Source organism: Erpetoichthys calabaricus, chromosome 12 (assembly GCF_900747795.2).
Source record: "Erpetoichthys calabaricus chromosome 12, fErpCal1.3, whole genome shotgun sequence".
Taxonomy (NCBI): Eukaryota; Metazoa; Chordata; class Cladistia; order Polypteriformes; family Polypteridae; genus Erpetoichthys; species Erpetoichthys calabaricus.
The window spans coordinates 3,899,027-4,028,884 of record NC_041405.2 but is presented as its reverse complement, the minus strand read 5'-3'; the positions used below and the strand labels follow the sequence as shown (position 1 = coordinate 4,028,884).

The 129,858-nt window shown below is 44.7% G+C and overlaps 5 protein-coding genes across 5 annotated transcripts in view; 1 reads left to right on the top strand and 4 right to left on the bottom strand.

Annotated features, from left to right (window-relative positions):
* The window catches only part of LOC114661731 (transmembrane protease serine 9-like), an 80,690-nt gene extending 71,582 nt beyond the window's left edge, over positions 1-9,108 (bottom strand). Inside the window, exons 1-5 of the mRNA XM_028814906.2 lie at positions 8,979-9,108; positions 6,529-6,564; positions 5,470-5,632; positions 5,017-5,288; positions 1,077-1,228 (exon numbers count right to left, since the gene is read on the bottom strand). Of these exons, the coding sequence (XP_028670739.2) occupies positions 1,077-1,228; positions 5,017-5,288; positions 5,470-5,632; positions 6,529-6,564; positions 8,979-9,015 (660 nt within the window). The 5' untranslated portion in view covers positions 9,016-9,108. The remainder of the gene's footprint in view (positions 1-1,076; positions 1,229-5,016; positions 5,289-5,469; positions 5,633-6,528; positions 6,565-8,978) is intronic.
* Positions 9,109-14,819: 5,711 nt separating this feature from the next.
* LOC127529779 (serine protease 27-like) lies at positions 14,820-51,345 on the bottom strand. The gene is made up of 6 exons (XM_051934546.1): positions 51,200-51,345; positions 47,210-47,245; positions 35,903-36,068; positions 31,339-31,610; positions 28,066-28,235; positions 14,820-15,524 (listed from the first exon to the last, which is right to left on the bottom strand). Exons 1-6 carry the CDS (start codon positions 51,231-51,233, stop codon positions 15,246-15,248), a joined length of 957 nt encoding a protein of 318 aa, XP_051790506.1. The 5' UTR covers positions 51,234-51,345; the 3' UTR covers positions 14,820-15,245.
* Positions 51,346-69,794: 18,449 nt separating this feature from the next.
* On the top strand, positions 69,795-82,580 carry LOC114661730 (serine protease 27-like). Its single transcript, XM_028814905.2, has 6 exons — positions 69,795-70,327; positions 74,970-75,041; positions 75,123-75,300; positions 78,180-78,451; positions 81,386-81,543; positions 81,620-82,580. The coding sequence occupies exons 1-6, from the start codon at positions 70,285-70,287 to the stop codon at positions 81,935-81,937; spliced, it is 1,041 nt and encodes a 346-aa protein (XP_028670738.2). The 5' UTR covers positions 69,795-70,284; the 3' UTR covers positions 81,938-82,580.
* Positions 82,581-90,240: 7,660 nt separating this feature from the next.
* On the bottom strand, positions 90,241-110,161 carry LOC114662246 (serine protease 27-like). Its single transcript, XM_028815639.2, has 6 exons — positions 110,094-110,161; positions 100,715-100,750; positions 95,158-95,320; positions 92,255-92,526; positions 91,219-91,367; positions 90,241-91,079 (listed from the first exon to the last, which is right to left on the bottom strand). Exons 1-6 carry the CDS (start codon positions 110,125-110,127, stop codon positions 90,822-90,824), a joined length of 912 nt encoding a protein of 303 aa, XP_028671472.2. The 5' UTR covers positions 110,128-110,161; the 3' UTR covers positions 90,241-90,821.
* Positions 110,162-113,505: 3,344 nt separating this feature from the next.
* On the bottom strand, positions 113,506-129,435 carry LOC114662244 (serine protease 27-like). The gene is made up of 6 exons (XM_028815638.2): positions 129,274-129,435; positions 124,753-124,872; positions 124,503-124,674; positions 121,830-122,101; positions 117,924-118,075; positions 113,506-114,045 (listed from the first exon to the last, which is right to left on the bottom strand). Exons 1-6 carry the CDS (start codon positions 129,404-129,406, stop codon positions 113,782-113,784), a joined length of 1,113 nt encoding a protein of 370 aa, XP_028671471.2. The 5' UTR covers positions 129,407-129,435; the 3' UTR covers positions 113,506-113,781.
* Positions 129,436-129,858: the final 423 nt, after the last annotated feature.

The window sequence follows — 129,858 nt, the reverse complement described above, 5'->3', positions numbered from 1 at the left end:
GTCACTTTGATGTAATAAACCAACAAATGCAGGTCAGTTTACTGAGGTCGTCACAACTTGAAATTTTCTGAATTTCCAGAATGTATCAGACCATAAGCTTTTGATCATATCCAAGATCAAGGTTCCAGCCCCAACAGTTACATGAGGACCAACGGTCGCATGCATTTCTCCATTTTTCTTGTTCTTACATTCTGGATTCTGCACTTGATGTTCATCAGATGGTTCTGCTCTTCGTCATCTTCTTCTTTCTATTATGGTGTCCTCTGTCATGTTATTGGCTCTCACAGGCAATTTGCTTAACACTCAGCAGATGTCACTGGTCTTTTTTTTCCTTTCTGGCATGTGGGTTCATTTGCCTATCATCACTTTGCTGTAGGAAACCCACCATCGCAGGTCAGTTTGAGGAGGTTGCTGCTACCGCAAAATTTTGCATCATCAGAGCATATCAGGTCATATGCTGTCAATCAAGGCCAAGGTCAAGGTTCTTGCCCCAGTAGTTACACGTGGACCAATGATTGCATGCATTTCTCCATCTTTCTTGGTCTCACATACTGTATCCTGCACTTGGCACTGCTTGTTTTGTTCATCCTATTATGGTGTTCTTTGTCACGTCATCATTCTCCGTGATTTGCTTGATGCTCAGCAGATGTTGCTGCTCTTCAATTTCTTTCCACTATGCCTCTTCATTTGCCTATCACTTTGCTGCAGGAAACCCACAAGTGCAGGGCTGTTTGGCAAGGGTTGCTGCTACCTGAAATTGGTTATGTAACCAGAACATATCTGGTCATGTGCTGTCAATCAAGACCAAGATCAAGGTTCTCGCATCAGTGGTTGGCACATAACCTTTGCATTTCATATGTATATAGGTAACACAACATAAAATTGAATTCCTCAGACCCATTTCATGATAGAGTCCATTCTGGCATCATTGGGAACAAGCCAGTATCAAGCCCTGGACTGGGGGCCAATCCCAGCAAAGGTAAAAGAAATAATAAATATTTCTGTCATGACATGAAGTTCTTGCCCAAAGCAGGCGGCCATTGGTTCAAATGGACTACCATCTCCCATCTCCCTACCTGGCAGGAGTCCTTCCCACCCTTCAAGTCGCCGGCACATGTCATGTCGCTGAGTATGGTGATCTTGTAACTGCTGTATAAGCCGGCACAGATGGCAGTGCTGATGATCGGGACTTGGACTTGTTGCAGAGTGCCAGGGCTTGGTAGTGCAACTGGGAAAAGCACAAAGAAGGATTAAGTAGAGACAACCACTGTGATTGCACTTTTGAACTGCCTTATCTGCGATAAAAAGATTCAGTACACATTACTCCTCACTTTTTTTGTTGTAAATGATCTTAGATATTAGGAAAGACACATAAATCAAAATAAGAAATGCAACAGATCACCTTAATGAAAGGAAAAGTGTCTGTGTATCTGTGTGTCCATCCAGTTGCTGTGTCTCTGTTATTCTAACTGGTGGCACATCAGAAACATTAACGCTGCTTTTACGAATCCCATACCAAATGGCATGTAATGGAGACACCTGCATTGCATTTTTCATTCCAACAGATGGCGCATCACAAACATTTGTAGCAATGCATTTTATTACTACACATGCCTGTGATGTGCCATCTGTTGGAATGACAAAAGTCATGCATTTTATTAATATAATGCATTACAAAATACTTTTTAATTAATGACTTACTACTGTGAGGCAGCAGCGCTATCACTGCGCCACCGTGCTGGCCCAATCAAGAATATTTAGACTTAAATCATTTACACTGAAGCACACGTTTGAAAATTTCAAATATCTCAGGTAACTGTTGTTGTGTATTATGTACCTCATGCATTAACTCCTTACATTTCTGAAGAATGCCCCGAATTGTGATGGCTTACGTGGATTCTGACTGCTCTTCTACAATTTGACCAGTGTAGGCCCTGAAGCCTGCTGCTTGTGTTTGGGACCAGGCTGATGATTCCTGCCGGTGAGTCCTGCCCTACGTGTGACAGTGCGGGTCTGACATGTGACTTGAAGCCTACCACACTTTTCAGGTTTGGAGACCCTGATAAATCCCAATGTCTGTGTACTTTGACCTTGATTTTTGTCTCACGTTTGAGCTAGAGATTGACCCTGGTGTTTAATTAATTAATTTATTTATTTGTTTGTTTCTGCATATTTTGCTGTTGCCTGACTCCCTCTTTTGTGTTTCTGTTTACTTGTCCTTTTAAGGATGAGGGACATTTTGCCGCCTTTAGACAGGGACATGCAGTCAGTGGAGGCTGTCATTATGAAAAGTAAAAAAGCTAATAATTATAACATAAAATAAATGTGTTTACTCGTCTGTACTATAAATTTGTTTTCTGTATGATTCCAATAATTTTGATCATTTTTATTACCCCGCTTCTTTAAACTTCACCAGTTTGTTGTCTGGTACAAATCTTGTAATTGATATTTATCCGACTTCCTATTGTCCAAATGACTTGACATTGTGCACACTCTGATGACAATACACAAATCAATAATCAGTTTCACTAACTGATCAATTAATCCATGTTAATTAAGAAATTACATTTTCATATGAACTGCGGTGGGCTGGTGCCCTGCCCGGGGTTTGTTTCCTGCCTTGCGCCCTGCGTGGGCTGGGATTGGCTCCAGCAGACCCCCGTGACCCTGTAGTTAGGATATAGCAGGTTGGATAATGGACGGGGGCGGCACGGTGGCACAGTGGGTAGTGCTGCCGCCTCGCAGTTAGGAGACCTGGATTTGCTTCCCGGGTCCTCCGTGTGGAGTTTGCATGTTCTCTCCGTGTCTGCGTGGGTTTCCTCCGGGCGCTCCGGTTTCCTCCCACAGTCCAAAGACATGCAGGTTAGGTGGATTGGCGATTCTAAATTGGCCCTAGTGTGTGCTTGGTGTGTGGGTGTTTTTGTGTGTGTCCTGCGGTGGGTTGGCACCCTGCCCGGGATTGGTTCCCTGCCTTGTGCCCTGTGTTGGTTGGGATTGGCTCCAGCAGACCCCCGTGACCCTGTGTTCGGATTCAGCGGGTTGGAAAATGGATGGATGGATGGATGTATTTTCATATGAAGAATAGTTCAAGATTTCGCCAATAGATGGCGCTAGTAACGGATAGAAATATTAAAGGAAGTGTTTAAATATTGATTACAAAGTTATAATAAAACAAACCCAAGACTAAAAAGTTGAAAATAATATATATATTAAAAAATACTTTTTAAAAAACACGCTTATATTAAGTTAAAAAGTGTACTAAAAAGTAAAAAATAGGTCTCATACATCACTCGTAACATAAAAGCGTGGGCGCTTTTGCTAAGATTTTATTGATTGATGAAAAGCGCCCACGCTTTAATTTTACGAGTGATGTATGAGAGACTTTTTACTTTTTAGTACACTTTTTAACTAAAACTTTAACTTTAATATAGCTTGGTTTTTAAAAAATAATAATAATACATTTTATTTATACAGTATAGTGCCTTTCCCATGCTCAAGGCACTTACAGAATATAATAAAGAACGGCAGGGTATACAGTATATAGCATTGTACAAACCAGATAAATAAATAAAGAAGATTAAGACAGTGAATTCTTTTAAAAAAATAGGGTTATTTGTTATATACATATTTTATAGTCAACATCGCTGAATTTGCGCATTTCCTGTTCAAATACAGGAGAGAAACGCGAAGGGCAGCAGCGACGACTCTCACCTCCCCTCGGACTGCACTCTCTTCACACACTGCGAATGGCGCGTGCCTGTCGCTGTCTCTCTATATGTCGCCAATATAAGGTGTGCAGACACGTTTATTATACGCCCTGACTTTCCACAGTCTGGCTAATATCTTTAATGAACGTGTCTGACATATTTAGTCTTGCTGATCGGACAGAAAACCGCAGTGAAAAGGCACAACGTGAGGCGGACAGTACTGTGGCGCCCTGAAGGGGGCGCATGTGAGCCCAACAGCCGCTCGTCTCGCTGCTGTTCTTCACGCAGAGGCGCCAAAAAGTTAGCGATATCAGAAAGTCACGTGCGCTGCAGCGCTCCGTTTATTTTTATTTTTTGTTCCGACTGACTACCAAAATGGAAGATTACATATCTAAGCTTAAAAATTTCTCAAAACTGGACTTTCAGTCCAAAACAGGAAGTGAAAAACAACGGAAGACCAACGCCGGAGCTACAAGGTTTGCTTCATACTAAGGGACAAAAGACTGATGGAGTGCTCAGAACTGGACAGATCCACGACGACTTTCCTCCTTGGCGATCATCTCTACTGAGACGGAGAGACTTTAAAAAGTAAAGGAAAAGAAGGAGGACTTTTACAAGTAAAGTGACGGAGATTTTCGTGCAGAAGGTTAAGCGCATGGACTTCATTTACAAATCAAGGTAAAGACCATAAACGGTTTTCAATTTTATATAAAAAGGGATCAGACTAAGAAAATAAAAATCCAATATTAAAAAACTAAATGTTGACCTTAAATAAAATATTCTTTTGTTTTTCTTGTTATCCTTTTGTTGATCAGTCTGTATTAAAATTAATTAAAGCATCAGAATTAAAAGCTTTTAAAAACAACTAAATATTTCAATTAAACTGAAAATTGAAGTCGGTTTCTTTTATTTGTGCACCACTCTATACTTCCTTTGTATTAAATGAGTGGAATTGAGGACACACGGAGGGTGAGGAGCACATGCGCTCTCTTTGCTCTCCGCTCTCTCGCCGTTCTTTCTTATCCAGATATGCGCCTTCCCGACGTGTTTTTAAAGACAGCTAATGAGATATGAACCATCACCAGTAGTCCATGTGTATGCTGCCTGCCAATTGAATAGTCAATAAGCGATTCTTTGGGGTTCATATTTGTAACTCTGGCTCTGAAGGAGTCACCAGACATGAACCTCACCACACGTCACTGCCTTCAGATGACCACCAAGAAGGCCACTTGTATTACGAGTTCAAACGAATGACAGGGAAGCGTCCTGCTCTAACAATATGGTGGGCCCAGAAGGGCGACGCTCTCACCTCCTTCGTTGACGTAGCCCCAGCCTGTCACCCAGCAGCTGTTTTGGGACGTGAAGACGTCACTGGCGTTGGGCAGACATATGGGGAGGATGAAGGCACTGTAGGTGACTCGCCGGTCCAGCTGCAGAAGGGAGGCATCCTTTCCCGAGGTGGGCGACGAGTATCCGGGGTACATGATGATGTTCCTCACGTTGCCCACCACAGTGTGAGAGCTCGGCTGGTCCACGGTGTAGAGACCCAAGTAGACGGTAAATCTGGAGCTGCTGTAGCCCCTGTGGGAAGGAGACATGTTTCAAATGAGCGATCAGGACACAGAGCACCGTGAGGTCACTGGTGCTATGACTGATGTCCCTTTGTGGGGACAGGGACCTGCCAGTGCACACCAATAGACCCACAATGTCGGTCGAGACCCCTAATGACTGAAGGACGGCCCTGAGAAGTCGGTATACTCACACGACACAGTGCGCGGCGCACAGCACCCACTGCTCGTTGATGAGCGATCCCCCACAGATGTGCTTACCATCTCGATGGAGGCTCACCTGCCACGGCCAGGCCCCATCCGCAGCAGCTGTGCCCCCCACAATCCGACTGCTGGCTGTGGGGGTGCCACAGGCATCTGAGGAGAAAGAACAGACGTCGGACTTCTCATTTACCAGAATTCCCCCTTTTGCTGCACTCAGGCAGTTTGGAGTCATCAGGAAGAAAAGACACAAAGAGCTGCCACCTCCAGGAGCGACGTCACAGCAGGATGAGGACAAACAAACCAAAAATGCGACCGAGCGAGAAATCCGATCTCGTAATCAAGAGAGGCGTGTGAGGAACAGGCCAGAATCAAAGCATTAGAGGACTTAGCGCACGTGGAATAATTTGTCATTCATCTAAGAGCTTAATGAAAAAGTGTCAAGTGACCCCTGAAAAGTTTCGAAATAAAAAGCCATTGTCCCCTGTGTCCCTGCATGCCTTTGAGACGTCATTAGGTAAAGCAAAGCAAGTGTGACAAGAGATCAATTGTCGTTTATTCTATACAAAGATCTTCTAAAATGGCCCAGAACCCATAGGAAAGACCCCCAAATCTTTGGATTCAAGGGATTCTTCACACTGGCCATCTTCTTGAATTCCTATCATGTCCCCGATTGTGCAATCAGTTATTTAAATTGAGACAAGTCGTCACCCTGCTGTTTGGTGTCATCGTGTGTCCCACACTGAATGCGGACCTGAGAAAGCAAAGGACAGCAGTGGGTGGTCCGTGACAGAGGAGTGGCACTCAACTGTGATGTGATGGGCTGGCGACATTTTAATATTTACTGGGTCAAAAAATGAAATGACGGGGGATCTTTAATGTGTGTGGACACAAACTGGCCGGGTGTCCCCTGATTTGAAAAGCACTTGAAGAAGAAAGCATTCGCTGCCTCGATTGTCCTTTTATTCTTTACTTTGTTTATTTAGAAACACAATTTAACAGTAAAAATAAAAAAAAAATAAATCACAAAGATGAGAATTCAAAGAAGGTACCTGCGCTCAGAACTTGGAAACAGCAGACCAGCACACCTGAAGACGAAAAAGACGAATGAAAAAGTGAGAATCAGTAATGGGGAGAAAGAGAAAAGGACACCACAGGAATGACAACAACACAAGTAAAACAATCAAACTGAACTTCATGGAGGACAAAACCTGAGGAAACGTGAAGGAGATCACACGACGACTTACAAGGAAATAAACCTGCAAAGTCAACAGAGACCAAGATGAGGAGATGAAGTGACGGGAGGAGAAAGACAGGATGGCAAAGGATCAGTCAGGGAGGAGAGAAGAGAGGGGGTCACATCACAGAACAAAGTATATAGACAATGAGAATGGAAGAGCGAAAGAAAAGGAGGAATTAAAAATGTGGCCGTAGGGAGGGAGCCACCAAACTCATGAGTGTCACGAGAAACAAGCCGGTCACGTCAGCAGGGGGCGCTAAACTCACTGAACTGGTGGATACCCTGGGGTGGGCAAAATTATGACAGGTCTGCCAGGGCCCAGTTTCAGTAGATAGATAGATAGATAGATAGATAGATAGATAGATAGATAGATAGATAGATAGATAGTGTAGTTGGTAGGATTAGATAATAATTATTATTATGATAGATAGATAGATAGATAGATAGATAGATAGATAGATAGATAGATAGATAGATAGATAGATAGATAGATAGATAGATAGTGTAGTTGGCAGGATTAGATAATTATTATTATGATAGATAGATAGATAGATAGATAGATAGATAGATAGATAGATAGATAGATAGATAGCGTAGTTGGCAGGATTAGATAATAATTATTATTATGATAGATAGCGTAGTTGGCAGGATTAGATAATAATTATTATGATAGAGATAGATAGATAAATAGATAGATAGATAGATAGATAGATCAACGTCAATTCAGCGATTTCTGCAATACTGAGAGATAAGGCAGGTTAATAAGGCAATCCCAATCATTTGCCTCAGAAAAGTGGTCTTCACTGATGCTACGACGGTTTTCTAACAGATTTTCGGTTTTCTAACAGGACATATATACATCCATCCATTATCCAACTATATCCTAACTACAGGGTCACGGGGGTCTGCTGGAGCCAATCCCAGCCAACACAGGGCGCAAGGCAGGAAACATACCCCGGCAGGGCGCCAGTCCACCGCAGGGCGCGCACTCTCTCTCTCTCTCACACACACACACACACAGTAGGGACAATTTAGGATCACCAATCCACCTAACCTGCATGTCTTTGGACTGTGGGAGGAAACCCACGCAGACACGGGGAGAACATGCAAACTCCACGCAGGGAGGACCCGGGAAGTGAACCCAGATGTGTCTCCTAACTACGAGGCAGCAGCGCTACTTCTATATATATTGTCTATATACATATAATGTGCATACAGTACACAACACAGATCGGGAAAATGAATGCGCGTGCGCCGTCTTCATTCTGCCACACTCAGGGTGCAGTGAGGCGATGCGTGAACTTTGATTTATCATGACATTTGTGTCATACTATTTTTCTCAGTTTCCATGGCACTATACTAATGCTGCCCAGGTTGTGGCTGTAATACATTCGGTTTATACTTAACCGTCTTATTTTGTATTATTTTGTCATAATTATCAAAAAGGACAGTGTCATGAAAGCGCCACCCTTTCCAATGAGCCGCCTGTGACGATTGTCTCGCCACCTCGCCCTACGCGTGTCTCCGCTCTGTCACTCTATTTACTGTACGTTGTATCATTTGCATATGTGGCAGGTTACACGGTAATACGGTAAATACGGTGCAGTATTTTCCTTCCCTGAAATGGACAAATGACATAAATAACATGCAGAGAAAACAAGTCATGCTGTTTATGGTACTGCTGTGTGATTTCGTTCGTTGACAGATTGTTCTGCACACCAAGAAAGACAAATCAGAACAATAAACACAGAAGTGTAATTTGCGCTGGTATGACGCTGTTTGCCGCTTTACACGCCACTTGGGGGGGGGGGGGGCATGGGGGCAAGGGGTATGGGGGGGGGGGGGACACCAATTCATTGTAGACCACCGCGTCACCTGGCGGTCCCTTCTCCGTACGTCAGCGATCACATCTCAGTTTGCTGAAGTTCTGCCCTTTCAATTTTTCGATCCCGTTTTACAAAAGCGCTTTTCTAAATGCACAGGTTTCCTCCCGTCGGACCCGCTGAGGAGCTCAGTCCTAAATTGTAATAATAAAAAACTTTTTCTGAAACAATTTGGAGTGCCTGAAAGCAGCGACACCTGTGAAGAATTTCGCGTTTTTACTGAAGCAAAAGACCGTCTTATCTTTAGCGAAAACGCGAGCTCCGCATTCCTGCCCCGACGTGACCCCCTTCAGTGCCACCAGCACTACACCCTAACACCCCCATCAATAATAAGAACAGACCTCCAGTCACGTGCCACCCATAACCCCCTTTCACTTACCAAGCAGCAGATGTGAGACCCCCAGCCGAGCCCTCATGCTGCCAGCCCAGACTCGTGCAGCTGCTTGGTCGCCGGCTCTTACGCAGGTGTGGCCCCTTGTCGCGCAGAGCGCCACCTCCGAGTACGCACTTTGACGGTCACAAACCCGTCTGGCAACTTCCTGAAATGCTATTTTGGTTTATCAGAGGTGGGACAAACTAAGAGCGAAGTGCCCGGAGAGCCAAATGGTGTGATAGGAGAAAAGCCGAGCCGCGATTGAAGGAATTTTGATTATTTGGGGTTTGACCATTAATGACGTGGACCAACACACAAGTGGCCAAAGACATACAAAGAGGAAGGAGAAGATTTAGACGATTAAAGTCCACGGGTTATCCTTATCAAAAATGAAATGGGAAACACTCTGAAGGGCCGGCCAAGGTGGACTGAAGGTGGACAGGCTGCTTTAGGTGCTTTTCCAGCTCTTCCCCACTCTTTCCACTTCTTCACGTTTGATGTCGTTGGTTATTCAATGACTTGGATGTTTTCCTGTCTCCATTGTCAGAGCTGATCTTTTCAAGGAGGTGCTTGTTGTGCTCTTCTGTCTTCATTGTGTTGGTCAGGCCACCATACTGACCACAAGCTGGACCTTCAGATACAACCAGAGGAGACCCCAGACAGGTGGCCTCCATTGAACTATTAATGGGACTTCTGAAACCAGTTGGCAGCTCCAGTGACGATTTAGGGGTTTCATGTTAATGGTTTGAGGGTGGTTGAATAGTTATGCAGCCAATTATTTTAGAATTTATATTTATACTTAATTTAAGGATGTGCTTCCACTTTTGACATTAAAGGGTCTCTTTGGCTTGATTGGTGTCAAAATGTCAAATTAAATCCATTGGGATTCAATGCTGTAGAATGAAAAAATGTGAAAACTTCCTTTAGGCACCTTGAGGTATTTCATCCTTTTTAAATTGAATTATTTTTGAGGGAGGGGGCTAATTTTTTTTTTGCAGCAGAGCCCCTTAAACTCTAATTATCTCACTGACTGGACTGTTTGAGTCCTGGCTTGTGCCCAATGCCGCCTGAATAGGCCCTGGCACCCTGCCACCCAGAAGCAGATTGAGCAGATTTGAGGAGGGCAGGTCACGTGACGTTCCTGCTAAGCTCCGCCTTTCTGCTCAGCACACGTCTAGCTCCGAGCAGAGGTGTCTCATTACTTCAGTTTCTGCCTTTCCTCATTCAGGGCTTTTCTCATAGTTGCGGTTTTCTCCCACATTTAAAGCAGGAAAGTTCATCCGAGATTCCGAGTCCTGTAAGCGTGCCCTGCGGTGGAATGGCACGCCCCTCCAGACTGTGCACATACTCTTGGAACTGTCACTGACCCCATCAGCCCAACCTTGCAAACTTATAACTGGCATAGAGGTAAAGGGATTAATTGTTCAACAGATGCATGAAACAATGGACAGATGTGCCTAAGGAGAAAGAGCCTGGCAGAATGGTGCCCTGGCTTACAGGAAGTAGGCACATGCCTTCCGTTTACATAAACTAAATGAAGCAGCAGCTGGCAGCAGCATTGCCAGGCCAGTTTGACCACCTCGAAAGAAGCAAACAGTCAGTTTCAGTTACTGCTTAATCCACTGGTCGGTCTCTGTGCTGAAAATACAACAAACAGGGACACAATGCCAGGGCTGTCATCCTCCAATAGGAGGGCGCCCTGTAGCAGCACATGATGTGATTGGAGCAGAGTTTGTCTGAAATAACGGGGTGCGTGTGCAATGACATACAGACTGGAACTTTATACACGTAGCCCGATCAGTTTACCAGTGGACATCAGGGCTTGGCGCGGGCTGGTATGTGCCAGTGTACCAGCAGGTCAACACCCCTAGCTCTGAACAACCCCCTCTCCCCCAGCTCTTTCCTCTGAAACACCAGGGGGCACGAGACCCAATAAAATAAAGATGGATCAGTGTACTTGAACCGCCAAGTGGGGAACTCCCCCCATTACGACATTTTGTAACATTTACAAGACAAGAACCAAGACAGTGAGTGCCCGCCGTGATTGGTGTCCACTTCAAGCACAGCTACCCATGTTGGGTTCCAAACCAGCGCATCAGTTTCTTACCCCATTTAACAGATCTCCGAACAAGTCGATATGATTGGGAGCGCATTTGTTGGTTTTTGATCAAGTCCATTGGGTTTGTGACCACATTTGTGAGGTTTACATAAAAAGTCAATGAGGTTGTTCGCACATTTGTTGATTTCTGCAACAGTCCATCGGATTCATTAGCACATTTCTTGATTTCCATACAAGTCGATACGTTTATTAGAGCGTTTGTTTTCGAAGAAGCCAATCTTTTTTTTTTTTGTCTACACTTGCAGATTTTTATGCAAGTCTATTAGGCTCTTAGCGCATTTGTTGATTTCTGCAACAGTCCATTGCTTTTCTAGAGGATTTGTTGGTTTCTGAACAAGTACCTAGGCTTGTGAGCGCTTTTGTAGATCTCCGAACAAGTCCATCGGTTTGTTAGCACATCTGTTGGTTTCCAAAATGAGTACTCAGACTTGTTAGCACTTAGGCACAAGTCGACGAGGCTGTCAGTTTCTTAGCACATTCATTTCCAAACAAAGTCCATCATTGTGTTACCGCATTTGGGGATTTGTATACAAGTCGATACGTTTTATAGCACCTTGACTGTTTTGCAAATGAGTACGCAGGCTTGTTAGCGCATTTGCAGAAGTCCAAACAAGTCCATCGGTTTCTTACTGCGCTAGTAGATCTCCATCCAAGTTGATTAGGCCGTTAGCACATTTGTCGAAATCTGAAAAAGTCCATCAGCTTCTTACTGTTTGTTGATTTCCAAACAAAGTCCATCAGTTTGTTACTTCAATTCCAGATTTCTGTACAAGTCGATACGTTTCCTAGTTCATCTGTTGGTTTTTGAACAAGTCCATCGTTTTTTTTTTTTTTTTTTTTTTGGTTTACCACATTTGTAGATTTACGTAAAAAGGTGATTAGGTTGTTTAGGGCATTTGTGATTTCTGCAAAAGTCCATCAGATTCTTAGCACATTTCTTGATTTCCCATACAAAGTCCATCAAGTGTGTTACGGCATTTGGAGATTTCCATACAAGTCAATATGTTTGTTAGTTCATTTACTGGTTTTTGAACATCTCCATCGGTTTTTAACTGCATTTGTAGATTTATATCCAAGTCGATTAAGTTTTTAGCACAGATGTTGATTTCTGCAACAGTCCATTGCTTTTTTTAGCACATTTATTGGTCTCTGAATGAGTACGTAGGCTTGTTAGTGCATTTCTAGATGGCAGAACAAGTCGATAAGTTTGTTAGCGCATTTGTTGGTCTCTGAACAGGTCCATCAGTTTCTTACTTGCAGTAGAAGATCTCCGTCCAAGTCAATTAAGTTCTTAGCTCAGTTGTCGATTTCTGCAAAAGTCCATCAGATTCTTAGTTCATTTCTTGATTTTCCATACAAAGTCCATCAGTCTGTTACTGCATTTCCAGATTTCTGTACAAGTCGATAAGTTTGTTAGTTCATTTACTGGTTTTTGTACAAGTCCTTCATTTTTTTTTTTTTGCTGCATTTGTAGATTTATATCCAAGTCGATTAAGTTCTTAGCACAGATGTTGGTTTCTGCAACAGTCCATTGCTTTTTTTTTAGCACATTTATTGGTCCCTGAACGAGCACGTAGGCTTGTTAGCGCATTTCTAGATGGCAGAACAAGTCGATTAAGTTCTTAACACATTTGTTGGTCTCTGAACAGGTCCATCAGTTTCTTACTGCACTAGTAGATCTCCGTCCAAGTCAATTAAGTTCTTAGCGCATTTGTCGAGTTCTGCAAAAGTCCATCAGATTTTTAGAACATTTCTTGATTTTCCATACAAAGTCCATCAGTATGTTATGGCATTTGCAGATTTCCATACAAGTCGATAAGTTCTTAGCACATTTGTTGGTCTCTGAACAGGTCCATCAGTTTCTTACTGCACTAGTAGATCTCCGTCCAAGTCGATTAGGCTGTTAGCTCAGTTGTCGATTTCTGCAAAAGTCCATCGGTTTCTTACCGTTTGTTGATTTCCAAACAAAGTCCATCAGTCTTTTACTGCATTTGCAGATTTCTGTACAAGTTGTTAAGTTTCTTAGTTCATCTGTCAGCCCATCAGTTTCTTCGCACATTTACTTCTGACCAAAGCCCATTGTTGTGTTACAGTATTTGCAGATTTCTGTTCAAGTTGATACATTTGTTTGCGCATTCATTGGTCTGTGAACGAGTACATAGGCTTTTTAGCACATTTCTAGATGGCTGAACAAGTCAATAAGCTTGTTAGCACATTTGTTGGTCTCTGAACAGGTCCATCGGTTTCTTACTGCACTAGTAGATCTCCGTGCAAGTCAATTAAGTTCTTAGCGCATTTGTCGAGTTCTGCAAAAGTCCATCAGATTTTTAGAACATTTCTTGAGTTTCCATACAAAGTCCATCAGTCTGTTACGGCATTTGCAGATTTCCATACAAGTCGATAAGTTCTTAGCACATTTGCTGGTCTTTGAACAGGTCCATCAGTTTCTAACTTCACTAGTAGATCTCCATCCAAGTCGATTAGGCTGTTAGCTCAGTTGTCGATTTCTGCAAAAGTCCATCGGTTTCTTACCGTTTGTTGATTTCCAAACAAAGTCCATCAGTCTGTTACTGCATTTGCAGATTTCCGTACAAGTCGTTAAGTTTCTTAGTTCATCTGTTGGCCTATCAGTTTCTTCGCACATTTATTTCTGACCAAAGCCCATCATTGTGTTACCGTATTTGCAGATTTCTGTCGATATGCTTGTTTGTACATTCATTGGTCTCTGAACGAGTACGTAGGCTGGTTAGCACACTTGCAGATTCACGTACAAGTCGGTTAGGTTAGGTACTTCTCTGGGCTCGGAGACATCTGGGACGGACCATCACACAGTGAAAACGTGCATTGTGCTCGGTGTGTTTTGGAAGAAACGTTCAGGTTTCACATCATCAAGAGAATCATAGGGTCGTGACCTGTGAAAGTGATGACACTGCGGCCCAGAAAGAAAGGCGTTTTAGCGCATAGAAGCGCCCCCCCTTGAATATTCCCATCTCATCTACAATCTCGTGGCAGTACCAATGTGATGCTGGGACTGCAATTCCCATGAGGCAGATGAACTGCACTGGGCCTGGAGGGACGATGGCATTCCGCCGAAGCCTGATGTCACCCCGTCATGAAACGGATCACCTTAATTTGGCTTTCACAACCAACTCTTCAGACCCGCCGTTCCCTTAAAATGAATTCTCCTTCCACTTCACTTGGATTTCACTTTGTATATAAACGACCGGTCGTGAGGCCCTCTAAGTTCTTGTACTCCACCATTCCCTTCTTGGCCGACAAGTTGCCATGCTTCATGAAAGACACACAGACAGCTGAATATTTTATAAAATTTAATTTATTCTTGGCACCAGAAATGTTCCCGTTATTAAATCGGAGAAACTGCAGCACAGACGACTACACAAAAAAAAAGTGAAGTTACAAAAACAAAATGACAGCCCTGAGTGCTAGCGACCTCTAATGGTCATTCTTTACAGTGCAATGTGAATACATGAAAGCATAGAACAGACTAAAATACTTAGAAAGTCATCGGTTTAATCTTATTAAAATGAGAAGGCGAAGAAATTCACTTGTGCACACTGAGGGTGCCTTTGTTCACATGCAGAGCGTGTGGCGCCAGCTCATTGAGTGAGGCTCGCCAATTGGCATTCATTTTGGACGACCTGAAGTTGGACCAACCAGAGAGCAGCACACTAGATCTGGAAACCTGAAGGTGGCCATACGTACCCCCCCCCCCCCCCCCCGAGGAAGTGTGCCGCCATCTGTACACCTGGTCGACACGGAGGGCACTGACACGTCCATTTTATAAAGGCACTTTACAGGGGGTGACAGAAGCCCCTCCAGCTTTGGCTCCTTTGCTCCTCATGTCGCACAGATGGGTCGGTCATTGCATCATTCCGGCTCGGATGACAAGGCTCGAGTTTCTGGAGATTAGTCCAGTGTCCATACTTTGAGTGGCTTTGCCAACAGCCCTGAATTTTTTTTTTTCCTTAATAAATTAACACATTTAAAACAAGTAAATCTTCAGATTTAAGAAACTGATGAAGGTAGATCCTTGTGACGCGAGTGAGTGTAGTTACACACCAAAGACGGCATAGTGGCTCAATAAAAGCAGCTCCAAGTCCCATCGATAAAGAAGGAGAAAATGGGTACCTGGGTTACCCTGCCCTGCCGGCGGAAATGAACCATCCGGCCACCACAGGCACGACCAGCATGGAGGATAACGCTTGCCCTCTTGCCGCTGCCGACATAGCCAAGGTTGCTGAGGGACTGACCGTCCCATTGACGACGGCCTCGATGAAGCCGAGGAAGGAAGAGACCCGAGAGTAGATGCCCGGCTTGAGTGCCTGCGCACAACCGTCACCCCAGCTTACAATGCCAGCCTGGACCCAGGACCCGTTGGTACTGTTGCAGACCAGGGGGCCACCAGAATCACCCTGCAGACAAAGGGAGACATATTAGTGGAATACTCACAATGGCACAAATGAAGTTTTTTTTTAACCAGTGCTGTAATTACACATGGCGTCCAGGGGGGGCAGTAAGCCTGCTCAATTCCCACTCCAGTATTTTTCAATGCTGACCCCCCAGTGGTGAAGATGAATCCGGCATCTTGTAGCTGTGGGGTAGGGAAGGGTTAACCATTGAGCCACCATGCCTACCTAATGCAAATATGCTACACATTGCCAGTTGGCAAAGGGGTAATAAGCTTGGCATTGGGCAGGCAGCAAGAACAAAATCTAAAACAGGAGATTGATGGGAATGGCGCCATTCTATAGCACCTTTCCTATCTGTCTGCCCGCCATTTCTAAGGCACCATAGAAAACAGATAACTACATACGAGTGACTTTGAATTGATTCAGCAGTGAGCCGCACCAAAGATAACATGCAAGTGCAATTCGAGAGAGGGGAGCTCACCAGGGGGCGCTAATCCTGCACGATTAGCAACTAAGGTGGCGTCCACTCCGCTACATTTTCATTTAAAAAACACAGTTTCAGTTTTTTTACCTTTTCTCCACCCTACCCTGAAATTTAAGCCCCAAAAAACGGAGACTTTTGAAAAATGTTCTGCATGGAGAGCTCCAGATGGGCATCGGGTGAAAAATGGAGAGTTGTGAAAAGCGCAGACTCTGATAGGTTTGTGCTTAGTACATGGCCCCTTCCCTGATTGGATCCTGCTGATTACAATGTCTCCCTGATTGGTCGCCCTTTGGGGAAGGGAACGACATTCCAACATGGCAGACATCAGAGGAGCTGCATCTAAATTACGTTTTGTCCCCTTTTGAATGTCATCTACGTTAAGCAAAAGGCTAATAAATCATCTCTGGTCACTACAGTTATGTGTTGAATATCATGGCTGGTGGTGCAAACAACCCTTCGGTGATTTTTTCCCACCAATGGTGAATGGTTGGAGTCAGAAGTTTCCATCCACTTTTGTGAATTCTTTCAAACTCACTTTATAAGCCCACCACTGTCCTAACAAACTGTAAATTTGGCGTATTGGTTTAAGATGTCTACTTTGTGCAGGGTAGAAGTCAGGTTTGCCAACAATGTTGACCAAGTATTTCACTTTTCATTGACCATATCACAATTCTAGTGGGTCACAAGTTTACATGCACTTTGTTAACTTGGCCTTTAAATAGATTGGAACATTCCAGAAAATGACGTCAAGCCTTTAGGTGGTTAGACAATTAGCTTCCGAGAGCCAGTTATCCCACAGGTCGATGTGTGTTAAGGCCGACCATCAAACTCACTGCCTCACTTCCAAAATGGGAAAAATCAAAAGACACCAGGCAAGACCTCAGGAAGATAAAAAAAAAGGTGGACCTCCACAAGTCTGGTTCATCCTTGGGAACAACTTCTAAACAGCCAAAAGGTTCCACATTCATCCGTACAAACAATGATACGCAAGTATAAACACCATGGGACCACCCAGCTGTCATACCACTCAAGAAGGAGACACATTGTCTCTCCAAGAGAATGGACTTTGGCACGAAAAGTGTAAATCAATCCCAGAACAACAGCAGAAGACCTTGTGAAGATGATGGAGGACACAGGTAGATGAGTATCGATATCGACATCACCTGAAAGGCTGCTACAATTATGACAAAGCCACCACTCCAAAGCTACCATAAAAAAAGCCAGACTGCAGTTTGCTGTGCCATATCAGGACCAAGATCTGACCTTCTGGAGAAATGTCCTCTGGTCTGATGAATCCAAGAGGGAACTGTTTGGCTAACATGACCATCGTGAAAAAGGGTGAGACTTACAAACCAAAGACCACCACCTTAAGCATCATGTTGTGGGGGGCTGCAGGAGGGACTGGTGCTCTTCACAAAACAGATGGCTTCATGAAGAAGGAAAATGGAGATACACAGCAACAACATCATCTCAAGAGCTCAGCAAGGAAGTTGAAGCTCAGCCCCAAATGGGTCTTCCAAATGGAAAAGGCCCCCAATGGTTTAAGGACAAAACGGTCAAGGCATTGTAGTGGCCATCACAAAGCCCTGACCTCAATCTGGTTGAAAATTTGTGGGCAGAAGTGAAAAATCGCGTGTGAGCAAGGAGGCCGACAAACCTGTCCCAGTTACAACAGTTCCGACTGGAGGAGTGGGCCAGAATTCCAGCAACGTATTGTCAGAAGCTTGTGGAAGGTGACCCAAAATGTTTGGCTCGAGTTAAACAACTTAAAGGCAATGAGACCAAATATGAACAAAGTGGTAGGTGAACCCGATCTCATCAAGAAAAAGTGAAATTCTCAGGGGTCTGGCAACATTTGGCAAGACAAAAGTACATTTTTCCACCAAGGCAGAGGTCTTAAAACGATGATCCAAATTTAAAGTGTGTTGGTATAAAATCTGCGGAGGGTTAGAAAGAAGCGAGTTTGAAAGAATTCACCCCAAATATATGCAATGCCAGTGCTGGGTTATTTTTGCGCCATAGGCCAAGCTTATCAGTGCGCCGACCGACTTTTTCGGTAGCTGACCCATATGGCTGGGTCCCCCCTCAACCCACCGACAAATGCCTTCTTCTTTCAGCTGCTCCCATTAGGGGTTTCCACAGCGGATCTTCTTCCATCTCTTCCTGTCCTCTGCATCTTGTTCTGTCACCCTGATCACCTGCATGTCCTCTCTCACCACATCCATAAACCTTCTCTTAGGCCTTCCTCTTCTCCTCTTCCCTTGCAGCTCTATCCTTAGCATCCTTCTCCCAATATACCCCTCATATCTCCTCTGCACATGTCCAAACCAATGCAATCTCGCCTCTCTGACTTTGTCTCCAAACCGTCCAACTTGTGCTGACCCTCTAATGTTCTCGTTCCTAATCCTGTCCATCCTCGTCACACCCAATGCAAATCATAGCATCTTTAACTCTGCCACCTCCAGCTCTGTCTCCTGTGCCATCGTCTCCAGCCCATATAACAGTGTTGTATCAGAAATAGCAGTTCACACGTGTAATGCTTAACTATCTTTTCTTTATTTAACATCCACACCAACCACCAATACTTCTGTTTTTCCTCCTACAACCCCCCCTCACATCTGCTTCTGCACAGACATCACATTTCCCCTCCCATTCTTAAAATGAAGGCCTACTTGGTAACATACATTGCATCCGGAAAGTATTCCCAGCGCTTCATCACTTTTTCCACATTTTGTTCTGTTACAGCCTTATTCCAAAATGGATTCAATTCATTTTTTTCCTCAGAATTCTACACACAACACCCCATAATGACAACTTGAAAAAAGTTTACTTGAGATTTTTGCAAATTTATTAAAAATTAAAAAACTGAGAAATCCCATGTCCATAAGTATTCACAGCCTTTGCTCAATACTTTGTCGATGCCCCTTTGGCAGCAATTCCAGCCTCAAGTCTTGTTGAATATGATGCCACAAGCTTGGCACACCTATCCTTGGCCAGTTTGGCCCATTCCTCTTTGCAGCACCTCTCAAGCTCCATCAGGTTGGATGGGAAGCGTCGGTGCACAGCCATTTTAAGATCTCTCCAGAGATGTTCAAGTCTGGGCTCTGGCTGGGCCACTCAAGGACATTCACAGAGTTGTCCTGAAGCCACTCCTTTGATATCTTGGCTGTGTGCTTAGGGTCGTTGTCCTGCTGAAAGATGAACCGTCGCCCCAGTCTGAGGTCAAGAGCGCTCTGGAGCAGGTTTTCATCCAGGATGTCGCTGTCCATTGCTGCAGTCATCTTTCCTTTTATCCTGACTAGTCTCCCAGTTCCCCACAGCATGATGCTGCCACCGCCATGCTTCACTGTAGGGATGGTATTGGCCTGGTGATGAGCGGTGCCTGGTTTCCTCCAAACGTGACGCCTGGCATTCACACCAGAGAGTTCAATCTTTGTCTCATTAGACCAGAAAATTTTCTCTCTTATGGTCTGAGAGTCCTTCAGGTGCCTTTTGGCAAACTCCAGGTGGGCTGCCATGTGCCTTTTACTAAGGAGTGGCTTCCGTCTGGCCACTATACCATACAGGCCTGATTGGTGGATTGCTGCAGAGATGGTTGTCCTTCTGGAAGGTTCTCCTCTCTCGACAGTGGACCTCTGGAGCTCTGACAGAGTGACCATCGGGTTCTTGGTCACCTCCCTGACTAAGGCCCTTCTCCCCCAATCGCTCAGTTTAGATGGCCGGCCAGCTCTAGGAAGAGTCCTGGTGGTTTCGAACTTCTTCCACGTACGGATGATGGAGGCCACTGTGCTCATTGGGACCTTCAAAGCAGCAGAAATTGTTCTGTAACCTTCCCCAGATTTGTGCCTTGAGACAATCCTGTCTCGGAGGTCTACAGACAATTCCTTTGACTTCATGCTTGGTTTGTGCTCTGACATGAACTGTCAACTGTGGGACCTTCTATAGACAGGTGTGTGCCTTTCCAAATCATGTCCAGTCAACTGAATTTACCACAGGTGGACTCCAATGAAGCTGCAGAAACATCTCAAGGATGATCAGGAGAAACAGGAGGCACCTGAGCTCAATTTTGAGCTTCATGGCAAAGGCTGTGAATACTTATGGACATGGGATTTCTCAGTTTTTTCATTTTTAATAAATTTGCAAAAATCTCAAGTAAACTTTTTTCACGTTGTCATTATGGGGTGTTGTGTGTAGAATTCTGAGGAAAAAAATGAATTTAATCCATTTTGGAATAAGGCTGTAACATAACAAAATGTGGAAAAAGTGATGAAGCGCTGGAAATACTTTCCGGATGCACTGTACACTTTTCCGAGTTAAGAGTGACATGGTAACGTGAGAGTTGGTGGAGGACCTGAGAAAGGCATTCATCATGTTGGCCCAGGGTGGTACCATGCACTACGATGTCATCCAAATAAATGGCTACACCTTGGAATTCCTGCATGCATGAGAGATGTGACCTTCTGAAAACAGCTAGGTGCTGAGCTGAGGCCAAAAGGCATCCTCTTATAACGGATGACACCGAGGTGATGTCACAAAAGCTGTTAGATCTCTGCTTATAGGATCAAGGGGAACCTGCAGATAGCTATGATTTAGGTCCAGTTTACTGAACACTGGAGACCCATGAAAATGTGTGGTCAGCTCCTCGGCAGTTAGCAAAGGGTATTTATCGGGAATAATTGCTTTATTTACAGAACGCAGATCAATGCAAATATGCAAACCTCCTGATTCTTTCTTCACTACAACTAAATTTGAAATCCATAGGGAAGCAACCACTGGTTCAATAATGTCCTCTTCCAGGAGGTGGCGGAGCTCTGTCGAAACCTGGTCTCTTAATGATAATCGCACTCTGCGCAGCGGTTGGATAACTGGAGAAATTGTTTTACCCACTGTGGGTCGATGGATGAACCCAGTAATGCGAACCAACCCAGTAAATAACATTGGGAAGGCCTGTTGCCATTGTGATGTCACCTGCATAATGTCAGTGCCACTTGAATCACACAAATGAAATTGTAATCTGTGGAGCAGATCCAAACCCATTAGATTTGCACCCATTGTGGTTACAAAAAATGTAAAATCAAAAGGCCCTTGGTCTTTATACTGAACTGCAAGACAAACAGTGCCCAGAACTGGTATGGCTGAGTTACCATATCCTGCAAGTGGTACTGCGGTGTGTTGGAGTGGGACATGAAAGAAGTAAGTGTCCCTCATAGTCACTTTACTCAGCAAAGAAACCTTGGCTCCTGTATCAATGAGTAAAGGGAGAAGAATGTCGTTTACATAACGGGCACACGTTTTGAAAGGGTTGCCTGGTCTGGACACCGAGATAATTATTGCTGAAGATGAAGGTGTCTCCGAGGAGGGTGGATTTGGAGCAGAGCGACACCACCGAGCAAAATAGTTGATTTTTTGACAATTTCTACAGCGCCGGCCGAGAGCAGGACAGTGTCGTGCTTTGGTAAAATGTCTGAGGGAGCCACAGTTTCCACATTCTTGCCTGCACTGGCATTGGCAATGATGTGCCAGTAGGTGGTGCTGTTGCTGTGCCTGACAATTTAGACGCGGCCACTAGTGCTGCTTCGATTTGTTTTCCAATCTCTATGGCTTTACTTAACGTTAAGGTATCTGGTTCCAACAAGGGGGCTCCGCCCCCTGCTCGCTTCGCTTGCCTACCCCCGGCGTTTTGAACCCGTGCCCGCTGGGCAGCCACGTGTGAGGATGACGCACGTTTAATATGGAGCGTTCGCCCGTGTCACTCTGGGGCCCCCCACTGTTAATACGGAGCTCCGTCCGTACTATTATGCGGCGCATTGTGGACTACTGCGAACCCCGTAGTGTTTCCCGTTTCAGTTTGTATCTCGGTCAGTCGAGCTTTTGTTTTTGAAGATTTAGAATTCCGGTCTTCATTATCTGTAACCTGCTGTCCATGTGTTTGGCCCCCTCGTTTAACCTGTTTATGACGTTTTACTTTGCTTTCTACTCTGTCTTTCATTTCTGATCTCGCTTTATTCTGCTGTTGTTTCAATGACACCTGGTCCGTGGTGAATATATTTTCCCTTTTTCAAGTAATAATTTTCATTTGTTTGCGATACTGTGATGTTTATCGTACTGTTAATAATGCATCACTGTAATGTGATTCACCTATGCTGTATAGTTTGGACGTGTGAGGATGACGTATGTTTAATACGGAGCGGTCGCCCGTGTCACTCTGGGTCTCCCCACTGTTACTACGAAGCTGTTTCTGAACTATTATGTGGTGCATTGTGGAGCACTGCGGACTCTGTAGTGTTCCCCGTTTCACTTCGTATCTCGTTTAGTCGAGCTTTTTCTTTTTGGAGCAGTGCCTGCCTGGTCTGCGGCATTTCAGACGCACGTTGTAGGCGCCTGCGTTCATTAATTATATCCAGGCAGGCGCGTGTTTGTGTCTCGGTCACTCGAGCTGTGTCGTGTTGAATCCGTGCCTGCTTTGCCTACACAGTTTAAGACACGCGTTGTAGGCGTCCACGTTCATTAGATCTGTCCACGTGGGCTCGGTGTCGAAGCTGTGTTAGTTGTTGAGCTGGTTGGTTTTGGAGCCGAGACAGTTTTGCTTCCACGGTTTCAGACGCGTGTCCGTAACATCTCGGGTTTGATGTATGAACCTTTGTGGACTCCGTAGTGTATCCACGCATTAGTGCCACTCACAATATGGCGGCGACGCTTGCGCCTTCCGTATTATGTTGGTTTTTACAATTCTGTGTAGGTGCCTTTGCCTTTTGTACTTTACCGCGCCTTCCGACACACGATGTAGGCGCCTGTACCTTCCGGGTCTGCCTCCGCTGTGTGGTGTGGACGTTTAACTGTCGTTGTTTCTGTCTTTATATTCTGTATCTCGGTGTGCATGTGTTTAATTCCATAGGTTTTTTTGAAGCTGTTGCATTCCAGTTTTCATCATCTGTAACCTGCTCTCCATGTGTTCGTCCCCGTTCTTTAATCCCTTTATAAAGTTTTACTTTGTTTCCTACTCTGTGTTTTATTTCTGACTTCACTTTATCCCGCTTGCGGCATGTCAGACGGTTCGTAGTCTCTCTCGTTTTACTCTGGGCAGGGGGGCTTTGTTCTGTAACCTGCTCTCTATGTGTTTGTCCCTGTTCTTTAACCTCTTTATGACGTTTTACTTTGTTTGCTACTCTGACGGTTCGTAGTCTCTCCCGTTTTGCTCTGGTGCGGGGAGGGGGGGGGGGGGGGCTTTGTGTGGCGCCTGCGCACTATGTCTTTTGTGTCCACGGGCAGGTCCCTGCGTCCATATCCGGTTTACCATTCTCGTTTAGTAATATGGATAATAAACGCTCTCTCAGCTGTTCACAAGACGTTTTCTCAGTCAGTTGGTCCCTTATTAACTCATCTTGTAGTGTCCCGAACTTACAGTGTTGCACAAGCTCACGCAACGCTGAAACAAACTGTGCGATTGACTCACCCGGCTGCTGAGCACGCTGACGAAACTGAAAACTGGCTCAGAAGAACGCTTTTGCTTGGGCCGAAATGGCCATCCAGTGCTGCCACCGCGGCTGCAAAGGTTGCAAGGTAGAAAAAATGCGCTGTCCTTCCACTCCCAAACAGTGTAACAGAAGCGCCCTTTTCCTTGCCGTCTCAACGTTATCCAACCCGGCCGCCAACAGGTACGTCTCGAACGAATGATACCAGCGTCTCCAGGGAACTAGCGGTTCACCAGGTACTGGCAAGAAAGAAGCTGGAGGAGGTAAACCAAACTCTGCCATCCTTGTCGCCAAACTGTTGTACCGGAAATAGTTAAGAATTACACGTGTGTGAACTGCTATCTTTTCTTTATTCAACATCCACACCAACCACCAATACTTCCGTTTTTCCTCCTACAACCCCCCACATCCGGTTCTGCACAGACATCACACACAGCTGGTCTCACTACCGTCCTGTAGACCTTCCCTTTCACTCTTTCTGATATCCGTCCGTCACCCATCTCTACTGACACTCTTCCCCACCCTGCCTGTACTCTCTTTTTCACTTCTCTTCCACAATCCCCATTACTCTGTACTGTTGATCCCAAGTATTTAAACTCCTCCACCTTTGCCAACTCTACTCCCCTCATCCTCACCATTCCACTGACCTCCCTCTCATTCACACACATGTATTCTGTCATGGTGGTCCTACTGACCTTCATTCCTCTCCTCTCATATCTCCACCTCTCCAGGGTCTCCTCAGCCTGCTCCCTACTATTGCTACAGATCACAATGTCATCAGCAAACATCACAGTCCACAGGGACTCCTGTCTAATCTCATCTGTCAACCTGTCCATCACCATTGTGAATAAGAAAGGGATCAGAGCCGATCCCTGATGTAAACTCACCTCCGTCACTCCGACCGCAGACCTCACCATTATCACCTGTCACACTTCCCTCATACATATCCTGTACAACTCTTACATACTTCTCTGCCACTACAATACCACAGCTCCTCTCAGTCACCCTGTCATTTGCTTTCTCCAGGTCCACAAAGATGCAATGCAACTCCTCCTGGCCTTCTCTAAACTTCTCCATCAACATCCTCAGAGCAAACATCTCATCTGTGGTGCTCTTTCTTGGCATGACACCATCCTGCTGCTCACTAATCATCACCTCACTTCTTAACTGAGCTTCCACTACTCTTTCCCATAACTTCATGCTGTGGCTCATCAATTGTATCCCCCTGTAGTTACTGCAGTCCTGCACATCCCCCTTATTCTTAAATATCAGCACCAGTCCACTTCTCCACTCCTCAGGCATCCTCTCACTTTCCAAGATTCCATTAAACAATCTGGTTAAAAACTCCACTGCCATCTCTCCTAAACACCTCCATGCTTCCAAAGGTATGTCATCTGGACCAACAGCCTTTCCATCGCTTCCCTTTCTTCCAGTCATTTTAGCTTTGTAACATGATGATGTAAACGTCTTCAAGGGACTACAGCTGTAGAAATACGGTTAACGACCTCGGGCGCAAAGACGAAAGACACAAAGAGTGGGTTAGCAGGCCTGTAAAGTAACTCCGTAATTTAGGTTCCTGTATTATTCCCACTGTTACACCTTAACAGAGACAATGCAAAGAGAACCCTGTAGTTAAACGAGCTACCATGTTGGCTCTGCTCTCTGGCCTTTCGCCATCTCTCCTGGTGCCTTCGGTCAGGTCCTGCCCCCTATTGGACTCTCATGCCTACCTGGTAATCAGTCGGTCCTTCTACGTGAGCAGGTCTAACATTCAAACTCCATGTACTCCACTACGTCAGTTGCTTTTTCGGGCGTTTTAGTCTTGTGAAAACTCCTTCATGGAGGACACGTCCCCTTCCGGTTTCCGCCAATGTGTGTGTGCCTAGTGTACATGGACGGGGTACGTTGTATGCATTTTCAGTCGTTGTAGTTTGTGCAAGATACTTTCATAAACGATCTGAAAATGCTAACGTGGATGTAGATTAGTTTAGTTTTCTAAAAATCACAATTTTTAAATGGAAATGTCGCAGTATGGATGTAGCCTAAGAAAACGGCCGTTCGTGGAGAGCCCTGGGTGTTTCAAGATGGCGGGATTTCCCCAGAATCCTGGAACAGTTGGCATTGCCAGCAGGATCAGGCAGCCAAGGTAAACCACATCTAATGTGGTAATGGAAATAGGGGCCACTGTAACACAACCTTCCCAGAAAATCTGACCGGTGTTGGCACAGTGACAAAGTGACATCAAGATAAGGGTGACATTACGGCAGTGGCCCAGAAGCTCAAGGTCTCCGTTCAGCTAACATGTACCCACGGCTCAGTTATCCCAGTTGTAGGATAGTCAGTATGCCGACAGGTTTGGTGTGGGGATGCCGTACCCCGAGTGAGAGCAACAGACTGTCAAGCAGTTGGGTTTCAACAAGTGTTTTGGACCGAGGACTGAAAAAATATAGAGGACCACCTGTGAGGAACAGCCACTAATTACAGTACGCTTCCACATTCCGAAGATCACGCTCGTTCTTCTACAGGTATTCGTGTTAGAAGTGCTGCAATGACCTTGGGTGCAAAGAAGAAGGACTCAAATAGTGGGTTGGTAGGCCTGTGTTTTTTGTAAAGTGACTCCTTGATTTAGGTGCCAGTACAAGTCCCACCGTTACAACTTGGGAAGGTACCTTAAGAGAGACAACGACGATGATGCAATCAAAAGTCCATAAAACTCGTACTGCTCCTCAATGAGCTATCATGCTGGCTCCTTTTCGTGGGTTTTACTCACAAGTCTTCGCCTCTCTCCTGGCCTCTTCCAATAGACTCGAGCTGTGGACCTTGCCAGAACTCCCCTCTATTGAGGAGGTTGTCACCTTACATTATGTTGGGAAATTAAGGTGCTTTCTAAATAAACAGGATTCTGAGAAATTAATTCATCCATTTATTTCTAGTAGGATTGACTACTGCAATGCGGTATTCAGTGGATGTTCAAACTGTTCTTTATACAGCCTTCAGTTAATCCAAAATGCGGCTGCAAGAATTATTACAAGAACAAGAAAAAATGAACACATAACTCCAGTTCTTAAATCCTTACAATGGCTCCCGGTTAAGTTTAGGGCAGATTTCAAAATCCTCCTTTTAACATATAAAGCATTAAATGGCCGAGGTCCAGCTTACTTGTCTGAACTTATGACTTACAAACCAGAGCGCACATTAAGATCTCAAGATGCCGGTCTGCTTATGGTTCCAAGGATTAATAAAATAACAGGGGGAGGTCGAGCTTTTAGTTACAGGACCCCTAAACTGTGGAGTGGTCTGCCTGCTACTATAAGAGATGCCCCTTCAGTCTCAGCTTTTAAATCCCGGCTGAAGACTCACTACTTCAGTTTAGCACACCCTGACTAGAGCTGCTGATTAACTGTACAGACTGCATCTCTGTTGTTGGTCATTGGCACTAAAACATCAGTAACATAATATAATTTGTTACTAACCCTCGCCTATTCTGTTTCTCTTCTCGGTACTCAAATGTGGCACTTGGTGCCTCGGCCCACCTGCCAAGTTGTTTTGCCTGCCTAAGGTAAAGTCATCTCTGATGGAGGATCGCAGGAATTGTGGGGTAGAGGAGTGCTTTCATCGGATTGGCTGGCCCAGCACTGGCCAATAGGGGGAGGCAGCATCCTCACCAGGACTCTAAACAAATCCAAATCACATTATGTGATATCATCTACTGTTAAATTCTGCTCCGTACTTGTACATTTTTTATTTTTATACTGTATTGAGGATTTGTTCTGTTCTGTGTATTGTATTGACCTCCTTTTCTTTTTGACACCCACTGCATGCCCAACCTACCTGGACAGGGGTCTCTCTTTGAACTGCCTTTCTGGAGGTTTCTTCCATTTTTTCCCTACAAGGGTTTTTTTTGGGAGTTTTTCCTTGTCTTCTTAGAGAGTCAAGGCTGGGGGGCTGTCAAAGGCAGGGCCCGTTAAAGCCCATTGCGTCACTTCTTGTTTGATTTTGGGCTACACAAAAATAAACTATTGTATTTTATTATACGTCACAAGTTACACTATGGTTAGGGTTAGCAGACTCAAGTCGAGTAAACCAAGCGAGAAAAGCCTGCAGTCCGATTTGCTCTCCAGTGGAGGTCTGCAGCTGGACCCATCTTGGGTTTTCCATCAGGTCTTACCCCTATCTGATCCATTTCTCTTGCCAACCTGGTGCCCAATTCTAAAGTCTACATGACAAGACTAACATTCAAACTCCACGTACTACACACAGGTAGCACATCTGCTTTGCAGTAAGGAGATTGTGAGCTCACATCCACTACGAGGAGAGCACTTGGAGTAGTGAGAATAGAGCTACACTATATAAACGTAAAGAATTATTCTGATTATTATTATTATTACTCCTGCTCGTATGGCTTTGGAAGGAAGACAGACAATAACAGGAACCCAACGCAAACAGAACACGGTCACACTTGCGCTGCTCCTGTGAAGGAAAGTCTGCACTACAGGACCAACAGTCACACCTCGCCAGGTTTACGTTGCAAAACTTGAGGATCCACCAGATGCCTCTGCACACCATCCGGGACGGTTTTGCTCCTTACCTGGCACGAGTCTTTTCCTCCCTGGGTGTAACCTGCACACATCATGTCGCTTAGGATGATCTGGCTGCTGAGACTGATCCCTGTGCCGATGTGGTACATCATATCACAAAGCTGGTTACTGATTATCGGAACCTGAACTTGCTGAAGAGCGTCTGGACTTGCAAGAGGAACTTAGGAGAAAGAAAAAAAAAAAAAAAAGGTAACTTTGGTTTGCTCAGAAAAATTCCACTAAACAGGTGAGAGTAACAAACAAAGCACATCTGCCTCGTTGCATAGCCGCCACTCTATTCTGCAGCATATACGCTTAGAAATAAAAAGGTGCCAAAGCTCTTCTTTGGTGCATTGAGCCATCATAATGACAGTCCTAGGACAAACCTTTATTTAGAGCCTTCACCCCTTTGGCATTCTGTCTACCTCTGGAAAAACAAGCCAAAAGCATTGATCCATTTAATAACAAGAAGTGTGTAACAGATATGGCCACTAGGGGGCGCTCCTACTGCCAAAAACCCCAACACAGACAGACACAAGTTCAGCACACACGCTTTTATTTTTTCCTCTTTTCTCATGTGGGAAACGCTTTCCCTCGTTTCCCACTGTACAGCCCAGCTCAAGCACATAACACCACACTACACAAACGCAGTTCTCTTCTTCTCTCTTTCTCTCCACTCTTCCTCCCGACTCTGGCTTTCGGAGTAGTGGCAGCCGGGCCCTTATATAGGGCACCCAGAAGTCCTCCAGGTGCTCGATGACCTTCTTCCAGCAGAACTCCCAGGTGTGGCGGAAATTCTGCATCAAAGGGCTCAGGCCACGGACCCCAGCAGGGTTGAGCTTCCACGATTCAAACCTGTGGCCCTGCTGCAAGCCAGGGGGGCTGCGTTCCGGGGGAGGATACCCCCCGGGGTCCTTCCTGGCTGCTCTGCCAAACAGAAATACAGTAAACACTAAAACCTCAACATAATCACAGTAGGACAGGTATGTCGAGGGACCACCGCTGTACGGGTGCAGATCTGCTGCACGTTCTTCATGTGACATGTTTCGAAACGGTCACCAACTGACATTTCAGCACTTTTTTTTTTTTATTTTTTCCAAAATGTTTTTCTGCTGCTTTTGCACAAGAAGGTAGAATGTCAGTGTCTGGCCTGCATGATCAACGCTGCCGTTGTGGCATTTCAGGTCAGCAGCCATGCCGCTTGTTCTTCTGAAGAGGTCACCCACCAAGACTTATTTGAGCTTAACACTCTAAAGCAGATCATTATGTGTCACCCCAAGCCTGACTCAGGCTCAACCGTAATTACCTGGAATTTTAAACCCGAGTCAGGCTTGGGGTTAACAAGCTCAATAAGTATCCATGAATAGATGGCAACAGATTTTTGCAAACCAAATGGGTTCCCCATTTTAGTAGGATTCTTGCTGGTGTTCTGCAACCATCACAAAATGCCTGAACGTGTTCCAGTAACAGTGCATCCAGAGGATCCTTCAGATCTCGTACCGGGACCACATCAGAAATGAAGAAGCATATCGCTGAACCGCCACTCACCCTCTGGCCAATATTTTCACTGAATGCTAGTTTCGGTTTGCTGGCCATATTTTTCAATGTGGACCCCATAACGCCGACCAAAAGTGGCCATGCTGTGGACGCCAGCACAGGGGGAAACAGAAGAAGGAGCAACTGAGGCAAATCTGCCAGCGCACTTTTCTCAAAGACCTTCCTTCAAACTAAAGTCGTCCCAAATCTCCAAATAGTTCACTCAGTGTGAGCCACTCGCTCCTAGCCTGCCTTTTATGGGCTGGGGGCGGTCCCTATATGTGATGAACAGGGTAGTCCCGCCCCATGGGGGGGGGGTCCACCCACAAAATACAGGAAGTAGGTGAGCATGATTAACTGCAGAGAAACAAAATAATCAATTAAATTGACAGGAAATGCTTAAGCAAACACAATTACAATTATTTCTGTTAATATCGCTGTAATTGTAATCAAAAATTATTAATGCCCCGGGCTTAAACATAGCAGTAGAAAGCACAAAGTTTCTAAAACCGATAACCTAATAACTTTGAGCCCCTCATTGGATGGCATTCTTGTTAAACTCTAAACCCCGACTGGTCTTATTTTTTTCCTTCCATTTCCTTTTGTTAATTATCAGTTACAGGGAAAAAAAAAATACGATCAGAGTTTACACCTCATTAGTCTAAATGACAGCCTGCCAGACATTCATATTTTCATAGCCGAGTAGTCAAGAAGAATCACTTCATGGAGGGATCAGTTCCATGGGATTAAGGAGAGGCAGAGTTTCTTTCCAGCTAGAGGCAAGGATTAGTTTTAGCAGCAATTACTCCTGAAGAGAATCCTCTGTGCTGACGAGATGAGACGAAATGAGATGAGGATCAGCCTGAAAAGAAGGAAGAAGTGAGGAGAAGAGCCGAGCGTCCAAACGCAGAAAACCAGACAGAGAAATGGCTATGGGAAACCAAGAAAAGTTCCAATTGTTCTTGAATGACGAGAGGAGATGTCTCTTTAATTTTTTATTTATATAGTGCCTTACCCATCCTCAAGGCGCTGCGTGGGCACCACATGCCCATTCACAACTGGTTAATGGGCTGAGCGCGCCACTGCACAAAATGGCAGCAGTGCCAGGATTCTGGTGGTGTTCATCTCGTTTCTTTCAGCCCTACCCCTCTCGGCTACTGGACGCAGACGTATCCAACCAAGATGAAATCATGTGAACAGGACAGGAGCAAAAAAAAAACTGTAATCCAAGATGGCGTTTGTAATCTGATTGAGGGCGAAGAGTTGAAACAAATAGACGATTGTGATCCTTTCTGTGTCTCACAGCTCCTTGTGATGTTTCTTACTTCTGGGGTTGCTGGGAATTGAAGTCCATGCAAAGCAGCACTGCTACACAGCGATAGTACTAGTAGCACGGTCGCCCTCTTTCACGCTCGCACACACACAATCCCATGGATCTCCCTCATCTCAAATTGTCGACAATTGCTTGGCACCGCTTCCCTACTGAAACACCTTAATATTTAGGATGTTTAACGCACCCTTGTGCCACTTGTGGCGACACCAACTCCCCCATCCCTAGGCAAGTGGGCATATTGACCAGTTCGCCAACATCCAATGGCACGTATAGAACTGTGGGAAGGTTACATTGTCAGAAAAAGGAGAAGATCAACCAGGAATCTCATAGTGGAAGCTAAACCTCCAACAGTGAAGATACCAAAAGAGCTCTTCTCTCTCTCACCCCTTCTCACTTTGGGATCCAATCCACTTACCATTTTCTTGGACGTAACCCCATCCAGTCACCCAGCAGTTCTGACCAGTGAAGTTTGAGGTGGCACTAGGAAGGCACACCGGGAGGATGTAATCCGTGTAGTTGACCGGTTGATCCAGCATTATGAGAGAAATATCATATCCTTGTTCAGCTGAAGTGTAATTTGGGTTCACAAACACTTTGGCCAAGTTGCGAATCACCGTGCTGGAGCTCGGCGGGTCCACATTGTCGTAAAGGCCCAAGTACACTTGATACAAGGAGAGGTCGAGAGTGCTGAAAGAAAAGAAGTAGGGGAAGGTCAGCCGCCGGGATTTGCTTAGCAGATGTTTGTATCCAACGCAAACTTACAAATGAGGTCAACATAATTGAGCATGAGGAACTGTTTGGGGACGGAACAAGGGGACAAAATTGACCACCACAGGTAAAGAACTCTAAACCACACAGAGTTAACACAAGACTCTGTCATCTTTCCTTAGTGACATGAACTTTTGAAAGCCATTCTCAATGTGACAGACATTCTCAGAACAACAGAGAGTCTTCAGATGCTTCTTAAACACTAAGGGTGGTGGGCACCTTGTCCCACCAGCTAGGAGTTGCACACGAAAGGAGTCCGGATTGAGATTTAAAAGCCAACCAGAGGTGGAATCACTAGATGGCACTCATCAGCAGACCCAAGTGGGTGAGAAGGAACCTAGGACCCCACAAGTGTCTTCACCTATGTATGGCTCAAAGGGTGGGTTGGAAGGTCACACAGGCTGCAGGTTTTTGTTCCAACTCAGTATTTATATCACTGTATCTGAGTGTGAATCACAGCTGTACAGCAGCTGATCAGAAAGAATTATTGATATACAGCATCAAGCACAAGCTGCCTCAGCCATGCTGTCTATTGAACTTCTCTCACACGGCAAATGCTTCAGAGCCTTTCCTGTACGAACCTCGCGGTTCACAAACAGTTTCATCCCAAGAACTCTAAATGCACTCAATCAGTCCATCAAGTGCTCCTTGTAGAACTGTTAGTACTTATAAGTACAATTACCTCATTGTAAACTTGAGTTAGTGAGTTAGTGTTATAATATTGCACAACCTGGGCCACTTTATAAAGCGCGTATTTACTGTTGTTCCTGGGTGCTGATTGGCTCAGCGACGCAGCGCAGCATTCGATTCTGCTTTGCGTTAGCCAGCATCTCGTCTCGCTCATTCAGCATCAACGTATTTCGCTGTTGGTGAGTACCCATAACTCATTTTCTATGTACTTAGTACACTGTAACTGTACACACATTTTATACAATTTTTCTTGCATTGTATGTATTTATTGCTGCTGGCCTGTCTATCGTAATGGCTGTAACATATGTGATATCAGAGATGCTCAATATCTAATATAACTTGGTAAGTAAAACGAGTGCATTACTGTAAATACAGTAAATATAAAATTTGTTAAAATATGTATTTTTAAAATGTTTAAAACTGTATTACGTATTAAATAAAAGTCAATGATATACGATACATATGTTTGTGTGTAGTATATAAACAGTGTGTTTACATACATAATTTCAGTGAGTCTTACCTAATATCTAAGAATATAAAGGGTTTATGCTGTATAACTGTGCAGGAAATGTTTATAAGAGTGTGGGAGAGTTTATAAGAGCTTAAAATATATCAAAATAACCATATAAACATATGGTTTTTACTTCACAGATTTTCACCTTTTGTGGGGGGTTCTGGAACGCAACCCCGCGATTGAGGAGGGATCACTGTATTACCATTTGAACGTCAAACGGAAAATTGCAAAGCAACAAAAAATGCTTAGAATGTGGTGCTTTACCATAATGTGATGTGAAAGTCACATTTTTTTTTATATTTTGGGGAAACGTTTCAGATAAAGTACCACTTCTAGTTAGTGGAAATAGCTCAAAAGTTGATAGAAATCTACGTATTGTACCAAATACTTGTATGCAAAATTTGGTTGGCCAAAGTGAAAACATACTCAAGTTATCGTGTTTACATCCACACACAGAGAGACACAGACAGATATAACTCCAAAAATGGTATATTTGGTCTAAAACGTTGCGTTTCATCAAAATCTCAAAATGGAATTTTAGGACAATTCCCTACACTTCACAAACGAGAAAGTAAAAAGGTTTGCAGTGACATCCAGCACGGCCGGCCGTATCTTTCGAGGGAACGATGCGGGTGAAGAGCTTTGCAGTGGTGTCCACCTTGACGGGGTTAGCACTTGGGTGATGGAGGAAAGTGACAGACGTGAGAAGAACATGCGTGAGCTACACGGAGGATGCCAGGCAAGTCAGGCCGGGGTGGAGGGGATCCTCATGACAGCCAAGTGCCCTACCCCTCCATACCGGCAGAAGTTCTTAAATTGTGTTACATTGGAAGTAATTCTGATTTATTGCAACTTTTGTGCTCCTCGCTTTATGACGCTTTGTTTAATAGCTTATCATGATTTTATGGTTTAGGGCAAAGTTCAGAGCTATTTGAGATGAAGGAGGGCAGATTGTAAACTCTAAATGGGGATGTTAAGCCGAGTGGTCTTGTGGGTTAAGGGAGTGAGCAGCACGAGATTTTACAAAGTGGTGCAAATGAAATCATCAGGGTTGTTAGCTCTGGACTCTCTTTCACTTTGTTGTACAGTTGTGGCCAAAAGTTTTGAGAATGACATAAATATGAATTTTCACAAAGTTTTCAGCCTCCGTTTTTCTGATGGCAATTTGCATTGACTCCAGAATGTTCTGAAGAGGGATTGGATGAATCGCAAAGTCCCTCCTTGCCATGAAAATGAACTTCATCCCAATAAACTCCTTTTGACTACATGTCAGCCCTGCTGACGTCACTTCAGTGATCCTCTCGTTCACACGGGTGAGAGGGTCGACGAGGACAAGGCTGGAGGTCACTCTGTAATGATGATTGAGTTACAATAGAGAGGTGAAGAAGGCTTCAGGGTGCCAGAGAAAGTCCAGCAAGCACCAGGAGCGTCTCCTAAAGCTGATTCAGCTGCTGGCTACACCAGGGCAGAGCTGGCTCAGGAATGGCAGTGGGCAGGTGTGAGTGAGGCGAAGACTTTTGGAGGATGGCCTGGTGGGTGTCAGGAAGGGCAGCAAAGAAGCCAAGAAAAAAAAAAAAAAATCAGGTACAGACTGACATTCTGGGATTGGACTGCTGGGGTCAAGTCATGGTCTCAGATGAATCCCCTTTTCTGATTGTTTGGGACATCTGGAAAAAAGAAAAAGGTGAGCGGTGCTACCATCAGTCCTGTGTCAGGCCAACAGTAAAACATCTTGAGACCATTCATGTCACGTGGGGTTGCTTCTCACTCCCAATTTGATCTAAGAACACAACCATGAATAAAGAATGGGACCACAACATCCTGTGAGAGCAACTTCAGCCAACCATCCAAGAACAGCTTGGTGACCAACATAATGGAGCACCAGGCCATAAGGCAAAAGTGACTCAAATAATGATACATTTTATTTATATAGCGCCTTTCCCATGCTCAAGGCACTTCACAGAGTTTAAGAAAGAATGGCAGGGTATACAGTATATAGCATTGTACAAACCAGATAAATAAATCAAGAAGATTAAAACAGTAAATTCAGAGAAAAAAGCATAACAGACAACATAATTGATGGTCTCGCACACACACACACAGGTTACATGAGCATCTTGACATAAAGGTAAACTGAGAAGGGTAATCAAGAATGGGCAGCTGCCATCAGTCAGGATTTGGCCCAGAAGTTGATTGATGGGCAGACAGCCTGCCAGGGTGAATTGCAGAGGCCAGCACTTCAAATCTGGACTCTGCACATAAACTTCATGTCATTGTCAATCAAAGCCTTTGAAACTTCTGAACTGCTTGGAATTCTACTTCAGTGTCCCAGAGAAACATCTGACAAAAAGATCTAAAAACACTGAAGGAGCAGACTGGCTGAAAATCAACACTTGGCTCATTCTCAACACTTTGGGCCACAACTTTAACTTTAGGAGAAAATTAATTTTTGCATCTTAAGTATTTGTAGAACACACACCTTTTCTCTTTACCTTTCCTTGTCCAGTTAAAATGGGATGTCCCAGGCAGGAGCACCTACTGTACCTATATGGGTATATAAGGCTGCTGGTGTGAAGTTTCCTCCAATTTTGTCTTCCCCTGTAATGCAGAGTCCTTGCAGCACAGGACAAACCTGAGACCCCCCTCAGTGTAAGGCACGTGGCATAGAATCTTCTGGCATCCAGAGCAGGGTTGGGTCCTGCCTCTTCTAAACGGTGTAGCACAGTTTACAACAAAATGGCGCATGGACATCATGTTGGGCTGGGAGGATGGATCTCAAAATAAAAGCTGCCAGTCCTGTCTGGAAGCAGGTGCCCATATTTTCAAGGGCTTGCCCTTTCCAGTCACTTCACGCCTTACGTTTCACTTGACAGACCTCAACTTCTCACACAAGTTGCTCACACCATCCAAATGGCTCTTTTAAAATAACCTGCCACAGCTTCTTGTCCTCACCGAGTTCCCCCCAACCCTAGGGGGCCGCCGTACATTCCAAGATATTAGTACTCACTTTTCAAAGCAGTGGGCGGCACACATCACCCAGTCATTGCTGATGAGGGATCCACCACAGATGTGGCTTCCTTCCAGGTGAAGGCTCACCTGCCACGGCCAGGCTCCGTTGACTGCCGCCGTGCCACCCACAATCCGACTGCTGAACACGGGCCTACCACAGTCAGCTTCAAACAAAAACCAAAAAAAAAATGCAAGGTTAAGTAAAGTGGGCACACACCTCGGCCAATCAGGGCGAGGGGCACACACCTCGGCCAATCAGGGCGAGGGGCACACACCTCGGCCAATCAGGGCGAGGGGCACACACCTCAACACAACCCAAAATGTCCAAACTGAGAAACGTGCCATCGGTAATTCAGAAGGGTTTAAACTACATCAGAATAGATAGGTGGGCAGCTCTGATTTAGCATGACGGCTTTGTGTCAAAACCAAAACACTTTGTAAGAGGCAGACAGAGAGATGTAAATGGCATAATACAGCAGACAGACTGGCAGGTAGAAAGGAAAGGCGCTATATAATAGATGGAAAGGGCACTAAATGACTGAAAGCTAATAATACTACAACATAACAGACAGGCAACCAGACATCCTGTAGTAAAGAGACACACAGAATGACAGGACATGTGCAACAGATGGAAAGGCACTATAAAATAGACTGAAACATGACAAATATGGACAGATTGATAGAAACAGCACTATATAATACGTGGAAAAGCTTACAGACAGACAGGCAGGTAGATAGGAAAAGCGCAGTTTGATAGACCGGACAGGTAGACAGACATGAAAGGCACTATATGACAGAGAGAAAAAAGCACCACATAATAGACAGATAGCTGGGCAGATAAACAGAAAAGACCCTCTTTAATAGAATGAATGGCAGATAGGAAAGGCAAGGCACTATATAACAGACAGACTACATAAATAAAACAGACACACAGACTGACAGAACAGGCAGTATATGATAGATGGAAAGGCACTTTATAATTGATAGATAGGAAAACCATCCATCCCAGCCAACACAGGCAGGAAACAAACCCCGGGCAGGGTGCCAGCCCACTGCAGGACAGGAAAACCATTCTGAGACAAATAGATGGACAGATATATAGCGCCTTTACTATGTAACACATGGAAAAGCAGACAAACAGATAGGAAAAGCACGATTTGAGAGACCAGACAGAGACACAAAAGAAAGATAGGAAAGGCACTTTACAACAGACAAAGAGACACGAAACACACAACATATTAGACACATAGAGAGTAAAGGCGCTATATTAATCATTGCCAGACAAGTACTTATGAAAAACACGATGATATACAGAGTAACAGGAAAGGTGCTATATAAATACCATGTGTTCTTATTATATGACATTCAGACAGCACACTGTAACAGATGGCAAGACAAAGGCAGAGAGATAGGAACAGAACTTTATAATGGACACGGGGACAAATAGATAGGAAAGGTGCTATATAATAAAATAGAAAGCTATTATATACTAGAGGGAAGGAAGACACCAATATTGTATAGGAAAGGCATTATATAAGTGACAAGCAGATTTCAGAGATCACTGCTGCTGCTCCCAATGATCTAAATTTTCTTGTAGACACACCCTCCCCCCCCACCCCACGTTGACCAAGTGAACTTTGCATCTTCTGGCATTTTCAGCTCTCTTATCACAGGGGTTTGTTAGGCTGATTAGTATCACTGGCTGGACTGGCCTGGCAGGGGTGTCTCTCTCACTCACACACACACACACACACACACACACACACACACACACACGTCTCCCTGGTGTCGGATTGGCTTTTCATGTCAGGTGACCCCTCCCACCACACCCCTGATCAGATTGACTCCTCCCTTTGACCCTTTGACAGAATGAGTGAGGGTTCAGATAAAAGGACAGAGACGAGGGATGGACGGATTCTGTGAAAGTTGGCGGCCCGTGCTGTCAGGTTAGGGGGGTCAACTTTGTGAACTTTGGGGGAAAAAAAAAAACAGAGAGGAGGACAAGTCACTAAAGCCACACAAGACTTAATCTTTCATATCATTGGGGTAACAGGAGTGGTTTATGTAAAGATTCCTCAGTTGGCTTTGTGGACAGCAACCCCAACCAGATGAGAAGTGGGCTCCGTGGCTTACAAGCCCCCCCATCCCAACTTGCTCAGTATACCAAGTTTGACACCTAAACTGTTTATCTGTGCCTCTCTGAACTCCTCATTAGGCAACGCCTGGCATGTGGCAGCTGACAAAACTATCATTAAATGGGACAATGAGCTCAGTTTCAAATGAGCCACACCACCAAATCTACATAAACAAAAAACAAACACACACCAGTCTTGTTGAAAATTTGTGTACCATTTACATGAGGTAATTACTAAAAAAAAAAAAAAAAAAAAGAACTGGTGAATCCCGATAAACCGGTCGTTATTAGAAAGCAAATGAGGATGACACCTAGAGAGTCCCAGAGTCGCACATTTGCACACACTGCACAGAGTCACAGGCAGGTGACACTGCAGGAGCTCATGGGGACAGCTGATCCTCCAGTCTTCTAGCAGACAGCAGCTTAACCTTTACATATTTTCACAATGTGAGCCGATTCTCCAACATTTAATAAAACTGTCGATGAAATCTCAGCCTTTGGGTTTCTGGGAGATTTTGTATGATTCAAATATTATACAACCTACCGCTGACTTAGCTGATGGACAAGTACACTGTCAAGAGATCACGGCCCACCATGTAGTCCTGAAACACTAAAGGCTGGTTTATACTTGATGTGTCTGCGGGGCGAAAAAATGACAGACGTCCAAAAATGCGCTGGGTTTACAGAATTTTGTCTACCGACGCAGCAGTGCAGGTCCGCCACCGTGGATTCAAAGTAATGAATATGGATGAGCGGCGGGTTACGTCGGCACCAGAACAAAGAAAAAAAAAGAGCTGAATACGACGCAGGAGATCATCAAAGTGCAAGATGGACCTGCAAAAATATTTGAAGTGCGTCCATTCACCACGTAGGACCCCCCCACACACACACACACAAACACACACACACACATACGAGATTATCATACTTTACCGCTTTAGGACCCTCCACCTTCTCCAAACACAACTCTACTTCCATCAGCAGAGTCTCACTTCCTCGGCTGTGACAATGAACTGTCACCTACTGACTAGGAGACCATCAGCACGTCGATCAGACATGACACCACAAGTAGGAATGTGTCGTGATCGCTAACTGCGTGCACTTGGGAGAGAATTGACTTCAAGGCTCATATAAATGTCATTTCCCTCTCAACCAGGGGTTGGCGCTGTTGCCCATTTCCTTTTCTCTCCCTCCCCCCCGCAGAATCAGTGAATGACGGTCACCTGACCCTAATGACATCACTTCTGGTTCTTGTCCATCAAAACTGACCTCTTCTTGTCCTCCCGAATATAAACCAGCTCTGTCGCCATCTTGGAACCAGATAAAGATCGTCTCAAATCAAACAACAACAGTTCATTTGAATTTTGTGATTTAATTTTTCAATCTGTTGATTATATGATGATGGCACGGTGCCCCCAGACTTTACTGGTGTTTTCTCGTTCTTGCAGTGTGTGCTTTGACCTTATGGTCTGCGTGCAGACTTCACACGGTAAGAATAAGCAAGCCTGAATGATGAGCCAAGTCACTCGCACGGGACCTCAACTCGGAATCCCCCCCAAAGAGTCACTCGCACGGGACCTGAACTTGTAGTTTTGCAATCCCCCCCCCCCCCCCAAAGCCACTGGCATGGGACCTGAACTCACAATCCTCCCCCAAATTTCCTTCACGAATGGTGTGTCATTTCCAGCTAAAGTCAAGTCATAGAAACCTCTCTATCTGTAAGCATTAATTCTGCTTGCATCTGCCTGGCAGAGCCACCGCCAGGGGGGCAGCAACCATGACACCCGTCAGGGCCCACTGAGAGGTGGGAGGCTCAAACTGCAGCACATGAAACGGAAGTCCTTGAAGGGTTCAAATCAGGTCGATGTCGCCGAAGACCAAGACGGCTTATAGAGTGCAACGGATCTGACGCAGAAGCAGATGATCAGGAATCCCAAGACCCAGAAGTAAAATTCAGAAGAGGCCCGTTTCACGTTTCCAATATCAGAATTGTCATTTGGCATTTTCTAAGCCTAAACACCACATGTTGCCTTTTTTGGTCCAATTTTAAACTTTAGGAGCGTGAGCATGGAGGAGATCTCAACCTCTTGGGCAAATTTAGATGCGAAATATCCAAAGGATCTGTGACGTCATTTGAAAGATGAGGTGATTCACGTCACAAACGTGTATGACGCAGATGTTAAGGTCCGATGGTGGGTGGGCACTGTGACCGTTGATATCATATCACGAGATACACATACAGAAATTAAAATGTTGCAAAAAGATACGTGGACTCTGTCAGGGATTTGAATTCAGAGCTATGAGACCCTCCACACATCATGAGATGTGACATGCGATACGATATTATATAAATTGAATTATGTTTGCGTGAAATTTCAATGTGAAGCTTGAGTGTAGCATAGGCATGTCACTCGATCAGCTTGGGGAGGCAAAATGACCGTAGTACGGAGCCAGGGGGCTCAGCCAGAATTGTCAGGGGCCCAAGATTTTCCCTTCGTGGAGCCATCAGACATGTTCTGATTTTCCTGGTAGTGCGAAATCCACTTTGCCAAATATTAAGGCAATCTTGGTAAATCAGTGAAGATGCGGAGGAGAGGGAAACAAAACTCGGCACTGCATGGCGCTTTCAGGCGCGTGTACCCTCATCTGCAGGCATCAAGAGCAGGAATGTCGGTTGCTAGGTAACAGCATGACGGGGCGGGCAAGCATCTTTCCAGGAACCGAATTTTCCTGTGGAGAAACCAGCATAACGTGCACGATGGGGCGCTGTGATGAGCCTCCATTTGGAAAAGAGGCAGCGTGCCACACTTAAGACCCTTCGCAGTATTGTGGAAGACGCATTAACAGAACTGATTTAATTGATTATGAGGTCACTGATGAGGGAAAATAAAAACAGAAGAACGCAGAGGTAAAGTATGGAAGTGTGAAGGGGTCTTTAGGGATCAACGTTCCTGGTTTCCTACTCTGAAAACCCTTTAAAGCCTCCCCAAAACGTTCTTCTTTGTGAGTTTAGCAATTGCGAAATCACATTTAAAAGAGAATTTTAGCAGCTATGTGAATGCGACAAAAAAAAAAACAAATGTACTGGTGGGTCACAGGTGGGCTAAATTGGGATGCCAGCCTACCAGATGTGACATAAGACAGCAGACCTCACTTTGGTTTTCTTCATTTCATTTTGTGCTCTTTTTACAATTAACTTCACTTTATGGTTTTGTTTGGAATTATCCAGACATTTTGTACTTTGACTCTCCTTCATATGCATTCCCGTTTGAGATAATCACCCACCATTTTCTTTCCTATTCTTGAGCTTCTGTAAAGTTTCGATTTCCCCTTTGACTAAATAAAGCTCAAGAGAAGGAGAGGTCTGTTTGAACCCGAGTTAACGATGAGCGAGGAAGGGGGCTGAAGAAGCCACAGCATCGTGCATCTTGCCTTAGGAAGAGAAATAAATGTGAACTACCCACAGGACCAGCTGGCCAGAGTGGGCACTCATGAAAGTTTGATGGAGCCACCGCATGTCAACATGAAACACCGAGCAGGGGCAGAGGCGTAGCTAGGGTTTTCAGCGCCCGGGGACAACTGAAGATTTCGCGCCCCCTCCTGTTTGCCAAAATGCAATGGGGAACATCAATTTGGCACCCCCTGGATGATGCGCCCGAGGACAGATGTCCCCCCCCCCTTGCCCACCCAGCTACGCCACTGAGCAGGGGTAGAGGAAACCTTAAGGGAGCAGGCAACCAATTCTACAAGGCCTCAAACAAGGAAGAACGATGAATTGAACAACGGCAAAGGTCTTCAGTTTCAACAGAGCTAATTACACAGCAGGTAGGAAGAAAAGAAGGAGGAGGAGGAGGAGGAGCCCGAAACTGAAAACCAGACAGACATGTCAGCAGGTGACAATGGGTGACATAATGCAGGGAAGGTCACGCAATCACTCACACGAATGAACTCGCACATTGTTTAGTCAGCCTCACTTACAGTCAAAGCTAACAAAAGAAATTAGAATTCAATGGAAGCAGACAACAGGGAAGCCATCGGGAGTGGTGACAATGAAATCAATCAATGCCCAATGCACACTTCACAGGTACACACATCCATGAAGTATACACACTCGGGCACTCGAATGGCCTTTTAGGGAGCTGCACCCCAATCTCAGATTACAACAGCAAATGTGTTTGTGGCCAGATACCCATCTCAGTGCCAGCCTGCCCTTTCTGCTTTTTATTACGTATCACGGGGTTGTGTATACCATGAGGGCCAACACTAAGAGAGCCAGAATCGTGGCTTCCTAACAAAAACGCCATTAACAGACACTTGGACTCGAACCAGCATATGCAGGCTTGATAAGAAGAACATCCACATAAAAAAAGACACCTGCCGAACCCCACCTTATTACCCCCCCCTTTCATCTGCTATATATTGCCTTTGATTCCTGAAAGTCTAATCACTTTTCCTCTAATGAAGACACTTGGCAGGTTGCTGAAAGCTTAGAAATAAAAAACTATTTTAAGATAAGTGACTCATTTTCTTCCTTTGTGGATCTCTAGCTATAAATATGCAAACCGTATCACAGGCCTTCGCTTCCACTCATAGTGTGTGTGTGTGTGTGTGTGTGTGTGTGTGTGTGTGTGTGTGTGTGTGTGTGTATTGTGAACTGTAGGGGGTGCTCCAGCTCCCCAAACCTGACAGACAGACAGACAGACAGACAGACAGACAGACAGACAGACAGACAGACAGACAGACACCAGCACAAGTTTAGCACAAACACAAGCTTTTATTTGTTTGTGGGAAACGCTTGGCTCACAATCATTTCCAACTAAAGTCAACACGGCACAATTTTCTTTTTTCTTGCTCCCTTCTCTCTCTGACTGTCTGTCTGTCTGTCTGTCTGTCTGTGTCTGTCTCTTAGTTTCCACCTCTTCAAATCCCCCCCTCCCCCAACCCCCACCTCGACACTTTTCTTTTGGAGCTGCGGCAGCCAGCTTCTTTTATGTTGCACCAGGGATTATGTCCGGTGTCCTGTAAGCCTGGTCCAGAGGTACTTCCGGGTGAGGCAGGAACGTGACAAAGTAGGGCTCAACGGTACCGGCCGCACCCCCTGGTGACACCCCTGGAACCCAACAGGGCTGAGCCACCAAAGGCCAACTCTTAGCATGCCTTGTGGGAAAACCATGGCACAACAACAACCCAGGGGGACTGCAATCTGATGACCCAGAGGAGATAATGTCCTGAGCATGCAGCCTCCCTGGCCCTTCCATTAGAAAATGACTGACTGACTGATGTTCAAAGGTCTTATGGAGTCTGTGCCTCGATGGGTCAGAGCCGTTTTGGTGGCACGAGGGGGACCTACACGATATTAGGCAGATGGTCTGATTGGTGTATATGAAGTCTGTTTGATTACGCCTTACCAAAGCTACTCTGTATTTGGCAAGCTCAATAAGAAGCAGGAATGCGGCATCACGCTCTGTACCAAGATGGCTACCTACAGAGCTGTTGCCCTGATCACACTGCTTTACCACTGTGAGGTGTCATCACATCAGGCAGCTCAAGTGAATCCATCAGAGAGGTCTCATGAAAGTCTACAACATCAAGGTCTCCAACCTGCAACGTCTAGAGAAGTTCAGGGCCCCCATGCTGATCCAAGGCCATCTACACTGGCATGTGATTGGGGTCTATAAAGGCAGGACTCCATGTGGTATGACCCATTCTGAAGGAGGGTCACAGCAATACAAACATCATAAAAATACCCTAAAAATAGAAATCTAAAGGCTTGTGACAACCCAGGAGATACAAGGCCAAGGCAGGCCTGCTCGGAGGGTGTAGAGACCTTTGAAAAGAAAGGGGTCGACATAATCCAGGCAAGAAGGGATAGACGTAAGTGAGGCGGACATCTGTCCATGGCGTATCTGGAGAAGACGCTGCTGTTCAGAGACCGACCTTCATTCCCACATGAGGAGACATTCCTGTCAGCTCAACGGGAGAACCCAACATGCAGCAGATCACCCATCAAATAATAACATACAGTGGTCACTGTGTTTGACTACAGAGAAATAAACCGAGCTTCATAACACTGAAGGTGATCCAAGTGACTGTCACTATGGCACATCATTTGTTTTCTAGCCACTCCCACAATGCATTGAATAAATTGCCAAGTGACACGTGTGGCCTCAGGGTGCCGGATTCGACCAGGAAGCCCGGGTAAGTAGGTGAGGTCTTTAAACAGAGGGCTAAAGTGATGGGGATGTCAGCGCCAGGGTGGTCTTCTCATCTACATTCATCACAGCAGACTAGGAAGGATGGACAGATGGAGGTCACAGTCATTAAAACATTTTCCCCATTTCGTCATCCACAGGTTAGGCTGCACTGAGGGAGAATGAACTTTGGAGTGAAACTAAACCTAAAACTTTCCCTACTTGATAAGCGCCAATTGCCTTCAGGCTTTGGGCAACGGTCTACTTTTCAAAAAAAGAATAATTTATGTGATTACTTAACAGCGCATGTTCGTCTGGTTCCAGGTTCCATCCTTTGATTCTGTACCAGTCGTTGACTCATTTGTTCCGGTTGTTTTTTTAATTTCTTTACGACCTGGGAATGGGGAGTACTGAGGCCACAGAGCCCGTTTTAATTAACTGACACCCTGGGAGCAGATGGACACCACAGGGCTGGGAAGCACAGAGTTGGCTTACAGCTTGGGAAAGGAAGGAGCGCGGAGATACTTGAAATTTCAAAACGCTTTGATCGGAGTCATCAGGCAATCAAATGCAAGCAATGTCCCCCAAAGACCCCACGTGTGCATTTTTAACATAAACATGGCTCGCCCGATGGACCGAGAGGAAGAAAACTCCAGAAAGGCAACAGAGAGAGAGAGAGAGAGAGAGAGAGAGAGAGAGAGAGAGAGAGAGACGTCCGAGACCAAGAGACGCGAGACCACCGGAAAAACGCAACTTACGGATAACACCAGCCGATCGATAAACCGAAAAAGACAACACCACCCTTCGACACTTTGATTTTCTAAGACAGTTTCTATCCAGATGTTGCTCTCTGTTTCATTTTCTCTTACATCTCCGTCTATTTGGTATTGTTATTTGTTAATTAATAAATTAACACATTGCTTTTATATTTTCTACTAGCTTGGCTCCTAGAAACCATGGATTCTGGCAGTGGTGTGTAAGTTCACACCTCACAAGAACTCACTCAACGTTCAGTTCAACACACAAATTAAAATCAATAAATTCACCTTCGTAGTGCACCTTTTCAATTTTGAGCTAGTTATGTTCAGTTCATTTTGTATATTTTAAGGAGTGAGAATAAATGTGTTTACTTTTTTCAATTTTGCATGCCTTATATTAGGCTATCACAGTGTTCTTGAATAAAATACAATAATTATGAAGACTTTTGTATTTAAATACACTTTATTGAGTTATACCCAGCAGCAAACACGTATAATCATATATGCTAATTACCCTCCCGGTAAAAAAAATTAAATAGATTTAAGTACACATAGAAATTACCAACCGGGTGACACAAAAGGTGACTGTGGAACCCGTGTGTAGGTGAACTAACCGATTACACTGCCGGTCAAAATTCACGTCACATATTGCATGTCCAATGGGGAAAAATCTAAAGTGGCCTCGCGAAGTTCAACGTTTTCCTAAAAGCTAAAGCGGAGCTTCACCGCGTGCTCGTGTCAGCGGCAGACACAGACAGCACCAATTTGATTTGATTTGACGTTATTTTTTCACGAATACAAATAAATGGCGAAAAATCCGCACAAAATAAAGGGGGTCTAACCTGGTATTAGCATGGTGTACCTAATAAAGTGGCCAGTGTACATTGTGCAGTTATGGCAAACCCCCTGTGGTCAGAGTGCAGGGTCAGCTGTTGCAGCAATTGCAGGTTCAAGGCCTTGCTCAAGAGCCCAACAGAGTAGGGTCCCTTCTGACAGCCTTCCAGATACCAGCGCAGATCTTTAGCCTCAGAGCCACCAGGGTGTAAGAAGGGTAAAGCACACCATCAAAACGTATGAGACCGAGCTCTCTTTCCTTCAACCTCTGTTCTGCTCGAATGCGTATTCGCTTCAAGCAAACGGACATCTCCACCTGGTCATAAAGTACATGAAGACGAGCACAGGGAGGAGGCGAGGATAATGGCGTCCTTGTCACCTAATGGATTGACCAGCACGGCAGGGGGTTTATAGTGAAGTGCAGCCCAGTGTACTGTGCAATAAAATTAAAAATAGTCTACTCTTCTCATTCATTTTTGAGCAGTTGAGCAACAAAGGACCATTGTTACAATTCTGAGGAATGTGTAATTTTTAAATCTCCTGGTAAATGAAGTTCTCTCAGTGTTTGTGTTCTTGATTGGAGACAACGCAGGCAGCCTGCCAGGCCTTAGCCATGTAAACCAACTGAATAAAGGCTGACAGGGGTCCTCCCGTCATCCTGGCTCCCTTGGTGACCACCACGTGCTTCACGTCACAGTATTTCCATCATTCATTTTGATGCCAACCGATGCAAACTTGCACCCAAGACCACCCTCTGATATAAAACCCACCACAGTAAATGTAAAACCCTTTGTATTCAACCAATCCTTGTTTCACACATCAATCCACATCTTTGAGGACCCTTGAGGGTCCACAGGTCATAATTCAAGCTAATCAATCGGGGTCCCTGGCCTACAACCTGTGTTAGCCCCCTTATTAGTCTGTCCTGTCTTAGGCTGAACAAATCTGAAAACAGCGAGTCCCATCTTAGAAACTCCCCATACCATTGATGGCTCTTTACTGGGTCGTGTGGTTCTTCGGAGACCCACTGCTTGACACAGAACATTTGCATTCTGTGGAGGGTCTTTGGGGTTTTGAAAAGGTTCACAGCAACGTTTCACCCATAACAGGCTACCAAGCAGGACACCAACAGTTAAAGACACCCTGAACTCGGCCTGTGTGACTGTAGGCAGTGAGGGACGCTTTAAACTGAGGAAGCCATTGAGGTTTCACAAGTCTGTCACTGCTTGTTCAGAGTTATTTAGGGAGGAGGACTACATAAGTGGCACATTCTGGAACCTTCACCTGAATGTGGCAACCAAAAATATTTCTTCAATGGCATCGCTTTGAATGTCCACTTTTGCAACAAGTAAAGGTGGAGAGAAACCAAAGACAGAAAGTCACCTTACCTGAGCTCTGGGCTTGGCTCCCACAAAGCAGCTGACCTGCAATACAAAAGACACCAAAGAGCCATTAGTCACCACAACGAGGTTTACACGGCTTACGACAGGCTTGTGGCTTCGGTTGCTTGGTACCTTTAATCAGATTTAAAAGTAACAGGTACGGACCGCACCTCATATTTAAAGGCAGAAAATAAACATGACGTGACGCTGAAACTGAACCGTGAATGGGGAAGCAACTCTCGCTCAACACAGAAGTCGGCTGTGCTGTGATAGCAGGAGACCCAAAAGTGTGAATTCTAGAATTCCTATTAAGTTTCGATTTTGTTTTGTTTTTTTAAATCAAGTGCTTTATTAATTTTTTAAAATCCACCTTAAGAAAGGGATAAGTGCCTCTGTATATGCCCAGTGGCTATGTCTCAGTCACTCCAACAAATGACTCATCACAAACATTAACACCGCTTTTAGAAAGTCTATAGAAAATGGCACCTAACCAGATTTGTGCATTGCATTTTTCATTGTAACATCACAAACATTAACACTGATTTTATGAATCCTATGCAGTACGAGGGTGTTGTACCGTGTTAGCCATTATGAATATAGAGACAAGCCCAGCAAAATGACACCTTTTATTGGCTAACTAAAAAGATTATAATATGCAAGCTTTCGAGGCAACTCAGGTTACGTGTTGCCTGAAGAAGGGGCCCGAGTTGCCTTGAAAGCTTGCATATTGTAATCTTTTTAGTTAGCGAACAAAAGGGGTCATTTTGTCTGAATTCTATGCCAAATAGCACCTAACAGAGACATATGCACGGTGTTATTCATTCCAACAGATGGCACATTATAAACTTTCTCAGTAATAAAATGATCTCCTCAATCTGTCTGTGGAGCAGGACAGTGACAGCAGTCTGTCCCTGAAGCTGCTCTTCTGTCTGGAGATGATACTATTAAGTTAAGTTATTAACTTAATATTAATAATAATATTATTAATAATATAATAATAATAATATAATAATAATAATAATATTATTAAGTTATTAAGATGGCACATCACAAACTTTTTCAGCAAGAAAGGCCACTGTCATTCTAACGGATGGCAATTCACAAGCACTTATAATAAAATACATTGCAATTGTCATTCCAACAGATGGTGCATCACAAACATTAACACTGCTTTTAGGAAGTCCATAGAAAATAGCACCTAACAGAGATTTGTACATTGCATTTTTCATTGTAACAGATGGTACATCAGAAACATTAACACTGATTTTACGAATCCCATGCCATATACTGTAGTATCTAACAAAGACATATGCACTGCATTATTCATTCCAACAGATGGCACATTACAAACTCAGTAATAAAATGCATCACATTTTTCATTCCAACAGATGGCACGTCACAAGCATTTGTAGTAATAAAATGCATTGCAATTGTCATTCCAACAGACGGTGCATCACAAACATTAACCCTGCTATTAGGAAGTCCATAGACAATGGCACCTAGCAGAGATTTGTGCATTGCATTTTTTATTGCAACAGATGGTGCATCACAAATATTAACACCGATTTTACAAATCCCATGCCATATAGTATGTAACAAAGACATATGCACTGCATTATTCATTCCAACAGATGACACATTACAAACTCTCTCAGTAATAAAATGCATTGCATTATTCGTTCCAACAGATGGCACGTCACAAGCTTTTTCAGCAATATAGGCCGTTCTCATTCTAACAGATGGCACTTCACAAGCATTTGTAGTAATAAAATGCATTGCAATTGTCATTCCGACAGATGGTGCATCACAAACATTAACACTGCTTTTTTGAAGTCCATAGACAATGGCACCTAAAAGATTTGTGCATTGCATTTTTTATTGCAACACATGGTGCATCACAAATATTAACACTGATTTTACAAATCCCATGCTAAAAGGCATGTAACAAAGACATATGCACTGCGTTACTCATTCCAACAAATGGCACATTACAAACTTTCTCAGTAATAAAGGCCGCTGTCATTCTAACAGATGGCACGTCACAAGTATGTGTAGTAATAAAATGCATTTCATATGTAATTCCAACAGATGGTGCATCACAAGCATTAACACTGCTTTTTCTCAACACAAATGGTATATAACAGAGACATATTTAGAGTTTATGGTATGGATTGTCCATGTTATTGCTTCCCACCTGGTGGGACATTTCTTTATGGTGGGCATCCCAAGCTTTAACTGCATCCTGTCAATGTATTAGAAATCAGGGCCGTATGGGGAAATGGGTATGTCTCTGTTATGTGCCTTTCGCTATAGGATTTGTAAAGGCATTGTTAATGTTTGGGATGGGCCATGTGTTGGAATGAAAAATTATGGGTGTGCTTAGACCTACAATGAACTAACGAGGTCAGCGGTTTCCAAACTTTACAAAGCTACGCAGGGCCGGATTTATATGAAAAGAGGCCCTAGGCTATTCCACTTATGAGGCCCTTTCACCTTCCATTTTTAAGTTTGTAAATTACATGAGAGATAATAAAATTTTGCTAACAATTTGAATGTAGGCCCCTCTTGATCTTGAGTACCTAGGCTGAAGCCTAGTTAGCCTATAGGAAAATCCGGCCCTGATTTAGCTACGGACCGAACAGTACATGTGTGACATTCCCGGGCACATTCAGTAATGGCTTCAGAGCAAAGTCGTCACCTTCGTACTTGAACTGAAATCTAATCTTTATCTCAGTCACTGGCCATTTCCGAAGAATTGTCACCAACACGACAAGTCGCCTATCGTTCGGAGGACCCGTCCTGCTGCCACACCGCCGTTTCAAAAGCACTCGGGAAGAACAGAAATGAATGTCACCGCAGCCCGCAGGTTAGAGGGCGGGCCAAGTTGCTACTCAAGTATCCCTATCACAGGGGGGTTCTGCAGCCCCCCCTTACCACCTCCTTGTCCCACCCCTGAGTCTCGAAGTTCCAGGTTTGAGGCAGGATGCCAGTCTGTCACAGAGCGCCTTCAGTCACACTTGCCGATCGATTTGGCGGAGAATTCTCAAAGTCGATCGCTCGGCCTGTTTAGTTGCGTTTTATTATTAGGGGTCTTTTTTTTCCATTCTTGCACAAGCAACATCTTTGTGAAGCACGGTACCGGTACGTTTTCATTTAAATATCGTATTTTCATTCCCAGGTTACTTTTTTTAACGAGTAAACGTGTTAAACCACTTCGTGTAAAAAATAAAACACTTCTCACCACATCTATCACTTAAAATTTAACGTTACAACTAAAGTGCGCGTTTCACGGGTCGAACACCACGGCAGCTCTTCTTCTGTCTTCTCCTTTCGCGTCCACAGGGTTCGCCATGCCAAGCACACGACAATCGTGGAGTTCGTGAGGCTCGTCCAAAAATGGACTGTTTTAGTTGAACCTGGAGCCAACTTCGCTTGTGGTGCGCAGGGTAAGAGAAGCCCCACCCATAGACCGGCGACCCCTTTCCAGAGCTGGCATCGGACTTAAAACGCACAATGAAAGGAGTGCGACATCACCTGAAAACATTTACACTTCCAGTGTAGTGAAGAAGCCGCAGAGTCGCCAAGGGAACACGAATGAATAATGCAAAAGCGTTAAGAAGACCCCTCGTCACACTCGGGTGGGCTCTCCAAGAAGTTGCAAATTGAATCGTACGCGCGAAAGAACAGCAGAATATTAAAACACAACTTACGAGCGAAGACTCCCTTAAGGTAAACGGACTGAAAAAAATAATAATCAAAAACTGTAGATGTTGGGTACATTATCAAAACAAAAATAATCAATTAATATTCCCCTCACACAGGACTGCCATCAAAAAACTTGTCACTTCCGGCCTCAGATGATAAAGACCCTTAAGACCCAGTCGAGCGTGAACATCGTCCCGCGCTGGGTTCCCATCTCATTACACAAGACACCCCCATTTCTGTCCCACGCAGGTCAGAGTGGATCACATTTCTTTTTTTTTTTTTTAAACTCACCCAGCAGCAGAAGGAATGGCAGCTTAAAGTTCATCGCGTCCCCAGAGAACAGACAGTCAATCACCTGGCCGCAGAGGGGACAGCAGTTTTAAGAAGAGCGGAGGATTCGACTGGAAGTGATGCGGCACCTGCAGGCCCCACCTTGAAAGTTCCCACCTGCGCTGTCACGAACTCGCCCGGGATGATTGCAGCTCCGCTCTGAGGGATCGTCTTACTTCCACGAACTGTCTTTCTCACTAGAAGATGCACGAATTCCTCCCGTCACAAAGCGCACAACTGCAAAAAAAAAAAAAAAAATGTACTCCAGATGAGACTTGAGGTCTCTCACAGCAGGACAGAAAGAGACTGTGATTACCCCCCTAAATGTAAACCAGTAGTGACTGGAATGAAGTTCTAAGCAGTGGGTCAAGTCCAGAAGAGAAAGCGGCCGGGCTGTTTCTGAGAAGGCCACTCATCCATTCGTCAGTTGTTTTTTAATTAATGAGCTGCCCCACCCAATGAGCACAACCACAAAATAAACAATTCCAAAGCCATTCGACCATTTTGTTAACTCGTATTATCCAGCACGGCCTCAGAGAAAGCTGGTGTGCATCTCAACAGCGCTGGACTGAAAGTGGCAACCGAAACCGGGATGGGGTTCTTGTTTATAGCAGTTTCAGACCAGCGCCTCGGCAGCTTGCCGTCAACGAGTCACCTCTGAGTTCTTCATCATGTCAAAGTGGGCTTGAGGAGAATGTGAGACCACCTGTCTGGATGTTGAAATCGAATTTGAAATGGAGCATTCAACACCTTAAAGATCTGAAGCACACTAGCAAATCCATAAAGAAATGAAGGAGGGTTTATGGGCTGGCAGAGTCGGAGACCCTGATTTGGATCCCATTGAAATGTTCTGGAGGAATCTGGAACGGGCAGGACATGCAAGAAAACCCACAAATATCTTGTAACGGAAGGGATTTTACATGGAGGAGTGAGTGGTCAAGAAATGTGACGGTGTGGATGTCAGAGACTGGTGAGCAGTTATGTAAAAAGCCTGCAAGAAGTCATTTATGGTATAGGGGGCCAAGGGTGGACCAGTACATTGAAAGAGTGAAAAAGCTCATTTTCCTTGTGTTTTAATAAAAGTAGGTCACCTTTATCCCCTGTTCAGTTATGTGGAAAAAGTCATCCATTTCAAGGGGTGGACTCTCTTTTTCACGTGAAAAGGGTATATAAAAAACTGGAGGTGCTATTTACAGCTTCGCGTAGGGCCGGCCATGGTTACGACGCCATACAGTATGCTGGTAGGTGATGAGTCTTGTAATCTTGTTGACTGCAGTTAAACAATGACTAGGCACTTGGCTCTGTGACACAATGCGGAACATCCTCCAACAACCACAAATGAGACACAACGCTGTTTGTTTGTGTTTATAAAGTAAACTACACGGAAGTTCGTCAATTGTCAATGTCACCAAGGCTCGGAATTCTCAGTGTATCGCCATCCCCAGGCTACAGGATTTTAACGTCGGACTTTGACTTTGAGCAGCACTAAAAATTTGATTGGCTAGCGTTTGTTTTCTTTTTTTAACGGCGTTAGCAATATGCTCCCCGCCGCCGTTTCATTATAAATATACTCTAGAGTTGTCATGGATTCCTATTGGAGGAGTAGATTGTCTGGATGGGGGCGCGACAAAAAGGTAACGCGGGGTAAGGGAGGTGCGCTCAGGTACGTGATGCGGCGCTTTTAGCCAAGTGCGGCTCCGAATCTTCACCTCCTGCAGCTGCGTGCGCAGCACAAGTACTGCAGGTGTTCTAACGAAACATTCTACCCATCGAAATGATCTACGGTAGGATACTTCGACAAAGTAGGACAAATCGTCAGAACACCGGCAGCGGCTCCCTGTCTCTCTCACACACACGCACGCACGAGCGCAGTTTTTCTGTCACCCCTCTCTTTCTCCCTCCCTCTATTGCTTTCTCTTTTTCTCCCTCTCTCTCATACACAAACACGTGTACTTTTTCTGTCACCCCTCTCTCTCTCTCTCTCTCTCTCCCTTCCTCTATTGTGCTTTCTCTCTATCCCCCTCTTTCTTTCTCTCTCTCTCCCTTCCTCTTTCCTTTTTTCTCTCTCTCTCATACACACACGCGCGCACTTTTTTGTCACCCCTCTCTCTCTCTTTCTCTCTCTCTCTCTCTCTCTCTCTCTCTCTCTCTCTCTCTCTCTTTCCCTCCCTCTATTGCTTTCTCTCTCTCAGCCTCTCTCTTCCTCTCTCCCTCTCTCTCTCATACACAAACACGTGTACTTTTTCTGTCACCCCTCTCTCTCTCTCCCTTCCTCTATTGTGCTTTCTCTCTATCCCCCTCTTTTTTTCTTTCTCTCTCCCTTCCTCTTTACTTTTTTCTCTCTCTCTCATACACAAACACGTGCACTTTTTCTGTCACCTCTCTCTCCCTCCCTCTATTGTGCGTTTTCTCCCCCCCCCCCCCCCTCTTTCTCTCCCTCTCTCTCTCTCTCATACACACAGACGCGCGCACTTTTTCTGTGGCCCTCTCTCTCTCTCTCCCTTCCTCTATTGCGTTCTCTCTTTCCTCCCTCTCTCCTACACATACACGCACACACTGAACACCTATTAATTGGTGTGTTTGTGAGCAGCTGCCACACGTATTGCACTCAATAAGAAAACACAGCGGACCCCAGCGATGAGCACGGCCCGCAAGAGCGCGGGTTTAGCCGTTTTTTTTTACTCACAAGCCATCATGAATGTCCCTGTCGTGGCTGCGTTCGCTAAAGCCGACTGAATGCCGATGCGCCTCACTTCGCTGAAGCTCCCCAGATGCGCTCGAAACCTTCCAGAGGTGTAGCTGATCTACTAATGTAACATTTTGTATGGAAATCCATCTGTCCATGTTCTGCTGCATAAACGGGTCTGGGTCGGGGTCACGGGATGTCCTACCCCAACACACTGTTGCTGACTGTGGGCAGACACCATGGCTCAATAGCAATTTGGGAGTAACGTTGATCCGAAAAATCTGGTTCATTGTGGGCAAACAGACAGGGAGCCCTGTCTACACCCGCTTATTCAGGGTAGGGTTGGCAGGCACCTGGGGCCGATCCCAGCCGGTAATGGGCACAGGCAGGAACAACATGTGGACAGGAGACCTGCTGAACACAAGGTGAACACACACACACACACACACACACACACACACACACACACTGACCATGGGTCGGGTTTAGCGCCAACCTAACCTGTACAATTTTGATCTGTGGGAGGAAACCAACAAGGACACGGGGAGAACATGCAAACTCCACACAGGGAGGACCCTCAGCGTGACACTCGGGTCCCCTCACTGGGCATCAGCACTAAAACCACCCCTTAATGGTTTTCCTTGAAACTCTTTTTTAGTGTTTAGTTGCTTTTTGTCAATTAAATTATGTGTGATTGTGAAGATTTACAATTTATTAATTAATAAGAAAAGCAATAAAAAAACACAAAACTAATGTGAAATTAAACTAATTATTCTTACAAAATATCTTTGCATTTATTTATTTATTTGTTTGTTTGTTTTTTCATTTGTTTGTTTTTGTGATGTTACATCCCTGAAAGTTACCAATAATAATAACAATGGAGCATTTCTACACCGTCACTTTTCAGTCTATTGTCACCTCCTCTGTTACAGTCTGGGTTGCTGCTAGTTCAGCCAAAGATAAGGACACAGTGCCACCTATCATCCAAAATTCAGAGAAGGTGTGTGGGTGCCAACTGTCATCGCTCCAGGACTTACATGCCACTAGTAATACCAGGCATGCAAATAATCCTCGCCTGAAACAACCATCCTGGTCATGGACTCTTCACGACACGTCCTTCTGAGTTGTTGTGTAGTCATGGAGTTTTGAGGATATCTTATGTTTTTATTTATGTATATTTATCTATATATATAGTACATGTAAGTGTATGGCCAATAAAATGTAATTTAGTCACTTAGTCCTGACCCCACAACCCCAAACCTTAAATTAAGTGCCATTACACACACACATAGATAGACAGATAGACACTATATAACAGATGAATGGATATTTTAGCGTAGTTGGCAGGATTAGATAGATAGATAGATAGATAGATAGATAGATAGATAGATAGATAGATAGATAGATAGATATGCCACAGGTAAATCGTCTTTGGTTCCCAAAGGACACATTAACATGGAGGTTCCAGAAAGCACCTTCATTCATTTCTGTGTATCTGTAACAGGATCAATGAACTGAATAAGCAGAAGTAAATGGTAACAGATTTGTGAATACTGGTGGGTTCTGCTTTCACTAGGACTCTCGCTGCACACAACAACACAGGTTCAGGTTTTCTTAATATGTCATTGTCATGCTAGGTAGCCTTCAATATATTAAAGACTTAGTATATAATATATATTGTTCTAATATATATACATATTAGAAAGTTTTTGAAAGCACAAACACCCAACTTAATATGCGAAGAACCCATCCAAAGATGGAAATGGTGCTTTGTAAAGTAAAGGGTCTGTGAGGAACCACAAAACCCAGTAAAGTACCATAAAGTTCCGTTAAAGAACCCGCATTTGTAAGAGGGTAGCAGAGTTTTATATTTTTGAGTGAACTCTTATAGTACAACCTTGGATATTTTTAAAGGACTGCTGCCCCCTTGTGGCTAAGCCATTGGTTATTATGCATTAAACTGACTCCAGCAGCCACACGGAGTGCAGTGGGGTCTCACAGTCACTGGCACTAACTGAGTCCCTCAGAAATATTGGAATTTAATTGCGTGTTATTCACGATTTAGGAACAAATGCTTTTGGTGTTTACATGTTCTTTTGGGCGAAGGTACCTACATTTTGTATTCTTGTATTCTGTAATCAAATTAGACAGATATAAGATAGATGTGAAAGGCACTATATGATAGATAGATAGATAGATAGATAGATAGATAGATAGATAGATAGACCTTTATTTGTCCCTTTTCACAGAAGCTCTTTTAATACATACTGTAGATACACTGTCACACACGTGCTCATGGGTGGCAGCTAAAGGGCAAAATGAAGGTAATTCCACGCCAGACCAGGGGGTGGCAGTGTCTACTGATCCTTTCTGTCTTTCCACTGCAGACAGATTATGGGAAATTCAGCCTTTTGCCTATGATGTCCCTATGAGGTAAAAAGCTTAGGGGTAACTGTTGACTGTAATCTGAATTATAAATCGCATATTAATCGTTTTTCACTTAAGAAACATATCAAAAGTGAGACCTCTTATATCATTGAAAGATGCGGAGAAATTAGTTCATGTGTTTGTTTTTAGTCGACTAGATTACTGTAACGCACTCCTCTCAGGACTACCCAAAAAAGACATAAATGGTTTGCAACGAGTGCAGAATGCAGCTGCTAGAATCCTAATCAGGAAAAGAAAATCTGAGCACATTTCTCCAGTTTTGATGTCACTACATTGGTTACCTGTGTCATTCAGAATTGACTTTAAAATTCTGCTTATGGTTTATAGTACTAGCTTGTTGTACCGTGTTAGCCATTATGAATGTAGAGAAAAGCCAAGCAAAATGACACCTTTTATTGGCTAACTAGAAAGATTACAATATGCAAGCTTTCGAGGCAACTCAAGCCCCTTCTTCAGGCTTCTAAAGCCTTAAATAATCTCGCCCCGGCTTATATATCGGAATGTCTGACACCTTATATTCCAAATCGTAACCTCAGATCCTCAAATGAGTGTCTCCTTAGAATTCCAAGAGCAAAACTTAAAAGAAGTGGTGAGGCGGGCGGGTGACCTTCTGCTGTTATGTACCTAAAATCTGGAATAGCCTGCCAGTAGGAATTCGCCAGGCTAATACAGTGGAGCACTTTAAAAAACTGCTGAAAACACATTACTGTAACATGGCCTTCTCATAACTTCACTGTAATTTAATCCTGATACCCTGTATATCCAATTCATTATAATAACTATTCATTCAAAATCTGTACTAACCTCTACTCTCTCTTCTGTTTCCTTTTCCTGTGTCCTTTTGGTGGTGGCTTGCTCCTCCACCATCTACTCAAAGCACCATGATGTTCCAACAATGATGGATGGATTAAAAGCCAGAAGTCTGTATGACCATCAGCATCAAGTGACTCCGTGAGAACCCTAACTACAAAGAGGACTATTTCATTTATGTTAGGTAGAATGCCCAGAGGGGACTGGGTGGTCTCGTGGCCTTGGAACCCCAACAGATTTTATTTTTTTTCCAGCCGTCTGGAGTTTTTTTTTTTGTTTTTTTCTGTCCCCCCTGGCCATCGCACCTTACTCCTTTTCTATGTTAACTAATGTTTTTTTATTTTAATTTCTTATTTTGTCTTTTATTTTTCTTTTCTTCATTATGTAAAGTACTTTGAGCTACTTTTTGTATGAAAATGTGCTATATAAATAAATGTTGTTGTTGTTCCAGTTTTGGCCCTGATGACCTCACTTCCTCTACTCTCCCTTAAAACCGCCATCTTTGCCTCATCAAGACAGTTCTGTTTTGCACATTCGAACCTGTACACAACTGTATATAATTGAACTATTCTGCAGCCAGGAATAATTACACGTGTGGCTGCCCCAAATCTTTTTGTGGCTCTTTGTCTTACCTTTGACAACCCATATACAGTAGTTGCACATGTGTATTTAATAAATATATGTATGTATTTGTAACTGCGGTGGGTTGGCACCCTGCCCGGGATTGGTTCCTGCCTTGTGCCCTGTGTTGGCTGGGATTGGCTCCAGCAGACCCCTGTGACCCTGTGTTTGGATTCAGCGGGTTGGAAAATGGATGGATGGATGGATTTTTGTAAACATATATAAATAAAATATGAATATACACACACACACACACACACACAGAGACTGTTGTGCAAACACACTCCAGAATGACTAAAAGGAATAGAAATTTTAAAAGAAAAAGAAAATAAGCCCTCTGCCTTGACCGTCCCAGGCCCAGACCCAGTGAGGCGCCCTAGAGCCGTGTTTCCTTTTGTATAATGGAGTTCCCGTTGTGTTTCTTGATGCCCTTCTGTTTAATAATTCAGTGTCGGTGTGTCAGAGAGACGACGGGCAGCATTGTTCATAATGACACAGTGTAATAACAGGGACGTGTTTTAATGACATGGGTGGTGATTTGGCAGCGTCTTTTGTGGATTCTTTTTCACTGATTCCTTCAGCAGAGTCTCAGCATGCCAGTCTGTGGCACTCAAAGCACCTCCCCGATGGCACTGACATCGAGCCCTGACAACAAACCGGGGGGGGGGGGGGGGCGCCAGCAGAAGTGTGTGTCCCCATGTCGAGTGCCTGTTGACGCTGTGACTCTTTTTCTGTCTGTTCCAGTTTGGTCCTGCAAATGTCTGCTGGGTGCTGAGCTTTGGTTGTGAAACAAGAACCCCCACCGCAGAAATCCCTTCATCTCGGATTTTTTTCCTTCACTTACTGGAAGTCAGCTCGTGTCACAGGGAAGTTCCTGCACGGCTGGTTTGGCTACTTTGAGATTAACCGATGGACACATTGAGCTGGCAGGATCCAATCTGACAAACATCTTAATTTTGATGAATGACAAAACAAAAGGGATGCATTTCAGACCCCCCAGGCGAACACCCAGTGGTGACCATTTCTTACTCGATTGAGAGGATGAGCCGCTCCTCTGCTGGATTCTTTCACAGCTTTGTAGTCATGACATGAGAAACAAAGAACAATAATGTCCAGAATACACCTGGGCGAGTGGGCCTCACAGAAACTGTCCATTGAGTAAACAACTCAGTTAGGTGGTCTTTTATCTCCAAAATGTTGGAAAAGACTGTCGCTTGCACTTTGCTGTTTTATTAAGATTCAGCTGAGCTTTCAGTGATGCATCACTCTGGTTTTCCAGCGTTGTAAATGATCTTCTCCTGGCCGATGTCTCAGGGGTAGCCAAGTCTTATTTGGACAGATCTCAGCTGCTGCTTCTGGCATTTTACTCGGTCGTTGGAAAGACGTGTGGGTCTCTGCTGCCACACTGAGGTGGTCCCACAGTTTTCTCACAGCTCGGGAGTTTGGTTACCATTGGGAAACATCAGTCAAAATCTTGAAGTGTTCTTTGTGGAGTTCCACCAGGGGTCTGTACTTGAACCCATTTTATTTTTGAAAGTCTTTGTCACTTTTAGAGAAAAACCTTACATCAGCATGTCATGTCCTGTTAGAACATTTGAACAATCTAGACAAGAACAGGCCATTCAGCCCAACAGAGATCACTGGTCCTGTCCACCCAGTACACCAAAATAACATCAATTTGAGTTTTGAAGGTTCCTAAAGTCCTCCTGTCCACCTCAGTACTTGGTCACTAATTCCATGTGTCTGTGGTTCTCTTTGTAAAGAAAAACTTCCTCATGTTTGTGCAAAATTTACCCTTAACGAGTTTTCATTTGTGTCTCCGTGTTCTTCATGAACTTGATGTCCTGTCCACTTAATTCCACCAAAATAATATGAAACAGAGTTTTGAAGGCCACTAAAGGCCTCCTGTCTACCACACTACTTGGTCACCTATGTCAGGTGTCTGCGGTTCTCTATGTGAAGAAAAACTTCATAATGTTTGTGTGAAGTTTACCCTTCACAAGTTCCCAACTGTGTCCCCGATGAACTTATTTTAAAGTCACCGTCTCAATCCACTGCACTAATTCCCTTTAAAATTTTAAACACGTCAGTCAGGTCTTCTCTTCATTTCTGTTGATCTCAGCTCCTTTAATCTTTCCTAATTTCTCATTCCTTCTAGCCCTGAATCAGCCCAGTTGCTCTTCTCTGGACCTTCTCTAGTGCTGCTGTGTCCTTTTTGTAGCCTGGAGACCCAAACTGCACACAGGACTCCAGATGAAGCCTCACCAGTGTGTTGTAAAGCTTCATCGTAACCTCCTTTCTCTTTCTTCTGTTTTGCTGACTATACTCGGTTTTATGTGCAGACCATTCTCAATGGCCACATTCTACAAACTTGGTGACATTCCAAATATTTTCTTCTTCTTCTTCTTCTTCTGGCTGCTCCCGTTAGGGGTTGCCACAGTGGATCATCTTCTTCCATATCTTTCTGTCCTCCTCATCTTGCTCTGTTACACCCATCACCTGCATGTCCTCTCTTATCACATCCATAAACCGTCTCTTAGGCCTTCCTCTTTTCCTCTTCCTGGTAGCTCTATCCTTAGCATCCTTTTCCCAGTATACCCAGCATCTCTCCTCTACACATGTCCAAACCAACGCAATCTTGCCTCTCTGACACAATCCCCATTACTCTGTACTGTGGATCCCAAGTATTTAAACTCATCCACCTTCGCCAACTCTACTCCTTGCATCTTCACCATTCCACTGACCTCCCTCTCATTCACACACATGTATTCTGTCTTGTTCCTACTGACCTTCATTCCTCTCCTCTCATATCTCAATCTCTCCAGGGTCTCCTCAACCTGCTCCCTACTATCACTACAGATCACAATGTCATCAGCAAACATCACAGTCCATGGTGCCTCCTGTCTAATCTCGTCTGTCAACCTGTCCATCATCATTGCAGATAAGAAAGGACTTAGAGCCGATCCCTGATGTAATCCCACCTCCGTCACTCCTACCGCAGACCTCACCACGGTCACACATCCCTCGTACATATCCTGTACAACTCTTATGTACTTCTCTGCCTCGTACGATACCACAGCTCCTCTCTCCTCACCCTCTCATATGCTTTCTCCAGGTCCACAAAGACACAATGCAACTCCTTCTTGCCTTCTCTAAACTTCTCCATTAACATCCTCAGAGCAAACATCACATCTCTGGTGCTCTTTCTTGGTATGGAACCATCCTACTGCTCACTAATCATCACCTCACTTCTTAACTGAGCTTCCATTACTCTTTCCCATAACTTCATGCTGTGGCTCATTACTTTTATCCCCCTGTAGTTACTGCAGTCCTGCACATCCCCCTTATTCTTAAATATCTGCCCACCAGTACACTTCTTCTCCACTCCTCTGGTATCCTCTCACCTTCCAAGATTCCACTAAACAATCTGGTTAAAAACTCCACTGCCATCTCTCCTAAATGCCTCCATACTTCCACAGGTATGTCATCTTGACCAACGGCCTTTCCATTCTTCATCCTCTTCATCGCTGTCCTTACTTCCCCCTTGCTAATCCATTGCACTTCCTGATTCACTATCTCCACATCATCCAACGTCTTCTCTCTCTCTCGTTCTCTTCATTCATCAGCCTCTCAAAGTTTCTCTTTCCATCTGCTGTGACCCCTAAATCTCATTTTTCTTCCACGGGGTCAACAGCATAAACTCTTTCTGGATTCACAACTCCACCTTCTGAGCACAGAGAAAATAAAGACGCCTTGTCTGAGCTGAAGGTTATGAGTGCTGCACTCGGGGTAGAGATAAAGACAGATATACAGTACTGGATATGAAGAAGGACATGAAGGGAACATCCAGCAGGGGAGTCAGGATATCAAAGATCTGGTTGAACATTTAAGCAACAACTTTGATGTAAAGTTAAAAGAAAATCTAGCAGAAATGGATGGAAAAAAAACAGGAAAATACAAACAAAATCGAGAATAAAATCAGAGAACTTGCTGCTCACCAGGAAGAAGTGAAGCAAATGCTTAGGATCCACATTGAGGAAGGAGAACAATTGATATCAACCACCGATGAAAAATCAACTGCTGTAGAATCCGAATGCCAAGTGCTTTGTGACAAACTAGGAGGGTTTGAAGACAAGTAAAGATGGAAGGACTTCTTGAAAAATCGTGAAAGTCGAAATTCATGTGAATTTTGTAGCCAAATTATTTTCCCAAATGGTAGGAAAGAGGACTTTAAATCAGACCCTGAGATCTCAGCTGCTTAACGCAGGCGTGGATCGAATGCCTCAAAGCCTACAAGTCTGATTGTCAGATTTGATGAACTACAGGATAAAGAGGAAAGAGGAGTTTATATTCAAAATCCCCCCCCCCCCCCCCCACCAGATTTCCACTCCTTCAGCCACTGCAAAACAAGTTGCATTCTACAAAGGAGCGTTATCATATATCACCTCTCGTTTCTGGCTAAACTGAAAGTAACAGTTGATGGCCAATTCTGTACCTTTAGCTCTCCTGCAGAAGAAGAATAAGAGCTAAAAGATCCATCACAACATCCTTTAGAACTGGATGAAGAGTGTGGCCACCAGAGGGCACTCCAGACAGACAGACAGACAGCGACACAAGTTTGCCACACAACACATGTTTATTCACGTGGGAAGCGCTTTTTTTTCTTGCTCCCCACGACACAGCACAGTTCCCAAGCACTAAAGTACAACACAACATGATCCTTTCTTTCCTTCCTTCCTCTTCCTCATCTACCTCCACTCCTCCTCTGTCAAGGTTTCTCCTCTTCCTCCTGACACAGACTTCTTTTATTCAGCTCCTGGGAGTGCAACAGGTGGCTCATCAGTGTTACTTGGAATCACTTCCAGTCTGAAGTTGGGCTTTGTAATCCCAAAGCAGCCCCCCACAGAACCCAACAGGGCTGTCCCAAACTCCAACTCTCCAGAAGCCCTGTGGGAATCTGCAACACAGGGGGCTTCCCTCTAGTGCTGCATGTGTGTTAAGAAAAGCTCAGAAATTCATTGCCATAACCCCAGCATTAGCATCCTGGCACTGGTTACCTGTTAAAGACAGGAGCCATTTGAAGGTCCTGCTCTTGGTTTAGAAATGAATTGCTGGTGTTGCCCCTTTACATCTTTGAGACTGACTTACTGCACATTCATGGGTTAGTTCTTTGTGCTCGGGGGTCCACTAACCTCTTGGCTGTTCCATGGATGACGCTGCGCACAGTGGGTGACTGAGTTATGGATCAAGCTCCTGCAGTCAGACAGTGAATATTTTTAAGAAGATCTAACAGACGTAACGGTAAGGAAGGGTGTGTGCACTGCCTGAATTACACAAACGGCTCACAAGCACAAGCTTTCATAAATGGCCCCAGCTTGAGTGACGGGGCCTCAGGTGGTCACCTGTGTCACCTAAAGGGATGGCCAGAACTAGATAAGAAATTGCCATTTTTTTAGTAATCTGCTCAGTTTTGGCTCCTTCAGAAATGCATTCAGACAGAAACATCACAAAGACGGTGACCTCTTGCCAAATGCCTGTTGTAATTACGTCATGTTTGTATTTCCTCTCTGGTGTTGCATGCCTCGAAGCTGTTACTGTATCTACAAACACACCTCCATGCAGGTGGACTTCAGGCACTACATTATAAACTGGAAAGCAATCACAGTCTGCAGCAGGACTCTAACAGGGCTGAGACAATGCAAGGACCAGTGCAGGAAAATGTTGGACAGGAAGAAGTCATGGAAGAGGAAGAAGAGGAAGGGGGATAAGAACAAGTGGTGGAGCTAGGGTGAGGGGAAGACAACATGGCAGAGGAAGAGGGAGAAGAGGTCAGTGACATCAGTTTGTCTCAATGAGGGCCACATTTGTGAACCATGTGATCAACCAAAGCCTTACCACAGCAGAGGCTGGACAACGCGTACTGCATAATGGCAGACGGTCGACCATCTCCTCCATCACTGAAACATTTCAGAAGCAAAACCGGTCCGCAATCACATACGATGATGTTGTTACTTCAGTGTTGCACATTTACTGCTATGATTTTACAAGAAAGTAAATAAATACGTTCAGAAATGTACGATGCAGGATGGAGCGTCTACCTCAGGCTGCTGGAAGGAGAGCGGTTTTCACACCACAGCAGGAAGAAGAAATATACAGTGTGGTGATTTCCAATAATTCTGTTAGACTTTGGGAGATCCAGATATAGAAGATAAAGGCATCTCTCGAAACATCAGTTCTGTCAGCCTCCCCAGAATAAGTCGAGCGTTGAGCAGACATCAACTCACAATGAAACACCTGCAACAGGGTGACTTTAGAAAAGAACCGCAAAGCGATACCATTATGTTTAGGTAAAGACGAGATACGTACTTCACGGTGCCATTCTGGACAACGGACAATCCTGTAATGCCATCTCTTTACTGCAGGCTGCACTGTGGATGCTACAGAGAAAAATGGAATGGAAGAATACAATGTTTCAGATAGCTAAGATAACAAATTTCAAAACAATCTGTAATAAACTTCACCCGCAAAACTGGAAGAACTGGAAATGGAAATGATTGTTGTTTGAAAAATATATTTATCTTACGCCAAACAACTGTCAGTGCCAATTGTCAGAAAATTGTCCCATCAAAGTAAACTGCAAGAATGTCAACAGATGAAGTGAATCTGACACTTAGGAATCTGAGTCTCTGGGACTGATGTTAGTCTCCATTGTGTCCACCGTGCAGATAGAAACTGCACTCCTACATAGATAGATAGATAGATAGATAGATAGATAGATAGATAGATAGATAGATAGATAGATAGATAGATAGATAGATAGATAGATAGATAGATAGATAGATATGAAAGGCACTATATGATAGATAGATAGATAGATAGATAGATAGATAGATAGATAGATAGATAGATAGATAGATAGATAGATAGATAGATAGATAGATAGATAGATAGATAGATAGATAGATAGTACTGCCAACTACACTAACATAATCTTTTATAATACTTCATTCAACTTTACCCTCACACTGCTGCCAGCTTTATCAAGATAAGCATAAGCATATTCTATATAAATATACAGTATATTGGGGGACCACCCTCATAAACTCATTTACTTCTTAATTCAGGAAAGAACAACATTTGACAGATACAAGCCCGACAATAACGATCACAGGCTTCAAAAGAACTGAATTCTAACATAGAACACCAAGCTCCCCTCTCCTCGGTGGTCCTGTCAAGATGACGCCATCTTCATGGTGTTCCTCGTGTTATGTCCCTGAGACTGGAAGGGGCGGGGCTTTGTTCTGACCTTACTGTCGAGCTTGATTGCCTTCACTGGGTGTTTTTTCAGGGTAACAGATAAAGGAGAGGAGACCATTAGCAACAGTGCCCCCTGTTGACCAGGAATGAAAATGCTTACCTCAGCTGAGCTGATCAGGGCAATAGACGGTAACTGTGGACCTCCAGAGGTTGCACTCCATTGAGGAGGTTGTCACTTTATATTATACATCACTGGTTAGACTATGGTTAAGACTGGATTTGGGGAAGGGTTCTCTGACTCAAGTCTAGTAAACCATGTGACAAAAGCCTGCGATCCGATTGACTTTCCAGTAGTTCAGCTGTAATTGCAGAGCTGCGGAGGTCTGCAGCTGCAGGACTCAGCGGGTGGGACTTTCTTGTGACATTCTTGTCAGGCTTGGTTGCCCTCACTGGGCATTTTTTATGAGCTTTGGAAAGCCCCCTGGTGCTATATATATATATATATATATATAGCCCACCTAGTGACACAGGGTAGCGAAGAGGGCTCTGCTTGGCTCCCTACTCCTGACATCACATTTTACGTCTGTCTCGTATTACCACGAGTATATCGCTCCTGCAAGCGAACCCTGATTCTTAAAGCGAGGAGAGAAGTCACAAAATCAACTGGAATGTTCAAGAAAATTATAGAAAAAAAAAACGATCTAAATTCGTTAAGTAGTTCTCTCGTGAAAAATGGACAGACATACAGACAGACGTTGGATTTTATATATAGATATATCTAACTAAATATTCTAAAGAAGTTTCGATTGTTTCGGTATTGGAATCAGCAGGTCCTGAAAATGAATGAATGGTTTGTTAATAATAATAATCAGTCAGTCATCGTCCAACCCACTATATCCTAACACAGGGTCACGGGGGTCTGCTGGAGGCCATCCCAGCCAACACAGGGCACAAGGCAGGAGCAAATCCCGGGCAGGATGCCAGCCCACCCAGAGCACACACACACACACACTGAGCACAATTTAAGATCTCCAATGCACCTCACCTGCATGTCTTTGGACTGTGGGAGGAAATCCATGCAGACACGGGGAGAAGATGCAAACTCCACGCAGGGAGGACCCGGAAAGCGAACCCAGACTGGTCTCCTAACTGTGAGGCAGCAGCGCTATCACTGCGCCACCATGCTGCCCAATAATAATAATAATAATTTAGTTTATTTATAAGGCCCATTACAATCTCAAAGTGCTACATAAAAATATTTAACAAAGACAAAACAAGATGAAAACAGAGATAAAGCAACAATAATTAGAGGTATTCCTGTTGTTAATATGCTTTCATAAAAAAAAAAAAGTCTTTATCTGTTTTTAAAAACAGCCCACAATCTGCTGTGTTCTCAGGTTCTCTGGTAGAACATTCCAGAGCCATGGAGCAGCGACCCAAAGGCTCAGTCACCCATTGTATGAAGTTAAGGGGGGCGAGGCAGTGGGTATTTGCTAAATGGAGGTTTCTTGTAGTGCATTGTAATATAAGAAGTTCCTTAAGGTATTGTGGAGCATTTCCATGGATACACTGGTGAGCAAACCCAGGAGGTGATAAGGAGCCAATGAGGTGACCGAAGGATTGGTGAGATGTGCTCATATTTCTGCACCCTCATTAGAGTCCTCTGCGGTGGGTTGGCACCCTGCCCAGGATTGGTTCCTACCTTGTGCCCTGTGTTGGCTGGGATTGGCTCCAGCAGACCCCCCGTGACTCTGTGTTCGGATTCAGTGGGTTGGAAAATGGATGGATGGATGGATTAGGGTCCTGGCCGGACTGTTTTGGATTTGTTGGAGCTTTTGAAGGCTCTTGTTGGGTATCCTGATGAGGAGAGCATTACAATAGTCCAGCCTGGAGGAGACAAAGGCATGAACCGCAGCTTTTCAGCATCACAGAGGGAAAGGCAGGGACGGAGTTTGGCTGTGTTTCAAAGAGATGGCGGACGTGTGTATCAAATGACAAATGGGAGTCTAATTTGACACCCAAATTAGTAACAGAAGGGGAGAAAGTAATGTTATGACCAGAAAAAGGAAAAGTGTTCTGCTAGCAAAAAGGTTCCATTTTATTGGAAATTCAAGGCTCGCAAGAATACATGAATGAATATGAAAAGTTTTTAATTGCACATTTTGATTATTGATTAAAAATGCAGGCTAACTCCTCCCTATCTCAGGCAGCCCACCTCCTTCTCTTTCTCCCCCGGCTCACCCATTGCTTGCATAGCTGGCGGAGACTCAGCAGCCCACAAGCTCCATTATGCCGACCCCATCTTGACTGTCTCCAGACATCACAGCCAGACCACCCGAGGTCGGCTCTCCTCCCTTCTTCCTTTGCGCTCACTTGGTCGGAAGCCTAAGGAGGACACCTGCCTTGCTCGCCACACTCCACCCGAATATTCAGGGGGGGCAAACTAGCCCTAGAGTGCCACAGCCAATGCTCCTTCGAGAGGCCCCTGCAGCTCATACTGCCAGGTGGCCAGATTATCGCCAAGACGGCCTTTCACATCTTTTAACCTCTCTTTCCTTTCAATCTTTTTGTTCCTCTGGTCTTTGATTCCCATCTCTCCTTTTGTGCCAGCCATTATACAGTGCATCCAGAAAGTATTCCCAGCGCTTCATCACTTTGTCCACATTTTGTTATGTCACAGCCTTATTCCAAAATGGATTAAATTCATTTTTTTCCTCAGAATTCTACACACAACACCCCATAATGACAACGTGAAAAAGTTTACTTGAGGTTTTTGCAAATTTATTAAAAATAAAAAAACTGAGAAATCCCATGTCCATAAGTATTCACAGCCTTTGCCATGAAGCTCCAAATTGAGCTCAGGTGCCTCCTGTTTCCCCTGATCATCCTTGAGATGTTTCTGCAGCTTCATTGGAGTCCACCTGTGGTAAATTCAGTTGACTGGACCTGATTTGGAAAGGCACACACCTGTCTATAGAAGGTCCCACAGGTGACAGTTCATATCAGAGCACAAACCAAGCATGAAGTCAAAGGAATTGTCTGTAGACCTCCGAGACAGGATTGTCTCGAGGCACAAATCTGGGGAAGGTTACAGAAAAATTTCTGCTGCTTTGAAGGTCCCAATGAGCACAGTGGCCTCCATCATCCGTAAGTGGAAGAAGTTCGAAACCACTAGGACTCTTCCTAGAGCTGGCCAGCCATCTAAACTGAGCGATCAGGGGGAGAAGGGCCTTAGTCAGGGAGGTGAACAAGAACCTGATGGTCACTCTGTCAGAGCTCCAGAGGTCCTCTGTGGAGAGAGGAGAACCTTCCAGAAGGACAACCATCTCTGCAGCAATCCACCAATCAGGCCTGTATGGTAGAGTGGCCAGATGGAAGCCACTCCATAGTAAAAGGCACATGGAAGCCCGCCTGGAGTTTGCCAAAAGACACCTGAAGGACTCTCAGACCATGAGAAAGAAAATTCTCTGGTCTGATGAGACAAAGATTGAACTCTTTCATGTGAATGCCAGGCTTAACGTTTGGAGGAAACCAGGCGCCGCTCATCACCAGGCCAATACCATCCCTACAGTGAAGCATGGTGGTGGCAGCATCATGCTGTGGGGAACTGGGAGACTAGTCAGGATAAAGGGAAAGATGACTGCAACAATGTACAGAGACATCCTGGATGAAAACCTGCTCCAGAGCGCTCTTGACCTCAGACTGGGACGACAGTTCATCTTTCAGCAGGACAACGACCCTAAGCACACAGCCAAGATATCAAAGGAGTGGCTTCAGGACAACTCTGTGAATGTCCTTGAGTGGCCCAGCCAGAGCCCAGACTTGAATCTGATTGAACATCTTTGGAGAGATCTTAAAATGGCTGTGCACCGACGCTTCCCATCCAACCTGATGGAGCTTGAGAGGTGCTGCAAAGAGGAATGGGCCAAACTGGCCAAGGATAGGTGTGCCAAGCTTGTGGCATCATATTCAAAAAGACTTGAGGCTGGAATTGCTGCCAAAGGGGCATCGACAAAGTATTGAGCAAAGGCTGGGAATACTTATGGACATGGGATTTCTCAGTTTTTTTATTTTTAATAAATTTGCAAAAACCTCAAGTAAACTTTTTTCACGTTGTCATTATGGGGTGTTGTGTGTAGAATTCGGAGGAAAAAAATGAATTGAATCCACTTTGGAATAAGGCTGTAAGATAACAAAATGTGGACAAAGTGATGAAGCGCTGGGAATACTTTCCAGATGCACTGTATCCACACACTTGTCTCCGTGGGCGCAGCGCCTTAATCACACGCCGCAGAAAGCCAATGAAACCCGCATGTGCAGGTGCGACTCGCCCCCAACTACCTCATTATCTCCCCGCGGTGGTGTAATCTCGCCCACGGAGAGTGACACAACTTTACGGATTTCAAATCTGGCCCTTTTTATTTTTTGAAGCCGCGGACCCGCACAGCATACAGCAGGCAGCAGAACTGAAACTTCGTCCGGCAAGCACAGCAGGTGTCTCCGTCGATAACTTGGGTCTGCAGGTGTCTGTTTATTGTGGATTGATATTTGCATTAAACCCAGGTAGAGATGAATTTACCCCATATTCTCCTTTTGTGATCATCACAAAATGTCCATATCACCGGAGATGAACAATACACAACAGTAAGATAGAAAACAGCCCCGCCCACCCTTACCTCGCCCCCGCCCCGCCCCGCCCCGCCCCGCCCCGTCTGATCTAAGGGTTAAACATTCCGGGGACATCCAGACGCCTGATAAGAGAAGAGGAACGTTCAAGACTCGTGACTAAGCCACAACCGCAAATTAAAAAAAAAAATACAAAACAACCGCTAGTTGACAGGCAAACAAAGTCTTCGTTGCCATTCGCCCGCAGCAGCCACCGGGCACAGTGGATTTGTCACCGAATAGCCAAAGAAAACGGAAATCAGGATGAAGTTCACGAGCCCATTGGAGAGCGCAGACTTCACCGCGGCCGGGGACACATAACACCGGGACGTCCATTTACGACTTCTCCGGTAAAAGGTTCAAGGATATCCCGGAAAGAAAGAGCGCAAGAAATCAATTTAGGTTTAAATAATTAATATTAGACTGAGGGCAGTCCCGTGGAAAGCGGGAGTGTAAAAGGCAGCGAGGAGCGCGCTTTGGCTTTGACCAGAAGATCTTTTCTTCGTTCTTCAGTTCAATTCCTCCGTCCTTTACCTCAAGCTCATCACCCATCGAGAAGATGAGCCTTTGGATTTTGACTTCTGTACTTTTCTCTGTCTCCGGTAAGAGGATTTCATTGTTTTTTTGCATGTAATGTTAATCCGTCAGTCCAATTTCTGAACGGCGTCCAGTCGCGAGGAGTCGAAGCCCTTACTGGTAGCAGGTTAGGAGTCAAGGACAGAAGTGACGTCAGACATTGTTGCGCACAAAGCGACATTTAATAATGCGGGTCTTTCTCAGAGGGTCACCTAACTGACAAAGCAATGGAATGTCACCAAGCTGGAGTCCCACATTAGAATTCCAAGCCTGGCACTCGCTATGTTTTCTATACGCTTCTGCTCGGCTGTTTTCGGAGTCTTTGTAAATCCCGCATACGTGTCAATGGGCTGCTCCAGCGTTTCTCAACCTTTAAGTATTTGCGACCCGAGTTTCCTAACAGTTTTAATCGCGCCCCCCCCCCCCCCCTAACATTTTTTTTGAAAGGAGCCTACTAATACCAATTTGTTCTTTTTAAATTAATGATATATCATAGACGCATATTTTAATTTAACTACTTAACTTTTATCGACATTCATCTAACTCTATTTATTTTTCGAGTATCAGAATGTAGTTTAAATTAATTTGTTTTGATTTCAATAGATGTATTTTTCATATTTTCGATTCTTGTTTTCTTTTTTTCACATCTTCGCGCCCCCCTTTTTGTTACTTCGCACCCCACTAGGGGGGCCCGCCCCACAGTTTGAGAACCACTGGCCCTGGTCCAAGGTGGTCCAAGAAGGGGCTACCCCCGTGATGAACTGCTAGTGTTGACACTGACTTGTATTGGGCTTTATGGTTTTGAAATGGGTGAAACTCATCTGATTATAGATGGGCGCGTGGAGTAAATTACTGCGCAAACATCTCTCGGGAAAACGGGAATATCCAGAGAGAGAGAGAAAAAAAAAAGAAAGAAATAGAGGGAGAAATAGGGAGGTGGAGAAAGTTTGGAGTTTTGAATTGAACTTTATTAATCAATAATCCACAAACCATTTACCTTGTCATAAGTAGAAAAAAAGAAAACAATACAAAACATTTACATTATTGTAAGAAAACACACCGAAAAGAAAACAATATTTAATTAATATTTCATACTGGGGGGCCGAGCACCCCTGGCAGCTTCGGAACCCAACCCCAGTTGCGGCCAGAATATTAGTAAAATCTGTAAATGTAGAAAAAATATTATTTGTTGGAGTTAAAAATCACGAAATTGTATAAATATATAAAAGAAAAATTATTTAACGAAGTAAAAATCATGACATGAGAATAAAATATTTCCTCTCTTATCAATTGGAGTATTTCCGTTAAACGCTCGATGAGTATTTATAAGAGACGAAATAAACGATCCACTCGTTTTAACGGACATTTTTATAGATATAAAAACTTTTTTTTTTTTAAATGCCTCATTTAAATTATTTTAAAAATCACGTGAAAACTAAAGTGGTATGCAATGCGTCATCGTAACTCGACCTTCAGCTAACTAAATCACCTAAGTACAAATTTGATGTTATGAATAGATATATATTTTTAAATAGTTTGTTTTTGTGAAAGAAAGTTTACTGGATCAAAAATAGAAACCACGACTTTCTTGATATTAAAAACCACACATTTCTTGATATTTTAGTTTATAATTTAAAAACGGAATAAGAATCTGAAAATGTAGCAACATCACATTAAAGTTCGATAAATTCTGAAAAGAGTGATACCAGATATATATCCATCCATTTTCCAACCCGCTGAATCCGAATACAGGATCACGGGGGTCTGCTGGCGCCAATCACAGCCAACACAGGGCACAAGGCAGGAACAAATCCTGGGCAGGGCGCCAACCCACCGCAGGACACACACACACACTTGGGACAATTTTAGAATCGCCAATCCACCTAACCTTCATGTCTTTGGACTGTGGGAGGAAACCCATGCAGACACGGGGAGAACATGCAGACTCCACGCACGGAGGACCCGGAAGCAAACCCTGGTCTCCTAACTGCGAGGCAGCAGCGCCACCGTGACTGTAGGTTTTAAAATAAACCCGATTTAAAACGTGACAAAAACGTGACATAAAAACCTTACATAAAATCATTGCACTTTTAGGCTTAGGATTTTATATGCATAATATATATATATATATTTGCAAATTGTCTCATGAACACACCACCCTTCTGCAAAAGAACCCACATCTGCGGTCATTTTGTAGAATTTATATTCTAAGTACGCTTTGCCATGAAATGAGAGAGAGAGAGAGAGAGAGAGAGAGAGAGAATAGAGGGTGAGCAGAGAGAGAGAGCCGCTGCCGGCAGTTCTTGTGCTGCGCACGCAGCTGCAGAAGTAGAAGATTCGGAGCCGCACTTGACTAAAAGCGCCGCATCACGTACTTGAGCGCACCTCGCTTACTCCGCGTTACCTTTTTGTTGCGCCCCCACCCAAACAATCTGCTCCTCCAATAGGAATCCCATGTCAACTCTAGAGTATATTTTAATGAAAACGGCTGCGGAGAGCCATTTGCTAACGCCGTTAAATAAAGGAAAGAAACGCTAGCCAATCAAACTTTTAGCGCTGCCCAAAGTCAAAGTCCGACGTTAAAATCCTGTAGCCTGGGGATGGCGATACACTCAGGTAAAGAGTAACAGAGAGAGAGAGTAGAAGGTGTAGCAAGACACAGAGGGAGAGAGAGACAGAGAGAGTTTGTTCTCCTCCCGTGTCCAGGTGGGCTTTCTCTGGGTGTTCCAATTTACTCCTACTGTCCAAAGACATGCAGTTTAGGTGTTGCTATCCTGGCCCGTGGTGGTCTGTACGTGTGTGTCTGTTTGCCCTGAAGTCCACTATAGTTTTAAGAAACATAGTAATGCAGTTTGTTGATAAACGCAAGAATTATAGAAATATGATAACTGTACAGTATACAGCGGGTACGGAAAGTATTCAGACCCCCTTCAATTTTTCACTCTTTGTTATATTGCAGCCATTTGCTAAAATCATTTAAATTAATTTTTTTCCTCATTAATGTACACACAGCACCCCATATTGACAGACAAAAGAAAAAGAATTTTTGAAATTGTTGCAGATTTATTAAAAAAGAAAAACTGAAATATCACATGGTCCTAAGTATTCAGACCCTTTGCTCAGTATTTAGTAGAAGCACCCTTTTGAGCTAATACAGCAATGAGTCTTCTTGGGAAAGATGCAACAAGTTTTTCACACCTGGATTTGGGGATCCTCTGCCATTCCTCCTTGCAGATCCTCCTTGCATGCTGCCACCGCCATGCTTCACTGTGGGGACTGTATTGGACAAGTGATGAGCAGTGCCTGGTTGTCTCCACACATACCGCTTAGAATTAAGGCCAACTCCCGCATGGAGTTTGCTAAAAGACACCTGAAGGACTCTGAGATGGTGAGAAATAAGATTCTCTGGTCTGATGAGACCAAGATAGAACTTTTTGGCCTTAATTCTAAGCGGTATGTGTGGAGACAACCAGGCACTGCTCATCACTTGTCCAATACAGTCCCCACAGTGGCAGCATCATGCTGTGGGGTGTTTTTCAGCTGCAGGGACAGGACGACTGGTTGCAATCGAGAGAAAGATGAATGCGGCCAAGTACAGGGACATCCTGGACAAAAACCTTCTCCAGAGTGCTAAGGACCTCAGACTGGGCCGAAGGTTTACCTTCCAACAAGACGATGACCCTAAGCACACCGCTAAAATAACGAAGGAGTGGCTTCACAACAACTCTGTGACTGTTCTTGAATGGCCCAGCCTTAAACCCAATTGAGCATCTCTGGAGAGACCTAAAAATGGCTGTCCACCAACGTTTACCATCCAACCTGACAGAACTGGAGAGGATCTGCAAGGAGGAATGGCAGAGGATCCCCAAATCCAGGTGTGAAAAACTTGTTGCATCTTTCCCAAGAAGACTCCTGGCTGTATTAGCTCAAAAGGGTGCTTCTACTAAATACTGAGCAAAGGGTCTGAATACTTAGGACCATGTGATATTTCAGTTTTTCTTTTTTAATAAATCTGCAACAATTTCAAAAATTCTTTTTTTTTGTCTGTCAATATGGGGTGCTGTGTGTACATTAATGAGGGAAAAAATTAATTGAAATGATTTTAGCAAATGGCTGCAATATAACAAAGAGTGAAAAATTGAAGGGGGTCTGAATACTTTCCGTACCCGCTGTATATGTCTGAATAGAAGATGGGATTCAAGACAGACAGAAGAGGAGGAGGCTGGCTGCTTATTGGCTCTTTAGAGTTCTGATTTATTTAGCCCCCACGCCACTTTGATAGAATATACATCTAACTCCGAGCTGGAAGCACAAATGGGAATTCCCCCCCACCTCAAACCCCTGCTTTTTGATGAAACACCCATATATAGTGCCTCAATGATTGTAATGCCAAGGGGGAGTCCCCGGCCTTCTCCACTCATTAATTTTATATTTGTGTATAAGTGGCAGATAGACTTTGACGTCCTCTGTAAGGAGTGAAGAGGTTTAAGGTTTAGATGTGGCTTTGGCAGCTTCACCTAAGGCAGCAAAAGTGCTCGACCCAGCTCTGATCTGCCCACCACCTCATCGTAACAGACACACACACTCAGATCGACAGAACGCCGGTCCTCTGGTGCCCACTCTTCTTATGTCGCTTATGCTTTGTGTTTTCTTATTTTTTTTTTTCAGTGTCAGCTCTCAGAAACGACTCAGTAACCCCGAGTTCCAACTCTTCCTCTACTGTTCCCGTAGATCCCGTAGGTACGTGTGTCCAGTTGTCTGCACTTGTGGTTGTCATAGTTACTTGTCTTTAATGATCCTCTTCCTCTCCTCCTCTCCAAGCTTGTGGCCAGTCACCACACAACAGCAGCACAGTGGGCGGGGCCGATGCCTATGCAGGGGCGTGGCCTTGGCAGGTGCTGATAGAGTATCAGTCTGAGTCTGCAGCAGCCATTACCTTCTGCGGAGGCTCTCTGATTGCACGAAGCTGGGTCCTCTCTGCGGCGCACTGCTTCCCCAAGTAAGTACAACGTAATGCTGCAGAGTCGAGAACCTGGGGGGTCTGCATGGGTTAGCAAGTGGGCAGCCATTCTTACAACCGGATAGCGATGAGCAAAGTTTTGACATACGGTTCTGCGAAGCTGACACCAAAATTAAATTCTCAGGCATTTGTGAAAAGCGTAACTCACTAAAAAGTTTTTTTGAGGGTTTCACATTTTATAGGTTGGGAAAACAAGGAATTCTTCTTCGTAAAGACACCTTTTCCTGATTTTTTTTGCATTCTTTTCTGCTGCTTTGTAATGCCGGTGTTCTGTCAGTCAGATCCATTTTATCTGTCCCTCTGTAATGAGATGCTATAGGGGTCCATGGCGGTGTGCTTGTTCTTTTTAATATTGAAACATTGTGCTCAGGCTCCGGTGGGGCGCAGCACGTCAGAGCAGCCCCTGGGTGTTGATGGGGGAATCGGCAGCCATGTGTAGACACGCGTGGTTCAGCCGATTTCCTTGTTCGCTCTCTGGGGGTCTGTAATGATGGCACCTGTGGGCACAGGGAGCAAATTAGAGGGCGAGATCAAAAGAAAGATGAAGGGGTCCGGAGTTTAAAATGTGAAAGAGTCGTGATGTAGGATGGTGGCAGAGCCAATGCTGTGAAGAGGAAGGCAGGTGGTCGGGAATGAGCCCCCTGAGAGGAGCGACCACTCCGAGTGGGTTCCTGCAGAGAGATGGAGAGAGGAGCAGGGCTTGTGGGGTCCCCGCTGATATCCAAGGGGGACACAAGCTGCTTTAAGGGATGTCTGCGTCATGCTGAGGAGACCTTAAAGGTAGAGTGAAAGAGGCACAAGAGCCTTAAAGACACAAATCCCGCGTGTTTTCAACTCAGATTTTAACCTGTTTGGATTTATTTATTTGTATTTTCACCTCCATGTTTTGGACTTACTGAACTTATTGGAAGACGTTTGCACTGCACTCTTCGTTGATTCTTTGAGCACTTCGTGAAATAAAAGCACTGAGCGCCCTTGGACCTCCTCTGCTTGTTCTGCGTCCTCGTTGCTTGGCTCATCCTCAGACATGACTATCGATGGTTCGAAGGGCAGCCAACCCGAGTCATCACAGCCTCTTGTTCAGATCCCCGTGGAGGAGCGCAGTGCATTATTGTTCACGATACCCCAGGATGTCCATTTCTTGATTTCTGCACATTAAGTGCTGAGGAGCGTCTGGTTTCTTTTTCGTCTCCGATGCATCTTTAGGATTGTCGTCAGCCAGGTTGTCATCATGACAAATCGCAGGGAGCGGCTCGGCCTGTTTACGCGTAACAGAAAATGAGTCCGCTGATTTTTTAAAATGTTTTATTTTAGTGATCTTCATTTTAAGATCAAACAGAAGGCAAATGCCTGCAGAATTCAAGCCTGTAAACGTTTCCGGCTAGGCTCTCTTCTGGTGTCAATGGCACAGATTTCACCAGAAGCGAAACGCCATTTGTTTTGCCGTCCACACAAATTGTTTCTCTCATCAGTAGTGCTGTAGCAATAAACTAAAATGTAGAATGGTCCAGAAGTTTAACAAACCTCGATTACTAACCACAATCAGAAATGGGGGTTCGTCTTGAGTGTCGAGGGGTGGATTGAACCTTCTCATCCATGGTGTTGGCACTTCATGGTGTGAACTTCATGTGTGTGACACAGACAGGTAGACATGATTTAAAGTCACCACACATGTTTATTTACACTATTTACAAAGTTCAACACGCACAAAACCCAGTGCTGCCGCACCAATCACCCTCAGTCCAGGCCCTCAACACAATGCCTCTTCCTTCTCTTCTGTCCTCCTCTTTCTTCTCCTCCCGAGCTCTGTCCACTTCCACCCGAATCCAGCCATGGAATGGAGGGAGGCGGCCCCTTTTATACACACCTGGATGTGCTCCAGGTGTCTTCCGATGAGCTTCCACCGGCACTCCCAAGTGTGCTAGAAGTACCAGCTCCGCACCTGGAAGCACTCTGGGTGTCCCTGCTCCTCTTCTCCCTAGCACTCCCCAGTGTGGTAGAAGTGCTGAGGTCCAGGGCTCCGTAGGCTTTGGGGCGCCTCCTGGCGGTGACCACGGGCCCCTACAGGGCTGAGCTTCAAAGCAACCAGGGTGGTCGCCCCCTCATGGTCTGGAGGAGGCGCAAGCCCTCCTCCAGTCCTCCTGTGTGTCCCGGCTGGGTACCACCCCCAGCCGCGTGCCACACCAGACACAGACAGACATGGAGGCCAAGAGTTCAAAACTCACACAATTTATTACACAACCTCTTTTCCACAACACAACACACAGTGCCCAAATCACCACTAAAGTTCTTTCTCTCGCTGCTTCTTCTTCTTCAGCCTCCACTCCTCTCCTGTAAGCTCCGTCCTCTGCCTCCTGACTCCGGCTCCCAGAGTGGAGTGAGGAGGTCTGTTTTATACAGTACCCCGCAGCACTTCTGGGTACTGCATACCTCAGTTCCGGTGCTGCCCAGGCGTCCCTTGGCGGTGGCCACGATGATCCACAGGGTTGGGCTCCCCAGGTCCGTGGCCCCCATACAATCCAGGTAGGCTGCCATTCTCACATTCCACAGAAGATACTGCCCTTCTCCTGGTCCTTCTCGGTGGGTCAAGGTCCCTGGACGTCTGTCACAGGTGGCACAGTGGTAGTGCTGCTGCTTTGCAGTAAGGAGACTGTGGAAGATTGTGGGTTTGCTTCCCAGTTCCTCCCTGTGTGGTTAGTGCTTTGAATACTGAGAAAAGAGCTATATAAATGTAATGAATTATTATTATTACAATGGCCTATCGTCACGTGTCACCTCAGACTCTTTGCTCCCTTTTCATTGATTACTCTGAAGAGGTTTCAGACGTTTCACACCAAATGTTCTTCCTTCCCTTCTAGAACTAATAACATCTCGGGGTACACCCTGTACATGGGCAGATACTGGCTTTACCAGCCCACCTTCGCTGAACAGGTTCGGACCATCAGCAATGTCGTTGGATACCCAGGGTACCAATCTGCCGAACTGGGTGGGGACGTGGTGCTGATTCAGCTGAGCTCCCCCGTCGTCTACACGGACTACATCCAGCCCATCTGCCTTCCATCTCCTGCTGCTCCATTCCTAGATGGACAGAAGTGTTGGGTGACTGGCTGGGGAAACATCGACGAAGGAGGTAAGCTTGTGCTACTCGAGTGAAACTCAGGCTGGCATTTGATTGCACGACGTTTACTTCCCACAGATTGCTAGGAATAATGAACCACGAGACGTGTTGCCAAATCGCTTGTGGTAGATTCTACAGAAAAATGTATTCTTAAAATTAGTAATTTCTATGTATTAGAAAGGTATTTTAAGCACATGAGAAAAGTAGACACTATATTATATTAAGATATAAGAGTTAGGAGTTAAAAGGCTCATGTCTGTATAAGCCACAGACCACCATTATCTCAGGAGGAGAGCTGAGAAGAGATGGACCCCTTGATAAGAAGGGGAATGTGAACTCTTGGGTTGTAAATAATTGGTGAGCGCTGGGAAAGAAGGGGGTGCAGGTAGGGGCTAGTCAGACAGATATGATGGACAGCGAAGAGTTGGACACCCACCCAGCCGAGAGATAATGGGAGATGAATCAGAGGCAGGACTAGAGCAATGGAGTGCTAGAAGTCAGATGAGGAAGAAGAATGGTTTAAGTGATAAGAATTGAAATAAAAGTAAGTGGTGCCCATTGCTGGGGACTCGTTGTTCCATCTTAAGGGAGTCTGTATGTGCGCCATACAATAAAGCTTAATTCTGCTGCCGAGTGCCTTCATTGGGGCTGAGGGCGCACATGCCATGTCAGTCTGCTTCAACAATTCCACCTTTCACCTTTCCTTCATTCTAATTGGAGTTCAAGGACGGGGTTATTGGCATCGCTGCACGTCTTGCATTTAATGGACACACTAATTGTAACCAAGCAAAAAAACAGGTAGAAGATACTCCTGGTAAGATGTCTACCTCCCTTGGTGGCCAGCTGACATCCCCCTGCTGTTCCTCATTTATTAGCTGGCGGAGCCATGGAGGTTGTGACCCTGACCCAAACTACGCAGGTCACCATTTGATACACGTCCCTATCCAAGTTTGTGAAAAAGTAAGTACACCCCATGGAAATGGTTGACTTTTTCATGGCAATTGTTGACATCAGATGTTCATGCAAGCAGAGCCTACAGGTAGAGGTGACATACTTGAACAAGTGACACGTCGAATTGACACGGCGTATTCATTCTCATAATCTGAACTAACAAAATGGAAGACTCGTCACATGAAAGAAGCAGGTGCACCAGCACATGTATCACCACTTCAGATCCATCAAATTAGAATCAGGTGTTCCGGATTGGGTGCCTATGATAAGAACCTCCTTATAATAAACATTGTTGATCAAACACGTCCCGTCTTCTCTTAATTGCCTGGCTAAATGTCCAGGTGGGCCTGATTGTCTTATTTAAATCACAGATTCCGAGGGTCTGAAGATCTCTTTGCTAATGGCGTGTGTGGTGTCAGCTTGCCAAGGTCCAAAGGGCTCTCTCAGGCCCTCATAAAGAAGGTTGTGGATGACTACGAGTGTGGCAAGGATTTTCAAAAGATCACCAAATTATTTGAAATCAGTCCTTCCACTGTAAGGAAAATGATCTCCAAGTAACGGAGATTTCAAATAACTGCTAATTTGTCCATAATTGTCTGGCCCAGCAAATTCAGCCCAAGATCTCACCATTTCATACTAATAGAAGTCTCCAAGAACCCTAAAATTTCTTTGTGGGATCTGCAGGAAATGTTTGTAAAAGTTAGTCTTAAAGTACAAAGCGTCTAAAGTCAGACATAGACGACACAGATTTGACCTGTATGTGATGTGTGCCCAGAAAAAGTCCAAAAAAGTACATCAGAACCGGAGTACGTTACATCATTGAACATCTAGGCAAAGACCAGGCCTTCTGGAGCAATATGTTCTGGAGACACAAACCAAAGATGGAGTTGTTTGGCCATAGTAACAGTAGCCAGCACCTCAGAAGAAGACCCTCATACCAACATGGTGGTGGGAATGTTCTGGTCTGGGGTTGCTTTGCTCCTTCAGGGCCTGGGCATCTTGCGGTCATCAAGTCAACTATGAGTTTTGCATCGCATCAGTGTGCTTCAGGAGAATGTAGGGCTATCTGTCCGAAAGTGGAAGTAGAACCAGAAATGGACCTTTGAACACAATAATGATCTGAAGCACACTAAGCAGTATCTCCCAAGGAAGAAATGGAGGGTCATGGACCTCCAATCAAAACCTTGATTTTGGGGGGGATTAGAAATGGGCAGGACGTGCAAGAAAAGCCACCAAGTTGCAACTGAAAGGAGTGGCCCAGACGTCATGGAGTCGATGACAGAGACTGGCGGACACTCATGTGAATTGTCTACAACAAGTCACTTCTACTAAAGGTGGCAATGCCAGCTTCTGAGGTCCAGAGTGGACTTTCTTTTTCCCCCCATTACATCGACTGATGTTTTTGTTAAATAACAGTTGTAAAGGACTTGTGTGTTTATACAGTGGATCTCCTTTATCCGCAGGCACAGTTTACAAGAACTTCTAATGTTTGCCTGTTCAAGTCCAAGGGTTGCACTTACTTTTTCAAATGACTGTACCCTTTATTTAATTATTCCAGTTTTTATTTCAAAATGGCCTTGTTTGTTAAGTTTCCTTTTACTTCGCACATGTAGGCAGTGTGGCATTGTGATTAAGGATTTGAACTTCAGGCCCTGAGGTTGTGGGTCCTCCTGTTTGCCTGTTCAAAAATGTCAAATAGGCCGCCAGTTTCCCTGGGGTGTACTTACTTTTTCACACGTAAAGGTCCAAATGAAGAATGTTAAGAAGATCAACAAACATACGAGAGGAAAGGGAGCCGAATAATAAAAGCAGTAATAGCTCACGCCAAAGCTCTTGCCTGGGGTCTCTTAGGCCCTTCAGTAGGGTTACCTACACCAGACTTGTTAGCTGCCGTCTTCCTGCTGTCTTCTTGTCTAAACAGATGGATGCTGGGAAGGTTTAACCTGACGTATCATCACTCGCTCATCGTCTCCTTCTCTTTCTCTCTTTCTCTAGTCAGTTTGCCATCTCTTGGGCCACTGCAGGAACTCCAAGTTTCCATCATCAGCACGGCCAACTGCTCCACGTTGTACAGGGACGCCGGGGCACTGGACACCATCCCGTCAGATGCGTTCTGCGCTGGGTTCCCACAAGGCCAGAATGACTTGTGTCTGGTGAGTGTGTCTCCCGCCTGTCTTTCAAACAGCATTTTGGACCAGAAACCTAATACTTTCATTTCTCTCCATCAAGGGGGATTCTGGGGGACCCCTGGTGTGCCAGAACAGTGATGGACATTGGGTGCAAGCAGGAATTGTGAGCTTTGGAGTTCCCTGTGCACAACCCAACCTACCAGGGGTCTACGTACAGGTGACAGCTTACAGCAGCTGGATTCAGCATCAGGTCACCGGTCCACAGCTTGCTAACAGGGGAGCCGTCCAGGTGCGCGACGCGGTGGGCTGCCAGGCTGCTCCGTTTGGACACACCTGTTCCGGTTGTGGCCCTGCTACGATTAATATGAGGCTGGAATTCAAGCTTCTGATGTTCCTTCTTTTAATGGCATTTTCCTAACGTCGGCACCGAACCCAGATCCAGCGGGGTAATGGAATTGGGCAATGGCATTATAGAATCTCGATGTGCCCCCCCCACCCCCCAGTCAGTCATCCATACATGCCCGGACAAAACGATTCCTGCACGCCAGACAGCTTCCCTGAACACCTGATTGCCTGAAGGTAATAGAAAAGTCAGAGATGACGAAGTTCGCTCTCAAGTCAGTCCTTCACTGTCCTCTAATTGGCTGAAATTACCCATGGAGACTACAGAAGTTCACTCTCCGTCTGTCAATCATTTTAAAGCGCTCTGATTGGACAATCAGTGCTACAAAATGTTGCTGATTAGCTCTCGTGATTATTTGCAAGCATACAGGAAAGGATAGTCTACTTATCGAGGTGTGATAGCGTAGTCGGCATTCACTGCAAACAGTGCCCGTATTTATGAAGCGTCTCAGAGTAGGAAAACGGTCCTAATCTCCTCAACATTGGATGAAAATTTGACCCAATCCTTAGGAGAAAGAGTAAGAGCACTTTATCAATTTTCCTAAATTTGGAAGCTACCTCTAACTTCATCAGAATTTAGGAGAGCTTGTGAGCTGTCTGAAAACGTGACGTGCCCGGAACACATCACCAAGGAGGTGTCCAGGAGGCATCCTGATCAGATGCCCAAGCCACCTCATCTGACTCCTCTCGATGCGGAGGAGCAGCGGCTCTACTCTGAGCCCCTCCCGGATGACTGAACTTCTCACCCTATCTTTAAGGGAGAGCCCAGACACCCTGCGGAGGAAACTCATTTCGGCCGCTTGTATTAGCGATCTCGTTCTTTCGGTCACTACCCATAGCTCATGACCATAGGTGAGGGTAGGAACATAGATCGACTGGTAAATTGAGAGCTTTGTCTTACGGCTCAGCTCCTTTTTCACCACGACAGACTGATTCAGAGCCCGCATTACTGCGGATGCCACACCGATCCGCCTGTCGATCTCACGCTCCATTCTTCCCTCACTCGTGAACAAGACCCCGAGATACTTGAACTCCTCCACTTGAGGCAGGATCTCGCTCCCAACCCTGAGAGGGCACTCCACCCTTTTCCGGCTGAGGACCATGGTCTCGGCTTTGGAGGTGCTGATTCTCATCCCAGCCGCTTCACACTCGGCTGCGAACCGATCCAGAGAGAGCTGAAGATCACGGCCTGATGAAGCAAACAGGACAACATCATCTGCAAAAAGCAGTGACCCAATCCTGAGTCCACCAAACCGGACCCCCTCAACGCCCTGGCTGCGCCTAGAAATTCCGTCCATAAAAGTTATAAGTGTCCGACTCCACTAATGTTAATATTATAATTAAATGTTGGGGTGTCAACCCGGCCGGCACTGTTTACCTCAAATAAAATCAAAAACCCAAACAAACACAGAGATGGTTTGAAAGTATAACAAATATTAGCCCCATGGAAGCTCTGGGGGTAAAGTAATCTTTGGGTAACAGAGGAGCTCCGTCTCTCCGGTTGCTCGGTCGTGAAGTGACGTCTCCCTCCTGGAGGTCGTGATGTTATGGGCCAGGGACTGGAAAGGGTGGAGTCAGTTGCCCTCACTGGGCGGTTTCTCAGTACTGTGCAGGAAAAGGATGACAACATAGTTAGCGTCAGCGCCCCCTCTCGGCCCAGGGGTGGAACTGCATACCCGGGAGGACCTCGAGTGGTGATGCACATGCCTGGCAGTGGCTACATTTACTACAGCAAAACCTCCCCATTAATAATTCACATCTGTGTGGAAATCAGTTTATTTAAAGTCCCTGTGATGTTCAATTCAGGCGTATTAAAGTTGCGTCTAAATACTTTTCCATTGAGATGGAGAGTCAGTGAGTGGGCCATGGCACATGAAGACATAGTTAAGTGGACAAGAGAACTGTGAAAAATCAACAAATGTGCGGCTTCATTAAAGCACCAGGATAAAACCATAAAGTTCATGTTCATTGTAACAAGACGCCCTTCTGACATTTTTGACTGCCTCCCCCCCAGGCAAGGCAAGCTACAACCGGCCCTGGTCAGCACCATCACTGGGCGGATTAGAGTAGCAACCGACAATGCACAGTAAAACAAACGTGTGTCCATTGTGGAAGAAACGAGCAGGTGGATCAGCGAGTGCTTTAGAGATTCTCTTGACAACAAGGACAGCAGTTAGTTAGCCGCACTTCTGTCGTCTTCGACGCTGCGTCCCCGCCTGTGATGAAGCTCCCTCCACTTCTCCTTGTCCTGGGCCATTTCCTCCAGGTTTCTTCCACTTGCTTCCTCTATCGCCACATCTTTCCACCCTCTTCTTGACCTTCCCGCTCTTCTGCTTCCATCTTTCTTCTCCTCTTACTGTCCATCTTATTCTTCTCGATACAAATGTTTCACTCAGCTCCATTTCTCTCAAATCCTGGTTACTTGGCCATCTTAGTCCAGTAAACCATCTCAAGCATCGTCGGTCAAACACGTCCCGTCTTCTCTGAATTGCTTGCCTAAATGTCTACCTTCCAGCTCCATTCAAGGCTACTGGCACTACTAGGGCGTTATAGACTCTTCATTTTGTCCACAGTTTGGTGTTTCTGCCCCTCCAAAATCCTCTTCCTAACTCAACAAATGTTGCTCCCGTCCAAGCTAACCTCTTCACCACGTCCACCTCTCATCCGCCTTTCACCTCAATGTCACTTCCCAAATATGTCCGTCTCTCTACTCTTTCCAGCCCTTGACCAATCTGTTCATTTCTTCTCGATCTCCAAACTTCATCCATTTTGTTTTGGCTTTGCTAATCTGAATGGATACACAGAGTGGTGAGGACGGTGTGGAGGGATGAAGAGACCCCAGAAGATTGGAGAAAAATGATCCATTGTGCCGCTGCATAAGAAAGGAAGTCGTGAAGAGTGTAAAACTACACGAGGCAGAAGTCTGCTAGGCGTGCTTTAGTGCTTAGTGTTTCGGGACCTGAATAAGCTCATAGGAGACACTCCGTGCTCTGTTTGTCCCTTTTGTTTTTGCTCTTTCTTGATTTTTTTTGTGAATAAATTTCCTATTTTTTAAAGATTCCTTTTTTGGGTTGTCTTTAAAAGCCAGAGATTTGCATTTTATTTCTCTCTCTCTCTTTCTCTCACGCGCGCTTAAGAATTTCTTTTGACGCTCATTGCATTTTGAACTTTTAAAGTAAGATCAGCTTTGATCAGCGCTGATCCTCCGGCTAGGACGTTGGATATCTCTGGTCCTCGGTTCTTAAGGCTGATCCTCCAATTCGCTGTGAACCCCCCAGTCTCAGTGAGATGGAGCAAGTGGTGAACCAGCTTTGGGGGGGAAGGCTGCAGGGATCTGTGGTATCTGGGGTGAACTTCTCCAGGTTGGTGGAAAGGCTGTCCTTCTGGCATTGCAAGCATTCTTTGCTTCCATTTGGGAGACTGGAATCATCCCAACTGACTGAAAAACGGGACTTGTCATTCCTATCTGGAAAGGGAAGGGGCAACTACAGGGGGATAACTGTTGGTGCGGGTAAGGTCCTTGCTAGGGTCATCCCCAATAGGATCCGTGATCACTTGCTCACCTACCAGTCTGGTTTTATGCCTAAGAAGTCTACCATCAACCGCATCCTGGCACTGAGGGTTCTCATGGAGCGCCAACACAAATATCGACAGAGTTTCTTTGCAGCCTTTGCCAATTTTTGTAAAGCGTTTGACTCAATTGATCGAGCTGCCCTGTGTGACATCCTGAGGGTTTGCAGGATCCCCGCGAGGTTGCTGGATATCATGGCCGGCCTGTCCACTGGTACTGTGAGTGCTGTGCAGAGTGGAGGCAGGACCTCTGTGTTTTTCCCAGTTGATTCTGGATTCCATCAGCGGTGTGTTCTACTCCTACTCTGTTCAATGCTTGTATGGACTAGGTGTTGGGGCAGGGTCGTGGGGTCCAGCGGCTGTGGGGCATCTGTTGGTGAAGAAAGATTCATGGATCTTGACTTTGCTGACTATGCTGTGATCTTCAATGGAGGCTCTGATTGGGGGTCTCGAGTGACTGAATGAGGAGTCTGAGTGTCTGGGCTTGTGAGGGTCCTGATAAAAACCAAAGATCCAGGCCTTTAATGACCTCTTGGGCACAGCCATCAGCAGTGTGTCTGTCTGTGGAGACAGTGTCGACCTCGTCATTGAGAGGTTTTCTTACCTTGGCAGTGACATTCATGTCTCTGGTGACTCTTCCTATAAAGTCAGTAGATGGATTGGGAGAGCATGGGGGGGTCATGAGGTCACTGGAAAGAAGTGTATGGCGCTCCCGATATCTGCAAAAGGATGAAGGTCCAAGTCTTTAGAGTCCTGGTGCTTCCTGTCTTGTTATATGGATGCTATCCAGTGACCTGAGACCAAGACTGGACTCCTTTGGTACTGTGTCTCTCCGGAAAATCCTTGGGTACCGTTGGTTTGACTTTGTGTTGCTCATGGTGTCCCGTATAAGGCACATGACCTGCATTGTGAGGGAGCGTCAGTTACGGCACTACGGTCATGTGGCACGTTTCCCCGAGGGTGATCCAGCTCGCAAAATCCTCATTGTTCGGGACCCGAGTGGTTGGACCAGACCAAGGGGTCGCCCACGTAACACCTGGCTGCTGCAGATAGAGGGCCATTTCAGGAGGGCGGGACTGGACCGCGTGTCTGCCTGGAGGGTTGCAAACCAGGATCCCGAGTTGTTTCGCTGTGTAGTGGGTGCGGCAATGCGCTGTATCCGTGCGTGCTCGCCAACTTGACTTGACTTGGAAATAAGATCTCCCATGTTAGGCCTGAGTAGGCAGAAGCCTGCCAGTAGCATTTTGGGAACTTTCTACCATTTGGTCTTCTCCTGAGCAGGCTATTGAGGGTCCTGAGTTGCTTTGTGGTTCCTCTTGGAGGCCTGACACCCCTTTCACCGTGTTCCTGTCTCCATATTCCAACAACTGCAAATGAACACACAAACAATCGCAGCAACTTGAACTTGACAGTCATCAGCCATTTTTATATTGTGATTTCTTTAGATATCAAAACAAAAATACAATAAATTAATAAATTAAATGCCTATGCCTCTAAAACAGAGCCTTAGCCTCAAGTGCTTGGCATGGTGCCTTACTTGAAATACTAAAGTGAGGTCTTGCCTTCCAAATCTAGCACAAGGCTTCTCTGAGGCCTAGTAACCAAACCAGACCTCTCGCCTTATATCAGTTTGCAGCTTTGTGCTGTGGTGAATTGACGGCGGTGAGTCTTCAAACTGCGACGTCAGGCTCAGAGCAACGTGAGCTAAATGGAGAGCTCTGTGTAGTCAGCCGTGCGGATGCCATATCTGAGCACTGCGAGCAGAGCTCTTCCTGGTGATGCCAAATGATCTCTCTTTGTGACAGCTCACACCTTTTTCTGAGCAGCATCGCCACTACACTCCACCCATCCAGAGTGCCAATCCCATCCTCGCCGCCAGTTGTGTCAGTTTTTGTTTTGATGATTGACAAAACCGTAGCTTAAAGTTTGGTCTGCTAAAGCTGATCTGGAGTGTCTGTGGTCAAGGTGTTAACATTTCTAAATCGATCACTCAGTATCCCATTTTGTTTTCTAGTACTAATGATGGCAACTCTGCTCTCCATTTGCAACAAAGTTTGAGAGCAGAGAGCAGTGGTTTACTTTATAAGGGCTGAAGATGTACCAGGGGCCTAAATCCCCATCACTCCATAAGAATCTTACTAAGGACTTGATCGATGTGGTCATCGGTAGTGGACTGGCTTAACATTTTCCCAACCATTTTTGAACTTCTCCCTCCATTCACAAACACTCTGTTGTGGTTAAACACGGCCTCCATATTGTGTGGAAAACCTTCTATGGATTTTTGCCCTCCTGGTACACCTTCAGATCATCTTTTGGGGGAAACGGAAAGAAGAGTGGTCATGTTCACTCCCAGTAAACAACAAGAGAGAGGTGACTAATCGAGGGCAATACGTGACCGGTGTGACCACAGGCACACCACGGCATCATGTATAAACGGTGTGTAAGCACAGAAATGTTGCGTACGAACGTTTCCACTCAAATCACGATGTATAAAACCTAAACTTGGCGTAAAGCCATGCACATTTCCACGGTACCTCATACCCTGGCGTACGCAATTTCTCCGCTCGGTTTTGCAGACTGGCGGCACGCAGCGTCAAAGCAGTGCTACTGTTCCTGTGTGCTCATCCTTTCTTTCTTAGACCCACATTCCTGATGCAGCTTTATAAATACACTGAAGTTAACTGCATATTGTTTATTAGTGTAATGCATCTGATTGTAATTAACCTGTAGCAATATAATGGTCCAGGGAATAGCCATAGTATTCCAAATACCATAACTGCTTTAGCGTTGTTACGCTCATTGCATCTTCTTCTTCTTTCAGCTGCTCCCGTTAGGTGTTGCCACTGCGGATCATCTTTTTCCATATTACTCTCACTGCACCACTCGGAGTATTTATATCACTGTATCTGAGAGGGGAATCACAGCAGCAGCTGATCGGAAAGAGAATTATCAATATACAGTTTCAAGCACACGCTGCCTCAGCCACAACGCGTCAAAGCCTTTCCTGTACGGACCTCGCGTTTCAGAAACAGTTTCATCCCAAGAACTATAAACGCACTCAATCAGTCCATCAAGTGCTCCTTGTAGAACTGTTTGTACTTAAAAGTTCAATTACCTCACTGTAAACTTGCACCACAGTTATAATATTGCACAACCTGCGGCACTTTATAAAATGCGTATGATTACAATATCATTTTTAAGATGAAATGCAGCAAAATATGTTGCTTATAGTATACAGATAAAACTTTAACTTCATTTAAATAATCTGTATTGTTAATAATTAAACATGTGAGGACACGGTGCTGCAGCACTAGCTAGTTCAGGGATTGTTCCTGCCTTGCGCTGTATTCTTGCGCTGACGCGACACTGGAAGGATAGACGGATAGAATAATTAAACATGTACTACGAAGATATTTCAATGTTCCTTAAAAGTTTTGAAGAATCGACCTTCTCAGCTTACAGATGGCTTCACGTCTATTACAGAGCTGATTGTGTGGCGATTAGGTATTTGGAGAAAGAAAAGTAAGGACAGGAATTGGAGGTTAGTACGTTTGAAAGAGACAGTATTTCTGTAATAAATTATTTCATCGAAGGTCGCACATTGCGCAGCAAGCCTCTTGCGTGAGATATGAACAATCACTGCGCCACCGTGTTCCCATGTTTAATAACATGCTTTCATTCCTATCATCATGAAAAAGATATCACATATACATCTCAGTATTTTAATTATTCAGAGAGATGTAATATTACGAACGTAATGGATTATGTGTCCTGTCGGAGAAAGAGAAAGAACGGAAGCACGTAGTGATTCACACACAGAGCACATAGAAGATCAAACACAGAACAAAGCATTTAACGTGCTACTTGAGAAACTAGTAAAATAAACGATTTTAAGATGAAGTTTATGATGTTCTACTTTAATGACAAAATAAACTACGTGATTAAAGTGGAAATTTCGTGATTACAGTTGACATTTCATGCTTTTTTCCCACTGTGTGCCTATGTTTTTTGTTTGTACCCTAATAAGCTTTCATACAACACTCAGACGGTGGGCTACGACTTGCCTTTTCACGGCGACTTTGATATGTGATTTCTTTTTTATTTCGGGCACTGTGCGACTTTGTGAACTTGAGCCTTTGAGTTTTTCCGACACTGTCACTCGATCAACTTCCTTTTGTTTTTTATCCCACTGTTTAAACCAACAAATAGTACGTTTTTCCTTTGCCTCCACTTGGTATTCACTGAAATTCTTATATTTTCCCCCCGTGCTTTTCCCATTGTCTTTTCACAGAAGGCTATTTATATTGATTTGCATATTCAAAGAGGCGTAATTCTGGGAGGAGTTGGGGCGGGACAGAAGGCGCGTGCACGTATGTTACTTTTCACGCTGATCGGGATTTATGTAGTGGAAGAACGTGAAAGTTTGCATACGCACAGATTCCTGCATCTGGATTTTTCTGTGCGTACGCACATTCCCGCTTTTGTACTTACACCATGTTATAGTGTGAGTTCTACGCACGGCGTTATACATGAGGCCCCAGGTTTCTACTTGTGCATGGAGAAAGCTGCACAGCCCACCCAAAGGAAATAATTATTGACTTACCCGCACATTTAAAGAAAAATAAAATGATCACAAGAAAATGAAACTATGCCTAAGCCAGGGCTGAGACCCTGATGAAAATGTAAGTTTGTTCACGAAAAGTTCTGCAGACCCCCAGGGTTGGGGAATGAGGACTCTCCAAATTGTGGGTATGAATCGCTTAATGTATGATGTTCTTAAATGGTATAATTTCCTTGTGTGTGCACTCCAAAAGCTAAATCCCCTCTAGAGGACAGAAACCCATGCAACCTGTTGTTAAACGTAAAGGTCTGTCACCTTTTTATCGTCTTTATCGATTAAAACATCGTCTGTTCTGTGCCAGGCATTACTTCAAATGCAACATTCTCCCCACCAGGCTGGCGTCATTCATCCTGAACTAGTGCAGTGAGTTCGCTGGATGTCCACAGCCCATTACACAGACAGCACGTGTTTACAGATCAGTTAGGTTTCTTGCTGCCTCCGAGTCCTAAAAAGAGTCCATTAAAATGAAGCAGCAACTAATTAACAAAAATGGCCGCACAGAAACCTCAAGTGTGACCCGCTTGATAGAGACTGATTGCTTAAGCCCGGGTGTCACCAAAACGATAACGCCACATTGTCATCACCTTTCCAGTTCAGAAGTAATCCTCCTTGGGACTTGAAGGTTGACTCGATGTCTGGGGGATATGATAAAATCGAGACCTGTCTGTGAGTAACCCCAAGACAGTAGAACTCGCTCATTCATTGACGATCAAAGTGACAGAATTGACAAAATCAACAAAGCAGAAAGAGGCAAAGTTTCTTCAAGGCGAGACACGCCAGAGGTCTGGTATTCGAGGATGGTGGTCACGTTGGTCATTTTCTGAATCCAGACTGTGAATGAGGAGGCGCGGGCATAGACTGTGGGCTTTCCCGCTTTGGCGCATCCGTCGCTAAAGCTGACAATACCCGCCAGAATCCAGGAGCCATTAGTGCTACTCTGGCACACCAGGGGTCCTCCAGAATCTCCCTGCAGAGACAAAAAGAGCGAGAGGGGGCAGAGACCCCTTAAATAATCAAAAGAGAACTCTCTGGGGGAAAAGCTGAGTGAATCGAGCAGAAAACAAAAATAATTAAAAAGATGAAAAGGAGGAGAGAGTGATGCCTACCTGGCAAGGGTCTTTACCCCCCACTGGGTAACCTGTGCAGGTCATGTCACTTAGTATGACCGTCTCGCCCTGATACATCACATTGCAGTCTGCGTTGGAGACGATTGGCACTTTCACCTGCTGAAGAATGCCAGGGCTCGGCAGGAGAACTGGAAAAGGAAATGAATAATTAGAGAGTCGCCTCGCCGACTCCCAGCTTTGTGATCAGCGGCTGTTTTTATTCTGAGGGTTACAATCTCACGTTCTTGAACCTGAGGCAAAGAGTGCAGCTGTTAGTGGATCCATTCCCAGGCCTTCCATGTCAACTGATCATAATCTGTTTAGATCCAAGAGATGGCAAAAGTCGAAGAGTTCACCAGAGTTTGAAATGTCTAGAGCGACATGACTGCTGCTGTACGGATTTCAAAAATGATTATGAGGTAGGACTGGGAGAACATAGCAGTAGTGAGGTCAAAGAGAGGAATGACACTAACCGAAAAGAATCAAAAAGCTGTAGCCTAAAAATTCTTAAAAAACAATAGAAAACCACACAAATCCCAAATAAATCCAATCTCAGATAGGCTAGAGTTGTGAGAGGAGCCCTTTATAGAGTCGCACCGATGATGACATCATCACGCCATCCTGCTGCATTGTGGTAATGAGGAGAGTCCTCAAAACGGCGACACCCCCTAAAAAAACAAAATGTCTGCTGAAACTAAAATTTAAATAAATGATCTCCAAACGAAAATCAGGTGTCAGAAATCTGGGATTATCCTGATTCCATTACTCGGTCTCCTGCAATACACCCAAGGTTTGACAGAATCACGACGATTTGTTTCATCATTTTTGTACCTTCATTTCCCAGTCCATCTTTAATAAATTTTGTCCTGCTAGACGTGATTTTTGGTATCAAAGCATCGCATGACCATGTCACTCACGGCCTATCGGGAAGACGTTCTTCTTGCTTTAACGGAGTGTGTGCCTAAGCTGAACTAAGAAGGAAATGGGTGGACGAGGCAGAAGAACGGGACTGGCACACAGCCTGGCAGTCACTCACCTCCTTCTCTGATGTTACCCCAGCCCGTCACCCAGCAGTTATCCTGAGCTGAGAAAGTGGAATTCTGGGTGGGGAGACACACTGGGAGGATCAGCTCCGTGTAGTTCACAGGCGCGTCCAGCTGCAGCAGGGCGATGTCATTTCCTTGGTCAAAGTTTATGTAGTCTGGATGGATGAAAATACTCTTCAAGTGACGGGTGACATTAATGGGGTTTATTCCATTGCTGAAGAGAATGCCGAGGTAAAGCTCGTAGTAAGAGGTGTTCAGGGAGCTGGAAGGCAAAAGAGAGATGGCTTTAATTTTTGAGAGATTTTCTTTCTGGTCTTCCACATACAAACTGAAGTACAGTTACAGCCGATTGGTTTTCTCCTAATGAAGAGTAAAACCATTTGCGTGAAATTCCATGTGCGGTGAAATTCATGAAGCAAGTTGCATTTTGCTTCTGGCGAAATTTGTGCCATTGACACAAGAAGAAAGCCATCTAGTTTCTGTCCTGAAGTGATTACGTGCATTAACACCGCAAGTGTCTGTCTGTCATTTAGGATTTAAATAAAGATTTGTAGTTAAAAAAATAAATAAATAATATGTCAGAAGTCCTCTCACACTGAGAATTTGTTGAAACGCCAGACATGTTCTTATAGTGCGCTCTCCAGCATTGCCAAGTATGGTAACAATCCTGGTGATCACAATCCTAAAGATGCACCAGAGACAGAAATGAACCTCCTGTGCATGAATCCCAAAAACCAGGTTGCTAGGTAACAGTAGGGGGGAGTGGCTTCCTGTGTCCTTGTGTTGATAGCGAGAGAGCAACGAAATCGGGAAAAGAAGCAGAGGCAGAGTCAGGAAAGGGTCGGATCTGTAAGATGTACCACTCCATGCCAAGGCCAAAGCAAGAAGCAAAACTCAAGGCCGATAAACCGCATGCAAGAGTTGAACCCAAATGTTATACAGTATGTGGAGTTTTGCTTCTTCCGGTGGTTTTTCTCGTGTGCCTTGAGTGCACTGCAGTCTTGCCAGGGTGTATTGGTTTGTAGCTGCCACAAAGGGACAGAAACAACAAATGATAAAGGTTTGGCGGGGGGGATCCACTCCGTATATTGTAGGGATGGCTGTAAAGAAACAAAATGTTTGTTAGTTTAACGAGTTCTCTCTTAGGACTGATTCCCACGTCAGACTGCTGCAAAGGAGGGATGGTGGGCTTATGTAGTTGAGCGGAGGACAGGAAGTGAGGTCATCTAGGGCGGGGAAGTACCAATGATGTCATTTGTTCCTGCAGGGATGGAGAACAGGCATTAGTGCACATGACTGGCCCCATTTACCGGCCTTTCAGCACTAACCAGACCTTCCTGCTGCTCCCCGTGCACATGTGTGTGACACCGGCCAGGAGGCCATAATGGGAGGAACAGGTGTATAAGGCCAGTGAGAGCAGCTCATTCCACCATACAACAGGTGCCAATATTACTCAGGGTGGATCACTTTAGGATACCCACAGGGTGGCATTGGAATTTGACTCTGGAGACGCAGCCCTGTCAGGGTCTATGGGTACTGCCAGAGGGTAGTGCTTCGCGTAAGACCCCGGAAACACTCCACAGGTCTGAGATAGGAAGCTGGAAGATGTCCTCAGTACAAAGCAGCGTGGTGACTGGCACAGATGTACCTCAGGTCTGGAGACCAACGTCTGGTCTGCTTGTGCACAGCTGGTAAGTCCCCTTGCTTGAGGCAGCTGTCCACGTGCAGGTAAGGCTGTACAGGTGGGGCGCTATAAAGCAGGTACCTCACACTCATATAAACCATAGAGTTAACAGTAACTGTAGGTATGCCAAAATAACAAACACACTAATCTTTATAATAATATATTCAAGGTACAGTGGAGTGGCTGCCATATTCTCAATGTGGTTAGCAGCTGAGAAGAGACGTCTGTGAGACAATAAAGGGAAACCAGGTGAACGATTTAAGGGTGGCACAGTTATTGTACATGAAGTGTCGTGGTGTGCAGTGCACATTACAAAGAAATGTGTGGTATTTGTCTATAAAAATATCATGAAGGGACTGCTGAGAGGGTTAACTCTTTGAGGGCTGAAGATTTTTTCAGTTGTCTTGGAGGATCTGATAAGAGAGAATAGCGAATGCGCAAAGCAAAATACTCCATAGACAACGTTTTGCGCATTGCTGCTGAATTGGACTCAGAAGTACTGCACTCCGATTTTGATGCAAGTGATCTGGAGATCATAAATGAAAGTGATGTAGCAGCATCAGCTGATCGGTCCCTAGCTGATTGTTGAGCTGAATGCTTTTGTGTAGCGACCAGCAGCTGCATGAAGTTACTACTGTACGTCATTATATGTCGACACCAGCCTCAAAAGAGTTAAGTAAAGAGACAGAAATGTCTGGGGCGACACTTAAAGGAGCTGGCTGATGTCATGTTCTTTCATGTACCCAGTAAGACTTGACATACCCATCATCACATACGCAGTTTTTCATAAAAGAATAAGAGCTTTACAGTAAGAGATATTGAGAAGCATAAGAATGTAGCAGAACGAGGCTTTTATTTGGGTTATACATTATTTGGGTGTGTAAGCCAATGAACCAATCGGAATGACTGCAAGCTTGTGAACCAATCAGAGTGAATGTCGGGTGATATGTAAACGTTAATTCAGCATTGTTATACAAATTCAGTTGTCTCGGCCTTTGCTCTCTGACCGTCCCTTTGAGACCTCCGCTCAGAGTGCTGTCCCTTAGCAGTCTGCTGTAACAGCGCAGAGAAATAAAAGAGACACGAGCAAGCTTCCTCCTGCCTGATTTCTGACTCAAAGCAGCCCTAGTTGGCGACGAGATTTCTTTCCTTAATATATTTCCAATGAATTTCTTCCACATGTCTTCAGCTGAAAGTGGGCTGACCCACCTTTTAAAGCAATGAGCAGCAGTGACCACCCACTCGTTTTGGATGACAGACCCTCCACATATATGCGAACCCATCCAACGTAGGCTCACTTGCCAAGGCCAGGCACCTTCTGTTGCTGCCGTTCCCCCAACAATTCTGCTGTTAATGACGGGGACCCCACATCCTATGGAAGAAAAAAAAAGGGAAACAGCAAACATCTTGTAAACGTCACGAAAAGCATCAGAGCAAAAGGAAATTCCCGTAAGGGCATCGTGTACACCACCATGCTGGACAGAAACCATTGAGGAAGAACGTCACCGCCCACAATCAAGTTATCTCCTGTCCCAGAGTTACTGTTGGGCAAACAGGTGGGCACAGAGACTTTACAATGGGGCTTGCAGCCCACCATGTCGTATAACAAACACCAGGATGGAGCTCTTAGGCAGTATAAGGGCTGGGGCCTGGCTGGGACTTGACCTGCGAGAAGTTTAAGGTTCTGTGTAGCAGTGAGACGTTTTGATTGGCGTGTTTTGTGTCATTTTATGTTCTTTTTATTACAGAGAGATTGTTTAGAGTTATTTTGATGAACTTCATTTCCTTTCTCGTTCTTTCCATTATTTGTTGACGTGACGTGATATATGTGTCACCTGACCACGATCGTCGTGTTTGTGATGTTACTGGAATTCCAGGTTAAATATGCTGATGGTCCCTTTAGACATTATCCTTCAGCTGGATAAAGAACAAATCTCTTTAGCGTTAGTTACTTCCTTTGTCACGATGATTATTTAGTTGCATTTTCGTACTTGGATTGGGGTTTTTTGAGGTTGGGTATTGTCTTCTTTTTATAAAATGCTTTAAATTTTTAACGATTTAGATGTTGTGTTTTGTTTTGCAATGTCTTGGGCGCCATTTTAGGTCCTCAATCGCCACCATCTTGAAATCCCGACTTTAGGTCCGCTCTCCTGCGTTTCGAGGGCGTGGCCTCTGAGGTCGTGACCGGTGGTTAATCGAAGGGACGCGATAAAAGAATGGCTAAGGATTCATTTTCTTATCCGATCTGCATATACCAAAACTCTCTAAAAGCCTTGTGCAAACTCTACTCACGTGTCACGTTTGGTTTTGACCTCTTGTTTGTTCTCTCGACATCGAATTTTGTCTCTCGTGTTTGCATTGCTTTCCTTTTTTTCTCAGCCCTCTTTTGTTTTCAAAGCATATCTTTCAGTGCTGCTTGCTCAGAATGTTTACCTACCAGTTTGCTGACAGAACATTCTCAAACAAGCAAGTATAGCATTAGTTTAGGATTTTTTGTGAGGTAAACTCTGTTCCCAAAGTCACTCCGGAATGCACAGGAGATTCCCTTCGAAGGGCGAAAGCATTGTCCATCCAAACTTCAAGTTATCGGCCCTTATCCCAACAAGTATTTTTGGTATTATTGTATTAGCCAGATGGTGGATAGGGTCCTTAGAGTTATTGGCTCGTTTGCTGTCTTTCTCCAGGCTCCCCTCTGACCTTATGGGCTTTGGAGTTGGGTTAGGCCATGGGGGATGTGATGCTTGATCCTCGTCAATCCAGGCTCCCCTGGCCCTGTAGGCTTTGAGTTAGGGTTAGGTTCTGGAAAGAAGCTTCCTGGCCTCTAAGCTTCGAGGGACTTCTCACTTGGCATTGTGTGCTGTGATTATGTGGGCCATATCTGGGTACAGATATAGTGGATAGGGTCAACTGGATAGATATACAGTGGATGGGGTCCATAAATTTATCGGCTTGTTGGCTCTCCAGCCTCCCCTTTGGCCTCGTGGGCTTTGAACTATGGTATGGGTCTGTCCACAGAGTCATATGGCCCTTGTCATCCAGGCTTGCTGCTGGGGTTTTCATCTGGTCATGACCCTTGTCATCCAGGTTCCGCCTAGCCCTGTAGGCTTTGCAGTAAGGTTAAGGACTGGGAAGTAACCTTCTCACCTACAAGCCCTGAGGGCTTCTCCCTTGGCCTTGTTCCCTTCTTATGTGGGCCATATCTGAGTACAGATACTAGATTAGGTACTTAGTGTTATCGGGTTTTTAGCTCTCCAGTCTCCTCTTTGGCCTTGTTTGCTTTGAGCTGTGGTATCGGTCTGTCCACGGAGTCACTGACCCTCGTCATTCAGGCTCCCTTAGGGACCTGTAGACTTTGAGTAAGATTAACATCTGGAAAGTATCCTCCTGGCCTCTAAGTTCCAAGGGCTCTTCCTTGGGCCTTGTTCCCTTCTTATGTGGGCTATATCTAGGTACAGATACTAGATAACATCCTAACGTCAAGTAGGAGGTCAAGTGCATCAGGAATAGTAAAGGGGAATTAAAAGATACAGACAGTGAAATAGCGGATGCCTTAAACTTACATTTTTCTGAGTTGTTTACAAGTGAGCAAGTGGATAACCTCCCAGAGGTAACAGGGACTACTAAGGAGGTACTGAGGGATTTGGAAATTGTAGAGGGAGAAGTGCTGCTCAGATTAAATAAGCTGAAATCGAACAAATCACCAGGACCAGATAATATTTATCCTCGTGTTCTTAAGGAGGCTAGTGAGTGCAGATATAAACCCTTGACGCATATTTTTAGAAAGTCATTGCACACTGGAGAGATTCCGAAGGACTGGAAAATGGCAAATATCATCCCATTATATAAAAAGGGTGACAGGGCAGATCCAAGCAACTATAGGCCAGTAAGCTTAACATGCATCACAGGAAAATTAATGGAAGGAATTATTAAGGATAAGATCGAGCAACACCTGGCAAGGACAGGAATTATTAGGAACAGTCAGCATGGGGTCAGAAGAGGGAGGTCGTGTTTTACTAACATGCTGGAATTCTATGAGGAGGCAACAAAAGGATATGACCAGAGTGGAGCTTATGATATTATTTATCTGGACTTTCAGAAAGCATTTGATAAGGTGCCACATGAGAGGTTGGGCATCAAATTAAAAAGAGGTGGGAGTTCAGGGGGGTGGCACGGTGGAGCAGTGGGTAGCGCTGCTGCCTCGCAGTTGGGAGATCTGGGGACCTGGGTTCGCTTCCCAGGTCCTCCCTGTGTGGAGTTTGCATGTTCTCCCCGTGTCTGTGTGGGTTTCATACCAGACTCTGGTTTCCTCCCACAGTCCAAAGACATGCAGGTTAGGTGGATTGGCGATTCTAAATTGTCCCTAGTGTGTGCTTGGTGTGTGGGTGTGTTTGTGTGTGTCCTGTGGTGGGTTGGCACCCTGCCCGGGATTGGTTCCTGCCTTGTGCCCTGTGTTGGCTGGGATTGGCTCCGGCAGACCCCCGTGACCCTGTGTTCAGATTCAGCGGGTTGGAAAATGGATGGATGGATGGGAGTTCAGGGTGATGTGCAGAGGGTGATGGTGCGAGGAACCTCATCAGAATTGGCCGATGTTAAGAGTGGTGTTCCACAGGGGTCAATGCTAGGGCCGCTGCTATTTTTAATATATATAAATGATTTAGATAGGAATATAAGTAACAAGCTGGTTAAGTTGCAGATGATACTAAGATAGGTGGATTAAACAGATAATTTGGAATCCGTTATATCATCACAGAAGGACTTGGATAGCAGACAGGCTTGGGCAGATTTGTGGCAGATGAAATTTAATGTCAGTAAATGTAAAGAATTACACATAGGAAGTAAAAACGTTAGGTTTGAATACATAATGGCGGTCGGAAAATCGAGAGTCCACCTTATGAGAAGGATTTAGGACTCATAGTGACTCTAAGCTATCGACTTCCCGACAGTGTTCAGAAGCCATTAAGAAGGCTAACAGAATGTTAGGATATATAGCACGATGTGTGGAGTACAAGTCACAGGAGGTTCTGCTCAACCTTTATAATGCACTGGTGAGGCCTCATCTTGACTACTGTGTGCAGTTTTGGTCTCCAGGCTACAAAAAGGACATAGTAGTGCTAGAAAAGGTCCAGAGAAGAGCTACTCAGCTGATTCCAGGGCTACAGGGGTTGAATTATGAGGAAAGATTAAAAGAGCTGAGCCTTTACAGTTTAAGCAAAAGAAGATTAAGAGGTGACATGATTGAAGTGTTTAAAATTATGAAGGGAATTAGTGCAGTGGATCGAGACTGTTATTTTAAAATGAGTTCATCAAGAACACGGGGACACAGTTGGAAACTTGTTAAGGGGAAATTTCACACAAACATTAGGAAGTTTTTCTTTACACAAAGAACGATAGAAACTTGGAATAAGCTACCAAGTAGTGTGGTAGACAGTAAGACGTTAGGGTCTTTCAAAACTCGACTTGATGTTTTCTTGGAAGAAATAAGTGGATAGTACTGGCGAGCTTTGTTGGGCTGAATGGACTGTTCTCGTCTAGAGTGTTCTAATGTTCTAAGACAAAGCCCATGTTCTAATGTTCTAGAGATATCGTCTTTTTGGCTCTCCTTTGGCCTGGTGGGCTTTTAGTCGCGGTATGGGTCTGGCCATGGAGTCACTGGCCCTCACCATCCAGACTTCCAATGGGATTTGGTCCTGGCCACAGAGTCCCTGACCCTCGTCATTCAGGTTCCCTAAGGTACCTGTAGGCTTTGATAAGGTTAAGAACTGGGAAGTGGCCTCCTGGCCTTTAAGTTCCAAGGGCTTCTCCCTTGGCCTTGTTTGCATGGCTTGTTTTTGCTTTTAGTAAATGCATCTTTCCGTTACTTGGTACCAAATATCCAATCCACACCATGAGGAAGTAGGTTCTATAGGTTAGGGTTAGGTAGATTTTACTATACCAGAATAAAAAATTTAATTGGCTTCATTTCAGTTTTTTGAACTTCTGTTCATCATGACTTGTGACTCAGCTTTTGCCCTCGTGCTTTGTTTGCTTGATCTCTCATTTCTCTTTCGATATTGACCCAGTCTTTCTAAAATTCTGATTCTTTGTCTGAAAAGTTCATCTCTTGTTCAAATTCTCCTCACAATAATCTTCACAGACATTGTGAGATATTATGGAGAACAGCATTAGAGCCTTAACTTATCTTGATACCCTTGTGACCCTGTGTTCGGATTCAGCGGGTTGAACAATGGATGGCTGGACTTATCATGATAGAGAAACCACTGGAATTGGTAAAAGACTTGTTTTATCACCACCACAAGAGGGAGATATGTCCCTACAGATCACATTTTCAATGTTCTGTTTAGCCAGTTTGGTGGCAGGTTCACCTTCTGCAACTGCTGTATCACCAATGATGGAAACCCCAGAAGGGAAAACAGCAAATGAAGGCCATTCAAGAATGAAGAGTGCTGCCGCTATCAAGAATCTGCCTAATGGTCCCTTGAAATTACTTCTATGGAGTGTTCAACTATTTATTGGAACTCAGTGTGACCCCTTCTCACAGTCTTCTTTTATTTTTGTTCTTTATTTCACTTTTTACAATTTCTTTTATTAGGAATTTGTTTGTTTTATTAGGAATGCGTTAGTTTGGGAAGAGAAGATGATAGAAAGGTAGTGTTGAGAAGCAGAAGACTTTCCTGAGGAGAAATTGTGTGCAATTCTTCTCACTCATGTGGATCGGACCACCCTTGTGTTGACCTGCTAAGTGCAAGAACAAGAAAGATTGTCTCACCTGGATGTTGTGCTTGTCCATGACCCACCAGCAGAACTGAAACATAAAGAAAGGAGTGAAAATTATGTTATTATTTAATTATTTCATAGATGCCTTGTGAATTTCCCCTTGGGGATTAATAAAGTATCTATCTATCTATCTATCTATCTATCTATCTATCTATCTATCTATCTATCTATCTATCTATCTATCTATCTATCTATCTATCTATCTATCTATCTATCTATCTATCTATCTATCTGATCCAAAGCAACTTACAAAGCAAGATAAATCCAGATGAGAATGGTTAGATAAACAACAGAGAACAAGACAAAAAAACGAGCAAGAGGATGCCATACAACTAGACCCAGAGACCCATTGGTGGCCTTTCTCAGACTTACTTATTATCGGCACGAACAACATACAATGTTTCAAATATATCTCAGACCTAAATATTACTTTTGTCTCTAGGGATATACTGTATTTAAATATACAAAGGCTGAATATCTTTGGTTATAGCCATTTATCAACTAAAGATGTCTTACTTGACATACCATTCCCTATTATTGGGTGGAGCTCTCACCCTCAGCCTTAATAAACCTCTCAGCATGGATTGTATGGCAAACCCCTGGCTGCTCCAAGTGCTCGTAAAAAATATCTACAGGTCAAATTCTGTTACAACAAAGTGCCACGGACCTAAAAAATATTTTGTAGTAATGAGATTCTGTATTTGTCGCTATAGTGCTTTCTTTAGCTTGCGTCCAGGCGTTTGCAATCATTTCAGTAGCTGCTTCCACATTCATTTTCATCTCCTCCTGCCTACAAGTTATGCTGGCGAGAATTTTTCCCAACATTTCCTTTGTGATAATACATTTTCAGGGTACAAATGATGCCCAAAGAATCTTCCTTTTTTTCTTCTTCATACTGTCAGGATTCTGAACTCTTTTCGGAGTGCCACAGAAACAAATCCGAGCCGATCGCGGTTGCAGTGTGATGTAGGGAACATTATAAATGCAACGGCGCAGTATTACTTGGCCTCTAACCTGACCCTGACCCTGACCCTGCCTGACTGCTGTGTCTGTGTATAGGAGAGCGGTAGATCCCGCTACAATAGGACCCTGAGCTTCGCAATTTCGTCTATCTGTATAGTTGTATATGGCTGAGATGACAATAAAGTTCACTTTGACTTTGCCTTTGACTTTGAATAAATAACCAGGCTGTTCCTGTTTGAAGCGGAATAAAGTTGGTTTTGCTAAAGTACTGAGACTCAGCCTCGTGTTTTGGGGTGCAAGACAGCGACTCGCACATCACAACATCCTTGTCAAGTTGTCACAGCCAGCTTCCCAAAATGTCTTGAGTCGTCCAAAATCGCCGGTTTGCTTTATACTCACACGGAAGGAATGTAACGCAACTTAAAACACTGAGGACAGGTCAGCTTGCCAAAGATGAGAGGAATAATGGCTTTATTGATGTCTTCGAATGCAGCAGTTCACGTACGTTTGCGCTGAGGCCTAAGGTTTGCAACCCGAGAATTTTCTTCTGTTTTTGCTCCGTCATTTCAAGAAAGTTGACAGTGTTGATGGCAAAATTCCAAATTCACTGACAACGTCTTTTATCCTTTTTTGCCGGAATCGAGAGCCACAAAAATGTCAAGTTGTTTTTTCTTCTTAATGTGAACTGTCGTCGTATTTTTTGTGTCTGCTGTTTCTAAAGGATGATGACAATGAGTTAAATTCAAATGGATGTTTTTCAAATGTTGACGAGCGATAAGCAAAAGGTATCACTGAAAACAAACACAGCAAAAAAAAAACAATACGAGGAAAGAGAAAAATGACAATGTTTGTGTTTGGGGATTGTCGTGTACAACTGAGCTGCGACCACAGAAATAACTGACCTGCGGATGATTCATTCAGGCACTTCAAGAGCAGTTTGTTGTAATGAAAGTATCTGCTGAATGTATTTCGTAGTAACGAGATTTTTATAGACTCCGTCTTATGGGGAAACTGTCGGGACCATAAAAATACTTTGTTGTAAAGATATTCATTGTAACGGAATTTGACTTGTGCTTTATTACTTCAGATATAAAAACAACAACTTTCAAAAGTGATATGGTATTTGTTACATGAATAATAATAATACCAACTAGAACAAGGAATAATAGAAAATAAGATTGATAGTAAAGTCTTAAAGAACACACTGGATCAGGTTTACAGCAACATACAGCAGGGCTGCACCCGACTCTCACTTCGGACACTCGGACCACATCTCTCTGTTCCTGTACCCGGCGTACAGACAAAGGCTGAAACAAACAAACCCCATCATTAAGCGACTGAGAGCTCCCTGCAGGACTGTTTCACTCAGACAGACTGGGATGTGTTTAGGATTGCAGCCACTCTGGAGGACTCTTCTATCAGCGTACAGGACTATGACTGGGTATATTGACAACATCATGCCCACACTACCAGTCAGGAAGTTCCCCAACCAGAAGCCCTGGATAAACAGTCAGGTATGCCACATGCTGCGTGCCCGCTCTCTTGCATTCAGATCAGGCACTGAGACGGAGTACAAAGCTGCGAAGTACGGACTAAGAAAAGCCATCACGGCAGCCAAGGGGCACTACAGAGAGAAGCTGGAGGGCTTCTATTCTACTGCTGACTCTGGACGTATGTGGCAGGGCCTACAGGACCACCACCAGCACAATTAGCTCCACCGACAGTCTGCAGGATGATCTCAACACTTTCTACACCCGCTTTGAGACATCCAGCAACAGCACAGAGTGGAGGTACACACACACACACCTGGACCACCCAACTCCCCCGCCTCCCCCAATGGTCTCTTCAGTTCAGGTACACAAAATACTAAGGAAGATCAACCCCTGTAAGGCAGCAGGACCAGACAACATCTCTGGGTGGGCTCTCAGAGCATGTGTCAATGAGCTGGCTGATGTTCTCTGCTCCATCTTCAACCTTTCCCTCAGTCCTGCTTTAAGACTACAATCATCGTCCACCTTGCTAAAAAAAATCCCACCCACCTACCTGAATGACTACAGGCCAGTAGCACTCACTCCAATCATCATGGTGTGTTTTGAGAGAGTGGTGTTGGCCCACATTCAGAGCAGCAAACCGGACACTCTGGACCCCCGGCCCAATAGGTCCACCTCAGATGCCATCGCGGCCGCACTACATCATTCCCTCTCCCATCTGGAGAACAAAGACTCCTACATCAGGATGCTCTTTGTTGACTACAGCTCCACCTTTAACACGGTTATCCCCCATAAACTGTCTGCACGTGGCCTGCACCCCACCCTCTCTGACTTGCTCCTAGACTTTCTGACTGGCACGCCCAGGATTTCAGCCACCATTATCACAAACACAGGCACCCCACAGGGTTGTGTCCTCAGCCCCATCCTCTACACCCTGTTCACCCACAACTCTGGTGCCTCTCACAAAGATAACATCATCCTAAAGTTCACAGATGAAACTGCAGTGATAGGACACATCTCTGGTGGGGATGAGGTGGCCTACAGGAGGAAGGAGGACAGTCTGGAATCATAATGTGAGGATAACAACCTCACCCTCAACACAGACAAGACGAAGGAGGTGATAGTGGACATGAGGAAGGAGAGGAGACCTCACCGGCCACTGTTCATCCAAGGGCTTGAAGTGGAGAGGGTAAGCAGCATTAAATACCTGGGCATCTACATCAGTGAGGACCTCACTTGGACACTTAACACCACACAGCTGGTCAAGAGGGCTCAACAGCATCTGTACTTTTTGAGGAGGCTGAGGAAGTTTGGTATGTCGACTAAGATCCTCGGCAACTTCTATAGCTGCATTGATGAGAGCATCTTGACCAGCTGCATCACCATGTGGTATGGCAACACTACGGCTATGGGCCGCAAACGCCTGCAGAGAAGATCACCAGGACCCCCCCCCCCCCCCCCCCCCCCCCCCCCCCCCCCCCCCAACACGAACTGTTCACACTTCCACCCTCAGGCAGGAGGTACAGACGTATGAAATGCAGGACTTCCAGGCTAAAGAACTCTTTCTTTCCCAAGGCCATTAGACTCCTAAATAACTGACAGGAGTTCATAACCGTGGGCCACCTCATTCTATCAACCTCACACAACTGTATTGGACTTGTCCATCACACACCTACCTACATTATTACATTTTATACTTCTATTCTGTTTTTATACTTTATGCTGCCTCTGTTACTTATTATCTATCTGCTACTTATTATTTATGTTTATACGTTGGTTTTGTCATTTGGTGTGGACAACAAAGAAAGAATTTCATTGTACAGGGAAACGTGTTTCCTTACTGTGCACAGGACAATAAACTTGAACTTGAACTTACTGAAAAAGTAATCAGAGATGTCAAGGATGAATGTCCTAGGGTGGCATTGATTTAGCAATTCATGAAATGCCGTTGCAATTCCACAATTTACAAATGAAAGTATAGAGTGGTGAACAAAAAACAATTTGACCTTAATTGAAAAATTTAGTTGTTTTTAAAAGCTTTTCATTCTGATGTTTTATTCAATTTGAAGGCAGACTGTTCAATAAAGGATAACAAGAAAAGCAAAAGAATATTTTATTTAAGGTCAACATTCAGTTGTCCCTGCAAACCTTTTAGCTCCAGCGTTAGTCTTCCGTTATTTATCACTTCCTGTTTTGAATGAATGTCCAGTTTTGAGAAATTTTTAAACTTAGATATATAATCTTCCGTTTTGACAGTCAGTCGGAACATAAAATAAAAATAAACGGAGCGCTGCAGTGCACGTGACTTTCTGATCTCGCTAACCTATCGGTGCTTCTGCGCAGAAGAACAGCAAAATCGAGCGCCTCTTGGGCTCACGTGCGCCCCCTGCAGGCCGGCACGGTACTGTCTGCCTCACTCACCCTGTGCCTTTTCACTGCGCTTTTATGTCCAATCAGCAAGACTAAATATGTCAGACACATTCATTAAAGATATTAGCCAGACTGTGGTAAGTCAGGGTGTATAATAAACGTGTCTGCAAACCTTATATTGATGACATACAGAGAGACAGCGACAGGCACGCGCTAATCACTGGCATCAACCCCGTCAGTGTGTGAGGAGAGCGCAGTCTCGTCGCTACCGCACCTCGCGTTTCTCCCGTGTAGTTGAGCAGGAAATGCGCCAATTCAGCATATTTTGACTATAAAATGATCACAATTATTCGAATCATACAGAAAACAAATTTATAGCACAGACCAGTGGACACGTTTATTTTATGTTATTGTACAAAATTCCCAGCTGTATGCTGAACAAAGGCAAGACACGCCCCACAAGACTACTGCGCATGCACAGCGTTTTGTTCCTGAATTGTAACGCGCTTACACTCTCTACCTGCTTGTTTGCATTTTTCCAAGTTACAGTTTGCTGTTACCTTTTGTAACTGTGTGTTGTGCGTTACTGCTACAGTGGTTTTGCAGCGTTCACTGTAACTTAATATATTAGTTAATGTTGCAACTTATGTTGATGGTCAGTGCAAATATACCCATCCATCCATTTTCCAACCCGCTGAATCCGAACACAGGGTCACGGGGGTCTGCTGGAGCCAATCCCAGGCAACACAGGGCACAAGGCAGGAACCAATCCCGGGCAGGGTGCCAACCCACCGCAGAGTGCAAGTATACAAAAGCGCTATTATGGCTGTGTTTGCTGTTTGTAAATGAACTTATTGTTAAGTCTGTGCACTGTTGCCCTTTGGGGAGAGATGCGCTGTACTTCACTTCGCCTCAGGACGTTGAAATTTGTTAATTTTTGCATTATTAAAAGTAAAGTTTTTTTTTTTTTTTTTGTAAACGAATGCCGTCTAGGGCGTTTCGCTGTACCTTTTATTCTGGTAAATAGTGCCATCTACTGGTTAGATTAAACAATACGTAACGTTCAGTAATTGATGTTTAACACTGCTCTTCCTGAATACTGTGTAACTTTGACATTTAATTAGTTATATGCATATATGTATTTCATTTGTATTTGTGCACTTATTGTATTCATTTATTTTAGTTTAGATACCACAAATACACTTACGTATACAAATCTATTAAAGTACTTGAAGCAAGATGGAAAAGGGTGTGATCTTCTCTCTGGTGTAACTGCGGTTCTCTCTAACCGAAGAATTAGGCCAGCAGGTGTACAATCAGCACAGTAACGTACAACTGTCCCTCACAGTTATCATTATTATTATTATTTACTTTTCATGTCCCTGTTGCTCATATCCCACTAGGTCGCTTTCTAAATATTTCTGCCTTGTTCACATATCAGGAACCTTTCGAAAGCCAGAAAAGCCAAATTCATATGCAAAGAACTCTTTCGTTGTCAAGCGATAAGATTAAGAAGAACCACACAGCCCAATAAAAAGCCATTCAGCACTGAAACAAATGACATGTCGGATTAAAATAATAAAAAAAAAAGACAGTCGGTTGCATATAATAAAATTGTTTTCATCAAAAATAATGTGATTAGGTGGCACGGTGGCACAGTGGTAGCGCTGCTGCCTTGCAGTTAGGAGACCTGGGTTTGCTTCCCGGGTCCTCCCTGTGTGGAGTTTGCATGTTCTCCCCGTGTCTGCGTGGGTTTCCTCCCACAGTCCAAAGACATGCAGGTTAGGAGGATTGTACTTGGTGTGTGTGTGTGTTTGTGTGTGTCCTGCGGTGGGTTGGCACCCTGCCCAGGATTGGTTCCTGCCTTGTGCCCTGTGTTGGCTGGGATTGGCTCCAGCAGACCCCCGTGACCCTGTGTTCGGATTCAGCGGGTTAGAAAATGGATGGATAATGTGATTAATGCACTAAATGAATATATCCTGACACAACATGATATTTGTATATAAAATGAATGAAGCTTTTTCATTCTCTGTTAAATTAATTATATTATGTTAAATGAACGTGTCAATAAAGCATAATATTTTAACAATTATTTTATACATTTTTTTAAAAATGCATCTCACCGAGTTACTTAGCTATAAACTTTTTAGGTTGTCATTAGACTTGTTCCAGTATCATTTTATAGTTCATGTCAGTTATTAATAAGAAATAAACAGGTTTGCTTATACCAATTTTTATTATTTTATTTATTTTGCCTGGTATGGCAACTGCAACATATCCGACCACAAAGGATAGTGAAGACAGCAGAGAACATTATTGGGGAGCCTCTCCCTTCACTACAGGACATATTTTACAAACGTAGTGTCCTGTGCACTGTGCAGGACCCCCTTACACCCCTCACATGGACTTGTCACACTTCTGCCATCCAAGAGAAGACACCACAGCATTAGAGCCAAGTCTGCCAGGCTGCAGGAGAGTTTTTACCCCCAAGCTGTTAGACTCCTTAACACCAGGCTGCCCCCTGGGACCTTCCACACGTCCTCGACCACCTCGACAAACAGAACTTTTATACATGCGAGCCACTGACCTGTAAAGACGAGTGTGCAGGGAGAGAAGAACTGAAAATCTCATACTGACCTTTAACTATTTGGACATTCTTGTTATCCTTCTGCTGTGAAACATTCTGACCTGTCATTGTCTACACGTCTTAAACAATTATTATCATACACTGATGACTTCTGTAATATCTATATCTATTATTTATTATATTACATATCTATTGACTATATTTAGGTATCTAGATTGCAAATACCAAATATTTACATCAATGTTCATATTGCTAACTACACGATCTGATCTGACCAGTATTGCTGCTACTTCTTTGTCTTGTCTAGTTTGTGTTTTAATTTTAAATTTAAATCCATCCATTCATTATCCAACCCGCTATATCCTAACTACAGGGTCACGGAGGTCTGCTGGAGCCAATCCCAGCCAGCACAGGGCACAAGGCAGGAACAAATCCTGGGCAGGGTGCCAGCCCACCGCAGGGCACACACACACACACACACACACACCAAGCACACACACACCAAGCACACACTAGGGCCAATTTAGAATAGCCAATGCACCTAACCTGCATGTCTTTGAAAAGGTGTGAGGAAACCCACGCAGACACGGGGAGAACATACAAACTCCACGCAGGGAGAACCCAGAAGCGAACCACAGGTCTTCTAACTGTGAGGCAGCAGCGCTACCCACTGCGCCACCGTGCCGCCCTTTAAATTTAAATCTTAATTTTAATTCTTTTTTTAATTTATTATTTGCACGTCATGTTGTTACACTGTGGACCCTGATCTTCACAATTTCGTCTATTTGTATACTTGTATATGACAATAAAGTTCACTTTGACTTTGACTTTGAAGTACACTGCTGCTTTGGCTGTGCCAGAATGCCGTGATCAATGTATATGGAGCACAAAATGCACCTTGGATAGAGCGTTATATTATAAAATACATTTATTTATATGTATGTAAGTGTATAGGATAAATGTTAAATATTAGTAAAATATAAGGTGCAAAAATTGCAGCTTGGCACCGTCTTTCAAATATATGTTGTTTTTTTTTTATTTTCAAACGAGCAAATTCGGCGACTGCATTGTATTGTATTCGGGTGTATTATTTATTTGTCTGTATTAATAGTAATTATCTGTTTGAGCAATGCTAAAATGAAGAGCAATACTGAAAGTAGTTGAGCCGTAACGAAAGTCAGGGTTTTTCTTTTTTTTCCAAGTCCGTAAACGTACCCTTACTAAGCGAGTAAATCAAGACAACTTCATAGTACATTTACTGGCTTGTGATGGTCGCTAGTGAGCACAGTCAGTCCGTCAGTCTCCAACCCGCGATATCCTATAGCCAATCCCAGCCAGCACAGGGCGCAAGGCAGGAACCAATTCCGGCCAACCCACAGCAGGACACACACACACCAAGCACACACACCAAGGACAATTGCCAGTACAGCTAACCTGCATGTCATTTGGATCCTGGGAGGAAACCCACGCAGACACGGGGAGAACATGCAAATTCCACGCAGGGAGGACCCGGGAAGCGAACTTACTGCGAGGCAGCAGCACTACAACTGCGCCACCGTGCCTCCCCAGTTTGAAAAAAATTCAAAAGAGAATACATGGAATAATGATAAACGGGGTAACGTTAGTCTATGTGATTAAGTGTTCTAAATGAATATCTGAATATTTCTCGTGTGTGTTTTATTATTATTATTTTTTTTACTTTTATTTCACAGACTGTTTTCCTCCTAACCGGCGACAAGAACTCAAACGCGCACTCAGTCGCTTCTTTGAAAGCTACGTGACTTTACTGCCCAGTTACTCAGACTCCGCTGACGGTGAATCCGCTCTGTGCTTATTAATTTACGGTGAGGACTAAATAGAACTATTCTGACTTCTACCTAAATGACGGGCTACAAATCCCACTTAATACCACCAGCTGTCGCCCCGAGTGCAGCAAACACATAGAAACTTGTGAAGCTTACCGAGCTGGAGAAGGAAGAGCAGCTGAATCGTCATGTTGGTGGAGTGAAGACAAAACACCCCGCCTGGAAACTCCAACAAAGCCAGTTCTGACAGCGCCCTGAGGCCAACAAGCTTTTTGCTTTTTCTTCTTCCTCTTTGTTTCAACGACAGGACAAAACCCTGCTGGCCGACTCTGAGGTCCTCTTGAAAACTCGTCCACACACACACTCAAGGTGCCAACGTCAGCGATGCCATGGGGCAGGGGGGTCCTGCAGTTATGCAGTGGCTGCTGGTTTTTCAACCCTGGCCTCGCAGATAATGAAACTCCATCTTTAATTCTAAGGCTTGTGCGCGCTCTCCTCTTCAGCACACTGTCTGCCCACTTTTCATTTTCTGACAACATTATTCGTATGTTTTGGGGTCCTGAACAGATTTGTACCTCTTGGTCCTTCCTTTCATCACTCATTTTATAACAGAGATGCTTCGTGATGCACGTTCGCAGGTTTCAGTTGGAAGCCCATGAGCTGGCGAGCTGGGGGTGTCCCTTTGTCATTTGCACCTCATTATTAACTGATGGCGGGTTATGAAAACTGGAGACCACTCAAAGCCAACTAAACTAAAACTAAATGGGGCCATTAAAGGGTCTGAATCGTGACAAGCGGGCTAACTAAAAAAAAACAGATTGCTTTACTAGTAAATCCAGTGGCATGCAAAAGTATTCAACCCCTTGAAATCCATCCCAATTTTCTGTATGACAGAAGACCTGTCCACATATTTATTATCCATTCAGAAGTTTGAATGTGAGCTCTTCTGCTGTAACGAGACAAATAAATCATTTTCTGTGGACATTGCACTGAAGAACTCTGTGTTTGTGTGTTTAAACTTTAAGGTTTACGCAAGTGAATCACAAGTGACACTAAGGTGACAGTCCTAATTAAACGTAATGAGATCCGACTTTTAGATCTCTCTGGATATCCAAAGCCCCCTTTGTATGGACCATCATCTTTGTTGGACAATCCCTGCAAAAATGAAGACCAAGGACCATCTGCTGATGTGACAAACAAAGTCCTTGAAAGACACAAGGCAGGAAATGGCTACAAAAAATGATTGCACTGCTGGGTCTATCATCAGAAAAATGGAGGGTCCATCATGGTGGCCAGACTCTCACTAGAACAGGCCATTCAGAGCAGGACATCAACTAAAAATCTTAGACGTCTGCAATGTTCTTTGGTTGAAACTGCAGTGAAAGGTGCAGGGGGTCCACAATTTCAAGAGCTCTCCGTTAAACAGACCTCTACGGGTGGGGAGCCAGAAAGATGCCATTCCTTAAGAAGGTCCACATTGAATCACGTATGGCGTTTGCTACAAAGCATGAGGGAGAAAGGTTTTATGGTCTGATGAGGCCAAAACAGAACTTTCTGGCCCGACTTCACAGAGGTGGCTAACTAAACTAACACTGGCCGGGCCTCAGGAAACACCAGAGCTATGGAGACATATGGTGGTGGTGGCAGCATCAGGCAGTGGGGACCGTTTTTCATGTACTGGGACTGGGATTCTTGTTAGAGCTGAAGGGACAATGGATGGACACAAATATCACACAATATAGCAGGAGGACTTGTTCCAGTCTGTTGTGAACCTGCCATAGTCTGAGAGAAGATTCACCTTTCAACGTGACAAGGACCAAATGTGACACTGGAATGGCTTTGAAACAGAAAGGTGAATGTTCTGGAAAGGCCGAGTCAAAGCCCTGATCTGAGGATTGGTGGCACTTTTGAAAACTGCTGGCCAGAGGTGCCATCCTACCAGCCTAGAGGGTCTCTAGAAATTCTGCCAAGAAGAATGGGGAAGAATCACAATGTGCCAAACTGGGACATACTGGCATAGCCAAAGGAGTGGAGGCTGTTACTGCAGCAAAAGGAGTCTCGACAAAGTATGAATATGGAGGGCTTGTATACCTTGGCAAACACCAACTGTAGAGTTTTACTTCTTCATTTAAATATCTACAGAAAATGGTTTATTGTGACTTCGGGAATGTATTGTGACAGAGTAAGAGTTCACGTCAGAAATATGAATTGATAATAAATATGTGGACAATTAGGATGACTTTCAAGGGGACTGAATACATTTGCACGCCACTGCAATTGAATTCTAATTCAGAAATTGGTTAAAGGGAAATCCTGCAGCCATTACAGCCCCCCAGGATGTTCCTGAGTAGCCCTGTCACTGGCGCAGGCAGAAGTTGAACCCGTGCCACGAGTGCTGCCAGGAAGAGGTGCTAACCAGTGAGCCGCCCCTCTCTGTTCACTTGAATTTATGTAACGCTAAGGGCACCGTGTGCCACCACAAATCAGCTCGCGGCATGACAAAGCAGCATGCCGACTGTGATACCAATTTCTTTCACGATTTTAAGGATGTTCTCCAATTACAACCCTACAGGTGGCACACTTTAGAAGTGTCCCACTAGCCGTGTTCTGACTTTTCTAGTAAGGAAAAGAAAACAAAAAAAACAATGGAATTAGCTTCACATTAACTCATTTTCTTCCCAGTAGCGCTTTTGGATTAACGCCCAGTGCCAAGTAAGTAATACTGTAAAATTGAACTGATTACTCAAACGTTTGGAGCAAACCTCAGCCTTGTCTTTGTGATTTGTGTCTCATATGCTCAAGGTGATGGATTTTCGAGAAGAATCTCGCTTCTTGTAGTTAAGGGATCGAACAATTGGCCCTGCAGTGTTCTTTGCACCTTTGGAAGTGTGTGCAGGACTACAGCCTCAGCTGTCCCGTTCATAGAAATCAGTTGGGAATGTTTAATGCACAGGCCGTGAAGGACGAGCCAGGATGGTTGTAATTCGACCATTTGTATTATCAGATAACAGGTTCATTATTTTTTGCTCCTCTGTTTACTGATCTAATTACACTCAATTCTGGGATGTCGACGTCTCTTACCAAAATAATGATTCAACATTTCATTTGGATTTTGTATTTTAATTCTGAGCCATTTCCGCCACTCTTTTGTCATCTGCAGGAGTTGCTATTCTGTGTGCCCGTTGTATGGGACGTTGTCGCGGTTGCTGGGGGTGTGGCTACGTAATTCGCGACCCCTCCGTTAAATCACGACTGGTTAAACGGCCGCCCCTTTCTACGCTTCTGCATCCGAGATAAACCCTTTATGTGCATTTTTGCTCTTCATAAATAAAATCCTTTTGAAATCCCCGGTATCGGTCTTGCTTTCCAGCTTTTTAATTTTGAGTTTTGCCTCGGCTGACCTGCGCTTACGATCTCCCGGTTTTGATTTTTCGCTACATCTTCACCACGTCTGGTCAGTCTCCTAAAAATGGCCTCTGCTGTTCAGAGTCGTAATAATTTGACAAAACGGATCCCAGCTCTTAATACGTGTGCTAAGAGCAGAGCACAATACAAGAATACATTCATGTTGCATTTGCACAAGTGGTGCCACTTTGCTTTTGACTGATTTATTGATTCATTCGTGCATTCATTTTTATAACATTCACAGAAATAAAAGAATAAATACTTAACAATCCCCAGGATAGGAATGCCCACACGTCCCCACATGTCCATCACTGTGCAGTACTGTATACTGTTAATTATTTTTATTATAATATAATCTCTCATGGATAAAAAAAAATGATTTATTTTTCTCAGACTCCAGTGTTGCCGCTTGGGAAAGTAAAATGAAAGACGAGCGAAATTATTGGGGCAACAACAACTGCAGAAAAACTACGGAGAGACAGAGAAGGATCCAGCCATCCACCCAGTTTGTGACGTTTCTCCCCGTCTTGCTGTACAGCTGCACTTGGGGCACTTTGCTCTGAATCCACCGGCTGTAGTCCGTCACCTGCACATAGACGCCTGGAAGGCCGGGACGGGCACAGCCGGGTCCGAAGCTCACAATGCCAGCTTGCACCCAGGTGTTGTTACTCATTTTGCAGACCAGGGGTCCACCGGAGTCACCCTGTATTGAGAAGAACAGACAGAGAGAGAGGATGATTATCAGACCTGTGTGAGAATTAGGCTGGGGAGCGAGGCCGGCTCCATCATTGAGGTGGTCACAAAATGTGGGAAGGGGTCATTTTTAAAAACTCTAATTCTAACTCTAACTGATTCAACACAACTGTCTGATGACGCTGTTTAACATTTTGTGGTCTTAAGGCCTACACCAGGTCTTCCAAATCTCTGGCTGCACCCACTCAGCTTCTCGTAACGTTCTCCTTTCTTCATTGACTTTAGGCTCAGGTTCATAGTTTTATTTTTCATGGACTCCGACTTGTCACGGAAGAGGGAATCACAGGGGGCTACAACTCTGATAATAATCCAATGATAATGATAATGAGAATACTAATTCTCAAAATGACGTAGCATAGGAGACGCGGACGTGACAAAGTACGATTACATTATCGAGATGCTTTGCTAATAACCGATTTAACTCAAAGTGTAAGCGTTTCTCAGTTGGGCTTACATTAGCGTTCACATTAAAACTCCACCAATCTCATCCTCTGTTGTTCACCGCCATCAGTGACGTCAAGCTTATATTCTTTACACACTAAGAAAAGTTCTCCATAGTCAGACTCTCACTGGACATCGTCCTTCGATTGGATTGGTGATATTACATTATTTGCATACATTAGCGAGGATGCTGTAAACGGGAATCAAAGGTAAAAGTTAATGCCAATCTTTATACTTTGAATTTTAATAATATTAGGCTAGTCAGTTTAGTTCAGGGGTGTCCAACTTCCAGTCCTGGTAGGCCGCAGGTTTTCATCCTAATCATCTTCTTAATTAGTGAGCCGTTTTCGCTGCTGATTAACTTGTTTTGCATTCGTCTTAATTGACGTGACTCCGACCCCTTAGCTGTTTCTTTTTCCTTAATGAGGCACAAAACAGGCCATCACATGACCAGCAAATGCTGGTTCCTTGCCATTATTAAAATGTGGGCTTGCCAGTTCAAGCCTAGCCCAGAGTCCTGGTAGTGTTGCCGAGTGCAAGACAGGATCCTAAGGGGGCTGCCGTTGTCCAGATTGAGGTTTTCTGGGTCTGGGAGAGCCTATCCTGGCAACATCAGGGGTCAGCCCTGGACAGCACACAAGATTTTAGTTTAGGGCAGGGGGGTTGAACTCCAGTCCCGGATGGGCCGCCACTGGCTGCAGGTTTTCATTCTCACCCTTTTCTTCATTAGTGACCAGTTTGTGCTGCTAATTAACTTCTTTTTCCTTAATTTTAATTGACGTGACTCAGACCCCTTAGTTGTTTGTTTTTCCTTAATGAGCAGCCAAACAATAATGAGACACAAAGTGACCCGCTACACGACCTGTTAACCTAAATATAAAGAAAGATGAAGAAACATCTTGACGGTGGTCTTTGATAAAAAACAGAAAATCAACAGCCTGCTGTGGCAGGATGAGAGCAGCAAGTCCTGATATTCAATGACGGCTTTAATTAACAGCAAGGATTAAGAAACTGGCCGAGTCTGATGTTCCAGTTTATCTGGTTGTCTGTTGGCTCATCTCGCATCTCATTTCTGATTGGCTGTCATTTAATGAAGAAACAAATCAATTCAGAGGACTGAATCCTTAACAACAGGGATTATTAAAATGAAGAGTAAAGGAGTTAATTAGCAGCAAAAACTGATTAGGAAAAGGGGGAGAATGAAAACCTGCAGCCACTGCGGCCCACCAGGACCGGCGTTGGACACCCCTGCTTTATTTAGGGCTTAAATACACTCTCAAACTGGGGGACCATGAGAAATGATTGCATATTTATACTATTTATATTTTTATAATTATTAACCTTTACCATCCGAGGGGAAGTAAGTAACTGAGCTCCGTCATTACCTCCACCACCTTGACCCGACCACTAATCCGCTGTTCTGTTATTCGCTGCCACCGAATTGTTTTCCCACTGTTATCGCTCGGCACAAACCAGCCCTTATTATTTTTATCATAATCAAAAATTATCGATTCTTTCATAGAATCAAAACACTCGCAAACAGTTTTCGTATATTTTAGAGGCAAATAAGAGCGCTAAAGATGGATACAGATAATCAACAAACAACATATTTGACATTTTTTGTATTTTTAAGTGGTGAAATTGCCCGCTCAACGCAATTGGTTAAGGCAAAGCAGATGCATCCAGCACATAAAATTTTAACTTAAAATTTAATAACTAAGATGTACATAATATTTTCTGAATAAATAATTGTTTGTCAAAAAATGTTTTATTCACAGCAGCCTGTACCTATGCAGTGCCGCGCAGTGGGTATGTGGCACCCTTGTGCAAAGTATTTGGCACCCCCAATTTTCTTGAAATATTGATTTTTTTAATTTTTAATAAAAGGGTCCACGAGCCATTGAACAATTTTTAAATGAACCGGTGCTCAAGAAATTCTAAAGAAGTTTGAAAACCGCTGCTCTATATGCTTATAGTTGTACAGTAAAATTTGAATTGTGCCGTCACCGTCACTGTAAGCTACCTGAGAGCCTGGTGGATTACGAAGCAAGTCTACCTTAACTGCCACCCACAGAGAAGTATGTGGGGTCACCAAATGAGCTCTCGGAGGGTGCCTTTGAGACTGGAAGGGATTTCAAAAGATCTCCAAACAAATGGAATTTATCCCACTGCTGGGAGATGATCATCTATAAAAATGGAGAAGATTTTAAATAATAGCAACTTTCTCCACACCAGGTCACCCCAGCAAGTTCAGCCTGAGGGTAAAACACAAGATTGTGGAAGGAGTTTCTAAGAAGGCCAGTGGCCCTCACCACTGCTAATGTCAAAGAGCACCAGTCTGCCATTAGAAAGGAGGAAATCAGGAAGAACATTAGTGCACAAGTAAAGGAACACCAAGAGGAAGGCCAGGGCTTGTGAAACAAGATGAAGATATTTGGCCACAATACCACAAGATGTGTTTGGAGAAATATTGGGTCAGAAGAGTCTAGTAGCAACTGTAAAGCATGGTGGTGGATATGGCCCGGCTTGGGGGGCTGCTTTGTGGAATTCAGGACCTGCGCAGCTCACCATCACAGAATCCACCAGGAATTCTTCATTGTGCCACAGGGTGCCTGAGGGTCTTGTGAGAAGCTGGACCTTGAAACGTGACAATGACCCTTAACGTGCCAGCAAAGTCACCAAGGAAAATTTAAAAAACAGATGGTTCTGGAACGGCCAAGCCAGAGACCAGATCTGAAACCCATCAAGTTGCTGTGGTGGGATTTGAAATGGCCTGTGCACCTACCTGGGAGACCCCCCTCGTACGTTACATGGCAGAAGGAATTCCTCATGGAGGAGCAGGGAGAACCTTCTCCTAGTCGGTGCCAGTGATACAGTAGGAAACGCTGACTTGAGGGGGCAGTACCAGCTTTTGGACCCAAGGAGGGACTTACTTTGTCCACATATGGAAATGTCACATCTTTTTATTTTATTTTGACTGAACTATTGGAGGGTAACATTTTTATTTTCGATTGTATCACCTTTACCTAAATAAAGTTTACATGAAGATCAAATCTTGATTTGTTCACATATGTCAAAAAAAAAAAAACAAACACAAATTTCATGGGGTGTACTTACTTTTTCACACGACTGCACAAGAATTGTCAAGGTGCTCTTTCATGGCAGTGCTCATAAATTAGCTATATTTCATTCCTATGTGTGCCATTGGTAGAATTAAATTTTGAGCATAATGTGGTGGGTTTAGGTGGCTTGTGTAGGAAGCACAACTTGGTTGCCTCCACAGGGCCCTGGGTGTAACATTTAGTGTGATAAGCCTAAGATTTCAGGACATCTTTCTGTAACCCACTCAAATTTCCATCAAGTGGCCTGCTGTCTTCTCACACCCACCTGACAGGAGTCTTTCTTCCCTGCTGGATAGCCAGCGCAGAACACATCTGATGGGAGGTTTCCGCCTACCCCACCGGTCACGTACATACTACTGCAAGTGGTCCTGCTGACGATGGGCACCTCGACCTCCTGCAGCGTCTGGGACACATTACCTTGAGGGAAAGGAGATGGAAAGACAGGAAATGAAAGGAGGATGGAGCAGAACACTCCGGGAGTGACCCGGTCGGACAGTTCTGGGTGGGCTCTGCCCATGGCTTCACAACACGAGCCTTTGTTGCCTCACCCTTCTTTTAAAGTCATTTTTCTTTAACTTCCCACTGCTGAGATTCTTTCAGTGGGACCTTAAGCTGTCATGCCCCCCAAATCTGCCGGTCCTCAAATTCTACATCAACACTGCCAAGAGGACTTCCCTAATTCTTCAGTCTGATGTTTTGGTCCAGACCTGATCTCCTGCCATCAACTGCCAAACCTATGCCAACCTCTGGTCTGCAGCCCGCTTTATGGAGCCCCCCATTCCCTCAGCAGGCACTTTGAGACGTTCCAGGAGCCGCTCCAGGAGCCCATCTGATATGAGGGGCTTTCAATAATTCATCGACTTCAGTAGGAAAGAAAAGATTTTCAAAAAATGTTGGTTATGTCTTCCAGTCTGCTCCCCTGACAGCTCCACACACTTCACCCAGTTTTCCTGCAATGACTTGAACCCCTACAAACCGGGACGTCACGTCTTCATCACTTGAAAACTGCCGTCCATGGAGGGATGTCTTCAAAATAAATCTGAGGGGGCCCGGTCAGGGCTGACTCAGCTGCTGGAGCCCACCTTCTCGGATGAGTAACCACAAGTTTAACTCTTTGAGGGCTGAACATTTTTTCCAAAAAACACAGTCTTCTGAAAAGCATACGAAGCAATGGTTACACATAGAAATCAAACAGAAAGGTCTGTTGCTGCATACTGTGCCTGCCAGTTAGGTAGGAATGCATGCCAGGCTGTCTTCACGTGGCAGGGGCAGCAGAGCCGTCGTGGTTCGCAGTGCAGCGTAATCTGACTTTGTACTTCTTGTCATTGTAAGCAGTTGCCCCCCAGGTGAATGATGTGATACTTGCGTCTCAGCCACACGATCAGCTAGGGATCAATCAGCCGATGCTGGCAGCTCACATTCATTTTTTGATCAATTTAATCAAAATCAGAGTCCGACGAGGCCGAGTCCAATTCAACGATAACACGACAAACGTCGTCCACCGAGTATTTTGCTTTACACATTCACTTCCATCTCTCGCCAGATCTCAATGCCATTTTTGCAGTTATGTGCTACTCGCGCAGGGAATCTCAGTCAACCCCATGAAGCTAACTTTTCTTCTAGCGAAGAGAGTCCAACTAAAACAAACGGTGGGTTTTGTCACCTTATACAGTGAATTACCAGCATCAATCTCCTCCTTTTGACAAATGTCAACAACCTCCCTAAAAAAGTTAATATGTCACTGTGCTCTGTGCAAATCAATTTTATAAAAACCTGATTTTGTTACTTACATGTGGTACCGCAGACACACTGAGACGGACAGACAGTATTTGGTAAAGTAGGCGGGACTAGACAGACAGACAGAATTTGGAATAGTAGGCAGGACTAGAGAAACAGAAAGCATTTGGTATAGTAGGCAGGATTAGACAGACAGACAAACACTATTTGGTATAGTAGGCAGGACTAGACAGACAGGCAGGCAGTATTTGGTAAAGTAGGTGAGACTAGACAGACAGACAGAATTTGGAATAGTAGGCAGAACTAGACAGACAGACACTATTTGGTAAAGTAGGTGGGACTAGACAGACAGACAGAATTTGGAATAGTAGGCAGGACTAGAGAGACAGAAAGTATTTGGTATAGTAGGCAGGACTAGACAGATTAAGCACTGCTGGGCAAGCAAATGGGCAGCATGTTGTCAGACTGTGACACGCTGTAACCGTTGTCTGTTAAGTCAGCCTGAAATTGTATCCTTGTTTAAGAATTGCTGCCTTATTTGGAATTGCATGCTCATCTGAAGGGGGCCCTGCACGTGAAGAAAGAGTCTAAAGCCTTGGAACGTCGCCCTGCACTCCTTTGAAGCCAACAAACGGTTGGAAGACGTCGCCACCTGTTCCTGAGAATGCCGTCCACATCTGCAATGACGACGCCAACAGACTCCACTCCTCCGGCCCCCCAGTCCATCATAGGGTCTTGTCGCTGGAGTCTTTGTACTCTCGGCAATGTAAGCTGACATTAAACAAAGTTATTTCTCCTACGTGATTTCTTACTGCCGTATCACTAGGGAGGGCTATCGTCTTTTATGTTATATCGCTATAAGTAACACGCCACAATCACAAAAGAACACATTCCCAGAGAGCGAGCGCCACCTGCTGGACACACAGGATGGCAGCCTGTGATTGACATGACCTGTGAAGCGTCGGGTGCGTTTTCGTGAAGAAGCAGCGCGTCTGTTGTGAGTTTTGCTCGTCTTTTCTCCTTGATTGACTCCCACAAAGCGATCACTGTGTTCACGTAACTCTCCATAACCGGTTATGGTCATCTTGTGTGGCAAACATTCTTCAATATCCCAGAAGACAGTTTGCCTGCAGATGTTTGTCTTTAACTTTTTTAGGGTGGGGGATGACTTGTGCTTCCACTACATGGACTCCATTTTGGAATCGGGGTGTGTGGTCTCTGTGACAGGCCCAAGTCTCATCTCCAGTCACCAAACAATGAAAAAAATTAATGTGGTCTTCACAGAGTTCTCCTGATAGCGCCGGAACATCATGGCCTTTTGAAATGGAGTCAGAATTCTTGGAGGCCATCGTGCACTGACCTTTGACCTGCCCAACTTTTCATGAATTGTTTTTCCAAACTGTACCTGCCGAAATGCCATTCTCTTCAGCTATTTGGGAAACCTGAATTTGTCCGTCTGACAAAATGAAATCCTCGACTTTCTTGCATATTTCTGATGCTTCCACAGGCCATCCAGTGTGAGGGTCACTTAAACTGCTTGCACCAAAGGATGATGGGGCAGACTCACCATGAACCGCACTTAACTAACTAACCCTAACCTTAAAAGAAGAGAAAAATCCAAAGGGTTATGAGAAATGTATTTACTGAACGTCTCTCCAAATCTGGCATTTTCTTACTTGATTCCCAATGAGGACTCTCCTGATCTCCTGTCTCTCAGAATGTTAGACTCGCAATGAGCCACAACTGTGCAGGAGTAACCCAGAGACCTGTCACAACATCCCCAGACTTGTTTCAATTTGCTTTCATATTCAGGTAAATAAATTACTGAACACCCCTCGCAAATTCAATATTTAACAATGTAACAAACGTTATCTACTGCATTTCTTGTCAGAAGTTTCCAGACATCTACAGAGGTGACACGGGGTAACTGCTGCAGGGAATGCATCTGAGCCGCTAAAACCAAAGACCTTAATAAAGCTTACCGTGGAATGCCTCACGTCCCTTGACCATCGCCACACTGAACTCTCTGTCTGTGTTCTTTCACAGGGCTTCAAAGACACTTTCCAAAAACTAATCAGAAGCAGCCTGGCATCCCATGTTTCTCCAGGTCCTAATGACCTGCTGACTTTCTAATCTCTGCCTTCGTCCTCGGCTGTTCTCACCTTTTCTCTGTTCATCTACCCAGGCTTCATTTCCACCTTCCCCTCCTCTACATGTCACTTGCCTTTTTTCTAATCTAACCTTCTTCCCTTTCCAGCATGGAAATAACTGGTAACCATAGTTGAATTTGCGGATGCACCCTGATTCTGTCAGAAGCTCCACGTCATACAGTTGACTTGTAAAGCTCACAATTAAAGAAGTTAAATGAAGGCAATGGATGCCTGATCTAAACCTCATGCATTCTGTAGGCCACGCTTCATTATTTGACTCTCACCATTTTCTGTGGTCGTTCCCCAGCCAGTCACCCAACACATCAGACCTTCTGAGAAGGAGACGTTGGGGGAAGGCAGGCAGATGGGCAGGATGTAATCCGTGAAGGTGACGGGTGAGCTCAGCTGGACCAGTGTCACGTCCTTGCCCTGTTCGGCAGACTGGTACCCCGGATACACAAAGAACTTGCTGACAGAGCGGGTCTGCTGAAATTTGCTGGACTGGTAAAGATAGAATCTGCCCATGTAGAGGGTGTAACCAGAAGCGACGTGACTTCTGCAATGGAAAAAGAAATCCAAGGTCAGATATGAGGACACCTTTAAAGTATGGGGCCGTCAACCACGGGAGTAAAAAAATGCAGCCCAACAAGAGAAGAGCCTTTTGTTATGGTGGGTGGGCAAAAGTTAAGTGGCTAATGGAAAGAGGAAGAGGAAATGACCAGGAGATGTATAAAGGAATTTGAAGCAGGACAAAATCAGAACTTCAGGAGATGCCTCAGTGGCTAGACAATGGGTTCAACTAACAGGAAGTGAAGCAAAAAGTGGAAGCAGGGATTTGTTATCTCTGTGTGCTCCTTTTGTTTGTGTCCATCATTGAAAAGCTGCAAATAAAATGGGGTTTTCAATACCTCTAAGTGGCATGGAGGGAGGAAGGACAGGCAGAAATCATCCTCCATCCCAGCCAGGAGGCCATAAGAGAAGGACAGAAGATGTAACCCAGCTGGGGCACCTTGCCATCTTCAGCCCATCTGGGACAGAAGGATGGTGGACACCAGAAGCAGTTCATTGCACCCACACAGCAGGTGGCAGTGGTCCCGTGGGCTGAATCCTGCTAAGACCACCTGAAGGGTGGCATGGGAATTGGAGTCCAGACCCTGTCGTGGTAACCTTGGTGCCACCAGAGGGTGCTGCCAGGGGGAGGACTACCCAGGTATCCATACGGCCCTGAAGTGCTTTGGACAACCTATGCCGTGACACCAGAAGTAGTCCTGGGTCCGATTTAAAAGAAGCCTGAGTCAGAGCGAGGTGGCAGTGGGTGGCACTCGCTTGGAGGAAGGAAGGGGAAAAGAAAGCGATCCATTGAGAAATTCTTGTGTTGATTTTGGCTAGTGCTTGATTGGAAACATGTTGGTAACAAATAAAAAACCCTTCAAATGAACCTGCAGTAGTGTTTGGTTACATTGTGTCTGTGGTTTGGGGCTCAGTGGCTCCATGAAAAGCACAACTCAGGGGATGGAGACAACAAAATATTCAAGTCACTGAAAATCCAGTTAAATCAGTCAGGGAGAAATGAAGAGTCTGCAAATCTGGTAGAGCAGGCCATCAACACAATGTGACGACGACAAGTGAGGGGGGCCAACAAGAGACCTCTAACAGAGTACACTGAGAAAGACGGACCGTATTTGGTATAGTAGGCCGCATTAGACAGACAGACAGTATTTGTTATAGTAGGCGAAATTAGACAGAGACAGTATTTGGTATAGTAGGCAGGATTAGACAGACAGACAGTATTTGGTATAGTAGGCGGGATTAGACAGACAGACAGTATTTGGTATAGTAGGCGGGATTAGACAGACAGACAGTATTTGTTATAGTAGGCGAAATTAGACAGAGACAGTATTTGGTATAGTAGGCAGGATTAGACAGACAGACAGTATTTGGTATAGTAGGCGGGATTAGACAGACAGACAGTATTTGGTATAGTAGGCGGGATTAGACAGACAGACAGTATTTGGTATAGTAGGCGGGATTAGACAGACAGACAGTATTTGGTATAGTAGGCGGGATTAGACAGACAGACAGTATTTGGTATAGCAGGCGGGATTAGACAGACAGACAGTATTTGGTATAGTAGACAGGATTTCATAGCTGGATAGATCGATCTTTATTTGTCCCCAGGGAGACTGGAGAGACTGTGCAGACAACTGTTGCCCAGGTGCTTCGCCAGCCACAGATTCTTTATACAGGAAAGTGGAAAAGAGAAAAAGCACACACGGCATCTCGGCAGAAGGCACACGGGAGACTTTGATGGCAGCTGGAAGAAGATGAGACTAAAATGAAGCTTTTCACCCATCAGACTAAACACCATATTTGAACTTTGCACATTATCAAAAGTGAACGATCCCCACCCTGGAACATGGTGGTGAAAGCTGAGGCTGTGTCATGCAAGGCTTGTGAGGGTAAAATGAATGCAGTAAAGTACAGAGAAATCCTGGAGCAAAACCTGATGGAGTTTGCAAGAGAAGCTGTGCCTTGAGGGGAGACCACCGAGACAACAAGCCCAAGCATCAAGCCAAAGTGACCCAATGTGAATATCCCAAAGTGGCCGAGTCAAAACCCAGATCTCAATCCAGTGGAGAATTTGTGACGGAACTGGACAAAGACTGCTGGCTCACGATCACCATGACCCCCGAGAGAACTGGAGCAGAATGGGGGAAAAAATGGTGGAGGTCATTAAGAGAGAGAGAGAGACAAACACACACACAAACAAACACTCTTCAATGTCTCCATTTATCTGTAGATTACTGTCCACCGGGATTCAATATTATATAACAATAAAATATTCAAACTTCCAAGGCGGTGAGTACTTTTAATACTGAGCATATCATACATGTCATATAGAGGTCCATTGAAACATCAACGTTAAGGACGCGTCAGTAGCGGGGTGTCATACTCACGAAGGAAAGCAGTGGCCGGCCGAGAGGACCCAGCTGTCTGCAATCAGCGAGCCTCCACAGAGATACATGACGTCTCCAGTGATGTACTCAACGAGGACCTGCCAGGGCCACTGCCCCTCAGACGCTGTGGTTCCCCCCACAATCCGGTTTTGTACAATCGGCTGGCCGCACACTGGAAGAGACACAAAGAGAATTAGGACAAGTGGGGTGACGTGATGCCAAACACTCATGTCAGAATGAAAGGACGCACCTGTCTGACTCTGGGTGGTCTGAAGTTTAGCAAGGAAGTCAGCCAAAGATGAACCAGGAATTGGTGTCGGTGTCCCACCTCTGCTGCTTTGCGGGCCCTCATTCTGTTTTGCAGTAGAAGCTGAAAACGGCAGAAAGAATGCTGAGTGTCGTCAATCTGACCTGCAATTTCAGTGTCTCCTGTCTGTTTCTTGGTTTTGTGATGATCAGTTTGTGGGCTCTTGGTGATTCAGTGCAACCAGCACAACGAAATGCCAGTTTAGGAAAATGGGCACAATGCTTAAGTCTGTCTGTCCTGATCACGTTGTGCATTTAGGACCCTCTGCTCTCAAGATGTGCCTGACATCCCTCTTACTTTGTGCGTCACGTTGACTTTCTTCATTGGACTTGTGGATGCCATTTTACATTGTGTCTGGGCACAGGCGGACACCGGACATTTTGTCATTTCATACTAGCAGTCCCCCACAGCTCCACCCACGTAGTAGTGAAACATTACAAACTTTAAAAAACAATTTAAAAAATGAAAATTGAGAAGAATTTATATAGATAGCTCTCGTATCCGATGGCCTCTTGATTTACAATATTTTGAATTTGCTATCAGGGACGAGGATATAAAGATTTCTTGGGGAACTAACCTGAGAGAAAGCGATGTATGCTGACCATGGCAGGAGCCTGGTGAGTTGAGATCAACCGCTGCCAACTTAAGTGTCTGTCCCTGGGGCTTTAAATGGCATTGGAAAGTAAAGCTTCACTGGGAACCGCAGTCTCTTGAACTGAAGGTGCCATCAGGTTAGGTGGATTGGCGACTCTAAATTGGCATTAGTGTGTGCTTGGTGTGTTTGTGTGTGTCCTGCGGTGGGTTGGCACCCTGCCCGGGATTGGTTCCTGCATTGTGCCCTGTGTTGGCTGGGATTGGCTCCAGCAGACCCCCGTGACCCTGTGTTCGGATTCAGCGGGTTGGAAAATGGATGGTTGGATGAATGAGACATCGGGAGAGCAGAGCTGTTAGCTAAACAAACGGGTGACAAGTGAACTGAATGGCCTCCTGTCGTTTGTCACATTTTTTATGCAGGATGCAAATATAAAACAGATATATTCATGTATTAATTAGAATAAAATACAATAAACCAGAGTAAAATAGTAAATTCAATACCAATACAAATCGTGTCTACACACACACACACAAACCAAACGACAACCCCCCAGCACCAGCACAAAGAGGTCAAACTGACAGAAGTGTCAGAATGTCAGGTGAAGTTCAACGCCTTCCTGACCAGATGAGCTCTCAGTTTATTTTTTTAAAGAATGGAGTCGGCTGATCTCGAGAATTTCGGCAGGTCATTCCAAAGTCAGGGCGCTATATACCCATGGAGTACGTGTGACGGAGGAGGTCACTGCAGTGGTCCGGTGCGGCCATTTAACGCTTTGTGTCAGTGTCATAATTAAAATGATTTGCCTTTTCTTCATGACACGCGCATTTTAACTGCTAAAGTTAAATTTCCATATTTCTTTTATATTTTAGTTTTTCCATTTAGGCGTGCAGTATACATGTGACACAAATTCAAAGATTTAGGCCATGTTAAATAGAATGACAACCAGTAAAAGATACATGCATTTTATCTGTGTTTATTTATACAGCATAGCGAAAAGTTCACTTAAAGTGAATTATTTTAAAGAATAAAAGGTCAAAGAATGGGAATAAAAAAAAAATGTAGGAGAGTGAAGGGCGACACGGAAAAGGAACGAGAGACCAGCAGACGGGAAGCCGCGGCGTTTCAGCTCTTTTTTTTTTGTGGAAGGTACAATTATCCATCCATCCATCCATTTTCCAACCCGCTGAATCCAAACACAGGGTCACGGGGGTCTGCTGGAGCCAATCCCAGCCAACACAGGGCACAAGGCAGGGAACCAATCCTGGGCAGGGTGCCAACCCACCGCAGAGGTACAATTATTGTTTTGTTATATTTAATATAAATATTGTATTTTAAAATATGTTATTATATTTAAAATATATTTATTATTTTAATTTATATATTTTTTTTTTTATTTTATAAAAATAAAAAATACAGCACCACTAAACTCATCACTTTCCAAGCGCAATGCCGCAGATGAGCAAAGCGAATGGAGAAAGAAGCGCATTACGCCGGCCACGGGGGTCTGTCTGTCTGTCTGTCTGAAGAGGCGCCCCTGCTTAATGTTAAAAATCAACTCGATAAAGTGGCTCTCCAGAGCGATGCCACGTGAAGGTTCCAGAAAGCACCAGCTTATTTCTTTTTTATTTTTTCCAGTCGTTACAGGTTCCATAAATAACCACGAGGAGATGCTAACAGATTTGGGGTCCCGATTTTAAAGAGACCCCTGCAGTACACAGTCACAGTTCAGTTTTTCTTGGACGGGGAGGATCCTGCCTGCCAAACATGAAAGATTTCCGTGCCGTCCGCATTTTCACAACTTTTCCAAAACCCAAAGAGCCCAACTTCATATGCAAGGCACCAGTCCGTCCCAGAATGAAACGGCGTTTTGGCAAGCGAAAGGTTCTTTCAAGAAGCCCACAAGCCAGTAAAGCGCCACTCATAAAGCGCGTGTGTCCACAATTTGATTGCCTGCTTGAATCCGGCGGCGGTTCTTCGACCTCAGTGGCGTAGCAGAGAGTCCTCGATGTGTAGAAAAAGATCACCCCAGTTTTGGACTACTTGCCTGTTTTATTTGATTATATTTTTCAATGACACCACGCTAAACAAGAGCACTTCTCTTCCCTCCCCAATTGCTTCTCCTTCCTCTTTTTAAATAAGTCAATAAACTTTATTAAAACTCTCTGACCTGAACTACTGCCGCTTACAGTCTGCTTAATTCAGGCAGGTGGATGAGTGAAAATGGAAATTTATTTGTGAAGCGGATTTGGACCCCCTTGGAGTTTGGTGAGCGATGTTAGACGTTTGAGTCCAACAGTTTAGTGATCATCAGCCGTCGACTTTAGTGCGCTTTTAGAATTGACTAAGCTGTTAAAGAAATGCGACAGTTTATTATAATCCACTCGATAAACGGGGCCCAATGCAAATACGTGCAGTCAGTTATTTTCTAACCCACTTTTGTCTGAACAGGGGCGTGGGGGTCTGCTGGAGCCTAACCCAGCTAGCATAGGGCTCAAGGCAGGAAACAAACCTCGGACAGGGCGCCAGTCCATCATATGCTGAACACACACACACACACACACACAGGCCAATTTAAGGTCGTCAGTTCACCTCACCTACGTGTCTTTGGACTGTGCGAGGAAACCCACGCAGACACGGGGAGAACAAGCAAACTCCACACCGGGAGGGCAAGTCAGACAGAGCACTGCTGGCTCCTTTGTCATTTGCATCTTATTGTTCATAAGGAGCCACTTAAACAGGTAATGCAGCTGTTTAAGACTAAAATAAGTCATTAAGAGGGGGGATACTTTAACAAGCGAGACCACTAAAATGAAGCATCAAAATGTCACTCGACCACTAAGTGCTTCATCAGCAGTATTTGACTTCTCATTAAGACACTGGATTGGAACAACAAACCTGCAGACCCTCCAAGACCGACGCTGCCCAAACCCCGACTGGCTCGCTAAACCCTTCACTGCGACCAGGCTGAAAGTGTTAATGAATTAACATCAAACATGTCAGCTAATCCAACCGTTTTTAAATTCAAAAAAATTAAAGGCTAACATAACGAAATGTAAAATTGTCAAAGCCTTATCACAATTCATGGATGGCGCAGCTTATCCCGTTAGCCGCGGACGCGTGGCGGTTAAACAGCCCTGGACGGGGCTTCAGTCCATTATTAATAATAATAATAATAATAACATTTTATTTAATAGGCGCCTTTGTTAACACTCAATGTCACCTTTCAATAAAATTAAACAACATTAATAAAATAAAAACAAACGGTAATAATTTACAGCGGTAGAAGCAAACATACAAATGAACTTAAACCGCAGGTTTTTGCCAATGAGAGGAGAAAGCTATTTGAATGGGGGTGCAGGGGGCTCACTCCATCTCTAAACGGACAAGAAACGGCCAGGAGTGGATCGACCATCAGAACGCCTGGCTGGCCTTTTTAAAATCGTACATTCAGTCGCAAACGCGTCAATTGAAACCACCAAGGGGTATCCCAGCCCCCCCTAAAATTCATCAAACCACTCGATGAAACGATCGGATGCCCGCGTACCGAAATAAACGCACGACGAAACGAGCGGATGACGGTGAGGTGAAACGAACTGCTATCAATTAGAGCTCAAATGTCAGTTTAGTGGGATTCTTAAGTCAGCCTGCATAGGGCCGCAGGGCTTGGTGAACAGGCATAGAATACGAGCACCGCGCTACCCACTGCGCCACCACACCGCAAGAACCTCAATATTCTCCCCAATCAAGCATACCGAGTATACGAACAAACCGAAGCGGGTAAAATACCAAGTACGTCGGTATAAAGCTCACACAGAGCTTTTAAAAGGAGAAACGACCAATAAAATCGGTAAATAAATAAACAAACTTACCCCAAAAGAGTCTCCAGAGGAGAGCTGCTAACGCTAAATGCTTCATGTTTGTTATCGGGACGATCAAATGGCTCAGCCTGGCCGATGAGGAGGAAGGCACAGCTGCCCTGCCACACCCCGTCCCGCCTCCCATTCCCACATGCAGGTAACTTCTGACCCGCCGCACGCGCACATTGTCATGTAAAGGCGTACAAGCGTCCAATGGCGAATGTGTCGTCTCATCTCAATTAGATGTCTTAGCATTCGAAGTGCCGGGGCGTGAATTTCAATGAAGCTGCCCGGCATCGTCCATAGAAGATGCGAAAATGAGGAGCAGCTTGAGAAATATGAGTTTGGGTGGAGCTGAAAAAAAAAGAGTTAAGCAGGGGCGTGCCGGGAACGGGGGGCTCTGTCTGGGGTCTTCAGGGGAAGAGCAGCGAAATGACTTGTACGCTCTTGTAGCACTTTGAAGAAAAACTTAAAGAAACGTTTGGTGGGGCGATGATGAGATCGTTATCGTCACCACAGTCGGCGCCAAAGCGGGGGGGGGGGGGGGGGGGATATTGGATGGGAGTGCGGATTCTGCCGAAAACTCCAGGGGTCCTG

Coding starts and splice junctions, on each gene's coding strand:
- LOC127529779 (XM_051934546.1), bottom strand. CDS start 51,233: ATGAACTTTAAGCTGCCATTCCTTCTGCTGCTGG. Junction 36,069..47,209: donor GAGCCAAGCCCAGAGCTCAG/GTAAGGTGACTT, acceptor TTTTGTTTGAAG/CTGACTGTGGTAGGCCCGTG. Junction 31,611..35,902: donor GCCGCCCACTGCTTTGAAAA/GTGAGTACTAAT, acceptor CTTTTCTTTCAG/CACTCTCGACCTCTCCTTGT.
- LOC114662244 (XM_028815638.2), bottom strand. CDS start 129,406: ATGGGAGGCGGGACGGGGTGTGGCAGGGCAGCTGTGCCTTCCTCCTCA. Junction 124,675..124,752: donor GACCACCCAGAGTCAGACAG/GTGCGTCCTTTC, acceptor TGTCTCTTCCAG/TGTGCGGCCAGCCGATTGTA. Junction 118,076..121,829: donor GGGAACGACCACAGAAAATG/GTGAGAGTCAAA, acceptor CTTTCCCTCAAG/GTAATGTGTCCCAGACGCTG.
- LOC114662246 (XM_028815639.2), bottom strand. CDS start 110,127: ATGACGATTCAGCTGCTCTTCCTTCTCCAGCTCG. Junction 100,751..110,093: donor GCTCTTCCTTCTCCAGCTCG/GTAAGCTTCACA, acceptor TTTATGTTTCAG/TTCTGCTGGTGGGTCATGGA. Junction 95,321..100,714: donor TGGACAAGCACAACATCCAG/GTGAGACAATCT, acceptor TTTCTTCCATAG/GATGTGGGGTCCCCGTCATT.
- LOC114661730 (XM_028814905.2), top strand. CDS start 70,285: ATGAGCCTTTGGATTTTGACTTCTGTACTTTTCTCTGTCTCCG. Junction 75,301..78,179: donor GCGGCGCACTGCTTCCCCAA/GTAAGTACAACG, acceptor CTTCCCTTCTAG/AACTAATAACATCTCGGGGT. Junction 81,544..81,619: donor GCCAGAATGACTTGTGTCTG/GTGAGTGTGTCT, acceptor CTCTCCATCAAG/GGGGATTCTGGGGGACCCCT.